This window comes from Pectinophora gossypiella, chromosome 17 (assembly GCF_024362695.1).
Source record: "Pectinophora gossypiella chromosome 17, ilPecGoss1.1, whole genome shotgun sequence".
NCBI lineage: Eukaryota > Metazoa > Arthropoda > Insecta > Lepidoptera > Gelechiidae > Pectinophora > Pectinophora gossypiella.
Window position 1 is genome coordinate 7,647,623 of NC_065420.1, and position 106,899 is coordinate 7,754,521.

The window sequence follows — 106,899 nt, forward strand, 5'->3', positions numbered from 1 at the left end:
TTGTATGTATGTATATGTGTGTATGTATGTATGTGTATGTATATACCTATATATATATATATATATATATATATATATATTATTATATGTATATTATTTATTATTACTATTTTCTTATTTTATTTTTCTTTTTATTATTGTTCGTGTCATTATATGTTTATTGCACCAGCCCGTGCTCCAATGCATTAACTTCTTTCACCCTAAGGTTGCCTGGCAGAAATTGCTATTTAGCAATAAGGCCGCCTATTGTACTTATGTTTTTATTCGTATGTTTATGTCCTTTGTATATGTCGTTGTGCAATAAAGTATTATTGATTGATTGATTGATTGATTATGAAATTTCTCAATTTATTTATTATTTTATTTTGTTTGGGGAGCTTACAACTTAATTCACGTGAAAAGTCTTGAAACACAAGAAACTCTGACAAGAAAATCGTGTTGATCCACCACAAAAATATATATAATAAATAATTATTTACGGTTTTGCGATTATAAATAAACTTAGGTATTTGCAGTAGGTAAACTAATCGCGCCCTATTTCGATGTATGAAGACAATAGTTAACGGGAAAGTCAAAGCCCCACAGTCAGAACCCTATGTGCGGGAGTAGTATTACAACCTCATCATCTTATTTATTTTAAAGTATTGTAAACGGACTCTCGAACAATAAAATTGTGATTAATTTAAAAATAATTGTTTTTTGACAAAAAAAATATTGTTCCTCTAATCCTGCTCATTTTTTACACCTAGCGCCATCTAACGTGCATGATCCATATTTTTCTTAATGCTGATGCTGCCATCTAGGAAAAGTACTACTAACCACTAACTACTTCAAAGGTCCATTCAACAACCATCCATTCCTTGTTATGCGAAAAAAAAATGCATTGTGTTGCTAGATGTCGCGACCAGTTCAAATGTTTGCTGTCTAAATTTAAAAGATGGCACTACTGCGGCTAAAGTCGATACATTGGTCGCGTGCGTCACTTCGCTGCGCAATCAAGCAAGCACGGAAATAACTAAACAGCTGTTCTACAATATTCGCTCGGGCAACTCAGGCAGCAGCTGTGCGAGGCGAACGAACACGCAGCCGTTTTCCTTGGGATCGCGATTGTTTGGAGTTGCTCTCATTGTTATATTACTCGTCGTGTAGTTTGGACCAAACTTCCATTTTTCAACGTTTATTGCTGCCAAGAGTCATACTTTCTCTGAGCTTTGCAGTATTGGCGTTCGAAGTGTGTGAATCATAAATAATCCGTGGCGATATGTTTACCAAAAATCGTCGTTCGTTGTTGTTGTGACGAGAAATGCCTCGTGAATACGTGGACGAGAGTTCCGGAGTGTTATGTCAATTGAATCTCCTGTAGATAGTGATTTTAGTTTTATAAAGTAGAAAAGTTTACTGACAATGTCTAACACAGTGCCAACTAGTTCTGCTCTGAGAGCCCTGGCGTTGGAGTACAAGAGTCTGCAAGAGGAGCCCGTGGAGGGATTCCGAGTGAAGCTCTTGGGGGAGGACAATTTGTTTGAGTGGGAAGTGGCAATTTTTGGACCTCCAGACACATTGTACCAAGGTGGATACTTCAAGGTGAGTGTTTACAGTATCACATACATTAGAGGTTATGATACTAACCATTCAAAATGTCACAAAGTATCAAATTCCCAAAAACAAATCAATCATCATAAATGGAATTTTCTTGGCTTGATCGTGTTTCCAGAACTTCTTTTAAACATAACATAAAAATATTTATTTAGGTAGGTATGACACTTCTACTCACTCCTTGATAATGTTATCTTTCTGATAAATGTATGAATGCAATTTATGAACCCTTGAATTAATTAATTTTGAAGGTAGAATAAAAAGAAGTGTTCTATTTGTTCAAAATTGGGTACCTACCAACTACTTAACACTATTGCTTATGAACAAATAGGTAGCCTAAATAATGATCAATTATTTAACATGTTTTTATCACTTGAATTATTATTTTACTGAGATTATTATTAGTTGTGTAATCTATGCATTGGACTGGTATTTATTAAGGCACCATGTAAGATATTCATAAACAATACAAATCCACTGCGAAAATCTGTTTCAGTTACAAAACCTAGCTAGATATGTTAGTGATAAAGTGTCTTTATAAGTAGGTAGGTACCTACCTAATTTATCTTGACAATTTATATCTACTTTCATTGTGATATACAGAAACATATGGTTGAATTGACAATTCAACAGAAATAATTTAGTATGAGTTGGTTCTAAGCACATCATAATCACATACTTATATCGCTATTTCAATTGAGAATTGAAGAGAGATAATTGAAGTAGAGCATCAAACAATAACAATTCTACACTGAAGTTCAATTGAACTGATTTACACTTATCTGTGTGACGGCTAGTAAGGATTCATTTGTTTCGCTTCTTTATCATGTGCAGATAATTATAAGATAAGCATTGCAATAATAAAGCTTTAATGTAGCCAAACAGATGAAGGAATTTTCCTGGCAAATGGTTTGTTACCACTTTACCTTCATGCATCAGTTTAGCTGACCAAACCCCTGTTGATGCAAGTCCCTGGCTGTTTTATACATGCACAACAAACTTAAACATACCTTTTTGAGGTCCCACTCTCTCCGAGTTCTTAAATACTCTCTGTAAAACACCTGTCTATTATGGTTTCAGTCTAGATTTTACCTGAACTTTATTATTGGAATGTTTGTCAATATTTCCTTTTCATTCCTCATTACTTCGTTAGTTAGTTTGAATAAACATATTGACACTAAGATGGGAAACATTATATTATAAAGTTTCCCATCTTAGTGTCAATATGTTTATTCAAACTAACTAACTAACTAGTGATTTTCATTTCGTTTATTTGCATGTACTAATTTCTGAATAAACTAGCTTATAATAATGTAGGTAAGGTCGAAGTTGAAGCTTCTTTAGTAGATATGTGGCTGCTTGTAATAGGTAATAATCATAGCTTGATTAGTAACCCCTATCATCCTAGGCCTCTTACATCTTCACTCTATTCAATCAGTGCCTGTTCAAACCTCAATGCAAGACTAAATAAGCCAATCTGGGTATGACCACTCAGCACTCAAACCAACCACATACTCAACAAACAAAATATAAATCAGTTTAGACTGGAATAATCTGACTCTGTTATGCTTTTATCTCTTTGTAAGCTATTGTAGTTAATTCCAGAGGACAAAACTTTATTTTATTTTAGTTTTACGTATCTTAAAATAGTACCAATGTCTTACAATTAGCACAAGTGAATAATTATTTGCTTGTGCTAATTAATACCTTAATAAGTAATTAGGTTATTAGTTAATTACCTATAGCAAAAGTTTGAAATAAGATTTGTTTCATTTTACATCTTGTGCAAATTAGAGTATATCTTTCTTTAGTTTCCTACCCTAGGCGGCTTATTAGCAAGCAATTTCTTAAAGCTCCTATTGCCATCTTTAATTACAGGTTTTTTTTTTTTATTTAAGGTGTATCATAGCTCTTTTCTGTGTTGGTGTATTGTTTTTGTTCTGTGTTTTTTTCTGGTTTTTTTTTTTAATAGGCGTAATCTTATGTGTGACGTATCACTTTTAACGCGTACATTAATTTTCTACTTAAGCTCGATAAAATGTTAATAATGCTTTTGTTTGTTTCAGGCACATATGAAATTCCCTCCAGACTATCCATATTCACCTCCTTCCATTAGGTTTTTAACGAAAGTATGGCATCCAAATGTATATGAGGTAAGTGTTATTTTATCAATCTTTACAAGAGTACTTAGTACCTACCGCTATTTAGAAAATGTTTGCCCGATATTATTTGCATCCTTGGCGGCTTACAGCTTTATGTTTATGTAGGTAATTTTGGTGTCAATAGACGCGGTCTGATGAAAATGATTCTTTAATGATTAAGGAAATATAAAATTAAACAATTCAATCTGATACAGTTGCAGAGCATATTAATATTTCAGCAACAATTATTTCTATTAGGTACCTACTTACATAATCTAAATTCACAAACTTATATGTATAGGTAACTATAATCGTCATAATTATTACGAAAACAATCGTACAACTTATAAGTCTGTAAAGAAACCAACAATAAGTATATCATACAATTTGCATCACAGAATTATATAATTGGCATAATTGGATATTACAATAACGCACGAAGCAGCTAAAATTGCAGGTGTAGTCTTTAAACAAAGGCTAGAAATAATGCAGAATAGTCAGCTTACCTAACCATACTGCGAAGTATAATGTTGGCAATGTCCAAATTAACTCGGCTTGGCAACAGATACAATGGCAGCAAAACTTGGGGAAAAGTTCGAACAATGGCGATTGTCGACGGACCTTAAACCGTTCGCAGCACCCACATAAAATACATTATTACTTTTTTAACACATTATTTCTGGATTGCTAAAGTACACAAGAGCTCTTTGCTAAGACAAGAGCAATTTTAAACAAAAAAAAACTACCGGGGTTTACAGTACTTTTTTACGCCTTAATAACCAGGCTCTATTCAAAAATGCTTGCTCCGACGAAGCCTTTTGCTTGTGATATGCCATAAATAAGACTATTTGTAAGTATCATAGGGAAAAGACATCAATTATCAATTGGCCAACTAGCAGAGAGTGTGGATAAATATAAAGCATTCGCAATGGCTCTGCTTTACTGAACTAGGACAGCAGTAGTAGTAGCATATCTTAAATTAAGTATACAGTTTAGTACACAACCTTTACACCTACGTCCCACTGGGTACAGACCTCCCCTAAATCAACCAGCGGAGGTATGGAGCTGATGGAGCATACTCCACCGCCCACATACTGTGTGTGCTGCCAGTAGTAGTGTGTAAAAGACTGCTACTTTGAAGGCTCACCATTAAGAAGTTAGAAACGTTTTTCAGTGCAAAACAATATTTTTCCTTTGTAGGTATTGGTATTAAACAGAATTCACAATGATTCACAGCACAACAGATAATTTTAATGCATTAATTGCCTTGTAAATTTAGGCTAAGCATATGTAATCGTGTTTTCGATCCGAATAGAATAGGTACGTGAATGTGTCATTTGCATTTTAATCATTTGATTACAAATTGGAAATAATTTCTTTTTTAACAGAATAAAAATAGGTCTTAATAATGATGTACATTCAATGAGGGACTTTCCAGGCTACGTTCCCCAAAAACATTATAGATGGCGCTGTTCAGATTTAACGTGATAATTACCTATTTTCTCATTGCTAGGGGTGCATAATTATACAAAAATATAATGTAATGGCAGAGGCATATATAAAAATAATTGTTGCTTGATATTTTGAACAGAATAATAATGGATGGAAGATGTGTTGCGCCTGGGTGTAATAACAAGGGTCATCATTTATACCCAAAAACAAAGTTAAAGATGCATTATGTCTGTTATCTATGAAATTAGAAGGTTAAACGAAGACAAAACTGTACAGCGTTATCTACAGTTTTTTTTTTTTTGGGAACGTAGCCTGAAAACATCTCTCATTATAGATTATTGATTAAGTAATATCATTGGTGTGGTTCAATCGATACGTGAACAATACAACAATCCACAAAATCGCCTTTCGTCAATGACCAAACTTCCCATTTGTTGCGAATTAAACAAACCTACAAGTAAATCTTTCATAAGAACCTTGAACACCCCCAATGAAACCTTAGAACGAACGTTTTTTGTTGTTCGCAGCGCGCCCCTAAGTTCAAACATTTGTTGATATTTCAGCTTTCCTCTTTAACATTGAACCAATTCTATGTCGATTGATTATATAGGTCCTTACAGCTAGTGCTGTCGAAAGGACAATGTTTGAGCTAAATTCCGAATCACTGATTCGCACGAACATCACACGAAATACCTACCTACATTATCTGATTTAACCTAGTACATTTCAACCTGTATTGGTTAATTCAGTCCAAGGCCCATAACTATTACTTTTTGTAATATGAAAAACGCAATATTTCTTAACTTTATAATATAATCAAGAGTGCCAAAGAGATTTTATATAATTTGTTTGTTATAATGCTGTCTCTCACTTCATATTTTTGAATACCTTATAGGTATAACGTTTAGAAGTAACGGAAACCTCCAATTTTTACCGTTTCTACCGCTAGTCGATAATATGGAGGTGCAATAATGTCGTCCAAACTCTTAATTGTTACGTCAATATCATTGATAGTGGAAATTAGAATCTACCTTATGCCTTTATAAAATACTTTGTAGGAAATACATACAAAAACACAGCATTTTTAATGTCATGGCCTTAAAATTGGCATTAAACCAAGCTGTAATAAAATGATTCCCGAATTGCCATTGTGTTGTTATCTAACCGTGTTACTTAAGAATAACGTTTTATAGTTATACGTATACAAAGCTGAAAATTTTTCGAACTACGAAAGCCCTCGACCGGAGGATCAAATTTCGCCATTCAAATTCTACATCATACCGTAGTATTTTTTACTATGACTATACCGTTTCTCGTTTGACTCACTTCACTTGACTTAGATTTTTGAAACTTTTTTTCTGTTCTGAGTAAACAAACGTCCGAGTAAACAATTCTTGCTTCTGTGCAACGTCTCAATCTGTAGTACCTAACTACTACGTAGCTACGTGCAACTATCCCTTGGTTGGAGTTCCGACATCATGTATGATGCATCGTGATTAAAGTGCTTCGCCAACTTCACGTCATTTACATATTTGTCTCCTTCGGATAAACCAACATCTGAGAATAGACTATCTCTCTTTGCACGTACAAATGTATCTAAGCTATTTGGACCGTTCACGAGGTTTGAATTGCGACAGAGTCTATGTTACATCGTAGGTTGGCTCACTTCACTTGGCTTGGCTTAGACTTTTGTAACTTTTCATCCGGATAAATAAACATTTGAGATTTGCTGCTCTGCAAAGTTTGTGTACCAGGGCAGGTACACAATTCTTTGCGACAAAATCGTATATGAACGCACGTGTCATGAACAAATAAATATCCGACACTTGAAATTACTGCTCTGCAAACTCTCTAATAAGTAGTTTAGTCTGCCTAGCTCTACCTTCATCAGGTTGAAATACAGTTGCGACACTCCTGCGTCTTTGACCCCGTAACGTCTATGCTGCATCGTGGTTTGACCCACATTGCTTTGAATTAGGTTCTTGTATTCTTGAATAAGGTTCTTGTAGCAGACCTGTTGATAAACCCAATTTATTGCCTCAACCTCAAAACCAGCGATGAATGCAAGAAACCAACAGCCGCGAAATACACCACGCTTTAAAGTTAAACGAATATATTGGGAAACCTGAACATTGCGAGATTTTGTATTTCGTATGAACTATACGAAAAACATTTTATATTATTTGGTCAAAATTATAAACGCGTTTAATTCAACAATCGATGTTATCTTATTTTTTACCTATTTTAATATACATCGTGCAAATCTAAAAAACCTCAAATGCAACGTAAATATGTTCGCTTATTTTAATGAGTGCTTCACGGAATGTTTAAAAATTCAAAGTAAAATCTGGTATTCTAACGATAATAAACAACAGCACTCGTGTTGGCAACTTTGCCATTTCTCAAACACTCAAGCCGGTTATACAGTTTTCACGGCTTCGCGATTACCGTTAGCTTTTAGAAGACAGCTGTGTCGCGGTAACGCGAAATAATGTAGGCAGATAGTGGAATTGATGACCATCAATTCACCGAAATCATGCCGTGACGCTGTCGCCGGTGCATCGCTCTATATCAACTTACCAGAAACATTAAAAACATTGGCTTCCCAGAAAATTTCAAACTATTATTTAATTGCTTCCAGAAACATATAGACATTATAGACGCGTTCATTTCGCTTCTTCAAGTGTAATGTAGATCACAAACTTTACAACAGCCAAGCCCTAGTACACAGTGACGTCAGCTTTCTTGCACGCTGTTGACTCAAACTAAACAAACACAACGTACCATGAATAACTGTTCTAGATGATACTGATTGAAATATTCACCGTATTTACTGTTCCCATTGTTTTATCGCAGTCAGATGCAATGATATCACTTTTGCAATTATTGTTGAAATTCGTTTTATAATAGCATAAAGCTACATATGTATATGGAAATAAAAACTACGTCGACCAGGATGTATCGCAAGTTGAACGACCTTACTTGTAGCTACAGGCAATGGCAACCAGCGCTTTTAATTTGAACGCATGTGATTCACTTTGCAAGTAGTCAATGAACTAATCGCAGTGCAAAGACAAGTCGGTTAATGATATGATCCGTTGCCCGATAAATTATTGTGATTTAGTGGATTCGTTTTGGGTAGGTCGTACCTATCGTCGGGCGTGTGAAGCGACGATGTCTCTAGGAGCGTTTCGTTTAGCTAATACCAACGTTTTGTTTTTCCTTGTAGGAAGCGTGGATCCTCCTGTGCGTTTGGCACTCCCCGGCCTTGGGGTAATTAACCTTATTCCCGTCGACCTGCGCCGCGGTGGCCGCTTTGAACTTGTGCTACATTCACACGCGTCTCTTTAAATAACGCCCCAGAGACGCGATCTCATCCCAACGGACTCGCTCTCGTGCCAACATTTCAATCACATACTCTTTTTGTACGGCCACGTGGTTGACGTTTTTTAGCGTCTGTCTTGCCACATCCAATCGCACGCGATGACGCCACGCAACAGATTTGACCCTCTGAGACGCAACCGATAAATTGCGCATATTTTGTTAAATGATAAATGTATGGATAACGAAGTCTTTCTTATTATGTGTAATATAAATGACGAGTTGTTAAAACGGAGAGGGGCGCGAGGGGCTTCCGCAGAGTGCGTCAGAGGGCCTTCAACCCGCGGCGGAGTCGCCAAGGTCCTCTCCAAGGAAATCGCCCACTAAGCATTATTCCGCAGTGGTACTTCGTGGTCTCTTTGTCGGCAGATAGCTAATATTTCCATCATGAGCTAGCAACATTAGCACGTACTACGTGCCTACATACCGCAAGTCGTGATAACTTGATTTATATATTAAAATTAAATAGCAACCCTACTATACTACTGCAGTGAACGTTTATTATTTACAAACAAGACGTGTTCGGAAGTAAAGCCGGAAACGTTTAATAAATTAGATAAGCAAAGTAGGAAACCTGTGTTTGCTTAATAATGAAATCGCGATAGACCCACGACAGAGCTAGACAGTATAAACGAGGACACTATTTACACTGCTATAAAAATCCATAACTTTCTCTTCTATTTTAACAAGCCAAGCCTTCTACACGAATAGTTCAATCTCAGGCGCCGGTAAATGATTTGTAAGTCCCTAATAACGGTTACGAAGCAATACATAAACCACTCGTCGTTACTCTTAATGTGGAGGTATCGAAAATGATAGCCATTTGCCACATTTTGTATGTTTGCTTTATTAATCTTAGCCTACTTTTCTTCTATTTTCTAACGCGTTAATAGAGTCATAATTGTCATAAAGTACCTATTTTACTATTTCCGATTTACTGTTACAGCTAGAATTGGTTAAGGTCTAGCATGTGGTGTACTATGTGAAATATTGAATATATTTTAATTTCATAACCCTTAGATTGCTAGACATTTCAACTACCGCGTTGTAAATAGCGTGTTGATGTGTTTCCCGATTTAGAGGTCAGAATACGCGCATTTTCTTTGTGATCGTGAGGAAGCGCGCACTGAACCGCCGGCGCATATTTTTAGACGAGGGCGACGCTCCTCGTGTGAGTAGCTTCTGCCATGCTTTTATGCTCTATCATCGCGTCACACCCACATACACAAAACATTGTGAAACGCTTTACACTAACGACATAAACCTTGATGTGCATTGGAAATACTTTACCTGGTTTACATAGCGCGTCTCACGGATGTTGACAAACTATCAAAATCCTAAGTTTTTCTATAACGTGACGTGCGTAGCGTGAAAGATAAAAAGATAAATACAAACTCGTATTCGTATGCGTTTCGAATATGCCTTTGCTTACCTGCGTATAACACCGATCAGAAGCCCATTATTTGCTCATTCTTTTCTCATGCCAAAAACAAAGGTGCGCATTTAAAATGTGTTGGCAGTGGACAGTCAATTTGTTCGATAACCCATTTCACACCTCCAATACAAACAGTTCATATTTATTTGTGCCGGCCTGTCTAGTCATTATTAACAGACGTAGTTAGTAACAGAGTGAAGAAAGGCTCATTCGTAATTCCAATGCGGGCCCGTCTCGGACCCGTTTCAAAGCCGCGTCACCCAGGACCGTTAGAACACTTGAGGCACTTACTTTCACTGCGCCATTGTTGTACCGTCTCAGGATGTATTACACTAAGTTTAAACCCAACCTAACCCAACCCGCTTAGAGAATCTTATAAAATATCCCCTTCATCCGAAAAAAAAATCAGACTTACGTATTATAATTATTCAAAATTCCTTACTTACTACTACTACTACTTATTTTTTTTTACTTTATCATCTGTTTCATCACACACTGTTCTGTTTTATCATCTGTTTCTGTTTTATCATAGGTGTGGTCACTGGCAGAGACAAACTTAATTTTAATTTAGTTTACCAGTTGCAAAACTAGCTCCATCTCTTTCTTGTACTTATAGAAAGTAAGGGGCAGCACTATTTTTAAAACGGTCAAACTAAATTAAAATTAAGTTTTGTTCGCCAGAATCAGCAACAAAACATAATATCGCATATCGTTTTCCTCATATAATAAATCATTATGACGATGTCGTTGCTAATACCTAATTATATGTAATATCAATATACATATATTGACATTTACTTATCTTGCAGTATAACTGGGTCAAATGCATAGAAGAGTATGCCAGTTAGGTATATATTAAGTAATAAATTCGAATATTCATTTCGCAAATATCCAATAAAAAGTAAAGTCAACCTTCACGGGTCGTTGCGCAGATTACAATGTAAATGGGGTGAGGTGCTATGCTTTACCAAGATCGTCAAGGGCGTAAGGTAAGGCCAACAGACGCGCGCCTTCCGCTATCTCCTTACACAGATACAGGCGATAATGCTGTATCATACATAAGCCTTGTATCGACTTATTAACTCGTGTATAAAATATGATTCATTTCATGTTTTCAATGAGATATTGATATTAATACACGATTTTTGTACTTTATCATGCGAACGTAAGGCAAGTCGACATTGCAGGATAGCAGGAAACCTTTATTGATAGATTTATTAATGACACGAGGTACTAAGTAGTCTTACACTGGAATACTTCTAGGTAAAGTATCGTTTCATCAATGTTCTTGACGGACAATTTCCAACAAAAGCGAATGGATAAATAAGAACCTTAACTACCGTTGTACAATACTGATTTATTGACCAAAGACTGATGCTTAACCATACTCGAACTGATATTGTTTCTAATAAACGTCCATTATGACAGCACCACGCTTTTGTTACATACCTAGTAGCCCTTAATAATCCCCTTGTGGATTAGAAAAGCAGATACAATATGATGAACTGTGTGTGTACATATATGGCCTTTTACAAAAGTAACGTTTTCGAAGCGCATGTTAGACGCGACGTGAATACATAGTCGACTTTAACGATAATCCCAGTGTACAGCACGGAACATTCTATGTTTTACTGTTCCTCCCAGACCATGCACGGAGAGTACAAAATTACATGCATAGATAATATTTTCATTGGCACGAGTGTTTAACCGACTCGAACGAATCGACAATCAATATGGATGCGGAGTAGGTTCGTTTTGGCGCGTTGATATGCATGTTATACTGTGCCCTTGCATTGCATTCATCCCCTGCTTTTTGTCCCTCTCGATTTGGTATCGATTTACCGTCCCTATTTGAAAAATAATAACGCATCTACACGGTACTTCCCGGGTGGACAGACGAGATGTAAAAAAATAAGAACGAAACTCAACAAAGCCGCATTGTCTGACTTTTTCAGTACCTACGTATTTTCTTCCTTTATTGAAAGCTAATACAGAAAAGAGTCTTAAAGTCAATCTGACCCGCCTCATCGAAGTTACGAAAAATCAATTTACGCCAGGCTGGAGTCAAATGCAAAATGAGAATCAAATTGAAATGAGATTCGAGCACACTTTGTACTTGCACTGCATGATAAAGTCATGAAAAATACAAGGATAAATTGGCTGTAGAGTGTTATCTAAAAATGGCCTGTAATTATTACATTCGCCATTTACAAATCAACGAGTCTTGTGTTATTTAGTAGTTTATTGTAAGTTTTTCAGGCAAGCCAGTTTAAATTATAAAAAGATCGGTGTTGAATTAGTAGAATGAAGATATTGTCATGCCAAAAAACACAAACAGAGAGTAGAACTGGGGAGTTCTACAATATTGGTTACAGGATTTCCAGTTCGTCGATTATACATCGTCTTTCATTACACCGTGATCCCTTAGCCGAGTTCTATGGCCGCTATTCTTTCCTACGCAATAAAATTAGACGTATAATTTTCCCTCCGAAAGCGTTGCGCCATAGTGCAACCGTTGGAGCATTGTAACAGTGCTCCCAGCTTCTGTGCATGTGTCATGAACACGTAAGTTGTTATGAAGATAGGTAATCGGTGGGTAACAATGGATTTTATGTAACAAGCAAGGCAGTTACGCACGCTCGCCGGAAACGAAATCCGCCTCAAACTGCGAAGCATTAAATCGTATCATGGTTTAATAACAACGTTGGCAGTTCGTCGAGAGCATTTGCCAGTCGCAATTTGATTTCGTACAGGGAAACGAATCTCAATTGATACGCTGCATTGTCTACTGATAGCTAATTTAACCTGAAATTCGACCTGATTACGTCATGATCTCAATATCTTCTTTTTACCCTCGAATTTGCTACAAAAGTCGTAGGGCCCAAAATGAAACTTAAAACTTTCATTTTTTTTTAATATTGTGAACTTAACCATCACATCACGCAATTTTGCTGCCGGGTTAGATAAAACTGCACGCGAATTTGTAGACATAAGCAGCGCATTTTACTTTCATATTTCATCAACATAGGAAGACGAAGTAAAAGGCTCAATTATTTTATATTATATCTTTTAAACTAAATCTGAATCTCACCCGGCATACACCACTGACAGATCTAAATAATACAATAAGCTTTAAAATTAAATTTTTCCAAGTTACTTAGACTTTCAAAATAATCGCACCCGTTTGACAGGAGTATATCGAGATGTTTTCTGTTCAAAATCTTGGCAACGTTTATGTTATACCTAAAACTTGTTTTTGTTTTAAATTTTCCGAATAATTTCATTTCCGCGAATATCCAATTTTCGTACCTCTTTCATCGAGTAGAACATTTCTGCGAATTATAGGCAATAAACATCCTTAGCACGTTCTCCAACAACGTGAATATGAGTGAGAATATTTTTAGACTTTGTATTACTTTTTCAATTTAAAAACTCGGCGCATTTCCCGTTTAACGAACCTAATGTAAAGTGATGTTTATTCATGCCAAACAACATGCATGTGTTTGGTACATGACATCAATATAACAAAAAATTAATTAAATTACATACTTTTCCAAAAATTGCCTTATAAGTACCTAAACCATGCCACGTCGACATCGCAAAACTAGACTTTTAAAATAATCCCTAGTTTCTCGTGTTCCGGCCGCAAACCTAAGATGTTACTTTTCCCTTTTCATACTTATCTTCGTTTGCTCTACTTACTTAGCCTGCCTGCCACGTCTATTTTCCTGTTTTCACTGGGAGCCATTCCCTCGACGGTAGGTACGAAAATATCCACATTGCAGCCAACTGGGGTCAAATGCTTTCATGAATAACGTTTTACACAAATGCATTTGGGTCATGCCTCTAAACCAGTTCGTAAACTTGATCTAAGTTTGCAATCCTTGTTGACTGACCAACCAAATCCTTCGTACCTTGTTACATAACATTGCCATTTAACAATGTTGTTAATTCATCAATTATTATTCAAAAAACGGTGACACGAACCGAAAATAAATAGGTAATTAGACTACCGTGACCTTACACAGAATTCTGCATTGACAGTCAAATTAAAATGCTTCGTTACTAATTCAACCAACAAAATTAAATATCTTTCATATACATAGTGTAGGTATCTTCAAAATGCTCGGTTAATTATATCTGTACGATGTTATGTGCAATGCAGCATACAAGTAACACATAAACTGTATCGGTGTAGGTATCGCGCCAAAATTCAAATATCTCTGGCCTCGACGGCTTGCTTGTTAGAATAAATTTATTTTATAAAGAAATACTATGCTGAAAATCAACAATGTAAAAGTATCAAAAGTATGTGAAAAAATATTTTGTAATCGTGATTTATTACGATAGATACCTATGATTTGATATTTTCTAGTCATGATTTTCCTAAGGATTACGTGTCCCGTTTATTCTAGGGACTTGTCTAACCTGAAGTTATTAAAAGTTGTTCAGTTTTTAAAAATCTAGCTTATTCGCTACGATTTATACCCGCGCCAATTCGCATATTGGTGTGGATTCGAGCAACGACCAACTTAATTTGATAGGACTAAAACTAGCTGCATCTCTTTCTTGCACGTAAGTGAAGTGTAAGTGAAGGACAGCACTAATTTAAAAGCTGTCAAACTAAAATTTGGTTAAGTTTGTGTGCACCCGAATAGGCACCATTGTCAGTTGCGTCTTCTTCAAAGCGATACGTTCTCAGAATAAGGTACTTAGGTTATTTACTCAATTCAGTACGCTCTTTGTTACATATCGAATCTAGATCATAACCGTACTGCGATTCGCAAAATTGTAATCAAAACATGTTTTTGTTTTGTTTATATCTTCTACGCGGAATAATTTAAATAGTCTGAAATGAACACCTTCATTTAAAACTAGCCCAACTTCGTCATTACCACCTATACAAGTTTATTACCGCCAAAACATTTAGGGTGATGATTAGCTTTGACTTTTGACTCAGACGACGCCCTGCGCCGAGGTTCGCGCCCAACTGGGCACCCTCAGGCCTGTTGTCTTAAGACAACAGGCCTGACCCGGTACAACGTTTAAACGTTGGCAGGTACAACGTTTAAACGTTGTACCGGGTGAGAGCTTTCAGCGCTCCCCATTTGTCCGGCCAAGTAATTAATGTCATCTACGGCAAATCTACAATAAGTCACGTCAAAAAAAAAAGACTCGTTACCCTGCTTTATGTTGCTACTGTTAGGTCTTCTTTGCGAGTCGATGGCTACTGTTAGGTTACCAGGTTGAATTTATCATACGTTAGAATTTATAAGTGCTGCCGTGAGATTGTCAATGATAATCTAATTGAAATTATTAATGAACTTTGCCTCTGAGAAACAAATATCGAGCGATGTATACAATTCACTTGTTCGACACACATAGCATAATATATCTATTTTATACAAAATAATATAGGTACCTACCTACTTGCACGACGATTGGGACACACTTTTGCATAGGAGTTGCTAGAGAGAAAATCGTAGAAAATATAGATATATATAGACACCTTACCTTATTAGCAGTGGGACACTTCAGGTTAGACAAGACAAAACTTATAAAAATATTCAGTATTACATACATGTACATACGTGCGTAAACTACACCCGAAATCCCTAATGAGATGGAAAGAGTCACAAAGACAACTTGCAGCCACTTTATATGAAGTGTCCTGGATGTGCTCATGTTCTAACGAAAACCCCCGAATGTTTTCCAGAATGGCGACCTGTGCATATCGATCCTGCACCCGCCGGTGGACGATCCGCAGTCGGGCGAGCTGCCCTGCGAGCGCTGGAACCCGACGCAGTCGGTGCGCACCGTGCTGCTCTCCGTCATCTCGCTGCTCAACGAGCCCAACACCTTCAGCCCTGCCAACGTGGACGCCAGCGTCATGTACCGCCGCTGGCGCGACTCCAAGGGCAAGGATAAGGAGTACGAGAATATTATCAGGTACGTTTTACTTATAAATATCATTTTTTTTTAGTTTATGGTAATGGGTCGCTTATTCTTACAACCATTACTGCCAGTGTCGAAGTGATCGGAGAACAAATGAATAAAATTGACAGGTAGAAAGAACTAAAACCGTTGGCAGGTAGTTTATTATACTATTTACAATGTAGTAAGAGTAAGAACGTCAGCTAAGAACAGTTAAACATACTATATACCTAGATAAAGTTAAAGAGTGAATAAGTAGACAAAAGGCAGAGACACCGAAAACGACTTATACGCTTAGCAGCTTAGCTTTGCCTATAAGTGGTTCCTACTAGCTGGCTGGTTGGAAGTGGTTCCTAAATTGGCCTGCTGTGGCCAATTGGTAAGACAATCCATCGAGCCAATCCAACATTGGCGTTGTGCAAATAACGCTCAATGACTTTATTTACACCACTGACATCCTATAAACAAATACACTCACATTCGTTAAGGACTTTTCTAAAAAATCGTCCGATACTACTACCAATATATAAGTGTTATACATTGCTAGTGAATCCAGTACACACCATCTTATTTTATTTTAAGTTATACCTGTCATTTCCTTATCCGCCGAAAAGCAAAGGGACGGGTAATTGACAGGCATAAAATTTATTGACCACACGTCAATTTTAGGCAGAAATCTAAAACAACCTTCTAAAAATTTACATTTTGCAATAACCCGCCAGAATTAAGTTCACAACACACGTCAAACAGATTGCATACCAGCGAGATCCCTATTTATTTCGGTCGGGTTATTCATTCATTTTAAAATCAGCACCCGTCCCTTTTCTTTTCGGCGGATAAGAAAATGACGGGTATAATTTAAAATAAAATTAGGAGATGCCTACGGGAATCGGGGCCATTAAGTTAGCTATGTTACCTGTGTATGTATTAAAAGTTCGTTCCCTGAAATTAAGATGCTGTTCAAATAAAGTGCAATTGCTATCAAGTTGTACAGACTGTCAACTGCGGCAAATCTACAATAAGTCACGTCAAAAAAAAGGTTGTACAGTGTCGTTACACGCCGTCGCTTGTGATGTGCCACGGACACTTTTTTTACAGAGATTGGTTGTCTATTTGTTATACGAGGTCTATGATTTACACATTGAATTGGCTTAGTTGGTGGATTGTTCTACTAACTGGACTAGAGTTAATGGTACAGAAATGTGCAGAGCTGCTTACTCTTTCTGACATATCATAAATGTGATTGTTTCAGGATGACGTATATTTTATGAGACATTCGTTTCGTCATTTTATTACGGATATGTTATTAAAAGGTCGATGGTATCACATTCCGTGCAATATTAGTTAAAAACCTATCATTAACATTATACAGTGCGTCATATTATGTTAAGATCCAAACGTGACTGTTAGATATGTCTGTCTTGCTCTTGTAGTAAATACAGTCGTGATTTTATACAAATACTAGCTTTCAATTGGACTTCATCATCATTTCCCTAGCGACAAAGCAAGGACAAGCAAGCACTATTTACTCAAGCGACTGCCTGTCTGACTTTCCAACTCGCGAAGGGAATACCAGCCCAATATAAGTTAGGTCACACACCTCCGACATGCATTTCACGGGAATGTGGGTTTTCTCATGATGTTTTCCTTCACCTTTGAGCACGTGATAATCATTTATGATCCAAACATGAATTCGAAAACAAATTTGAAATTTCATTGGTATAAGCATATGCTGGGATTCGAAACTGCGACCTCAAAGTGAGAGTCACCACAGCCTCTTCATTCGGCTTTCAATTAGACTTCGATTATCAAATATACGTAGCGTATATCAGGATGAATGTAGCTTCCTACTGGTAGGTGAAAGAGTTTTCATAATTGGTTTGCTAGTGCCAGAGATTATTTCCCACGAACATACTTACAATTTTTACCTATTTGTAATATTAATATTAGTGTATATAAATACAAATTATATTGCTGTTAATACAGCTTGATATAATTATGCTTCGAAGCATGTCGTGTTACCACTGATTACTTAGCGCTATAAAATAGGATGTTTAGTGAGATAAGCAGCTTAAGTCATGGGCTCATGGCTTGCAACTGCAGTAGGTACACGTCGTCACGATATTACTATTACATAAACAAATAGAGAGCTGATTAATAATACAACATTTGCAAGTCAATAGAAGGGAAGTCACAAAGTATATCCACTTTTGTTGTCTGTCTACTGTTATGCTTATGCTTATGATGACATTGCCAAAAGTTACGACACTACCACAGTTATATTATCAGATTGACGAAAATAAAGGCACGACAATGACAAACCCGTAATTACCTACAGCTGAAGATAGAAAATTGTGTGGCAATCGTGATTCTTTTGTCCTCATTTAAAATGTATTATTTCTTTTGTTTTATGTGAAATAGTGGTATTGTGTAGGTTATTGTATTGTGATTGGATCTGTGATGATTTAAATCGATTGATTAGATTATTGATTTAATTGTTCGTCGAAATCACAAGTTCGAGATCATACACAAGATATATTAACACCAAAAGTAAATAAAAACATACGGAAAATAAGCCTTGTATTGCAGCCGTAGTAGCTCATTGGAAGAACGCTTGACTCTCACTGTAAGGTCGCAGGTTCGAATCCAGCACGGGCCCAAAACCTATAATTTTCGAAATAGTTCTTTGAATTTATATTTGGATCATAAATGATTATCACGTGCTCGGCGGTGAAGGAAAACATCGTAAGGAAACCCACATACCCGAGAAATGCGTTTCGGAAGCATGTGACCAAACCTAACCTGTATTGGGAAGGTTTTCCCTTTGCGGGTTGGAAGGTCAGACATGCAATCGCTTCTGTAAAAAAAACGGATTTGTCGAATCTTCAGCTTAGGTGCTTACCTAAGCTGAAGATTTGAAGATTTGACGGACCCTGTTTAAAAACGGGATAACGCTAGGGGGATTATGATGATAACAAAACGCGATATAACTTGTAAAGTTTACTCTTAAAAAACTCTAAATCCACACCGCGCGTAAACATTACAGTGCATTTTGCATTTTGAAACCGTATAATAAAAAAATCAAAATTTTAAATTCTGTAAAATGTTTTCCACCAGTAATACCTAATGCGATTTATTATGCGCAATGACTCATTCATGAAATCGACTGACGATCACCGGACGTAAATAAAAGATGTTTTATTTTATCAAAACGGAAATGTCGTTAGAAGTCTTTACCAGATACGACGACGGTTTTATATCACTCCAATGAACACATACATCGGTACATACTATACTCACGCCTGCAACTTTAATAGGGTGAACACAGTCACAAGTTATTAATAGAAAAAATAAATTGCTGCATTCATCTTTACTCATTATGTAATTTAAGTAAGCCTGCTAAGTCTATACAACGACACTGGTAAACACCACATTATCGGTGCTGATTTTGTAAAATTTTGAAAAGGGTTTTTTAATTTCTTCGTAAAATTGACGTCGATTACTCGTTCCTTTCCTTTTCGGCGGATAAGAAAATGACAGGTATAACTTAAAATAAAATTAGATGGTGTTTACAGGAATTAGCACCAGTGTTTATGTGTGTAAAACACATAATACCGGTGTCTCGAGACACACGAGGCTCCGGTATTATGTGTTATACCTAATTATTATCATAATAAGCGCGTAAACCTCAAACAATGTATAAAATATTTTTTTTATTGTATCTAACGAAATATTTCAATATTTTTTCCAGGAAACAGGCCCAAGTAGCGCGTATGGATGCGGAGAAAGAAGGAATAGTAGTACCTCTTACTTTAGAAGATTATTGCATTAAAACCCAAGTCAAGTCGACGACGCAGGAGCCGCAGGTTCGTATCTTTGATTACAAATTCAAATAAAAACCTAGGGGACGGTTTAAAATTCACAAAAGTGCGCACCTTGGCGTATTTCCGAGGTATTTCAGGTCGTTCACATGTACCAAAACTGTTTTGTAGCTTTAATATATTGGCGACGTAAATATGAGCCAAGAAACGTCAAAGCCCTCGAGAAAAGACAGAGGAAAACAAATAGCGTTGCTGTATATTAAAATTACTAAACCAGGAAAGTCCGCGTTGATAACCGAGCAATAACTCATAAAACCATTATAGTTTTTTTCTACTCCTCTACTTTAATCTGGCATTTAAATAACCAAAAAGTCTAATATAAGTACATACATAATTAAACTCTTTGAAAAAGTGTATGCTCTATGGCCTATAAAAGCATTGTTTACAAAGTGTAACTGTACTATAATGTCGCCAAAAAAGCATTGTTGTTGTTTTTTTTTTTTTTTTGACCTGGAAACTGGCACCTTTACTTTGTTTGGTGCCATAGATATACTATAAAAAAAAAGTATACATTTGCCGCCATTTTCCCGCGCGTTGGAAAATAAATTGGAAAATTTTTGTTTCATTTAAAATTACGTCGTCGTAGAAAAAGTATTGTATGCAACGTTGTATAACTAGGTCAAAAAATGCTCGTGGCGTCTCTTATTGCGATGTTCGCCAAGGCTCACATCGCAACTCACGCCACTCGCATTTTTTGACCCTTCTTATACAACTGTTGCATAAAATACTATTACTGAATGCCGGAACAAGGGAGGAAAATGGTTATAAACGACTATCCATAAAAAAATAAAAATCGAACACGTAATAAAATGGCACAATTCGACATTAGAAAACGCTTCGAAAAATGCTGTTTTTAAGATGATTTATTAATTCGTATAGTCATTGGTCCCGATTAATTCTGTCAATTGTAAAACTAGCTTTATCTCTGTCTTGCACTCGTCGTAAGTGAAGGACGGCACTATTTTTAGAGACTCAAATAAAATAAAGTTTAGCCTGCCACATTCGGTACCTATAGAGATGTTGTCATGCCGTTTTAAGAAAATGGTGTCTTTATTAGCTAATCTTGACGTCTATGTATACAATGTCATCTTTGTTGGAGAGAGATAACCAATTATCTTTAATGATAGAATATCTATTTGTAGAGTGGTTTCCAGGATTTGTGCCCAGTTACTGGCGCTAGGCTCGCCCTCTATTACGTGGGACTTAAACACAGCTGGCGAAGAGTAGTTGTAGATACTATGCACCTCTGCCTACCCCCCTTTCGGGGATAAAGGCGTGATGCTGATGGTAGCCGGGACCGACCGCTTAACGCTTAACACTTTGTGATATGTCCCCACCGGGATTCGAACCCGGGACCTTATGTTCGTGAGCCCAACGCTCAACCAGTGGCCCACAGAGGCGGTTAGCTCATAATCTTACCATACTCCTTATCCGTTACAGCTGGACATGACGGACTTCTACGACGACGATTATGACGATCTCGACTCGGACTCGGAGCTGGACGGCGGCGACGGCGACGGCGACGACAGCGGCAACGGAGAGTCGTGAGGCCGCCCGCGCCCGCGCAAGCGATCTCGCGCAACCGCGTACGGACCACCCCAATCCCCCCTCTACTTACTCGTACCTTACGGGCTCCGCGTAACCATACTTTCTGCCGCGCAGAATTATTTGTCTTCATAACCTGAATTTTGGGTCAAACACAATACAAACAGTCTCTGTACAGATTAATGTCTATGCAATGCCATCTTTCTGGGTTACAGAGATAACCAATCTTCTTAAAAGTAAATCTATACAGAATTACTTGTACAATAAATATGGATCTAAGCACACGGTAGTGCCCAGGACAGGTCGACGCACACCGTGTAGGTACTATTCATACGACCCGATACGAGTAATTTTTAACCTCTAAAAAATACGTCTTTAAATTCAATACGAACTTACGAAATTAAAAGACCTGTCACGTAATTCCATAAATAAAGGTTATAATTTAAAGCCCTTGTATTCTACTTGTATTGAGTGCTACCAATAAGACTACTCGTGTTAATTCGCTTACGTCACGCGAAACCGAAGCCAAAGCTACGTCTACAAATTGTTCCCTGCAACTAACAACATCCACAATAAGTCACTATACGTTGCTAGATTAAGACTTGAAAATGTAACTTTGCAATGGCAACACTGTCTCTATAACGACTGCCACGATGTAATCTCATAAAATGTGAACGTGAGGACTATGCAATGTACCTCTTAAGACTTTGTGTTCAAATTGTAGAGTCCAGTTTTAAAATTAACATGATAGTTTTAATAAACTCTATCTTACCTTTCCCCTAATATTACTCTTTAAGTTACGTTATTTTTATTAAGTCTAATTAAAATTTCCAATGTTCTTCGACACCAAAGCTTGGCCCATGCTTAATAAAAAAAACATTCAGCTGAAAATCCCTCCTTTCTCGTCCTACACATAAATATTTATAGAACACTATGCCGTTGGGCATAAGTTCTTTTCTCATATGGAAATTACTACCTATGTTTTAATAAAATTTATGTAGAGAAAAATTTGTTTTAAATTCAGTAGTATTTTAGTAGTGTATTTTTATGTATATTGCTTTCGTTATTGAGTTACGAGATACAGTTTCTTCACGATGTAGCCGGTTAACCAAGCGTGCCACAAATTATTCATAGATAACGTTTACACAACCAATGTTACCTACTTGTAAAATGTTAATAATGCCTGTATGTGTTATCACTTCAAAGATAATTGTCAGATACTTACTAATACTTTTCATTCAATAAAACTAATACAATATACTCATTATAAAGGTTTACCGAGCAATATCAACGACTTGTTTGTGACATTAAACGCAGACCTTACTACAGTAACTCAATTTTTAGAGCACACTTGTCTTAAATGTCGAAAATAATTCATTTAGCAATTTTCTCTAACGCAGTTAGGTCTACTATTATATACGGCGATACGGATCACTGTTTATCACGTTGTTTTAACAAAAAGCTTGGCGAGGTATAGGTAGTTAATCTTGCGATGGATGGGAATATTGTCGTAAGCTTATGGTTATGTTAATTTCTTTCAATCCATGTGTTGTTAAGACGAACCATCGTAGTTGTTAGTCGGTTGTTAGTCTCAGTAGAGTAGATATAGTTGGCTCCACATTTCGAAAACATTAATCAGCTAGAGGTAACAATTTCTCAGAAAAAAGCTCTTTTTGAATATTTCAGAAAATGTACTTGGTATCGTAATGCGTATCGATATATTTCTTTAGCCCTAATGTTTTCTTAATACTTTAGGTCCACGTCCGTACCGCTTGCTTGAACTGGATAGTTAATATTTAATAAAACTAATAACAGTGAATGAGTCATTATAACATTTAATATTTGATCGCATGTTCTCATTACGTAAATAGAATATTTTCTTAGACAAATTAATTAATTTTGTCAATGTGTGTAACAAGACTTCTGTGATTGTAAAACATTATTGCCAATTATTTGAATTGTTTATTTTATATATTATAGTTTAATTCTTTTAGATTATTGAAATATTGAGAAGCATAATTAATTGAACACGTCATTGCTGTTTTTGTATTATTTTTTAATATATGTAACAGGCATCCTTAGTACTTCAAACATTGATATAAACTTTGATCTGTAATAGAAGGTCAGTGATTTCAAATCACATTATAAACATCTCATTATTTTAACACATTTATCTACATCACCAGCTAAGTAACAAAACACCACAATAATGCCTCATAGTAGAAGTAATAAACTTAAAATTGTAAATACATAGTTACATTAGCCATACAAGCAATAATACTATAGATATTCTGTGACAGTCCAGTGCGCAGTAGATCTGAGTGTACAGAGATTTTAACAATATTAAATGCTATACATTTGGAGTAGGTATGCTCAAATCATCATATTATTATGATAATAATACTAAAGATACAGTATATTAAGATATAGAGTACATGCATATAATTATTATTTTAGTAATCCATGAACGAAATTATCTGTAATGTACATTAAATACCTAAGTGAAAATGGAGTATAATGGTTAGTGTGCACTAAGATATTTAGGATACACTGTATGAATGTACTTGTAAGGCTTAGTTTAAAATGTCTACAGTTTTGGCTTCTAAATTTCTAATAAGCTGTGTATGTACAACACTTGTTATTCATCGATCTATGCTGTTCTTTATTCCTAAACAATGTTACGTTGTCAGAATTTAACATTTGCTAAAACTCGATTTTAAAATCGTCCAAACTTATCATTTAATTAGATTTAAGTTAGTACGTAATAACCGGTTTGGAGATCATTGTAGGCAAATTTCACGATGAGAATGTTAATTACAATATTTCATAATAAACAGAATGTGTTTGGAAGCGAAATTATTTATTTTCTATATCCTTTCTCAAACTATAAAAATAGAAAAGTCTAAAAATATGATTTGATTCTACTCTCAGAATACATAATAATGGTAGAACTACATATATAAACTCACGCCCGTAATCCCTACTAGGGTTGGCAGAGCCACGGGGCCCATAGATAGTCGGAAGACAACTTGCAACTTTTGATACGGATAAAGTTATGTTGACAGATAATCAGCCCATCACCCATATAATGGTCGGCCATTAGAAAATCAATGGTTCCGATTCCTGTATAAGTACACCAAAGACCTGCACCGCCTCACTTCTTATAAATAACTTAGCGCAGAAATTCTAACAAAAAACCGCAAATGTCAACTGTCAAAACAAAAGTGCCATTGTACATGCGATTATGATCTTTATTGCTTACGCGTTAACGCCAACAATTAGCTGTCAGTCATTTCATGTACAGCCTTTAATTTGGGAAGTTGTTATGATGTATATTGTAGCGAATTTACTGTGAAATTGTGAATAATTATTAAAGTGGAAATTAGTTTTAAAGTTCTGTAATTAGTTGTAAAACTAAGAGCATCGCAATGAGCTGTATCAGTGACTTATCACAGTCAAACGAATACCTAAGTTTCCGAAGCAGTATTCCCTTGAGGAAAATCGTAGTAGATTCTGATGGTTCCAAGGTAAATAAATAATTGTTTCATCTTTACATTTATTTAAGCTCATTGATCCTTATTCAACGCGTAAAAGTATGACTTTTCACTGCATATTGCAAGACCCAAGGTCGATGAACTTTCTTTTCTATCAATTGTAAATTACAATTCCGACGCAATAATACGTTTCCGATTTAACTTGAATAAATAATTACTAACGACTTATCATTATTGTACTCAGTACTTTCATAATAGATAAGACCTTACTGCATTACATTAATTATCATAAACATTTGTATGCATTGCTTGAATGTAATATTAACAATTGTTTATTTAAATAGGCATGGAAAATATTTGACTCTGGTCCGAAGTCAGTGAGTTGTCCCCTGGTATGTTTACCACCGGTGTCCGGTACTGCTGATATATTCTTCAAGCAAGTGATGGGTCTAGCATCCAGAGGAGTTCGTGTTGTTGCTGCTGAACCACCACCGTACTGGAACCTTAAAGAGTTCTGTGACGGTTTCAAAAGACTCATAGATTACCTTGAGTTGGATAAAGTACACATATTTGGAGCTTCTTTAGGTATGAATTTGATACTTACAAAATAAATAATGTAAGGAAATCTTGTCACTATTATTTGCAAAATAACAACTTATGAAGACATTAAGGATAATGATTCTTATAAAGTAATTAGCAGCAAATATTTGTTGGTAGGTTAGTCTGGGGTCCTGTACTTATTTACTACTTATATAATTTGATTATTCTTTTATTACTAATACATTCACATACATACATAAACTCACGCCTATTTCCCAAATTCCCACCGGGGTAAGCAGTGACTATGGAATTCCATTTGCTTCGATCCTGACACACTTCTCTTGCTTCCTTTATTACTTATAGTTATTGTATAGTATACAAAGTTGCTAAACCAATTTATTATTATGGTTGATTTTAAACCATTATTCTCATTTACCACATTGCTTGTAAAACTAAAAGAAAAGATACCATATAAACCTATATTTTTTACCTTTACCAGGTGGTTTTGTAGCCCAGAAATTTGCAGAACTCACAAAGAACTGCGCTAGAGTGGCATCGCTTGTCCTCTGCAACACGTTTACAGACACTACAGTATTTGAATACCATGATTCATCTGCATTGTTCTGGTTGCTACCGTCCCTAGTATTGAAAAGGATGCTTATGGGAAACTTCACTACTGACAAGGTTGACCGCAGAATTGCAGAGTCCATTGATTTTATGGTAGAAAGAGTAAGTAATTTTCCATTTTAAGTGACTAGATGTTTCTTTACACAATGAATACTTATTTACTTTAATACCATCTATTTAATTATAGAAATGGATTTTTGTCTTTATAGTTTTCAAAATACCAGTCTGAATAAAACTACTTTAATAAATTAACTATTATAAATTTGTAACAGAAAACTTGTAACTATAATTGGCTTATGTAACAGTCTAATTCCTGATGTAACTTTTATTTTATTTAATGTTTTATTATATAAGCTGTTGGTGTACCTTTTTTATAAATAATAAAATAAACTTGGTGAAGTGTGGGTACTCTGTTCATCTTAAGATGAACCCCTAACTACCCCAATTGGGATATAATTGTAACCTTATTTTAAGTAAAATAGGTATTAATAATAATATTCATTTTTCGAATAAGTAGGTATATTTGTTCTTAATATACCCTGCAGATATTGCTTACAAAATCATTTTAAATAAATTATTATTTGCAGCTGGAATCCCTAACACAATCAGAACTAGCATCAAGACTGACACTAAACTGTACACCAATGTATGTGCAACCAGATCTACTGAACCATCTTCCAGTCACAATATTGGATGTATGGGACGAGTGTGCGTTGAGCTCCAATGTACGGGAAGACATGTACAAGTCATATCCTCAGGCAAAGCTGGCGCATCTCAAGAGTGGCGGCAACTTTCCTTACTTGAGCAGAAGTGATGAAGTTAATTTGCATTTATTAGTGAGTATAATGTGTTATTTCTTTAATAATGCTTTATTTCCAAGGTAACTGTACTGTCTGTGCGTCATAAAGCACAAGGTGTGCAAATGAATAATACAAATTACGTGTTCTGTACAACCATTTTAAATTAAGCAAACAAGTTTGTTACGTAATTATTTTCACCTTTACGATCTTGTTCTTAATAAATTTCTTTTTTATTTCAGATACACCTCAGACAATTTGATGGTACATTGCAGTCTGCATCATATCTCAGTCTTCTTAAGATGCCTTCCAACACACAACCTGAAGAGGGTACCGTCAGTTACTTTAACCAACGAGAAAAGTTTGTTAAAATATCTTAAATATAATTATTGATAAATTTATATTTAAGGGCCTTTCGACTGCGCTAGTCTTGCGTTAGAATAATAATTAGAATGAAGAAAGTTAAGGATTTCTATTTTTAAAATGTTGTTACTATAACAAAAAAAATACTATTTTTTTAGATATTATTATTTTACTATATTATGTAGTATTTATGAACAATCAGGGATGAATGCAATTTATCTGCCTATTTTATGTCGAGGTTATTGCTTAATATTGGTGACGATGATAATTATTAATTTAATTATAATAACAGGTACATACCATATTCTAATGGGCATTGAAAATTTTCATATTAAATTATTTGTTGTATTAAAGTTATTATTTCGTTCGTTCCCCAGTTTCAGAACATAACTAGTTTACAAACTACCCTTCTAATTGTTGACAGTGGCATGAAGCTCGAACAAACAAACAGATAAACTACAGTTTTATGTAATAGGAAAGAGAGACAATGATTATTCGGGTTTGAGTAGACAACTGGGAACGCATCGTAACGTTTTTCGCCTCCCCTGCTACAAGTAGGAAGAAAATTCCTATTCGTCAAACCAGGCGGGGGATAGTACTAGAGAATTAAAACTACCACTGAGAATAATGTTTATACATCAAAATGATAACACCAAATTCGCTAATTAAATATTTAATTTAACAACAAATATTTCTACACTTAAATATTCTATGTATCTCTTTCTAGCTTATTTAAATGCTGTTCTTTCTTTCTTTCTGCCAGAGCTTTTGCCCTTTCGTCGTCATCAGAGTAATATTCGCCTAAGTCGTCTTCAGTGGGCACTGCTTGTCCGGCTATGGTCATGCCCTTTGTTGTTAATTTGCCCAGAGGGTCTTCTAAGGGAGTTTCTGTGATTTCATGCTGAGGTTCAGTCTGCGGCTGCAGGTTTTGTGCGGCAACCGTTGAGTAGATAGACATGGCCTGGAGTAAAAATGCGAGTATTAGAAAGTCTTGATATTACATCAGTACCGAAACACAGTAGCCAGCAGTTCTATTCTAATTGTGATTTATGAACAAATTTAACACGGATCTAAAATAGCCACATTGAAGCAATTCATCTAAAGATCAATGTTGCAATTTGACATTTGCGCAAATGAAAGTAAATGCGCAATGTCAATAAATTTCAAATATTAATAATGCTTTTTAGATGAATTGTTTTAGTGTGGCCTCTGTAACCCCCCAAGAACTAATGTACGTAAATGTTTATTTATTTATTTATTTCTTTTATTCAGGTAGTCGTCAACAGCTTACAATATTATATTATATATAGCTGCAAACCCACTGACTGACTGACTGACTCACTGACTCACTGACAGGGTTGTTCTCCCAGAAGGAGTGTCGGGGGGTGAAAATGATGTATGGGGGGTGTGATCGGGACCTTCCGGTGAGTATGGGAAAACTTCCAGATCCTGGAAAACTGCTCCGCATCAGGGAGACACCCTACGGTCTGGCGCAACAATTATACCTGGAACGATTCTTTTTTCGCAAAACCTATTTAAATCTTGGTCAAATTCTATTGTCTGTGAAAAAAAATCAAAATGGCGGAAAAACAAGATGGCCGCCATACAAAATTTAGTTTTTTTAGAAAATGTCTCGGGGGTAAAAACTGTGTATGGGGGTGTGATCTGGACCTCCCGAAGAGTATGGAAATACTGCTCGATCTTGAAAATATGCTCCGCATCAGGGAGACACCCTACGGCCTGGCAAAACTATAAAACCTGGAGCAATTTTTCTTTCGCGAAACATATTTAAATCTTGGTCAAATCTAATCCCTGGTGAAAAAAAACCAAAATGGCGGAAAAACAAGATGGCCGCCATACAAAATTTTCGTTTTTCCTGAAAATGCCTCGAGGGTAAAAATGATGTATAGGGATGTGATCGGATCGTCATGTTGAGTATTTCAATACTGCTCGATCTTGAAAAACTGCTCCGCATCAGGGAGACACCCTACGGCCTGGCAAAACTATAAAACCTAGAGCAATATTTTTTTCACGAAACCTATTTAAATCTTGGTCAAATTCAATCCCCGGTGAAAAAAAACCAAAATGGCGGAAAAACAAGATGGCCACCATACGAAATTTTCGTTTTTCCCGAAAATGCCTCGGTGGTAAAAATGATGTATGAGGAATGTGATCGAAACATCATGTTGAGTATGGAAATACTTTTCGATCTTCGAAAGCTGCTCCGCATCAGGGAGACACCCTACAGCCTGGCGAAACTATCGCACCTGGAACTTTTTTGTTTTCACGAAGCCTATTAAAGTCTTGGTCAAATTTTATCGCCAGTGAAAAAAAAACAAAATGGCCGAAATACAAGATGGCCGCCATACAAATTTTTGTTTTTCCAGAAAATGTCTCACGAGGTAAAAATGATGTATTGGGGTGTGATCGGAACGTCATCTTGGAAAACTGCTCCGCATCAGAGGTCACTCTACGGCCTGGCAAAACTATAGCACCTAGAACTTTTTTGATTTCACGAAAACAAGATGGCCGCCATACAAAGCTTCGAACTAATACAGGACACGCGAGCAGCTTGCTGCGAGCGAACCACGCGACATCTAGTTATATTATATAAAGCTACAAACCCATGTACTGACTGACTGACTGACTGACTCACTGACAGGGTTGTTCTCCCAGAAGGAGTGTCGGGGGGTAAAAATGGTGTATGGGGGATGTGATCAAAATTTTCCGGTGAGTATGGGAAAACTTCCAGATCTTGTAAAACTGCTCCGCATCAGGGAGACACCCTACGGCCTGGCGAAACTATCGCACCTGGAATGATTCTTTTTTCGCAAAACCTATTTAAATCTTGGTCAAATCCAATCGCCGGTGAAAAAGAAACAAAATGGCGGAAAAACAAGATGGCCGCCATACAAAATTTTGTTTTTCCAGAAAATGTCTCGGGTGTAAAAATTGTGTATGGGAGTGTAATCGGAACATCCCGTTGACTATGGAAATTTTTTTTGATCTTGAAAAACTGCTCCGCATCAGGGAGACACCCTACGGCCTGGCAAAACTATAAAACCTGGAGCAATTTTTCTTTCGCGAAACATATTCAAATCTTGGTCAAATTCTATCATGAGTGAAAAAAAAACAAAATGGCGGAAAATGAAGATGGCCGCCATACAAATTTTTTGTTTTTCCTGAAAATGCCTCGGGGATAAAAATGATGTATAGGAATGTGATCGGAACGTCATGTCGAGTATGAAAATACGTCTGGGTTTCCGATAGCTGCTCCGCATCAGGGAGACACCCTACGGCCTGGCAAAACTATAAAACCTAGAGCAATATTTTTTTCACGAAACCTATTTAAATCTTGGTCAAATTCAATCCCCGGTGAAAAAAAACCAAAATGGCGGAAAAACAAGATGGCCGCCATACGAAATTTTCGTTTTTCCCGAAAATGCCTCGGGGGTAAAAATGATGTATGAGGAATGTGATCGAAACATCATGTTGAGTATGGAAATACTTTTCGATCTTCGAAAGCTGCTCCGCATCAGGGAGACACCCTACAGCCTGGCGAAACTATCGCACCTGGAACTTTTTTGTTTTCACGAAGCCTGTGAAAGTCTTGGTCAAATTTTATCGCCAGGGAAAAAAAAACAAAATGGCCGAAAAACAAGATGGCCGCCATACAAATTTTTGTTTTTCCAGAAAATGTCTCGGAGGTAAAAATGATGTATTGGGGTGTGATCGGAACGTCATCTTGGAAAACTGCTCCGCATCAGGGGTCACCCTACGGCCTGGCAAAACTATAGCACCTAGAACTTTTTTGATTTCACGAGACCTATTCAAGTCTTGGTCAAATTCTATTGCGGTAAAAAAATGGCGGGAAAACAAGACACGCGAGCAGCTTGCTGCGAGCGAACCACGCGACATCTGGTTATTATTATATTATATAAAGCTACAAACCCACTGACTGACTGACTGACTGACTGACTCACTGACTCACTGACAGGGTTGTTCTCCCAGAAGGAGTGTCGGGGGGTCAAAATGATGTATGGGGGGTGTGATCAGGACCTTCCGGTGAGTATGAGAAAACTTCCAGATCTTGGAAAACTGCTCCGCATCAGGGAGACACCCTACGGCCTGGCGCAACTATCGCACCTGGAACGATTCTTTTTTCGTAAAACCTATTTAAATCTTGGTCAAATTTTATCGTGGGTGAAAAAAAATCAAAATGGCGGAAAAACAAGATGGCCGCCATACAAAAAATTGTTTTTACAGAAAATGTCTCGGGGGTAAAAACTGTGTATGGGAATGTAATCGGAGTGGCTTGTCGAGTTCGGAAAATGTTCTCAATCTTCGAAAACTGCTCCGCATCAGGGAGACACCCTACGGCCTGGCAAAACTATAGCACCTAGAACATTTTGGTTTTCACGAGACATATTTAAACCTTGGTCAAATTCAATTGCCCGTGAAAAAAAATCAAAATGGCGGAAATTCAAGATGGCCGCCATACAAATTTTTCGTTTTTCCTGAAAATGCCTCGGGGGTAAAAATGATGTATAGGAATGTGATCGGATCATCATGTTAAGTATTTCAATACTGCTTGATCTTGAAAAACTGCTCCGCATCAGGGAGACACCCTATGGCCTGGCAAAACTATAGCACCTGAACCAATTTTTCTTTCACAATACTTATTTCAATCTTGGTCAAAATCTATTCAGTCATCAATTTAAGAGCCGCGCTCGTGTCGGTGTAGCATTCTCCATGCTACTTTTTAGGGAAAAATAGGGCAGTGGTTTCCCTCTTGCCTTCCGCCCCGCAGTACTCTGTCTGACGCGAGTGGGATGGCGCCCAGAGTAGTCTATTACAAATTATTATATTATTATTATTATATTATATAAAGCTACAAACCCATGTACTGACTGACTGACTGACTCACTGACTCACTGACTCACTGACAGGGTTGTTCTCCCAGAAGGAGCGCCGGGGGGTAAAAATGATGTATGGGAGATGTGATCAAGATCTTCCGATGAGTATGGGAAAACTTCCAGATCTTGGAAAACTGCTCCGCATCAGGGAGACACCCTACAGTCTGGCAAAACTATCGCACCTGGAACGATTCTTTTTTTACAAAACCTTCTTAAATCTTGGTCAAATTTTATCGTCGGTGAAAAAAAATCAAAATGGTGGAAAAACAAGATGGCCGCCATACAAAATTTCGTTTTTCCAGAAAATGTCTCGGAGGTAAAAATGATGTATGGGAGGTGTGATCGAAACGTCAAGCTGAGTATGGAAAAACTGTTCGATCTTGAAAAACTGCTCCGCATCAGGGAGACACCCTACAGCCTGGCAAAACTATAAAACCTGGAGCAATTTTTTTTTCGCATAACATATTTAAATCTTGGTCGAATCCAATCGCCGGTGAAAAAAAATCAAAATGGCGGAAAAACAAGATGGCCACCATACAAAATTTTGTTTTTCCAGAAAAAAGCTTCAGAGGTAAAATTTATGTATAGGAATGTGATCGGAACGTCATGTCGAGTATGAAAATACGTCTGGGTTTTCGATAGCTGCTCCGCATCAGGGAGACACCCTACGGCCTGGCAAAACTATCGCTTCTGGAACTTTTTTATTTTCACGAAACCTATTTAAATCTTGGTCAAATTTTATCGCGGGTGAAAAAAAACAAAATGGCCGAAAAACAAGATGGCCGCCATACAAATTTTTGTTTTTCCAGAAAATGTCTCAGAGCTAAAATTGATGTATAGGGGTGTGATCGGAACGTCATCTTGGAAAACTGCTCCGCATCAGGGAGACACCCTACGGCCTGGCAAAACTATAGCACCTAGAACGTTTTTGATTTCACGAGACCTATTTAAGTCTTGGTCAAATTCTATAAAAACAATATGGCCGCCGTACAAAGCTTCAAACTAATACAGGACACGCGAGCAGCTTGCTGCGAGCGAACCACGCGACATCTAGTTATATTATATATAGCTACAAACCCATGTACCTACCTACCTATTGACTGACTGACATAGTTGTTCTCCCAGAAGGAGTGTCGGGGGGTGAAAATGGTGTATGGGGGGTGTGATCGGGGCCTCCCGGTGAGTATGGAAAAACTTCCAGATCTTGGAAAACTGCTCCGCATCAGGGAGACACCCCACGGCCTGGCAAAACTATCGCACCTGGAACGATTCTTTTTTCACAAAACCTATTTAATTCTTGGTCAAATTGTATTGCCGGTGAAAAAAAATCAAAATGGCGGAAAAACAAGATGGCCGCCATACAAAATTTTGTTTTTTCAAAAAATGCATCTAGGGTTAAAACTGTGTATGGGAATGTAATCGGAATGTCTTGTCGAGTAAGGAAAATGTTCTCAATCTTCGAAACCTGCTCCGCATCAGGGAGACAACCTACGGCCTGGCAAAACTATAGCACCTAGAACTTTTTGGTTTCCACAAGACCTATTTAAATCTTGGTCAAATTCAATCGCTGGTGATAAAAAATTAAAATGGCGGAAAAACAACATGGCCGCCATACAAAATTTTCGTTTTTCTCGAAAATGCCTCGGGGTGAATATGATGTAAGAGGGATGAGATCAAAATGTCATATTGAGTATGGAAATACTTCCCGACCTTCAAAAACTGCTCCGCATCAGGGCGGCACCCTACGGCCTGGGAAAACTATTGCTCCTGTAACGATTCTTTTTTCACCAAACCTATAAAGATCTTGGTCAAATTTTATCGCCGGTGAAAAAAAAAAACAAAATGGCCGAAAAACAAGATGGCCGCCATACAAATTTTTGTTTGTCCAGAAAATGTCTCGGGTGTAAAAACGATGTATAGGGGTGTTATCGGAACGTCATCTTGGAAATTTGCTCCGCATCAGGGGTCACCCTACGGCCTGGCAAAACTATAGCACCTAGAACTTTTTCGATTTCACGAGACTTATTCAAGTCTTGGTCAAATTCTATCGCGGTAAAAAAATGGCGGGAAAACAAGACACGCGAGCAGCTTGCTGCGAGCGAACTACGCGACATCTAGTTATTATATTATATATAGCTGCAAACCCACTGACTGACTGACTGACTCACTGACTCACTGACAGGGTTGTTCTCCCAGAAGGAGTGTCGGGGGGTGAAAATGATGTATGGGGGGTGTGATCGGGACCTTCCGGTGAGTATGGGAAAACTTCCAGATCTTGGAAAACTGCTCCGCATCAGGGAGACACCCTACGGTCTGGCGCAACTATTATAGCTGGATCAAATTTTTTTTCGCAAAACCTATTTAAATCTTGGTCAAATTCTATTGTGGGTGAAAAAAAATCAAAATGGCGGAAAAACAAGATGGCCGCCATACAAAATTTTGTTTTTCCAGAAAATGTCTCGGGGGCAAAAACAATGTATAGGGGCGTAATCGGAAGGTCATGTTGAGTATGTAAATGCTTCTTGATCTTCAGAAACTGCTCCTCATCAGGGAGACACCCTACGGCCTGGCCAAACTATCACATCTGGATCAATTTTTTTTCCGCACAACGTTTTTAAAACTTGGTCCAATTTTATCGCCGGTGAAAAAAAACCAAAATGGCGGAAAAACAAGATGGCCGCCATACAAAATTTTCGTTTTTCCTGAAAATGCCTCGAGGGTAAAAATGATGTATAGGGATGTGATCGGATCGTCATGTTGAGTATTTCAGTACTGCTCGATCTTGAAAAACTGCTCCGCATCAGGGAGACACCCTACGGCCTGGCAAAACTATAAAACCTAGAGCAATATTTTTTTCACGAAACCTATTTAAATCTTGGTCAAATTCAATCCCCGGTGAAAAAAAACCAAAATGGCGGAAAAACAAGATGGCCGCCATACGAAATTTTCGTTTTTCCCGAAAATGCCTCGGGGGTAAAAATGATGTATGAGGAATATGATCGAAACATCATGTTGAGTATGGAAATACTTTTCGATCTTCGAAAGCTGCTCCGCATCAGGGAGACACCCTACAGCCTGGCGAAACTATCGCACCTGGAACTTTTTTGTTTTCACGAAGCCTATTAAAGTCTTGGTCAAATTTTATCGCCAGTGAAAAAAAAAAACAAAATGGCCGAAAAACAAGATGGCCGCCATACAAATTTTTGTTTTTCCAGAAAATGTCTCACGAGGTAAAAATGATGTATTGGGGTGTGATCGGAACGTCATCTTGGAAAACTGCTCCGCATCAGGGGTCACTCTACGGCCTGGCAAAACTATAGCACCTAGAACTTTTTTGATTTCACGAGACCTATTTAAGTCTTGGTCAAATTCTATCGCGGTAAAAAAATGGTGGGAAAACAAGACACGCGAGCAGCTTGCTGCGAGCGAACCACGCGACATCTAGTTATTATACTATATATAGCTACAAACCCACTGACTCACTGACTGACTGACTGACTCACTGACAGGGTTGTTCTCCCAGAAGGAGCGTCGGGGGGTCAAAATGATGTATGGGGGGTGTGATCTGGATCTCCCGGTGAGTATGGGAAAACTTCCAGATCTTGGAAAACTGCTCCGCATCAGGGAGACACCCTACAGTCTGGCGCAACTATTATACCTAGATCAATTTTTTTTTCGCGAAACCTATTTAAATCTTGGTCAAATTCTATTGTGGGTGAAAAAAAATCAAAATGGCGGAAAAACAAGATGGCCGCCATACAAAATTTTATTTTTCCAGAAAATGTCTCGGGGGTAAAAACTGTGTATGGGGGTGTAATTGAAATGTCAAGCTGAGTATGGAAAAACTGTTCGATCTTGAAAAACTGCTCCGCATCAGGGAGACACCCTACGGCCTGGCAAAACTATAAAACCTGGAGCAATTTTTCTTTCGCGAAACATATTTAAATCTTGGTCAAATCCAATCGCCGGTGAAAAAAAATCAAAATGGCGGAAAAACAAGATGGCCGCCATACAAAATTTTGTTTTTCCAGAAAATGTCTCGGAGGTAAAAACTGTGTATGGGGTTGTAATCGAAACGTCTTGTTGAGTATAAAAATACTTCTCAATCTTGAAAAACTGCTCCGCATCAGGAAGACACCCTACGGCCTGGCTAACCAATCGCACCTGGAAGGATTCTTTTTTCACTAAACCTATTTAATTTTTGGTCAAATTCAATCGCCGGTAAAAAAAAAAACAAAATGGCGGAAAAAAAAGATGGCCGCCATACAAAATTTTCGTTTTTCTCGAAAATGTCTCGGGGAAAATAACTGTGTATAGAGTTGGAATTGGAACGTTCTGTTGAGTTTGGAAATACTTCCCGACCTTCAAAAACTGCTCCGCATCAGGGAGACACCCTACGGCCTGGCAAAACTATCGCACCTGGAACTTTTTTGTTTTCAAGAAACCTATTTAAATCTTGGTCAAATTTTATCGCCGGTGAAAAAAAAACAAAATGGCCGAAAAACAAGATGGCCGCCATATAAAATTTTCGTTTTTCCCGAAAATGCCTCGGGGGTAAAATTATGTGTGGGGGATTTGATCGGGACGTCATCTTTGAAAACTGCTCCGCATCAGGGGTCACCCTACGGCCTGGGAAAACTATCGCTCCTGGAACGATTCTTTTTTCACCAAACCTAATAAAATCTTAGTCAAATTTTATCGCCGGTGAAAAAAAAAATGGCTGAAAAACAAGATGGCCGCCATACAATTTTTTTTTGTCCAGAAAATGTCTCGGGTGTAAAAACGATGTATAGGGGTGTTATCGGAACGTCATCTTGGAAAATTGCTCCGCATCAGGGAGACACCCTACGGCCTGGCAAAACTATAGCACCTAGAACTTTTTTGATTTCACGACACCTATTTAAAAATGGCGGGAAAACAAGACACGCGAGCAGCTTGCTGCGAGCGAACCACGCGACATCTAGTATTATATATAGCTACAAACCCATTGACTCACTGACTCACTGACATAATTGTTCTCCCAGAAGGAGCGTCGGGGGGTAAAAATAATGTATGAGAAAAGTGATCAAAACCTCCCGCTGAGTATGGGAAAACTTCCAGATCTTGGAAAACTGCTCCGCATCAGAGAGACACCCTACGGCCTGGCGAAACTATCGCACCTGGAATGATTTTTTTTTCACAAAACCTACTTAAATCTTGGTCAAATTTTATCGTCGGTGAAAAAAAATCAAAATGGCGGAAAAACAAGATGGCCGCCATACAAAATTTGGTTTTCCCAGAAAATGTCACGGGGGTAAAAACTGTGTATGGGAATGTGATCGGAATGTCTTGTCGAGTACGGAAAATGTTCTCAATCTTGGAAAACTGCTCCGCATCAGGGAGACACCCTACGGCCTGGCAAAACTATAAAACCTGGAGCAATTTTTCTTTCGCGAAACATATTTAAATCTTGGTCAAATCCAATCCCCGGTGAAAAAAAACCAAAATGGCGGAAAAACAAGATGGCCGCCATACAAAATTTTCGTTTTTCCTGAAAATGCCTCGAGGGTAAAAATGATGTATAGGGATGTGATCGGATCGTCATGTTGAGTATGGAAAAACTTCTCGATCTTTGAAATCTGCTCCGCATCAGGGAGACACCCTACGGCCTGGCAAAACTATCGCACCTGGGAAATTTTTGATTTCACGAAACCTATTTAAATCTTGGTCAAATTTTATCGCCGGTGAAAAAAAAACAAAATGGCCGAAAAACAAGATGGCCGCCATATAAATTTTTGTTTTTCTAGAAAATGTCTCGGGTGTAAAAATGATGTATAGGGGTGTGATCGGAACGTCATCTTGGAAAACTGCTCCGCATCAGGGAGACACCCTACGGCCTGGCAAAACTATAGCACCTAGAACTTTTTTGATTTCACGAAAACAAGATGGCTGCCATACAAAGCTTCGAACTAATACAGGACACGCGAGCAGCTTGCTGCGAGCGAACCACGCGACATCTAGTTATACTATATATAGCTGCAAACCCACTGACTGACTCACTCACTCACTCACTCACTGACATAATTGTTCTCCCAGAAGGAGCGTCGGGGGGTAAAAATGTTGTATGGGGGATGTGATCCAAATTTTCCGGTGAGTATGGGAAAACTTCCAGATCTTGGAAAACTGCTCCGCATCAGGGAGAGACCCTACGGCCTGGCGCAACTATTATACCTCGATCAAATTTTTTTTCGCAGAACCTATTTAAATCTTGGTCAAATTCAATTTCTTGTGGAAAAAAATCAAAATGGCGGAAAAACAAGATGGCCGCCATACAAAATTTCGTTTTTCCAGAAAATGTCTCGGAGGTAAAAATGATGTATGGGAGATGTGATCGAAACGTCAAGCTGAGTATGGAAAAACTGCTCGATCTTGAAAAACTGCTCCGCATCAGGGAGACACCCTACGGCCTGGAAAAACTATCACACCAGGAACTATTCTTTTTCCACTAGACCTATTTAAATCTTGGTCAAATTTTATCGCCGGTGAAAAAAAACAAAATGGCGGAAAAACAAGATGGCCGCCATACAAAATTTTCGTTTTTCCCGAAAATGCCTCGCGGGTAAAAATGATGTATGAGGAATGTGATCGAAACATCATGTTGAGTATGGAAATACTTTTCGATCTTCGAAAGCTGCTCCGCATCAGGGAGACACCCTACAGCCTGGCGAAACTATCGCACCTGGAACTTTTTTGTTTTCACGAAGCCTATTAAAGTCTTGGTCAAATTTTATCGCCAGTGAAAAAAAAAAAACAAAATGGCCGAAAATCAAGATGGCCGCCATACAAATTTTTGTTTTTCCAGAAAATGTCTCAGAGGTAAAAATGATGTATTGGGGTGTGATTGGAACATCATCTTGGAAAACTGCTCCGCATCAGGGGTCACCCTACGGCCTGGCAAAACTATAGCACCTAGAACTTTTTTGATTTCACGAGACCTATTCAAGTCTTGGTCAAATTTTATCGCCGGTGAAAAAAAACAAAATGGCCGAAAAACAAGATGGCCGCCATATAAATTTTTGTTTTTCCAGAAATGTCTCAGAGGTAAAATGATGTATAGGGGTGTGATCGGAACGTCATCTTGGAAAACTGCTCCGCATCAGCGCGGCACCCTACGGCCTGGGAAAACTATAGCACCTAGAACTTTTTTGATTTCACGAGACCTATTTTAGTCTTGGTCAAATTCTATCGCGGTAAAAAAATGGCGGGAAAACAAGACACGCGAGCAGCTTGCTGCGAGCGAACCACGCGAAATCTAGTATATATATATATATATATATGGCATTTTGAAAAGGAATGGAAACACCTATTTGCGGATAAAACTTAAGTTTATAACATTAACCTGAGCAACTAAATTGGAGACATCCCCCGCATTGGCAGGCAAGATGAGCGTGTTGTTGGTGCGCGCCAACTTGTTAAATGCAGACACGTACTGTTCGGCCAGCGTGAGCGACGCGGCGTGTTTGCTGTCCTGTGAACGAATGGAATTTCTTGTATATCATTCATCAGTTATGAAGCAAGGTTCGATTAGTCCACGGCAAATAGGAAAACGTAGTCCTTTCTCTACTTACCGTCTTTTATAACTAGCTTAGAGATAGCAAGATAATTATTCTGGACACCAATACTAACTGCAAGTCTTCTTAGAACTTGTTGACGTCACTACTCACTGTAACCCAGCCCAATAGGAATGAGTGGTGGTGATATAAAACCTGTCCTCTCATTTAATCTCATCTTATTTTCAGTACTGTTTGTTTATGTGCCTTTTAAATAAATAAATAAATTTAACAGGAGGGTATCTCCAGCAGGATGCCTATGGCGACGGTTTATGCAAAAAAAAATGTTACCTTGTTACCAAGTGCGCCGCCAATGAGTTTAAGCCCCCGTGCGCGTGCCTCAGCCACGGCCAACATCCCCTGTGCCTCTCCGAGCGCTTTGTTGATCTGCTCCTGCTTCTCTGCCTCTGGAAATTTACTCGTACTTTAGATGACTCATATTGCAGAAGAGTATTGAGAGAGCATACAAGATAATTCAAACTTAAAATTACTTTTAAGAGAGACTCTTCTTCTGATGAGTGTGTCAGGATCAAAGCAAATAGAGTTCCATAATCGGCTTACCCCAGTGGGAAATAAGCGTGAGTTTCTGTATATATGGGAGACTAACAGTGCTTATCATTCCAAGCATGCCGCAGACTGGACGTGATAGAGATATTAAAGGCGTCGACAGAAAGATAACATAAGCTCACGAATCTCGAAAAGTACTTCAAGATATCAATTCGAAGTGTGGCTCAACAACCAATCTAAAGAGTTCAGCCATCTCGGCAACCGCGTCGCGCGTGAGAGGATTATATCGACGGCTTCGGCCATATTTTTTTTTTTTTTGGATTGACTTATTGTAAATTTGCCGCAGATGGCATTAACTACTTGGCCGGACAAATGGGGAGCGCTGAAGGCTCTCGACCAACAGCCGTACGATAAACAGCTGATTGGACCTTTTTTGCAAAAATTCTCTATGTTCTGAGCATTACTAGGACGAAAATAAGAACCCTAATGGACTGTTGCAGCTGGAGCTCTTTTACGAAATAATAACAATATAAATACGGATAAAGAGAGGTCATTCATGAGCAAGCTTTACTGAGCTAACACAAAAAGAAATGTCTCTAAAAAACTTACTTACACACTTGTTTTTACTTACACAAAAACTCATTTAAACCTAACTACAAATTCATTAATAGTCTACAGTAATTGTGTCACCTACCATGCATCAAAATGAGTAATTAAAGACTAATGATAATTATACCTGAAGCCAAAATCCGGGCCTGCCTTTTGCCTTCCGCCACGTTAATGTCGGCCGCCCGCACGCCCTCTGACTCCAAGATGGCCGCTCGCTTCCTTCGTTCTGCTTCTACTTGCATTTGCATCGCTTCATGGACGCGGGAAGGCAGCTTCACATCGCCTAGAATGTTTATTTATTTATAGCCACTTTCCAGATAGTTTACTTTGTTATTCTCTGTGGACAGTGGAGAAATATTGAGGTTTCAATTTCAGAAGATAAGAAAGTTAGGAATGGTGCAACATCAACCAGATTGATGCAAATAAGAGGACAGGCTCCAAGATATGCATAATAGAGGCAATGGGTAGTAAAAAAATTTAAACACTTAGAAGTGTTTACCAATCAAATAAATTACATTTGTTTATTCTTACGAATTTCGTATCTCAGACACGTAATGCCCCATGCTTCACTGGCTTTATTGATTGCTTCCACAATGGACACGTTGAGAGATTCCCTCTCCCTGAACACTTTATCCAGAGATATCTGACCAATTTCAGAACGCATAGTGGTCTGAGCTAGTTGCGTAATAGCAAATTCAGGGTCTTCTACTCCGTATGAAGCTGTAAAAGAGTTTTAATAAAGTAAAAAAAAATAATATTGACGAAGAATCTCACGGTCATGGTGAAATCAAGTTAGCAGCAGAACAACTTGCATACACATTTGGAATGTATGTCTCGAATATAGTTTTTTGCAACATTAATGAAATTTCTAATATTATTAATTGTATAACTTAAATATTGTCTACTCATAAATTAACTTATGTTGAAGTACCTAGATAGTTTAAAACCTTAAAATAAGATTAACTACATAAAGCATCCATACAACATGTGCATTGTGAGTTATGTGACAAATAGAAAACTAGGTACACCAATAACTAAATAACAAAAAAGTAAATGCATGATTTTGATAGAACACATCACAATAATACATTGGAATACATTGATCAACATATTTACCTAAATAAGGATCGATGATACGCAGATACAACACTCCATCAATACTCAATGTTACATTATCAGATGTGATGGCACTTTGCTTTGGGACATCAATGGCTATTTCTTTCAAACTCTGAACATATTTTATCTTGTCCACTATAGGCCATAACAAATTAAGACCTGGTTCCAATATTCTATGGAATTTACCCATTCGTTCCACGATCCATGCCTGTAAAAAAATGGCAGTAATATAAAAAAGAAAAACAATGAAGGTGACATAAAAAAAAATAACTAATTAGAAAGTAATTCAAATTATTATTGATTGAAATGACTATCATTTACACTTCTTTGTGTAACTTTTATGATTAAAAATATAGGTGGCGAAAGATGGTGAAACTAGAGGGGGAATCAAAGACTGTAAACAGGGTTACAATGTGACGAACCTCTTGCTGTGGCACGAACATGATAATAGTATTCAGCGGTGTGGTTGAACGATTCCTCGACGCTGCGATGCTATACAGGAATCGAGGCTCATTATGATATTCCGGCTTTAAAACACTCTGCAAACAACAACCAAAACCGTGAGGTTATGCCATACACTATTTACAGTCAAATAAGAATATTACGAACTCTTAGCGGGACAGCCTTAGAGAAGAATAAACGTGTCCGCGTAAACATTTTCAAATCTCCACTATTTACAAATGTAACACCGTTTTATACAAAGAAAATTTAGAAAATTCTATCCATTCTACCGCGGGTCACTAAGATTTCTTTTTTTTTTTTGTCATTTCTAAATGTCATTTTTTCAGGACTGCCACACACTTTTTTGGAATTTCCCCACTTCCAAAAATATGCCCCAAAGGTCAACTTTCTCTTTTCTTCAGAAAATCCCCCAAAATTTGGGAACTAAATAATTATAAAACATATAAGAAATACCATCCACCAAGTACGTAAACAACACACATACAAATCAAAGTCAAATAGTTGAGCCTGAATCTAGATTCAGTATGATACAAAGTACTCTGTGATCTAGATTGGCTAAACAATAGAAAATATCATGGGGCAAAGAATCCACAATGTTTTGTTTCCCCAAAATCTCCCCAATTTCTTTTCCCCAAAAATGCAATGAATTCCTCAACCTGGTAACCCCGTATTTTTTTTAATTTTTGGTTTGATTCTTAGGTTTGAGGCTTTGACCTGTATGATTTCATATTTGTAGGGTTGCTATCATCATTGCACTTATTTGAAGTGAAAACGAGACAAGACTAACCGGAAGTGACGAAATCCAGGAATTCCGGGCAGTCCTTTTAAAAGTTTATTTCATTGTTTGATCGATATTGTAATGAGACATTTGCATACCTACTGCATTGAATTACCTAGTTATTTTATTTACAAATAGTATTTAGAAATGGCAAGTGCGCAGCCGTCTTCGAAATCGAATATGTCTACTTATACAGACGACGGTTTTGATACAAATATTGCAACCAAATTACGGCGTTTGAAAATAGAGGAGAGCGTAATTTCAAAAAGTATTTGTAGTAAAATTACTGAAGATTTTCAAGAAGAAAATGGAGATGGTTTCCAATATTCAGCATATAAGTTACTGTTACATAAACTTAAAACATCGTTTATTGATATTAGGGATTTATTTGAAGAGATTAAAGATAATACAAGCACATGTGATAATTTACAATGTTTAGGTGAGTTCTTTGCTACATATTATGTAGTATTATTCCTTATTCTATGATATTATAAAGTGAATAGAATGTGAGAGTTTCTGTACATCCTTGGATAATAATTCTAGTCTTGTTCTAATCGAATACGTACATGCAAGCTTGCGTGGCGGGCAGCGTGCGTAATTTATTTAAAGACATTTGAAAGTGCTACCATGACTAAAGTAAACCAAGAAGTATAATTCAAAAGACATTTAATTTTATCAGTGTAGGTGGTTTCTTCTAATTATAAGAAGTATAATTATCACACGGTTTCGTAATAAAAAAAATGCAAATTGTAAATGTATTGCCATATTAGAATACTTTACCCTAAAAAGGGGAGAATATAAGAAGTCTTAAGTTTTTATTTTTTGTACGACAGACATAGATGATATGAAAAAGGATATGATGAATATGGAAACAAAAATCCAAAATATTAAAACATACTTGCAGACTCAAATTAAAGCTTTGCAGGAAAATGAACAGGAATTGATTAAAGGAGTGAGTAATAATTGAATTATAATATTATAAAAATTACACGTCAAGAATATTAATCAATATTTTCTTATAACAGATCAGCGAGCAACCTGACGAACTTGATCGTATTAGAAGACAACCAAAAGTAAAAAAGATACCTTACAATGAAATCGTTCCTAGCCCAGTAAAAGTCCTTATAAATTCACCTTTTAAATGCGTGGTAAGTGAATCCTGTTCCTACATACATGGCCCTGGTTTTACTTAAAAAAAAAGGAAGTTACCGACTGTTACCTGGTTTATGTTGAAGGAAGTGCAACAATTTCAAGAATTTTTAATGACTAACAAAAATCGGTATGGAGGTTGGATTCTATACAATCACAATATATTTGAAAAGTCATGGCGAAAATATTTTTCTGCGCAAAACAATATCGACGACTTTGAATATAGAGAAGAATATCTTGAGAATTCCGAACTTTTCCAAATATTTGTGAAAGAAATGTGTGAAAAAATTCCAGGCAGGTACCTTGCTATTATCTAAAATTACAAATATAATTCGAATTAGTAGGTATACTTAATTCTAATATGAAAATATTTTAACAGGAATAACATTCGTCGAAATAATGGCACATAGTAAATGGTATTCTAAATATCTTTATTTAAAAAGACGCCAGCAAAGAGCCTTAGAGAAATGGAGAACAAATAGACAAATTATAAAACGATCTCGACAAAGTGCAGTGAGTAGATAAGTATTTACAATTTATATTTTTATCGAAGAAGAACTTACAAGTGGGGGTGGTGAATTTCCATTAAAACCCAAACCTAAAGGTCATTTTAGGTTGCATGCACGAAATTGCTACCGTAGCAGTGAGGCTGCCTGTTGCGCTTTATTGTTGATCACATCATCACTTGATGTAAGATAAATTATTTTATTTATCTTTTTCTTTCTATAATTTGTTTCAGAGAATTTTAAGTGGTCAGAAGAAATCAGAAAACCCTGACAGAAATGAAATAAAAGTAGACGATGATGGTGCTATCAATACATTAGGTAGGTTGGTAACGTAATACAAAAATATATACAGCTTGAAAGCTCTTTATTCAAAAATTCAAAAATATTTATTTTTCAAAATTGGCTTACAAAGTTAGCGCTTTTTGAACGTCAAACATAATTAAATTACATATTATGTAACTAGCTGTAAAACTACTACCACATCGGAATCTGTAACGCTGAGGGAAAGACGTGGCCAGAAAACCTCCCAGCACAGGGCCCTAGTCCTACTGTTTCATGTTTTCCTTTCTTTTCTTTTAATCCAGTTTGTATTACATTTATACTTAACTACATATTATATCAATACATGTCTATACATAGAATATATAAGCCTCCCCTCAATCAAGTAAAGAGAGCGTAGTGTACCTTTTTTCATTACTACGCTGCTCAAATGTGGTTTAATCAATTTTTATCTCCAACTAGTATTAAAGACTATAATCTTAGTTTCAGATGAATTTAAAAAGATGACGAATATATATCATAAAGAAACGAACAGGTAAAAGATTATATGACTCATTTTATCACACTTCATGTTATACATATAATTACTTATTGATATAATTTATTTATTGGAACAGTTACTCATCGGAACAAAACGAAAGTTTGTTTCAAGATTCGAAGGATTCTTCAGATAAAGTTACTATGAAACATAGAAAAAGTTTTCAGAGAAATATAACTAAAGCTATTTCTAATAGGCCTACTTTGGCATACAGAAATTCTACTGAACAATGGAATAACAGATGTAATGGCATGGATGGTTATCCAGATAACTATTTAAACATTGAAAACTTAACTATAATGAAACGGTAAAGTATATTTTTAATTTAAAGTAGCGTCTCATCCCGGCTTCGCACGGGTAGTTAGAGCATATGTATTTACATTATTTATTCAGTGGTATTTAGTGTTGTATTAGCTGGTCGAGCGTGCCGTAAAAGCATAAACAGTTCAGGTCTCCGATACGGCTTTCGTCGGCATTATCCCTCTTTTTGCGTTTAACACTATCGGCCATCCTCCTGAATAATTCTATTCATGGGTGAAAATCGTATGAAAACTCGTTTCTTAGTTTTTGAGTCAGTAGTAGTGTTAGTTTTTCAAACAGACGCGGCTGGGGAATTTTGTTTTATAATAATTACTGATAATAATTTACACTTAAAAGAAGTACTTTAATATGTTATAATATAATACTATAGGTAAGCTCATAGCATATATTTTTTTGCAGGCGTATTCCTGATTGGCGACTGGTTTTACAAAATCAGTAGGATATTTTTGACACTAATAAAAAACAAGCACCTACTGACAAAAATATGGTCGAATTAAGAAGTAATTATTTTGTTGCAGCTACTTGAAGTACCTACATTATTTAACTTTCATAATTTTGTTTTTTGTTAGTTTTAAGGTTAATCATTAAATTCTTCATTAGTTAAGTTTTTTGTACTTACGACGATAACTTTGATAAATTATAACAAACAGCTTATATTTGTTCCACGGGTGGGCACACGCCTCCATTCAGTCTCCGTTCAGGGAAGTATTGATTGAGGGGGGTATTGATTATACTGCTCCAGTGCAGATTAGTAATTGAAACTTTGAAATAATGTAAATTTTGATACTGACTTAACCTTAATATAATGTTTTTGGAGTCATCATAATTATGGAGTTATGAGGAAGTTTCTAGGCCACGTTCCCTTATAAAAATACGTTTATCCTTCTAATTTTATGAATTTCAGACATTTTGTATATTTTAGCAGTGCGAAGTGATCATTACGTAGGAGTCATTCAACGCCATCTACATTTTTTTGGCGAAGTGGCCAACGTGGTGAAAGTCCCTCATCAAGGGAAAATATTTCTCTTTATATGGCAATTTATTTGTGACTGTCATTTTGACGTTTCATTAGTATGACGTGGATTTCTGCATTCTCTGTGGTCTATAAATATCTGAATAGTCTATTGGTTTCGTGATACCGGCTCATGCGGGCGGTTTTTCCTTAATTTTAAGTTTTATTATTTTGTAAATTAATTTAATAAATTGTGCCAATTGAACAGCCATTATAAATATTCAAAAATAGCAAGAAAAAGGACTAAATTGTTTGTCATCATGGCTGTAATAGCGACTGCCGTCGGTCTTCTCCTATTTCTGGCCAGTGTTCATTCCGAGGAGTCTCCTAAAGGACCAAAAGTGACCCACAAGGTACGTAGAATATTCAAGTCAAGTATTTGTTTTAATTCTTGTGTTATTTCCCAAGTTTTTATACTTTAAAGATAAATGACCATTTGTCTAGGTCGGTGACCCTATGTGGTGACGCTACAAGTTTTTTGTGTGCCAAAAATCCTTTGTCACATCTTTCTATTTTTAGATAACTTCCTTTAACGTTTGTATTTTTCTTGTTTAGTAGCGAGTTTGGATGCAATTTTTTATCAAACATGATAATATCTAGAGTCCAGTACTGTTATATGATTTGTCGATTAAGTATCCACAGGCGTCGTAGCAACAGATTTGCCCGTCACAATAGGCTCTCAATTACCTACTTGCAACACCACATAGTGGACGTAATGTAATGTGCTCTTGACACAGTCATTGTGTTTCAATTTGTGTATTTCCTTATTGAGCACTTCAGCAGTACAAACATGTACTTACATAGGTACCTACTTAACAGATTCCCATACACAATAGTTGAACAATGGAGTTTGGATTATAAAAAGATATTGGGCCTTATGATTCTATTAAGTATGTAGTAGCTATTTAATGAGAATTAGCCAAAAATTGCTTTTTAAGTATAAAAACATAATAGACAGAAGAAACATGTAATAAATTGTAAAATAATAATAATTAATTGTAATTTAATGTTGTTACATTAAAGGTAAAAAAAACCATAGAAAGTGGAAGCAATGAAAAAAAAAGTATCAAAAATTTTTATTTGCAATATGTTCACTCCCCGGAAATGATTACAATAAACATGCGAAGTAATTTAAAATACTGTGAAGGCAGCATGTTAGTTATGTAATTTATGTAGGTACCTAAGGTTTTAGTATTTTCATACTGACTTTTATATGCATTATCAACAGGTCACTTTTGACATGAAGATTGGAGATGAGTCCATTGGTAAAATTGTCATTGGCCTGTTTGGTAAAACCGTCCCCAAGACTGCAGAGAACTTCTACCAGTTGGCTCAGAAGCCGGAAGGACAGGGTTACAAGGGCAGCAAGTTCCATAGAGTGATTGCCAATTTCATGATCCAAGGTGGAGACTTCACTAAGGGTGATGGCACTGGTGGTAAGTAGACAAAAAAAAAACTGGTAGAAAAATGAGCACCTGACAAATAAATTGGAAGATTGTCAGATAATACTCAATACTATGGACTATCTTGACAAGTAGTTAGGTAGAGCTTGAATATTTTTGTTTCACTGAGTTGCATGATGTGGATAAAGAAGATTTCAGAAAGATTATGCCTTTTATCTGTGTAATCTACTCATATACCACTATCATTTCATGACTTCAAGTATCTATATCTCTGAAAAATTAAAATCATATCATAACCCATGTCTGTTTTTAACTGTAATAGTATTCTGTTTTGTAAAAACATGGTCTCTTAGCATAGCTAAAAGAAAATACCACAGATTTCTTATACTTATGCTGTAAGTTGCAAGAATAGATATTTCCTTTTCCTAAACTTCTGAAATATAACAATAATAAAGTCCGGAACTTCATAGGCCCAAGATCTGGAAATGACATACAAATAATAAAACACTTTATTGCACACAAATTTACAAACTTATTACAAGGAAATACTTGCTTGCAGGACGCAGCATTTACGGCGAGCGTTTCGAAGACGAAAACTTCAAGCTGCGTCACTATGGCGCCGGCTGGTTGTCCATGGCTAACGCTGGCAAGGATACCAATGGCTCTCAGTTCTTCATCACCACCACCAAGACTCCTTGGCTCGACGGCAGACATGTTGTTTTTGGAAAAGTCTTGGAGGGCATGGTATGTTTGCTATTACCATTTATTAAGAAAAATATAGTAAATCCAATGAAGCTATTAAATTGATTTGTCACACATGGCTAATGAATGTGAGAGCAAGGCGATATAGGTATCTATCTACAGGAGGTATATTTTATGGAAAATTGCAAATTGTTTATGTATATACCAATTAGAGATGATTGAAAATTATTTATTGAGCACCAAAACAACATAACACAACAATGTTTATTCCACATAGATATATTCGGTAGTTTTGGTTATTTCCCCAGATAGATTCAACAAAACTAGGCTCTCTCAGGATTTACCATAGATGTAGTGTGAAATCTCTAGTACCCTGTGACTGTTACCTTCATCATCAATAACAGATTAAAAGTCCAATTAGAATGTTAAAGTCATTAATTATATAGGTAGGTACCTATAACAAACATACAACAAAAATTAATGACTGATTTTATTTTAAAAGTGATAAGTGTTACTATTCAACTACTGAAACATTAATACCTAGGTATTACATAACATATAACAACTTTGATTGTGTTTTGTTAATAGCTTGTTATGTGCTAGTTATAAACCTGATAAGAAAAATAAAATGGGCAGTTAGTTTTGACTGGCTATCCAGCCCTTTTCAATTAAAAAAGGTACATTGTTAAATTTTTATAAAGATACGTTGAGCTAATTTATTGATAAAAATGTATACAAAAAACTCACACAAGTTTTGTCAAAGAATAAACCTAAGCTAATCTAAGAAGTATTACCGTGTAATAAAATATGGTATGCCGACTGTAAGTATTCTCAAACTTCCTGAATACATTGTTTTCAGTACCAAAGTGTACAATGATGTTTACATTTTTCAGGATGTGGTCCGCAAGATTGAGAAAACGGTGACTACTTCCAATGACCGTCCCGTGAAGGACGTCGTTGTCGCCGACACCCAGGTTGAAGAAGTTACGGAACCTTTCGCGGTCTCAAAGGATAGTGCTCAATAACATTATGATTAATTTAGTTATATACAAAGAATGTATTTTTTATGAAATTACTCTCTGTCAACCAGTGCATTTATTTTAAGTTTAAATGATATTATTTTTTCTATGTTACCCTTGTGCCACAAATTAAACTGAAATATTGGGATATAACTTTTTAATTTAATACCATTTTCTTCTTATTTGTATGTATAAGACTAGAGTATAAATAAAAATATTTGTTAATTAACTCATGCTATTTATTTGTTTTATACAAGCTTCAGCTTCTTGTTTGATATCATCTTTCTTAGCTGTGAATCCTAACCTCCAGCCATAGCCACAACATTTCCTAGCTTGATCCAGCAAGTTCTTTTTCAAATAAACTCGACCGAGATTTATATACATGGTTCCAAGGTCGTCCATTTCTAGGGTCTTTCCCAAGTTGATGGCTTCTTGAAAGTAACTTATACTCTCATCATCTTTCCCCAGTTTATCACATACAGTTCCAATGTCATTTAACTGAATGACTATATGCTCTTTTTCTACATCAGGTATCTCTTTCATGCGGTCCAGTGCACTTTTCATGAATTTTAGAGCTAGTTCTTCTTTACCACAATCCAGGAATAATCTAGCGTACCAATCTTCAGTTAGTGCAATAAGTTTCTTTATTCCATCACTGGGTTCTTGGAGAAATGCATTATTCAGTTTCTGCAAGCACCAGTCATAGCCAAGTTGGGCAGTTGTATATTCCTTTTGTAAATGGCTAATTCTAGCTAACTTTACACTTAGATGAACCACTCTGGAATCATCTTCAGTTGCACCTTGTGCCATGATCCTTTGAGAGACGGCAATAAATAACTTTTTAGCCTTTTCTAACTGTTCCCGTTCTAAAGCTAGATTTGCCATCACATCATAGATATAAGTTACACCTAGTTCATGTTGCATTTGTTGTGCTTGTCTTAATGCTATGTGGAGAAGCTGCTCAGCTTTTTCATATTCGCTTCTTTGGATGAAAAGAACACAATGTTTTATAGTCAAAATAAGTTCATCTTCTGCACTGAGTTTCTTATCAAAACCGAGCCAGGTAAATATAGAAAAACCAAGTGTAGCAGGTACAGCAATATTTCTATTTGGCATTTTATAAAACATAGCTACAGGAACGGTCTTAAAACTTACTTTAACTTTTGATAATCTAGACCAAATAAATCTGAATTTTGTCGACATTTTTTCACAATATTTTGATTATATAACCTTAAAAAAAATTACTCATTTTCTTCTTGATTGCCCTCACGTATCCATTTACATAAGTGTCATCATTCATTTACATAAAAATCAACTGGAAGATAATTAACAAGCTAGGTCACCACCTTTTTCCAAGGTCAGCACAAATGTAAAAATTTTTAAAATCAAACTTAACCTAATTTAATTTTCATATGACCTTTTGACAGACAACTCAGTAGTGTTGCCCGATAACATAACATAAATAGATCCAATCAACAAGAGGGGGTATGGAGATACGTAGTATCTCTTACTAGTGGCTTTTCGGCGGGAAACGGGAACGGGACAGTTGCTTTCTTCATTGAGTAATTTAAATAATTAATACGAAGTGGTGTTTTGTGGTTAATGATCGCATTAAGTTAGTCGGAAGACATTCGCGAGTGTTATTATATTGGAGTATTCAATAAACAAAGTGTATCTGCCTATTTTCGCTTCGTGTCGGGAAGCCGCTTCATAACTCAAAAGTTTATGCGGACTTTTGAGTTAATTCGTTTGGGGTTCGGAGTAGGAGTCTACTCCGAGGGTGGGGGCTTAGGTTTCATCATCATCACCTTTCATCATTTCATTAATCATCAAGAAAAAAAAATACGTAAGACATGGCTGTATGGGCATAGTTCCCTTTGCCTTACCCTTCGGGGAAAAACAAAACAAAAAAAATAATCTCTTACTAGTCTGTGGTATGGAGCATACTCCACCACATTGCTCCACTGTGGGTTGCCCGATAATCGACTAAACATCGATTATTTTCTAGGCTCCTAAATAATTTAAATATCGATAAGCCTATAATGAGCCAAATAATGAGCACATGTATTAGTTCTTATCGACATATATATCCCGCCAGAAACTGAAGTTTCGTACCATTTTTATCAAAGACCAATAGAAGACCAAGTATAGAATAGACAGATAAATATTTTAGAATGACGATGAAACTATCACAGCTCTCTTTCTTCCCTATGGCAACATTCTCCGTGAAAAAAAGAAACAAACGTAGACAAAAACTGCTGTCTAGATTTAATATAATAAATAAACGAAAAAATAACACTTATGTTTAAACATTTGTTTAAACAACACAAAAACAACATGAAACAAGGACCAAGTATACTTGGTCTATGTGTTTAAATAATAAATAATTAATACGAAGTTATGTTTTGTGTTTAATTAATGCATAAAGTTAGTCGGGAAAAATTCGCGATAGTTACCTATACCCTATTTATTTTTGGTTCGTGACAAGAAGCCGCATCATAAGTCAAAAGTTTATGCGGACTTTTGAGTTAATTCATTTGGGGTTCGGAGTAAGAGTTTGCTCTGAGGGTGGGGGCTTAGGTTTCATCATTCATCATCATCACCTTTCATCAATCATCTAAAATATCATGAGACATGGCTGCATGGGCGTAGTTTCCTTTGCTTTACCCTTCGGGGAAAATCAAAACAAAAAAAAATGTCAAAATGTCATTTTGCTTTCTGCTAATCTCCAATGGCTTTTTTCCATTGAAGATTGAAGTGCGTCGAATGATTTGCTTGTGTTAGTGTCGTAATTTGTAAATTTAATTATAAAGCGGGTAATATAATAATAATAAGCATCGTAGAAGAGCATGTATATGTTATTAAGATGTTAATAGACAGCTGACGTAAGGTGGGCATCTTTGCTAACTCGATTATTGAAGTCGAATTATGCCCTTCTACGGGGCTCGAAGGCTTTCGTAATATAGATGGCAAAACAGTGAACGAAGTAAAATGTACGGAAAAAACGGGTCTGATTTCCCTCCCGTCACTGAAGACACATTTTGTAAATACGTTTTGTATTATGAAATAAATAATTCAAGGTGGGTACTTACTGTGTTGTCAATGGCCTTGTTTTCGTTTTTTATGTTTTTTTGTTGTTGTTTAAACAATGTTTCTTTTTTGCAGGGTTCGGATTTGGGATTTGATAATATTGATACCGAATGCTCTCTTTGTACTGTTCTTAGTGGTTAGGTTTAATAAGGCTCAGTTGAAACTTCGTGCTACAAGTAGTCCTATATTCCTGACATTTTACACGCTAGTATGGGGGAATGTGATCATCAGTCTGGTGCGATGCGCCGTGTCTATGACGGTGAATGCTGCCATGCCACTGGGTGGGTTGGTGGACAAGATACTATGGGTGACTGTAAGGTTTTTCTTGCTGGCAACTGAAATGAGTGTTGTTATTTTCGGATTAGCATTTGGTAAGTGTTGTTGTTATTTGTGTTGTGTTGTAATGTTTAGAATTTACTTTAAAAAAAAGAACAAGAATTGTGACAATATAAGCATTTCTCCTTTCATTCTGACAATTCTTGAGTAATAAAAACAGTACTATTTTTTGTAGGTCATATGGATAGCCGAAGCAGTATTAGATATGTCCTGTTAGCGACATCACTCATATCCTTGGCTTTCACTGTAACTCAAGGCACATTGGAGATTGTGATGCCAGATGACATATTCCACATAGACACGAGGAAATATGACCTCTTTGGACATGGAGGCATGTTGTTTTGGTTCACTTCATCTCTGATCTTTGCATTGATCTACTTCGTCATATTGCTACTCCCGTGGACTCCATTGAGGGACTACTTGGCTTTACCTAGTAAGTTTGCTATCTATTTATCACCTTACAGTGGAAAACATGTAAGTGCCTTTTTGAGAAAATCACATCTGAACATGTTTTTATTGAAACAAATTTAGCTAGCTAGTTTCAATCCAGGTAAAAAATTGTGGTCAAATATTTTTCCAGGATTGAACTTAATTGACAACATTTCAAATTTTTAAGCCGTGGTTTTTTTGTGCTATTTCGAAAGTATTTGTTTAAATAGAAGACACGTATTTTTTCTTTTCAAGATTTTTCCACTAGAAGTTACAAAAAATATTTTTTGAAAATTGGATTCTGCCATTGATAGAATGAAGGCAGTATAATGTAATGTACCTTTGCATGCGTATTTAAAACAAGTCGCAAACAAAGTGTCATGTTTTTTTTGTTTTGATTTTCCCCGAAGGGTAAGGCAAAGGGAACTATGCCCATACAGCCATGTCTTACGTATTTTTTTTCTTGATGATTAATGAAATGATGAAAGGTGATGATGATGAAACCTAAGCCTCCACCCTCGGAGCAGACTCCTATTTCGAACCCCAAACGAATTAACTCAAAAGTCCGCATAAACTTTCGGGTTATGAAGCGGCTTCTTGGCACGAAGCGAAAATAGGTAGATACACTTTGTTTATTAAACACTCCGATATAATAACACTCGCGAATGTTTTCCGACTAACTTAATGCGATCATTAACCACAAAACACCACTTCGTATTAATTATTTAGATCATTCAATGAAGAAAGCAACTGTCCCGTTCCCGTTTCCCGCCAAAAAGCCACAAAGTGTCATGTTATGTATGACATTTACTTTTTTTATAATTTTTATGTAAAGGTCTGAACTTATTATGCCTTCCTCTTCTGACCTCGTGGATTTTTCAATATATTTCTATTATTACTGAATTAAAAAATCTGAAAAAATGTGTTTTGTGTAAATCATAGAAATATCTCGAAATGGTTTTCGATTTAAGGCACCTTAGTAAAAATGAAATGTTGTCAATTGAATGAAATTGTGGTTTCATTGAATCACATCAGAAGGTGAATTTTCAAAAAGGCACTTACTTGTTTTTATCTATAAGGTGACATTATTTGATTTTAAGGTGTATGTAATGGTGTAGATGTGTGTGTATGTGTTAGGTGTGTGTGTTATGTGGATGTGTGTGTTATTCCCTCCATGTTAACTGGATGCCTGTGTTAAAAAAATGAAAGATATTTCATTAATTAACTAAATCTAAGTAAGAGCACAATTATTCAGAGTAATTAAAATAAAACTTAATTTATAAACTGTGTTATGACAGCTTGAAATGAATACTTGTTGCATAATACCTGTACTCACAAAATTATCTATTCTTTGGGTTATTCCAGCAAGTTTATGGCTAGAAAGAATCCTATGTCTTTTTGTGTAGTGCTGGTTATGTGTACATGACAATTGGTTAAGACAACATCACCAATTTAGGATAGTCTCCTTGAAAGGGTGATGTTTTTGACTAAGTTAATATCATTTTATAAATAAATTAATAAATAAGTAATTACATTTAATGCATAACAAACAAACTCAAATAAATAAACCCACCTTTGCATTTATAATATTAGTTAGGTAGTAACATTTGTAATCTAAATAACATAACATAACAAATAAATTCATTATAATGCAGTAAAATGCAGCTAAAATAGCGGAAGGAGCTGGTAAACAACTTTTAATTACCATAGATATAGATAACAAAATGCTAGTGATGTTATTGAAACAATAAATTAAAGTGAGATCATGACCTGTAATAATTTATTGTTAGTGATTAGCGAAATGAACTCTGTTACTAAGCATTCTAGACCAGACTAGTTTTATATTTAAATTTCTTAGACAAAGTAAACAAAGAATGATGTTGTGGTTGTATCTTAGATTGTAGACATAGTAATATGCAACAGGATTTACTGTTGTCGTCATACTTATCTTAAAAGTTATGACTTATGTATGATACAAATAACGACGGTTACTGCGGCCTTGTTTTGTATCTACCCACATTATGATGGCCGTTTTATTTAAAGTTTGTCCCGCGCATTATATTTCGTATTAATTAATAACTCCGCTAAGACAGCAAATAGCTGTACTTTTATAATGTTCATCAAGTCAAATAAATTTATTTGCGAAAACAAATCAAAACACAAAAACATGGTTAAATAATTTATATAACATTGCTGTGATGCGTTCGGCCTGCATCCAGGCGTACAAATATTGAAATTTTCTTGTCCAGAGGATATATAGTTCCTGGTCCAAAGGATGGCCATTGCTATTCAGCGCGGTAATGCGGCTAGTGTTGTGGGCACCTTTGCTCCGGGAACAGTGAGCTGCGGGTTATTTAATGACTAGTTTTTATGTTTGTATTTATAACGTATTGTTTTTTTTAAATGGTACATTGAAAATAAGATATTTCTATTGAAAATTATACAATATTATTTTTATCATAATGCTCTACTATTAGCTTTACCTACGTCTACTCATCGACTAAGATGTAAAGAGTCACACTGCACCATTGAATAAGGAATAATACTAGGTACGTTTAGAACGGCGACTCAGCGCTCTCCACCAGCGGTTAAGCTAGGTTTACCTCACCCCTGCTCGGTCTTACTTTAGTCTTCAATCGTATGTGCGTCACACTTCACACACACAGATGCGTAGTGTCTGTGTAAAACGAGGTTTTTTGTATGAAATATCCAAGGTGTGCCACTAGACCACGGAGGAGGCAGTTTCGTGTTAGTCATCCACTTCTATCCAATTCAGTATGATTGAGTTATTATTACAAGTTACGACTGTAATAATAGTGACGTCTTATTAGATTTTATGTTCATTTCAAGTCGACGGTAGATTTTATTACGTCGGTAATAATCGAATGATAGCCCCGATAACTGCGGGATTATGAAATATCGAACGTAAACCCGCGCCTAGGAAGACTGTCTATAACTCGCCAGATATTGCCGCCACTTTTCATCAGTACTTTGTATATTATATAAAAAAGGAGATTCTAAATTCTTATTTGCCTTCTGCAGAATTCTAGATCAATGCTTGTACGTATGCATCGAACTATGAAAGCTCACAATTTGAATGCTCTACGTGATCTGAAAACTAATTAACTTAAAACGATCTTCATGAGAATATTGCGTCTACTTAGGTTTTTTCACCGAACATGGAGATCCATAAAATAAAGGTCCTTTGTAGTAAACCAGCATTTCAATTTATTTTTTTATTTATTTATTTTCTTATAAAAACAATGTTACAAACATTGGAATACAGACATCGGTAAACCTGCAAAAGTTTGTCTCGATGCCTGCTCCTCGCACCACGTCACAATGGTTATCTTATATTTAATAGAAATTACAAGCTATATTTATAGGTAGGTACTCTGTCTACCACAATAACCAACACTAAAAACACTAGTATGTAGTATTATAATGTAATCTATGCTAACAGGTAGGTAGTTCTAAACAAGTCACAGTCCGCCGGCAGCTGATGGTCGGTTCTTATATAATATTTTTAATGAGGGAATTTCCAGAGTACGTCCCTAAAATAATGCTGACTTACAACATTACTTATACTTTAACAATAATTCACTACATAACGATAATGCGTTTCGGTCCCGAAAGTCCGTGGCGAGGCCGTCTATGCGCCGCGCCTGATTGCGTTTGAAAGACCTTTCGTTGTTAGAGTCCTAACATTGTCTGTTCGAGAACTCCACCTGGTTACATTATTACTTGCCAATTACGATAACACCGTCCCAAAATCTCCTTAATATTATTATTGCATAAGATTTTGAGGATAGTTTAAATATTTACCCCCAATATAAACATTCGAAAATCTTAAGGGCTATCAACCAAATCCGCGCGTTTTCCGAACGGCTTTTAGTACAATAGATCGTTTTCAGAGACATAGGTTAGCTTTCGGGGGTATATTTGCCGGGATAACTAAAGTCCACGCAGTTCCGGGCAACAACTAGTAATATAGACAGGGTGGCCCAAAAGTTGTTGAGAGAAAATAAGATAACGGAGCTTATTGGCAACCAGATCCTCCAGTATAATATATGTGATATTAAGTGATTATTTAGTACGGTTTATGGCGTTTTCGCCCTACTATGATTTTTATACGTTTAAAGTCCGCAAAATAACGGATAATGTGAACTATTTGTGTATTATCCGATGTATCTACGTATGTAATTTTCTACTATCTGTCATTCACCGCTCAGATCGTATAAGAATCGGATGTAGTGCGAAAACGGCCTTAGGAGATATCTTCTGTAGGTACATGTATACAGGGTATTAGTGAAAATTCGACGGAAAATTCCAATTGATATTAACTCGGAATCATGGTCTTAATCATCCCCTTCAGTATTCTTTACGATATGACTAACAACCTGTATAAAAGGGACATACCACTCATTGATTAATAACGAAATCTCAGAAACTAACACCTACAAACATGAACAGGTAGGTCTTATAGGGCGTAGACATCGCCGAGAACGGATTTTACGAAACTCCATCCATAAGGGGGTAAAACGGGGGTTCGAAGTTTGTATGAAAGTCCCATGTTTTTTAAGTAAGAGCCTCCACGCGTACAAAGACGTTATAAGTTGGTTCATCTCACTCTCATTGTATATTTCTTCCAGCGAAATTATCTTTTTACTTCTACGTCCTTCTGCTGGCTCTCCTCGACACAACGCAGGCAGTCGGCGCAGGCCTACTTGAATGGGGCTCCCTTCAATCCGGGCTGTGCGTCGTCGATGTCACGTCGTGGCTCTACTTCTCTCTGTACACGCCGCTTGTCTACCACACCTTCCTCAGCGAATTCTTCAGGTGAGTATTTTGTATATACAACGGCCCCGATTCCTGCAGACACCTTTTAATTTTATTTTAAGTTATATCCGTCATTTTCTTATCCACCGAAAAGGAAAGGGACAGATGATTGTCTACAAGTTAATTTTAAAACGAATGAATAACCCGGGCGAATAAAATAGGCATCTCGCTGGTATGCAATCCGTTTGACGTGCTCTCTACTGAACCCTGTCGGGTTATTGGTCGATGTAAATTTGCAATTGATGTGTTGCATAAATTTTATGCCTGTCGATTACCTGTCCCTTTCTTTTTCAGCGGATAAGAAAATGACAGGTATAACTTAAAATAAAATTAGATGGCGTCTGCAGGAATTAGCACCAATCTGTAAGATCTATTTTTCAGTAAATCGTATTTGGGTAATTTAGCAAAGTCGCTGGTACTCCGACTTGCTTCTCAAACGGGGAGCGCCCTTGGTTCGAACACCGGTACCGGACTTGCACCATGAGTTAATTTAGGTGCAGTTTTCACTAACACAGTTGGCTTGACCGTTGTAGATGGCGATACGGCTCACCTCCTATCACGTTGATCTAACAGAAAAATCGATGAGGTGTGGGAACTCAGTTCATATATCGATGGATGTATCTCTGACTACCCCATTGGGATATAGTCGTGAGCTTGTGTTATGTAATTTAGTAGTGGGTCAACTTTCAGTTGATGAATGAAGAACCCAGTAGAGGGATGTTGTATAGTAACCTACCCACTTTTTTAAAATCCAATAAGTATTCAACTTCGGTAGGAGAGACAATAAGCGGAAAAGTTATAAAACGCGAGTTATTTTTATTCCGAAATACCCTTATTTCACTGAGTTCTCATAATAAAATGTGTAGTACAGTGGTAATAAGACATACAGAATACCTTTCGCCAGTGCTACGGTAACGGATTCTTTGATATTGGACACTATGGACACTATAATAAGTACCCATTTATCAGATGTGTTTTAGTCCTTTCTTTTTCAAATATTAGTATAACGTAGTAATTATTATTACTACAAATATTAGTGTAACGTAACGAAAACTTTGAGGGATGAATCAGACCATGATTCTGAGTTGATATCAAGTGGAATGTTCCGTTGCAAATGTGTGGAACTGAAAATAATTTTAAAACTCTAAAATTTTCATGTTTTTTCCGTCAGGAAATTTCACTTGATATTAACTCAGAATCATGGTCTGAATCAGCCCCCTTAGTATTCGTTCCGATGTCACTAGCACCCCGTATAAAGAAGAAAAAAATAAACGGGAGTAAAAATAAAAATAATATTTTTTACTCTCTGTTATTCTCGGATTCGGAGTCGGATAAGAATGGGATGCAGTGCTAAAACGCCCTTAGGATTCCCAGTATCTTAGTGTGATAATAAACAAAACTGCAATAGTCATCCAAACAATGTTTGTAGAGTCTGCTAACACACTCAGCTCAGTCATAACATAACTAAAACACCACTACAGCAGAATACGATACGTTATACGGAACTCTTGCAATATGAGATAGTAGCGGAAGTAAAATACGCAACAAAGTTCCTGTGTTTATTTATGTTTAAAATGTCACCTCATCGTAACCATCGTGCACATACATTTTTTTTTGTATGTAAATATGATCGCCTTATAGCCTCCTAAGACCGAATGTTCTTTATAAATATAAACCCCATTGTTTAACTATTGTGACTGGAAATCTTGGTCTTAAGAGGATAGGGAAAATCGCAAGCGTTCCTCTATATGTCCCCAGGACAGGTAGTTTTATAAGAACTTGTTGCAGTTGGACTGCGCACTAGACTGAATCTAGTTGCGTAGTTGAAACGACGTCCTTGAAAAATTCCCAATTGTTCTGTATTTTGGTGCAAAAAGGGATCTGGCTAGTCAAATTTATAAAAAAGATAGCGTTGTCTCCATATCTTAGAAATGTTATTGTTTACGGATTTGTTGGTCAGCACGCTTATACTGCATGGTTTAGAAGATATGTATAAGAAGACCAGGTATGCTCAAAACTGACACCTAACATTTCAAGGTTAGCCCAGCTGACGTCATCCGACGCTGCGTTGCCATTTCGTAAAAAATAAATTACCCACATCCAATTTTTTTAATTTACTTCGCAAGGAAATGTTGTACTTTTAGTAAAAGATTTACGTACAGTTTTAATGATTTTTATATATGTGACAAATAATAGTAATTAAATACATAAGTCAGTAATTAGCTTAATTTTCAATTATAAAACTTACGTCCTTGGAGTGTTGGAGATACCAATTTAATGGTAACACTTACGTCATCAATGGACTAGCAATGGCGCCTTGTCATAGGATTGAGCATACCTGGTCTTCTTATACCATACTAAGTATCGACCAGTTACTATAATAACATCAATGGTTTCCAGTGTGTCCCAGCCGAGCATCATGTTCTCGTACAAGGCTCAGATGGACGAGCCGATGGACGACGACCAGGTGTCTCTGCCGCACCAGCAGAGCTTCAGCTCACTTAAGACCGACTCCGACTATATTTACCAGGTAAATACTACTCTTGTTATACGTACGGTCACGAGCATTAATATGTATACACTTTGGTACCATGTCACATTAACTTATTTGACAAATTGAACTGTAAGTCTCACTAAATGTCAAATAGGTATGTTAGTGCGACAGAGTTCTAAAGTGGGTACGTTACGTATATTGCTGATGACTGTACATACAACCTCACGCCCGTAAATCCTTCTCTCGTGTAGGTTGTGAGGTCAATGACCGACCTCATGAACTCTGGTGCAGTGGTGCCAGGGTTTTTACTTTTACATGTCTCATGTAAAGACTACCTGCTAATTTAGGTAAATAATAGCCGAGATCAACTGCATAACGAGCCCACCAAAGCGCAGAACATGTTACTTTCGGACAATCGGGTGATCAGCCTGGAATGTTCTAACTAGGGATTAAAAAGTGATCTTTTAATTGTTTCCTCATCGGGATTCGAACCCGGGACCTCCGGATCGCAAGCCCAACGCTCAACCACTGTAATCCCTAATGGGAGAAACACAAGTTAAAAGAATACGACTTCCTAAGATGGATATGACGTACCTAATAGTAACTGGTGACAAGGATATCACCCATAATGATCCATCTGGTTAGAAAGGACACAATCTCTGTCGGTTTTTACGACATGACTGGTAACGTAAGCACCTGAACTCATTCGGTTTGTTTTTTTCGCTCTACTGTTATCATATTTATATATTGCGCTGTACCGAGAGAATATAGAGATAGATAACGCTCTGGCTGCCCCTGACATATACCCCTTTAAATGTAGCATAATTATAGTGGCATATCTCTCTTCCCTTTCCTACTAATTTGTATACTGTTAGTGCGAGAAAGACATATTATTTCTCGTCTCTTTCGCGCTAGGCCATGTACTATATATCTGCTTTGTTGTCATACTAATTATTAACTTTAAAACGGGTATAGCGATAGAGATAAATGTAGGTATCGTTAGGAAGTGATAATTGCAAATCAACGCGCTAATATTTCGACACGTTTGAATAATGTTGTTAGTTACAGTCAATGATGTTAAGCAGAAATTACACGATAATTGGCTCCTTTCGCGGTAAAAGTTGCGTGATTTCGCTAACGAATTGCGTGTTCAATACTGTTAGGGCTGCCATCCGTCTGTTTCCTGGACATATTTTTCGATATAGGCCGGGTTTTAAGTTTTTAATCTGGAATAATAAAAAATGAATAATTTCACATTTGTGCTTGATTTATGTGTAGATGCAACCGCGCGCAAACTGATTACATACTATATTATTATCTGTGTTTTTGTCGTATAAATCTTTTACTATCGTCGTTATTATAGGAACATATTACATCTATATCAATGTATGAATCAGTGACCGTAAACTTTCGGTTGAAATACGATCTAATTGTTGGCAGCCCTAAACATATAACATCAGAGTATTGTAATTTGAGTAAAGTAATTAATTAGTCTGCCTAACTTAAATAAGTAAAAAAAAAGTAAAACAAGTATTTAAATAAATGTGTTTTTAGATGAATCACACTTATGTCCTTAAAATTAATTACTGTTTAAGAGGTTACAAGCATTTTTCTGTCTTTCAGCAGAGCAACAGCGTATACGACAGCACGTTATTCGAAGCCGGAGGAACGACGCCCATGAACCCTGTGTACAGTGCGTCGCTTCAGAGCCCCGATTCAATAGCCTCCGGACAATCCATAGACATCGGCGCGCCCAACGGCTTCCAAAGCCAGAACATGCCTTCAACATAACAATTATCAAGCTACACACGGAAATCTCACTGCGTTATTTATACCCCACACATCCAAAGAAACACATTACTAATTTAAAAAAAGAATCTAGTTACGTAATGAATGATAGAGTAAACGATAACAAGACATTAGTGCTTACATTAAAAGTTTTTAGGTACCTATCTCATATTGTTTTATACGATACAAGAATCTCTGTATTAATAAATAGTAATTCATTTGTTTTATATTAATGAATCTTATCTATTACTTTTTATTACTTGTGATAGCTAGAGCCAGTGATCAAATCGAATAACTTGAGACTGTTTAACATCCCATTTCTGCTTTAACATAGTGTATGTAATGGATCCATCCAGAATAAAATTACAGATTAGATTGTAATCGGTAGCTATGTCGGCTGTTGTACATAAACTTTGCTGTGACAGTAGTGACTTGTGATGTTTATAGTATTTTCACTTGATTCTGAGATTGAAAGAGCTCGTGAAAGTTTTTGTATAAGTATATTTTAATCAAGTAAATAGATTTACAGATTTATCTATCTGTAGCACTGAATTCAATACCGAGAAAGCTCGATGAAGCGTGGGTACTCGGTTCGTCTTGCGATTGATGTACCTCTGGCTAGCCCAATTGGGAATATACCCGTGAGCGTATGTGATGGCTGAGGAAAGCATATGGAGTTATTTAATGTGGTTACATAAATAGTTGTCACTCAAGGTGGCGTTTCGTTACCGGATTGTCTTGAATAATGCCAAGTTATCAAATGGTTGTTTTCTATTGGTTTGGTCATATCATTTTGCTACCTCGTCGAATTAAACATATCTCACATAAATGATTTATCAAAATGAAGCAATCTATATTGTATGTTACATTAACGTAAATTCGCGTCTGTAATACCTAGCGGGGTAGGTAGGTCAATATGATAGATTTTTTTTAACATACTTATTTAATAAGTTACTTATCTTAAACTACTTATTGTAATGTTTTTGTTTATTTTTTAAAAAAACTTTCCAAAATTTTACCATTGTACTATAACCACCGATTCGAAATCAGTATTCATAGTAACTTTATATTGAGTTTACTCATTCAAATGTAAATGTGTGCTACAGATGTCTTATTGTAAGTGTATAGATATTTCCACATAAATTGTGCTATTTTATATTTGTGTGTTTGACAGCAAATTGGTTTTTAATTTGTATAAAACCTTTGTTACTGTACTGTGATGGTATATACTTATTTTATATTTTGTTATTAATTTATATTTTTCCTTATATTGATTTGTATTGTAAAAATATAAAGATTGAAATAACAGCTTGAATAAATCGTAAAGTACAGGTTTTTAGAAGTCTTTAATGCTTTTATGATGTATGTAGATAATATAATATTGAATCAAAATAGTTATATTAAATACTAAAGTCAGAGAAATACTTAGGATTCAAGCAAAGCTTATTGATCTTGTCTCATTATTAGTTTTATACATATAAAAGCCCTATTCAGTTATCAGCAATCATCTAGCTTAAGCGTTTGTCAATTCGATATACGATTTTCAAAAGTAATTTAAATGGCAACTTGTCAATTTTCCTTTATATTGTGATATGTTTTACGGATCCATGTGAAAATTTTACTCTTTAAGTGATATTTTGGTTGATGGCGTATATTTTTTTTTTGTTGTTTTGTCTCTTAGGATACTAATAAAGTAAAACTTTTATTGAAATTTTGTATTATTTCAAATAAGGGAAAGTTCGCTGGTCGAGGGATATTGCCAATAAAATAAATATTTATTCAATTAACAAGTTTATTAAAAGCTTTGATTAAAACTTGCGAGTTATTTCTGCAACTCTTCTTGAATGAAAGGATGTCTTAAACAATCCGTTACAGAGTATCTATGGTTCATATCCAATATTAACATTTTATCTAAAATGTCTCTAAGTTGTAAAATTTTTTTGTCACTATTTTCAGATGGATTTTTGCAATATTTTTGTAGCTCTTTATGTAAATCTCTCGTGACATTAATATTATTCATTTCAACAACTTTTTCTCGCCCCGTGAATTCATCTTTTTTGTGAAGTAGAAAATTATTAGCGTGATTAAAATGTTGGTCTTTGAATTTACCTTTTCGAATGAATTTTGCGGAAAATTTTCCTTTCAAGTCCATAAAGCATTTCAACATTTTATTATTGGAGCTTCCTGTGAACATAATTTTCCCAGTAGCCATTTCAAACATTGTGCAAGCAGTTGACCAAATGTCTACACTGTGCTTGAAAGGAATGCCCAATATTATTTCAGGTGCTCTGTAAAATCTTGAAACTAAATAGGGTGTCGGCTCATATACATCCGATTTCGATGCAGACCCAAAGTCACATAATTTTAGGACATTTTTCTTTTCATTGACTAAAATATTATCAGGTTTTATGTCAGCATGTATAATGCCAATCTTTTTCAAAAGTCTCAATGCAACTAGTAGTTGTCTGCTGTAACTGACTAATGCCTTCATATTGATGCCATGATGTTTGCCATACTTTTTTATTACACCTCGCATGTCCATGTAAAGTGATTCTAGGACCATACACAGATGGTTCTTGTGCAAAAAATGATGTATCAATCTTACACAATGGTATTTATTTTCAGGATCGTATTGTTTTATTTCCTTCAAAAAATGAATTTCTTTCAAACCTGTTTTATGCATCAATTCATTGTTTCTGATAATTTTGATGGCAACATCAGTATTTCCATCATTGTTGTCTTGTGCACGAACTACACTTGCAAAAACTCCTTGTCCAAGTATACTTTTTATAATGTATCTATTATTGTCAATCTCATCACCTACTCTCACATTATAGTAACCTTCAGAGTCATCCCAATTATCTGTTAATTGTAAATTATCTTTTTCTGTGTTGTCTTGTGTAACATTGTCTGGTCCTTTCTTTGTACTAAAATCATCTGTTTCACAAAACATGTCAGTTGTTTGCTTGGAAGATGGCTTGGAGTCGGAAGTGGATATATTAATACTTTCATTTCTAGATTCTATATATTTGTGACTACTAGCATACATTCTGTCTTCTGCATTTCCTCCACTATTTGAAGTGCTTAACTTCTCCAGAAGTAATTTACGTCGTTGTCTACTTTTTTCGATAAGAGCCTCTTCATCTTCTGATTCTGCTTGTGCAAAATCTCCTGTGTGTTCAGGTGACGGGTCCTTTAACATTGGCTTTTTTCTTGCTATATTAGAGTCCTCAAGATCCTTCTTGTGCCTTTTCCTACTTTGCATGTTATTCATGTAGTCACTCTTGGAATGTTTATCCGGTGCTGCTGATAAGGGTTTAGTAGTCAAGTCACCTTCAGAATGTTTTGCAATTTTTTTTAGTTCTTGTTTTAGAGATTCCCTTTTTTTGATGAGCTCTTCTATGCTAGTTCTTCTAGTTGGCAGTGGGGGAGTTCTAGATTCCATTTTAGAGCGTTTGTTTTCATCCTTATGGCTTTTGTTTCTTGATCTAGATTTTGATATTTCCTCTCTTTTGTAGTTTTTGTATGTCTTGCTTTTTGAGTGTGCATTTTTGTCAGACATATCTGTAAAACAGGATTTACTAAAACATTTGTGTCGATTTCAATTTGAATTCAGATGGGAAGGTCTACTGCATCTGTAAAGACATAGTCTATTTTAGTATATTATGTTTATCATCCCAAATTGGTGAATACAATATTAATTGCAAAAAAATAAATAAAAATATATTTTTCTTTTTCAACATTTATATTTAAAATTGAAAAGCGACATCAAGTGTCAACTCCATGAAAGTTTATTTTAGTTCTTTTACAAAAGGTATAGTAAAAAAAATTAAGCAACTGTCGTGAAGTTGATAAATTGTAAAAAAAGTGTTAACTATGACAATGATTACATTTCCACCATGTGGACTCATCATCACACTCCCAACATTACTCAGTTTTTCAACTTTTCATGTCACTCTCATTTGATCAGTGGACGTCCTCCGACATGGGAAACATCATTGCCACCTCTTTGGTTTCACTTCACTTTACCATCCATATTGTTTGGGAATAATTAAATATTCAAAATACTTGTTGCTGCTAGAAAGAAATAAGTTCATGAAATACTGTTTATGTGTATTAGATTATATAACATTAATTTCATTTAAAGTATTTCAATGTCTACTAAGTAAGTTTCTACATTCTACTAAATCCATTATGTTTCAAATAAAATAAATTACAATATTACTTATCCACCTGAGCTATATCTTCTTAATAGGAACAATTATTTAGGGATAATGTAAATAACCTTGAACTACTAACTCACTTGACAAAACATTTTATATATTTTTTAGTCAATTATTCTTTTTTGATGCAGAATCTTACTTATTAGAATTTTGGCAAAAAAATTACAACTGTAACGCGGAGTAGTTGTAAATTTTTTGTTTATACCTCACCAATATTTTGAACCAATAAAATGAATCCTTGCATTTGCTTAAAAACATTTGATTATAATTATTGCTAATTGTATTGCCTGTAAACAATGTTGAGAATATTCATTCTACAGTATCGTAAATTTCCAAATATACGTTTTTCTGTTGCGTCTTTCCTTAATGGAAAAAATCAGCACAACCCAGGCAATAGCATTAGCAACAATATTATGACGAATTTAGTGAAATAGATTATCACATCATTCAGGAAATTAACAGCATACCACTAAATTATTTTTATACAGCACCCAAAAGCAAAAACTTAATAGATTTTACTTCATCACATCATAACACAATTATTAACCAAAAAAACAATTTTATTTTTATGATTTCATCATTTCGTTGTCAATGCAATGCATGTCAAAAAAATTGACAAATCAAATGACTTATCATGACGTCAATGTCATAAAAGATGTCTTTTTTTTTTTTTGTTTAGGTTTTCCGAGGGTTTTCCCCGAAGGGTAAGGCAAAGGGAACTATGCCCATACAGCCATGTCTTACGTATTTTTTTTCTTGATGAATGATGAAATGATGAAAGGTGATGATGATGAAACCTAAGCCCCCACCCTCGGAGTAGACTCCTACTCCGAACCCCAAACGAATTAACTCGAAAGTCCGCATAAACTTTCGAGTTATGAAGCGGCTTCCTGACACGAAGCGAAAATAGGCAGATACACTTTGTTTATTGAATACTCCAATATAATAACACTCGCGAATGTCTTCCGACTAACTTAATGCGATCATCAACCACAAAACACCACTTCGTATTAATTATTTAGATTATTCAATGAAGAAAGCAACTGTCCCGTTCCCGTTTCCCGCCAAAAAGCCCATAAAAGATGTCATTTGCATTGTACGAATCTCAGAACAATAACTAAAGCATAGAAGGAAGGCTAAAATAGCAACAGAACTCTATAATTCTGCTCTACTTTATCTTACGGAACCGGCGTAATGTTAGACAAAGACGCATATACAAAAATTGTTTCGTAATTTCGTAGGTTGTCACAAGTTTTTCATTGCCTAGTGTTGGGTTTCACTTTAGTAATATGTCGATAAAATTAAATTTACTTACAATTAATGTCGATAAATTTTTTTTACAAGATTTCTTTTTGTAGGATGCAATTATCTTCTTCTTGATGAAAGGAGACTCTGTCTCTGATAGGTAAGTATCTAACCATTTTTGGATTATATTGTCTGGTTTATATTAGTTTGGAGCTGCAGCTCACATTCAGGAAGGAAAGAAAATAGCCAACTGTTATCGTTTCATCGGTAAGTATTTTGTAATATTCGAATTTATTTATGATGTCATCCGCCGTGCACTGGTGTCGATCGACGTGCCGTGCAAATTGGAACCGCCGCCGCCGGGTCTAAGCCGCACAGACGGTAAGAGGCCCGATGGGGTCACGCCATAGACATAGAAAAGAGCATGGACTGGAAATACCTACAGAAAAAACGTGCCACTCTGTAAACATAAAATGGCGGTCTTTACTAGGGCTACAAGCTGTTTCAATACTAGGATTACCATACTCGTACCTACTAGATATAGCATTATACTTAAAAAAATACGGCATACAAGTATTCATAAGAGAACAGAAAGGGAAAGTAAAAGGTAGGTAGGTGGTGTACTGTATCTTTCGTGTAAAACTTGTAAGTATTGTATGTTGTGTGCAATAAAGTATATTTGTATTTGTAAAGGAAGGTTTAGTCAAGATTTATCTAAGTCGCTTACACAAATCTATAACATTCATTACATTCTTTATTGGGCGCAGTTCGTATCAACCTGGAGTGTTGGAGTAGGAGTAAATAAGAACAGGAGGTAAAATGAAATATAAATTAGATCGTAAATCTGTTCATTTTCATTAGCAAGTATTTATTTCACACGTTATTAATTATGTACATTATATTTACAATAAATACAAATTTATTAATTTCTAAACAGTGTCAATTTGCTTAGAAACTGTCTTTGTGACACCCTGTCACATTGTTTTTTTTTTTCATTAAGTCGTTTGATCTTGAGGCGGGACTTGTTCAGCTTTTCTTTTAAATTTTTCATCTCGTCTTCTTGAACTGACTGAAATAAAGTTTAATAATAATGTTAAAATAGTATATGTACAAAATAATCTATAAAAATAAAAGTAAAATATATCTGATTTAAGTGCATTGTGCAGCTGGTTGAATTATACACTCTATATATGTATATCATGTTAAAAATATAAAAAAAGAAAATTATTTGATATACCTTTTCATGTAAATCCAGTCGACACTTTTGGATTTAATATCTGAAATCAAAGATAATAATAATTTACTTATATAAAACGTGTACAACTCATAATTGTTTAGACATAAAACAACTACAGACTTAGTATATATACTAAGTTTATTAAGTACATAATAATATTATGTAGTTGAATGATAGATAGTATAAACGTGTTGTGATAACATGATACAAATATCTTATCTATCTATCCAGCAGTGAGATGATGCAGGCTAGGCTGAAATTTAAATTTAAACACCATTTCATCTGTCTGATCTATAATGTTCAATGTAGGAATAGCATCGTCTCGAAGACGCCTCCACTTTGAATTAGGAACACACATAAATGAATCCGCAGTAAAATGTTTCGAGCAAATACGGCTGTACTTATTTGGAATCCAATTTCGTCTATTAATGCGAATTATCCATTCTTTCTCTTTGTTATCGTCTACAGGAAATCTAAAAATTAAAAGTATCGATAATTTTAGTACATCACTATGGACAATCAACATAACCTCAAATCAATTCCGTATTCATCGATGAAACGTATAATATAATGGATATCTCAAATATTTTATGCTACAAATCTATTCAGCAAAACATATTACTTTCCTAAAATTGTTCAGCAGTTCACATTTCACTAGAAAATTACAAAAAACTTACCGATGAAACGACAGAAGTTGTTGGCTATTTTCTTTTCTTCCTGAATGTGAGCTGCAGCCCCATACCACACAAGACATAATGTCACACAGTCGAGACACTCAATTATTTGATATAAATAAAAGTTTCTTTCCATTTATTTGGAAAAATATTGTTAAATTATCACTTAAAACAATCTGAACACAAGACACTCGTAAACACAGTTGACGCGACCGTGTCAAATAGTTCGGTAAATATAAGTAAAATCTTCTTATGTATGTTACTATGTATTTGGCCGAGTTAAAATGAGTCCAATAGGTCCAAATGACATTTCATGTTGTGACAACCTCGGAAAAAATGAAGCAAAGAGCGAATCATTTGTCCTTTTCTCACTCATAGTTTGTGTCGTAAGCTAGAAGAGAGCCGGTTTATAGTTTCTGAATTCTTATTTTAGCCTTCCTTCTATGCTTTAGTTATTGTTCTGAGGTACGAATACCATAGATAGATATATTTTTCCTTAATAATAGGCAAACAAATTCAAGCAAATAAATCCAAGCAAGTAAATTTATTCCATTTTTAACATATTGAACTTAAACAGCTTACTTTTCTAGATTAGATCTTACTAGATGGAAAGGGACGGATGATTCACAGCTCTTAATTTTAGGAAGAATGAGTAAATGAACGTGTCGGGTTATTGACTGACGTAAAATTTTTAGACGGTTGGTTTAGATTTGTGCTTAAAATTGACGTGTGTTCCATAAATTTTATGCTTGTCGATTACCCGTCCCTTTCCTTTTCGGCGGATAAGAAAAGGACAGATATAACTTAAAATAAAATTAGATGGTATTTACAGGAATTAGCACCATTGTATAATTATAATCACACACTTGAGTCACACCCACACCAAATCCAATGAGAGTGAAATGAGGGAGTCATTCAACCGGGTAGATTGCCATGCCATTTTTGATCGCGGCCAATCAACCGCGTTATGTAATAGGGTCTCTAGGACTATATTCCATAGACAATTTGAATTCTGAGAAAAAAAAGAAAACAGGTGAAAAACTGTCAAATTTCCTAACCTTAAAGTTCGGCAGGCATTAGAATTTAAATTTTCCTCGATCTTTTTATTGTTAAATTACTTAATAAAATGTCTCTTTTTACAAATTATTTAGTGAAAATTACATTACAGAACAATTACCGCCTGTTAACACCGCTGAGAACATTCCGTGTTAGTCAAGGTATGGTTATACTTTTTCAAACTGCATTTTTGTCTCTTTAATATTATTGTTAAAAGCTATGTATCAAAAGTGGCTGCAAATAGTTTCTTGATTATTTGCAGTTCTGCCCACCCCTTCGGGGAATACGGGCGTGAGTTTATGTATGTATGTATGTATGTAATATTATTGTTCGATTATGTAAATGGAAGTTTTATGGAAGTATTGTGAAATTGTTGGACCTTATCTGGGTTTATAATTAGGAAGTGTATGATCCTATTTGTGGCTTCATAGTAGGGAAGCTTGTGCCCCTGGAGTGAGACATAATTATAAGGTTCTGAACACATTATAAGGGCCCATGGATTTTTGTTTTTACAGTTAAGCATCTTTATTCTCCTGCCGCTCTCGGTATCGATGGATACCTGAACAGTAGAAAGAAAATTAAGGAACAATTCACCAACTTCTCTGAGAAGTTCCGTACAAAAATGACAGATTTTGTTATGGATCCAAAGAACATGGTATTCACTGAAGATTTGAAGAATATGGTTCACATGGCTGAGCCTGCAGATTTAAAACTCATATTGGATATGGTTAAAAAGTAAGTGACTGATTCTGCCGAAAATATTGGTATACATGTACTAAATATTGGTCAAAAGGACACATTTCAATACTGAAATGTAAAATTCAATAAGTATTAACAAGTGTTTTATATTTTTCAGATTTAATACTCAAAGTACAGAGTTTCGTTTTGGTTCCTTTGTATTTGGCCCTGTTGTAATGAGGATGTTTCATTTCTTGGATGCACCTACTGAGGCACTACAGGTAATTTATAAAAAAACACAAACCATTTTAAAGTTTTATCAAATATATTGTCTTAATCTTGTAATTATAAAATGCATTAATATTTTCAACTTAAAGTTTAGCTTTTGTTTCATCTCTCCCTCTGTAATACCTTTAGAAATGATGGATAAAAATAAAGCAAAAAAAAACTCATAGACAACTTTCACATTTATATATAATTATAATTTGACTATCTTTATATTAACTTGGCCAAAACTTGTTTCAGTGCTTTGAAGACCCTGCCAACAAAGGTTTCTTTGACCAGCTAATTTCATATCAAATCTTGCTGGATCTGCTGTACAACCATGAAATGTATGATGAGATGTTCAGAGTGTTTGAAACAGTACAGGAGAGGCAAATTAACATGACCAAGTTTCCAAAGTATCCAGTTGTACTGATACTAGCTGCTTGTTATAAGCAGGTAAGTGCTACTGAGCTGCATACTGTAGTATATACATGTGGGATTCAGGTTTGCTCAATTAAACAGTCAAGTATGGTTCAAACACTTCTTTTTATTTATTCAACAACAATTTACATCACCCTCATCCGCTATTCTCTATCTCTCCCCCTTTCCTTTCTTCTCACTCCTTCTATCACTCTCTCACTCATTCACACTCCTTCACTCAATCTATCATTTGTCTTTGCATCCCTTCTATACTCTATACTTTCTGTACTACTAATGTCACACGTGTACCTCTCACAATCATGTATGTAACATAAACATCCTCTATATACATACATATATTTCACTGCTGGGCACAGGCCTCCCCTCAATCCACCACTCAAACACTCCAGCCTCATATCCACTGGGCATTGATATGCAATACGCAATGCTCAACTTGTATGGCAATGTTGCACAACAGCGCTTGTTGTTTGTAGAGAGCATCATTAGTTGGGCAACATGTTGTACAAAGAATTATTTGCTTACCATAAGTCAATCCGCCTGCTCTTTTGCCCCCTATATTATTAAAAAAAAGGTATAATGTGATTCTTGATAATTGATTAGAAAAGGAATAAAATATAAGCTTGATGCATGCAGAGACGAGAAAGTTTGCTTGCACACATTTGTACAGAAATATGCCTTCATAAAGACTTTGCAATGCAGCATGTAATTATATAAACTTCTATTCCATGCCTTGTTTTGTCCGTGGTATGATAGCATGTCTGTGTGAACATGAGGAGAGTTATATTATTGAATGAGACATTCCAGTATTCCACATCAATAGTGGAATCTATTTGTATCAATATTATGTGACATTATTATTTGCAGAATACACCAAAGAGCATGGAGTATGCATCAAAGTTATGGCTGGAAATGACCAGTGTGGGTACATCTCCACTCAGGAGGGCATGCACGTTTTTTGCAGGTAAATTTATGATTGTTTTTAGTTTAGCACAGTACTTCAGCAATCATTTTATATGATTGAGAAATTCTGATTCAAATATGATGAGTACAGTACTTGTTATTCTGGAAAGAGCCACAATTTTTACCTTGTCTCTTTGTGAGTTCCCCCTACACACAAGTAAGTGCTATTTAAAAATAATATATAATTATAGTTTCTTGTTATTTACTGTTCCAAATAATATTTCATGGAACAGCTCTTCAGTTTGCACTATGTAATTTAGCCTTATTTTGTTTCAGCTTTGGCAATTAAGCAGGGTGCTCCCCAAATTGCATTGGAAAGTATAGCATTACAGAAACAGCATTATGTTACCATCAGAAATATTAAGGTAAGATGTTTTATATTATTTTATTTCATGTGGCAGGATCCACCTCACAACCCACACGATAAGAAGAAGACTATTAGTATACTGCTTACGCCATATATTTTTTTTACGTGACTTATTGTTATTGTTGGTTTGCCGCAGATGGCATTAACTACTTGGCCGAATAAATGGGGAGTGCTGAGGGTACTCACCTGGTACAAAATTTAAGACAACAGGCCTGAGGGAGCCCAGTTGGGCGCGAACTTCGACTCAGGGCGTCGTCTGAGAGGGTCTCCACATTACAGAATATTGTCAAATATTGTGTCAATGTATGTTACTTTTTATAGGCAATGGCGCTATCAGACATGGGACGAGTGGACGACGCTCTGCCTGTGCTGAGAGCAGTATTAGATATCGACAGACCTGATCAGAAGGATAAACACACATTCTTTAATGAAACAGTGAGTATCATTAATTTCAAAACTAATAGAGTGTCGAGCTCTCGATTCGGAGGTCCCAGGTTCGAATTCCGGTGGAGACATATCACTAAAATTACTTTGTGTCCCTAGTTTGGTTAGGACGTTACAGGCTGATCACCTGATTGTCCGGCAGTAAGATGATCCGTGCCTCGGAAGGCACGTTAAGCCGTTGGTCCCGGTTACTACTAACTGATGTAAGTAGTCGTTACATGAGCTATACCAGGGGTCTTTGGCGGGTCAATAATAACCGTGACACCAGCGTTGATGAGGTTGGTAATCCACCTCACAACCCACACGACAGAAGAACAAGAATACAATAATGCATTCCGGACACTGATGGGGTCGTTGCGACGTTGTAGTGCGTCGGGAATGTTGGCGGAGGCGCACACGGATGACTTTTACATTATAATCAAAAAACAGTGTTCCTTCATGTCAGCCCGGTTGCGCGCTAGCACCAATGGTCTCCTGAGAGTGTTCAGGGACCGGTGGGACTCCCCGTTGTTGCAGCGCTGGGTGAAGATCCATACCGGGTTCAATAAATTATAAAAAATAGATAAAAAGAAATGTTACTAATACTAGCCAATAAAAAAGTGTAACTAACTAATGATGAATATCGCCTGAAATAAATTATATTTATTTATTTTTAAATGTTATCAGTTGGAGAAAGTACGTGCCGCCGTCCAAAAGGCAAACAATAAGGATATAGAGAAAGAGTTCCTTGACATCGAAAAGGCATTGAAGGATCGAGGTCTTATTTATTCACAGGTAACTTATAAAGAGAACTATAACACATTTCTTTAATTTACGAATTACGATAAACTCATGATGAGTTTTTGTTAGTAGTCTATCCAGTTTACTATATCTATACCTACAGAGCGTTCGACTCGCCATGAATTGATTTGGAGATGATGATGCAAAAATATATATACATTGTTATTGTATGTAAATTTCCCCACAATGAATTTTGGTTTTACTGGATGTGGCCGTTGATGATAATTGACTGTATCCCCTCAGGGGTAGGCAGAGGTGTGTGGTATACCTCACCCGCTCTCTATGTTTAAGTCCCATGTAGTGGAATGCGCGCCTATTGCCATTGACCGGGTATAAGTCGTGGAAACCACGTGATATCAATTGTCTATGGTTAGCTTTGTCGGAAGAAATAACATTATTTCTTTGCGAGATTAACACATTCAAGCAACTTGTATAACGCTTCCGCTAAGCGCGGTGCGCTTTAAGCTTAACTAACTTTAGTTAGGACTTCCTAACTAGTATAATATAAGAACGACCTCCGTGGTCCAGTGGGGAGGTCCTGGGTTCGATTCCCGGTGGGGACATCACAAATATTACTTTGTGGTCCCTAGTTTGGTTAGGACATTACAGGCTGATCACCTGATTGTCCGAAAGTAAGATGATCCGTGCTTCGGAAGGCACGTTAAGCCGTTGGTCCCGGTTACTGATGTAAGTAAGTAACCGTTACATGAGCCACGTCAGAGGCCTTTGGCGGCTCAATAATAACCCTGACATCAGGGTTGATTAGGTTGGTACTCCACCTCACAACCCGCACGATAGAAGAAGACTAGTATAATCTGCTTTTATTTTCAGCTTGAAGATTCAACATTGATTAACCAATGTCTTCTTTTCTCGTTGCAGACTCTAGATCAGCTGTTAAACGTCGAAATCGCGAGTCTTCCGAAGAAAAAGGACCCTAGAAGCATGAGTAGCAAATTCCAAACACATAGAATGCCCTTTTCTCAACGTAACAGAAATAGGACCGTCTAACCAAGTGTACTATAGTGACAAAAGTAAAATAATTATTTAGTTATTCTCTGTGTAAATAATTATGCTGACTGGAGTTTAGTTTTTATGTGAAATGTGCGTGCGTTCTAAAGTTATGTTTCAGAAAAGTAAATAAATTTTGACAAAAATTGCAAAAAATATAATGTTATAGATATATCTGTGAGTTATGTTACACGTCAGGAAGTCATTCTTCAGATTTAAATACTGGACAAATAAATCAATATGTAAAGTAAATAAAACAATATGTAAAGTTTTAATTCTTTTGAAAGATTAAAGTTACCTATAATTTATTTACTTACTCATTATTGGTTTTACATACTATTCTTTAAACCGTCTTAAGAACCAATTTGTTATCCTTTTATAAAGGATTGCTATCGTGCATTTAATTGTGAGAATGTAGTAATGTTTTGTTTAATAAAATGTACTGTAACACGAAACAATCTTTTAATTTGCCTAGTATTTAGTTGTTCGAAAACTTGTATGAACTTGAGTCCGGTATCTAACAAACTACGGTATCTAAATACGTTTTTTTTTTGACGTGACTTGTAATTTGCCGCAGATGGCATTAACTACTTGGCCGAACAAATGGGGAGCGCTGAAGGCTCTCACCCGGTACTACGTTTAAGACAACAGGCCTGAGGGTGCCTAGTTGGGCGCGAACCTCTGTTCAGGGCGTCGTCTGAGAGGAAAAATATTTGAAAGAATTAATCGACCCCGGTGGGTCGATAGCGATAAGCGCTCAATGAGGGAAATCGTCGACCACGCCGGCGGGGTCGGTATCGGGGTCCTGAAGTGTTTGGTGTCGCGAGCTGATTGGCTGCTATCTAAATACACAAATTGGTGTTTTATATTGAAAAAATAATAGGGTAGTTTCCAACTAGTGAAATTAGTTACTTTTTACTAAACGTCAAAACACGAAATTACTATGAAATTTGTATGAAAAAGCAACCTGTGACGTCATAGATTTTTTTTCTTTATTAATGAATATAAATGCCGTGGTAGTCCAGTTGGTAGAACGCTTGCCTCTCACTTTGAGGTCGCAGGTTCGGATCCAGCACAGGCCTAAACCAATGATTGTCGAATTTATTTTCGAATTCATGTTTCGATCATAAATGATCAGAAAATGAACATCACGTGCTCAGCGGTGAAGGAAAACATCGGGAAACCCAGATTCCCGAGAAAGCATTTTCGTAAGTGTGTGACCTAACCTGTATTGGGCTGGTTTTCCCTTCGCGGATTGGTAGATTAGAGAGGCAGTCTCTTCTGTAAAATCTTCAGGTTAGGCGAGCGGACCCTGTGGAAAACGGGATACTACTAGGGAGATGATGATGATTAATATTCATAAATAAGTTAAATAGAAAAAGGAAACATTTTTTCACCTTAAAATCTATCTTTACTTTGTACTTACTTAATCAGAATTATGAGGAGCTCGGTGGCGCAGCGGTTAACGCGCTCGGTCAGCGATTGTTGAAGTAAAGCAACTTTAGCAAAGGCCGGTCATAGGATGGGTGACCACAAAAAAAATCATCTCGAGCTCTTCCGTGCTTCGGAAGGCACGTTAAGCCGTTGGTCCCGGCTGCATTAGCAGTCGTTAATAACCATCAATCCGCACTGGGCCCGCGTGATGGTTTAAGGCCCGATCTCCCTATCCATACATAGGAAAGGCCCGTGCCCCAGCAGTGGGGACGTTAATGGGCTGGTGATGATGAATCAGAATTTATATAATTTATCTTTGATAGGAAACTTCAATCAGGGTACCTAAAAACCAATAACCAATACCACAATTTTTTACCTGGATTGAAACTAGCGTGTCTATTGCGAGACATCTGAACGTGATTTTTGAAAAACGCGCTTACGAAGCGACGAAATGTAACATAAAGTAGGTAACGTACAACATAACATACATCCGTAATCCTTGTCGCGTAAAAAATAGTCTACTAAGTTATCCTAGATTTTAACTTACAATTTTTTTAGTATATTTATTATTTATTAAATCTTAATACTAAATATACAATTTGTCAATGCCCTGCAAAACTGTTTAAACAGTTTGTCTGCGGGAAAGAGTCTATACTAATAATACGCACTTACCTATATCTAATCATAATTTGTAAGTAGGAGCACAATGTATCACGTTATTTAAAAAAAAAACCAATTAATTAAGTACATAAATTAGCTAGGACACGAGTCTAAAATTGTTTAAGTATTTTTTTATATTTTTACTTTTATTTTTTAAAATTTACTTTTAATGTTCTAGACGGATGTTCTCAGGCAAACTATTTAGTAAGTAGGGAAGTCTCTTTTTTAGAGTTCTGTCGCCATAGTAATTATTAACTCTATGTACTTCGAGTTTGCCCGCGCACACCGATCTCGATTAATCTTAACCTTCACGAACTAAACTATTCAAGTTGAATCTAAAACCAAGTACTAATACAGAAACTTTGAGGTTAATGACGTCATTACAAACGCAGCTTGCAAACCCATTAAATCGAGAGCATTGCGTTAGTATTTACCATGTAAATAGTAGCCAGTTTTCCAACATGGCAGCATAGTTCCAGTGTATCTACGGAACCATTGTGTCGTCGAGGTAATTACGCGAGCCCATTAGCTCTTCGTTCGATGACTGCGGAAATTGAACCCTTCTACAAGGTACATTTTCTCTTCGGAGGCTCATTCTTATTTTATTCCTCAAATTACTTGGCATGGAGATATTCTGAGACTACACGTGTAGGTAATGAGGTTTTTACCTAGTTACTCAGACTCTGTCATCCATTAACATAGTACGAGTATGATGTTAGTAGTTAGTGGCAAGAATGTCTGCATAAAGTCTCTTGCAAAATGAAGAATACGTACCTATAAAAAAATACGTACCTACATATAGGTACAAAAAGAAAACTATAAAGTAAGTAAATTAAAGTATTGGAGTTCTTTCATACTTATATATTATGTGTACACATACATCTCTACGGATATTTTTTTTTTGTAATTGAAGTAGATACTTACTCAGAAAGGGAGGTAGTGTTAGGTTAGTCCCATAGGTTGCTTTTTACCCGAAAAACACTTCCGTTAAATTTTACGAATTCGAAATTCTAACAAGAAGAGTAACCAACCCTGATTGATTGAAACTTAACCCTTAGAGGTTTCCGGAATTCTCTACGTAGATAAATAAAGCTCGATTTTATTCCATTCTCTATGGAAATCAGATAGCTTTTACAAATGTATTCGTAATGGATTACCATCAAACTAAATGTTTCAATGTAGTCAAGAGGTATACCATAGTGATAAATTAAGTACCAAGTAAGTAGCAAGTCGTTGTGGTAGATATCTGTGAAAGTTCGCGTGTTTGTAAGTCGTGATTCCTAATATACTTAACGTTCGGCGTTCGTACGTTATATATTTGTAGGCTTGTCTAATTTATTTGTCCGATGTTTCGTAGTTAATCTCTGCTACGACGAGCTACGACTGCTACGGCGTAGCACTTAGGGTAGCTGGAAACTAAGTTAGGGATGATAAATTTTGTTTTCCCGTAGATTTATGATTATTTTCTTTTCTAGTGCCTACAATGATAGCTCACTGAGAAAGTTTTCGGAAGGGGATATTTACTTACAACGAGAGTCGATATGTCATGGTACGCGGGACATTTGCAGTAGTTATCAAATAAAAGCTTTATAGATAAAATACACTTTTTTTAGAGGTTAAAGTGTAAAATGATACGTAATTTTTTTTTTAATAGAATTGTTCTTACTACTTTACACTCAGCCTGACTAGTTATGCGACGTTTTATGAATAAGAATAAAATTATATTGCCAACAACAAGAAACTAATTATGAAATACTTTCTTTTTAGAAACGGTCTTGCTTGTCACGCGAACTTGTTATATAAATTACCGTTAATGATTTGATAGTCGGAGGTAGTTTAGTATACAGTGTACACTACCGGGCAACACGTCCGTTCTCCATTAGCGAAACCGTGTCGCTATGACGTACGCAAACGACTTCTAATGGTAGCCTGTTTGAGTTAACTTCAATTTCCGTTCCAACGTAACCTAAATACTATGTTATATCTACCTATACTATAATTTTATGTACTTATAATGGCCCCGATTCCTGCAGACACCGCCTAATTTTATTTAAAGTTATATCCGTCATTTTCATATCCGTCGAAAAGGAAAGGGACGGATGATTCACAGCTCTTAATTTTAGGAAGAATGAGTGAATGAATGAATAACCCGGGCGAATCAAAAGGTACGTCGCTGGTATGCAATCCGTTTGACGTGCTGTCTACTTAACTGTGTCGGGTTATTGACGGATGTAAAATTTTTAGACGGTTGGTTTAGATTTGTGCTTAAAATTGACGTGTGTTCCATAAATTTTATGCTTGTCGATTACCCGTCCCTTTCCTTTTCGGCGGATAAGAAAATGACAGATATAACTTAAAATAAAATTAGATGGTATTTACAGGAATTAGCACCATTATTTACTTAAGACCTCCTGGTTATATGTCGTTTCTGTAATAGACCAAAAACACCTACAAAAACACAAATTTTATAATTATGACAACTAATGGTTAATAATTTCAACACTACGGTTTCATCTGATGTACTTATAATTATGGATATTAATCTGAAATAAATAAATTGAATTTGAATTTTACAAATAATTCGCTGGACTCAGTGATTTGTGCACTGCTTAGACAAAAACATTACCTTATTGTTTATTTTTTGGTTATACTAGTACTTACATATTATATAAACTGTGTCGTGTTTTTTTAGACAAGTATAGCCCCTTTGATTTGTATAGGTTTAGGTGTTAGGTACTAGCCAATCGCCTATAATGAACGCTAGTTATCTACTAGGATTATGATATCTTTCAATCAACATCATAATCTTGGTACTATTTTACGTTTTAGACGTTTCTCACGACAGATTTTGTAGCAGGGCGGTGCACCACGCCGCGAGACGGTGTTCGTGTGTAAGTTGTGTTTTAGGTATCAGCGGATTACGAGTACATACAATGTAATCGTAGAACCATTTCACCGCCAACCGCATCGATGCGCGGTATCGTGTTATAATCGCTTTAGTCATCATCTCCTTAGCGTTATCCCGTTTTTTTCACAAGGTTACCTAACCTGAAGATTTGAAAAGTCCGGTTTTTTACAGAAGCAACTACCTGACTGACCTTCCCACCCGCGAAGGGAAAGCCAGCCCAATACAGGTTAGGTCACATACCTCCGAAACGCATTTCTCGGATATGTGGGTTTCCTCAAGATGGTTTTCTTCACCGTTGAGCACGTGATAATAATTTATGATCCAAACATGATTTCGAAAAACGATTTCGAAAATCATAGGTTTAGGTCTGTGCTTGATTCGAACCTGCGAACTTACAGTGAGAGTCGAGCGTTCTTCCAAGTGGGCTACCACGGCTGTGTGTGAGTATCGCTTTAGTGACCGGGGTTTAATTTTTTTTTAGGATATTCAAAATTACATACTTGATTTCTAACGATTTTTATATGATCTGTTATGAGATATGTACTGAATATACAATTATTATTTACCGTTTCCGTTTAATTACCGTTTCCACGCGTATAATTTGTCGATTTCCAATTACAATGTATTTCAATATTGGCTGGATTCCACAGCGGTAATAATAATTTCACGCGTGAATTTAGACGACCATAGTGGAGGATGTGACCACAGAATGTCAGTTGTATGCGACGTGTGACTGTCATGTTACAGTCGGTCGATGAGGTCTGACAGGCGCAACGGGCAAACATTTGTGGGTTTGTGTTTCTAGTAGAAGAAAGTACCTATAGATTTCAATAAAATTATTCTAAATTATTCTCGCTATCAGTAAAATATCCAATTTCATGTGTGCAATTATATGTTAGTTATTCTCTATTTTGTATTTGACTTTTACTTCGGAAAAGTGAGAATATAACAATGCTTAGTTAATGATATGAAGTCGAGTTTGTTGTTTACTGCAGTTAAATATTGAAGTCAAATAAGTTGGTGAATGCGAATGTTTAGTGCAGTTTATAATGGATGAACTTTGTTAGATATATACTTAGATCATAATGTAAGATAAAATCTACCAACTCTCTCAAAACTTACATACTTTAAAAATGATAATGACATTACTGTGACCATAGAAACAACAAAATAATCCACTATTACAATCAAATTACTTGTCCATTTAATATAATTTATGAACTTGATAATAGATGCGTTTTGATCCTATTATCAAACAGTGTGGGCGTGTAATTCCCTTGGGCGCGTATTGATACAAGCCTCCCTAATTATACCGGCATAACACACGCATAATTATACGCCTGTGATTGAACATTCACACACATCACACACCGACCTGATTATGGCCTTTGCGTACCTATGCAAATATTATTTGGTCTGACTGCAAACAGGATTCAGACTAGGCGATCGGAATGCTTATTTCCCCTGACAATGTTTGTTGTGTAAACATGAATATTACAGTGTGATTCTGTAAAATCCGACCTTTGAACTTCGAAATATAATTCGAATAGTGACGTCTACTCATTTCCATCATTAGAGCTAAATAAAACGTAAACATTTAAAAGCACTTGAGTAGTGAGTTCTGCGTTTTGCACCAGATGATTAACTTTACAAGTGATAGCTCTGCATTCTACATCGAATAGCCACAGTCGTAGTATACATATTTACAGTCAATATATCGTCTAGTAAATGTTCAAAATAAAAGTTTTTCTATGTTGTATTTATTTATTTATATTGGTCTTCTTCTATCGCGTGGGTTGTGAGGTGGAGTACCAACCTCATCAACCCTGGTGTCACGGTTACTATTGAGCCGCCAAAGCACAATTTTCATTGGTAAATTTATAATTCGTAGAAAGAAAGTTAGGTAGGTTCAGGATAATACTAATTTGCCCTCCTATTGTCGTGAGTGTTTATGCACATCGATTTGTTAAAACTGAATCCTTCAGGTTTTCCGGGAAATAACTCCTTAAATTTTTCGGACTGGATGTTTAATAGTCGATCCTTACTGTAGCAGAATGGTGGAGTATCTACGCAGTTCAGTAGGTGATACTTAAACATACCTAAATATAGCTGCATTATATTTTTTACGAATTGTGTTTTACGATCATTCTTGTAACTCAATATTTTTCTTTCGTAATAATGTCAAGAATTGTCAGGATTAAGTTTTACAACAGCCTTTTACTTACAAAGTTTATCATCAAATACGTAATTAGGTTCTTAGTAATTTCATAACAGGAATTACGACTACCAAATTGGAATTGTTACCGATATTTAGAGTGACTTATCTCGAAAATAATTTCTGTTTCTACGAATACCTTTTTCATTTTGTAAAGTGACTGATGAGAACAAATGACACGGAGTACTAATTAATGTTATACGTATAAGTTATTTAACTAACACAGTTGGATCTACCGTTATAGACGGCGATACGGCTCGCCATCAATCACGGTGACCTAACAGAAAGCTTGGTGAGGTGTGGATACTCAGTTAATCTTGCGATGGATGTACCTCTGACTACCCCAATTGGGATATAGTTGTGAGCTTCTGTTTATGTTTTTATATACATGAATCAGAGATATAAAATTGCACCTACATACTAACTCGTATGGTGGTTTAATACTTAGGTAGGTATTAAATATCAAACATAGTTAAAACTAGGTTAGTAATTATCTGGACTAGTAATTAGAGTTCGCGGATCCTGATTCTTTGTGATAGAGTTCTGTAAGTAATTATAGTAGTAGTAATTATACAGCTACAAGGCTATTCAACCTCTTTGATTTTGAATAGCTTTGACGATCAAGGTCAATTCGTTTGCTATACCCAACATCAATCTCACCCCTATAATAAGTAAGTATATGGACTGTGTATTACGTCTGTAACATACATATATACACTGTGCATACACAAAATCAGTGTTGCCCCCTGGGTAAATTTTCACTGAACCCTGGGCATTTTTGGTGAACTGCGGCACCCATATACCTTTAAGTTTTCCAACTAAATTATAATGTGTGTATATTTTAATGTTGTAAATGTAATTATCAGAATCAACAGTAGCGTTTAATGTTTTTGGCGCGTAATTGATCATACTCGTAGTTTGTAGGTCAAGAAAAACATTCTGACTCACGTGTGTGTGTCGAAGGTTTTACCCGAATAAACTTTTTTATTATTATTATTTTATAATTACATACACCTACACAGCCACAAGTAATCAGAACACAACCTCCTCCTTACCTGCTCCTTTTGATATTAGGTCCTGAATGTATACGATTAATCATACGGTATCGGAGTATTGAAGGCGATTACTCCACTGACAAAAGCGCAGCTCTTAAATAAAGCTAGAGAATAGTCGACAAGCCATAATGCTAAGTTTATAATGTTTTGCTATTAAATAATAATGCTAGCTTATTTAAGTTCAATTTCGCGTAATCCCGTCTTAGTGAGCACCTACGTTCTAAAAGGAACCTCCATGAAAAACTTGAAACTCTTACCACTTGTAGTTTCTGAGATTGACTGAGAGACTTCTCGCTTATATATATTTTTTATTCGCTACCAGTCCAGCAGGGTATAGGGCGTATAAGGTGTCCCGTAAATAATGGATCAAACAAAAGTGGAAGACAGCTCACTTACTAGGTTAGTTTCCAACTATTCAAATCAGTTACTTGTTACGAAACGTCAGAACATGAAATGATTATGGAATTTGTATGTAAAAGCACACTGTGACGTCATAGAAAACGTGGTAAAATGTTATTAAGTACGTTTATCTTGATTACAATTCGTAAATAAGTTAAATAGAAAAAAGAAAATGTTGTTCGGCAGATTTAGATCTGTCTTTATTTGAATTTCATGTCTAATTTCATATATTTGGGAGTTGGGACTTACAGACCATACATACATATACTCACGACTATTTCCCACCGGGGTAAGCAGAGACTGTGGAATTCCATTTGCTTCAATCCTGACACACTTCTCTTGCTTCCTCCAATATATTATATGGGAGTTAAATATTGAACAAACAAAATAAACGTATAGCTCTATATTTAAAGAAACAAAGAAAACATTTATTACACATTTTTATTATGCATTTTTTTTTGTTATTTATTTCTAATATAATTATCTACTCAGCCTGTTCCACCCACTGCTGGGTATAGGCCTCCTCTCTTTGACGCCATCCTTTCCACTCCTGTGTGTGTGGTCCTGAGCTCTATATAGAAATTTCATATTTAAACACTTTATTTAGCTATACAATTGTATACTTATATATACCATATACTCATAAATACCTTACTTAACAATAACTAAATCTTAAAATACCGTAAAACCATTTTAATTATACGTAAACGAAGAGATATCCCGAGCTTACGGCGTACCACAAAATACTACAACGAATTGGAAGGAATATTTGAGCTATTGCCAACTCAAACACTTTATTTAGCTATACAATTGTATACTTATATATACCATATACTCATAAATACCTTACTTAACAATAACTAAATCTTAAAATACCGTAAAACCATTTTAATTATACGTAAACGAAGAGATATCCCGAGCTTACGGCGTACCACAAAATACTACAACGAATTGGAAGGAATATTTGAGCTATTGCCAACTCACTTGTGTTAAAGCCAAATTACTTTAAAACTTGAGGTCTGACTTTTCAATTTTATACTAAATGAACTATTCCATTCAAGATACATATAGGAAGAAAATAATATGTCTTGTAAAGTAATAAAAAATACAGGATACGCTTCGAACATCTACACTTTATTATTACTTGAGTCAATAAACATAAGAAGTGCGAGTATATCCCAATTGGGGCAGTCAAAGGTACATCCACCACAAGGTGAACTAAGTACCACACCTCACCGAGCTTTCTGTTTGACCAACGTGATAGGTGGTGACCAGTGATCGAAGGTATACGTAATAAAAACAGATTAAACCCGGCTTTCACGTGTTCAGTCCTTTTATCCCATTAAGTAGGTATCTGCTATTATATAAAGGGTGTTAGTGACATCATAACGAAAAGTTTTTCTTTTCTTTATTCTTTGCCTACTCCAATGGAAAATACGCGAGATCTTGATACGTAAAATTAGCATTGTAATAATAATATACAGGGTGTTAGCGACATCGTAACGATAACTTTAAGGGATGATTCAGACCATGATTCTGAGTTGATATGAAGTGGAATTTTCCATCGAAAAAGTATGTATCTGAAAATAATATTAAAAAGCACTAAAATTTTCATTAATTAATAATTAAATTCCACTTAATACTCGTATTAAGTCAGAATCATGGTGTGAAGCACTCCCTTCAGTATTAGTTACGGTGTCACTAACATCCATACGTACTTAGAATACTGAGGAGGATGATTCAGTTCTTTATTCTGAGTTAATATTAAGTGGAATTTTACACTGAAAAAGTACTTAAGTATAGAATTAAATATAATTAAAATAACATAAATTTTGCGGCGAAAAATTCCACTTGATATTAACTCACCCCCGCAGTATTCGTTACGATGTCACTAACACCCTGTATTATTAGTATAAATCTACGGTTCTGTAGGATTAAATTGTACCACGTGGTAAAGGGGTTACCTGTACTCCCGGTAATGCCCGGATTATCCTGTGGGAATTGCTTGTTGGCCCGGGTAAAACGCCGAACTCGACTTTGGTTACCGGGTAACTTTACTTGTGAGAAATAACATTCATAATAACATATTAACTGTAAGAAATATCCTCGGATGAATGTAATTTGCACGCGCCAACAAGGTACCTTACAATGTAGGTATTTATACTTAAATAAAATAGTAAGTAGATTTCTTTTACATTTTCATTTTATGTAAATATTAAATAGAAAAAAAAATATTAGACGTTTTCGTACTATTAGCTTAGTTTTCGTATAATGTAACTAATTTCATTACGAATACCATTTATAAAAGATTGCTTTAAGATAAAAGAAAAAGAGAGTTAAAGATCGTATTTAATTAGTGGGATGCAAGCGTGGGAAGATCAGACACTCTAATTAGTATAGACACGCACATTTAAATAAGTAAATGCCAAGATGTGTAAAGGTCAATTAGATCAACTGTATTTGAACTTTAAGGCAGCTCCAACTCAACTGCAATATAAGGGTTAGGTACATCTGGCCGCGCTGCATTGGATTTTTTTATGTTCTATCCTTTTCTGTCACACCGAAAAGTCATTTGCTAGAGTGAGTAAACGCGACCGCATGCGGCCGACATAGCGTGCTGCCAGATGCGGTTGAACCCTAATGCTGTACGATGCAGTGATGCCAACTGCACAAAAACTACACCTTAGCTGCAATTGGATTGGAGTGGAATTCTTTGCCGCCTTCTGTGTTACCGAATGCATATTTCCGGGTGCTTTTAAGGCCAGAGTGAACAGGCGCCTCGTTCCATCTTAGGCCTCGTCAATGCCTTCGGGCAAGTCGGGGGCCAAGAGCAAACCCATCAAAGGTAAAAAAAAAAATGCAGCTGGCTTGGAGTACAAATGCAACTATAACAGCCTTGAGATTGTGCTTTATTATCTCCTTAGTAAATGTTTCATTCAACATGAAACAAAGGGATGTAAATAGAAGTCTTTACTTATTCCTCATCAAGAAAACAATCTGTACTAACTCATTAAGTAGTCTTAGTGCTCTAAGGACTAAGTTACAGCTCAATGTTACTCTGGGTTTTAGGTTTTGTTTTACTTCAGGATTGCTCCGGATAAGTTGAAAATTAAGCTTGTGTTATGACCGAAAACCCTCACCGTAACTTTAAAGTTTACTCTAAGCTCTAAGTTTCAACTTAATTTGAAACTTCTCGTGTGTACAACAATTGACTGTTTTATACTAAATACTGCAATATACCTACCTAATAATCTGTCATTTGAAACAAAACTTTATTGTATCATCATCCCACTAGCATTATCCCGTTTTTTACAGGGTCCGTTTACCTAACCTGAAGATTTGACAGGTCCGGTTTTTACAGAAGCGACTACCTGTCTAACCTTCCAACCCACGAAGGGAAAACCAGCCCAATTTAGGTTAGTTTGCATACCTCCGAAAATGCATTTTTCGGAAATGTAGGCCACGTGATGTTTTCCATCACCGCTGAGCACGTGATAATAATTTATGATCCAAACATAAATTCGACTATCATTGGTTTAGGCCTGTCAGGTGCTGGATTCGAATCTGCGTCCTCAAAGTGAGAGGCAAGCATTTTACCAACTAGGCTACCACGGCTCAAATCTTTAATGTATCATGACAAAAATAAAATGTTATTATAATAAGATCGATGTTTGATGATCAATTATTCCTTCATTTTTTCTCTTTCAGTGTCTTAAGTTCAATAAAATTCAATACGGAACGTCTTTAGGCTAAAAGCTTGATATACACAGAGCTGGGAAAGCGGAATAGCGTGCCGGGACAGGGATTCTGCGGTTTTATTTACTCAAAAATAATTTCCCGAGCTAAACTTTATAGATTTATACAAAATAGGCTACATGACAACTTAAAATGATATACTTTTTTCGAACGATTAATTTATATGGCTGTATGAAAATACAAAACGGTGACGTCATCAAAAAACATGGTGAAACGTCGTCATTGTTAGATACGTAATTCATAAGTTATTAAAATTCGTGAACAAGTCAAAACGACGACGACACTTTCCTCTCATTGTGAGGTCGCAGGTTAAAATCCGTGTTCAAATTCGTATTAATTTTTGGATCATAAAATGATTAACACGTGCTCAGCAGTGAAGGAAAACGTCGTGAGGAAACTCACGTTCCCGAGATATGCGTTTCAGGTTTCCCTTCACAGGTTGGAAGGTCAGGTTAGGTAAGCGGATTCTGTGAAAACGGGATAACTCTATGCACTAATGCGATGATGAGTCATGTCAGGGGCCTATGGCGGCTCAGTAATAACCCTGACACCAGGGTTGATGAGGTTGGTAATTCACCTCACAGTCCACACGATAGAAGAAGAATGCGATGATGATGATGTATAAGTCAAAACGAAATATGACGTTGATGTTTAATCATGTTAGATTAGTTTCTATTTCTAGATTAGCATTTTAACACATTTTTGTTAGCTTTACTTGTTTGTGACATTCCTTTTTAACCCGCTCCCAGAAGTCCTAGAAAGCTGAAATTTATTAGGTAAGCTAGTATTAGTACTTACTTACACAAACAAAAAGAAAAATCTAAAACTTGGAAATTTCTTATTGAACTTTTGTATTTAGAAAGAAAGAAAGAAAATATTTATTTCCATATTGGACGCCACATTTACAAACTTACATTACAGAAATAAAAAAACCTCTTTGGCAGTCGGGTAAAAAAGACAAATAATACAGACATTAAATACACAATGGAGGCGCCCAAAATAAAAAAAGGATCTCCCTCAGCATAATGCCGTGACACGTGCTTAGCACGGGCCGCGGCGCTGGTATTATGGGAGACCTATCGAACGTGAGCCACGGACACACCAAATTCAATTACGTACCTACTTATATATAATAAAGAAAACATACTATGATTTAAAAAAGTTGTCATATTTTATATTTGACCCAGTCATCTTCCCTACAAATATAACTGCAGATTTACCTTACATCACCTGTACACAAATTAATTAAAGATATAACCAAAACGCTTGAGAAGTATGCATCACTTACTTTTGGAGATGCGTATTTTGTTTATCGCGAAATAACAGGCGCGGTAAGTCTGACAAAACATTTTCATAAATCTGCCGACTTGCGGTGACTAACGATCTGGTGAAATGTTGAGCATTCTACGTTCCTTAGGGACGTTGTACATTGTCGTTATTCCTCCTCTGATGCTGGATTATCGCGAAAAAAATACGCAGAACGCGTTCGAATGATTTTTTTCCCGGGTCTGTCGTAAAAATGTTCTTATTATGAATTATGTCCTCTCTAACAGAATGTTTTTTTTATGTAGTCGTGGTAGGCCAGTTAGTAGAACGCTTGCCTCTCACTTTGAGGTCTCAGGTTCGAATCCAGCACAGAACTACACCTATGATTGTTGAATTTGTTTAAAAATTCAAGTTCAAGTCAAGCACAGCGGTGAAGAAAAACGTCGTGAGGTAAAGAATCGTCGTTTCCCTCCGCGGGTTAGAAAGTCGCTTCTGTAAAAAACCAGACCTGTCAAATCTTCAAGTTAGGTAAGCGGACCCTGTGAAAAACGGGATAATGCTAGGGACATGATGTTTTTTTTGTCGCAAATGACATTTCCTACTTGGCCGGACAAATGGGGAGCGCTGAGGGCTCTCACTCGGTTCATAATTTAAGACAACAGGCCTGAGGTTGCCCAGTGGATATGCCCATGTGAGCGTCACCATTATACTGTCAAAAGTATAGTTTTAAACATCCTAGATGGAAGGAAAAACTCGACAAGAAAATGATCAATGAATAAGATGTATACGTAGAAACACAAATATTTTGCAAATGTCTGTCAAAATACGTCTGTCAGAAACAGATAGATAGGCACTTTATTTTCATAACTGTCGTACCATTCATCAAGAATTGAATTGAATCATAACTGTCGTATAAAAAAGATTTTTTGAATAACAAAGCGTCATGCCTATTTCTCCGAAAGGGTAGGCAGTGGTGTCGAGATACACCCATTCCTCTCCAGATTTGTGTAAGTCCCATGTGGAAGCGAGCATATTTGCTTTTTAAATGAAGTACTTAATTTATGAGCGATAATTTTACTAGTGATTTTCTCTATAATTTAAAAAATTATGAGGCCCACCATCTGTTGCAATTTAGACATCTTAAAGTTCTTAAACATCATAATAATTATACCGACATTTTTTTCAAACATTTGCTTATAAATAAAGCTAAACTTTTTTGAATTCCATTTTGTACTTGAGGACATTCATTTCTTTTCCCGACTTTTATATTTCAAGCCAGTAACAAACAACGGTCTTCAGTAATTTTCCATTGTGTACACATCTTTAAGAAGGATTTTTTGTTCGCAGGAAATTGCCCTTGGTCTCAACACAATAAGTAGCTATAAATAAAAGTACGTAACGACATTATGCTGAAGTTCCAGATTAACTATTAAGATTTTTTTTGCATATTATACTATAATTGTTAAGTAAATGATTTATTAAACCTACTTAGCGTTTTATGCAATCTTTTATGTGAAAAATCTTTTGACGTGATCTAGCTATGATAATGATACTCGGGTCTAATTAAAAAATCCTCCCAGTCGCATTCGGCCATGGCGACAAGTCTCCAATCTAGGAGCGCCTCAGATGCGCTCTTATATGGCTGACGTAACCGATCTTCGCAGTGAATGTACGGCCACATTCAGCACACCTCAGACGGTCGAACGAGAGTTAGGGTCGAGCTCTTCTCTACGTTTCTGTTCACAGCCATACACCTTGGTGTTCATATTATGCCTCATTACGGCCGATCCTGGGCCAGTATCTCCCACCGTGATGGGCCCACCTCACATGTTGTCATGTGACGTTTAAGCACATCTTTGTACCGCAAGAGTTGGCCGCCCTGTTTCTGCTTGCCCTCTTGCAGTTCCGAGTCGAAGATGCGTTTTGGCGAAGATCGTATCTGTCATTAGACATTATTTATAATGTCTTTAAAGCAGTTAGTCATATTGTTATCTAGACAATCTGAGCCCAACTAACTCTACTGTTTCGAAAGAATGGGACTTCTATTATTTAAGCTGAAACGGCGCAGGAATCACAAAAGTAGCTTTTAAACCTAAAATTACAAAGACGAAAATAAAGTAAGTAATGAATAAGTTATGAAAGACCACTACACGTGTCCGATGTTCACTCGGGTGACACATTGCTATCTTCTGAATATTTAAAAATAATATTTTCATTATTATCCTTTAAAAATCCCTGCATTAAGATACTTCATCATAACCACTCATTTACCTTATTAAAGGTGATTTATTATCTATTTACCTTCCAGCTTTTCTCATAATTCTGCCATGATAATATAATCCGAGTAAATGACAGAAACAGACAGTAACGGAGTGGTGGCTAATCCCTACGGATATTATGAGCTATTTTGTTTAAAAAAATGTTAGTTATTTATTTTACCAAATAGAAATTGCTCAGAATGTCAAGAGAATAATATCTTAAAATAATTTAGAAACTAAACTAGACACAGGACATTATTTTTATTTTTATTTATAACACGTAATACTCTAATCCGAAAGATCTTTTTAAAATTAAATTACTTACGTACTTATCTAATCTTTTGCGTCTGTTATTTAATGTAACAAACCTTATTGCCTACGCAAAATTTTCGATTTCCAAGTAATTTTTTGTTCTGTAATTTACCTTAACGCAGGTTTTTCATTTACAACTGGAGCAGGGATCATGAATTACTGAACACTGGACGCTTTACAAAAGGCGTGCAAATGTTTTTAAAATAAATATCCACCGTATCTGCGAGCTTTGTGTAAAATACCGCTACGAAGGGTAATATTTTCTTTAGGCCTTACCCAAGATAGGTAATTTACCCATTTACGAACGTTACAAACCCTATCCGTTACGCTAACGTTTTGGTTGTGTTTGGGCTTTACGAATTAGATGAAGATTTATTCAGATAGAGATAATACTACTTAGAGATTAAATAGGATTTGCGCTGAAAATCAGAATGAAATAATAATAATTTATGAAATCGTTTTAATAAAATATGAGGTTTTACGAGTAAATTATTGTGTTGTAAATTGTTGTTTGTGTTATGTTGTTATTGTGTTAGTATTTTAATCTTTTGAAGAGTAGTCGAAACTCTGATCGGCGGATGTAACGGTTTGTTAGCAGTTGAAAAAATACGGTGTGCATTGTCTCCATAAAGGTATTGTATAGTGTGTACTTACCGTACCGCTGTATGCGGGCAGCGCAGTACCGATCGTCGTGGAGATCCTTGGGGGAGGCCTACGGTCAGCAGTGGGCGTCATACGGCTGTTAATGATGATGATAGTGTGTACTTATGTACAAAGATGCAAGTGTATTTACACGTTTATGCTCGTTTCGATTGAGAAGTAAAAATGCGCTTCATATAATATTTTTTCCTTATTATTTTCAGCTTGTGTTTGCCATTGGCTAGTGTCCAAGTCTACAAAAAACTTCTTCCAATAAAGTCTTAGCTCAGTGATCTGTGGCGCTATTAATATTCGAAAAAGGCTTTGTATATCCCCTATTTGTGGGAAATGGGTCTTATTTCGACCATTTGTTCTTAGTTCGATAAAACACCAGCCAAGGCCGAGCAAGATCTAATAAATTGTGCTTGCGTAATAAATCTTAATGCGTGGGTATGATGTAATTTGATGAATGTGACTAAATGAAAAGAAATAAAAAGTATAAAAGTAAATAAGTACCCAGTTTAAGTAAATATATCATATACAACATCTTCTATCCTTTTATGTTTCTTTTAACTTAACCTTCAATTAAAATCAAAACGCAAATGTCATTTTTCTTCAAAAATAGGTAAGTAGGTATTATGTAAGATTATTTTTTCCAAAACCTTTTTGTACTTAACAATGTTTGGGTCTGAAATTTTCTTCACAGCCCGTTTACTTGGTTAGAATGACTGGGAATTTGTGTAAAAGTCTTTCAACAAAACAAAGCGCAAATAACAAGGTCAAGCGTTGAAAGGATAAAACTCGAGTAAAGGCCACTCTAAACTTCGACTTGTGAAAGTTCCACCGCTTCTGTTTGTCGGGTGGCTGCGAGGAAAATAACATTGTATTGTTCCAACTTTCAGCTTCCTCTAAACGTTTGCGTGTCTATAAATCGTAGACTTCTAAGTCACGTGAACTATTCTTAGTATATTTTCAGTAACAAGTTGTTGGCCGCGACTTTTTAGTAGACTTCGGTTCGGGAGAGTCCGTAAAATCTGTAAGTCTTAGGTGAGTGATGTTCGTGGATTTAAATCTTATGTCTGTTCCCCGATTTAATATATTATGTGCCAATTTTTATCCAAGTGGATCCAGCGGTTTACGCTGAAAAGGTTAACATACAAACAGAGACATTGAGTTACTTTCGCCTTTATAATTATAACGTATGGATATGAATGGCTTTGATTCTTCGTTTATCCCACCTGTTCGATTAATGCTAGAGAGCTCCGGTTTCCCAGTATGATGTTAGCAAACCTCCAAACTGACTGAGCCTTATTCGCTGTATAAGTACAGTCATTTCTTTGCAATGAGCCGTCTTCACCTTTTCTTAAACAGGCGAAGAAAATGTATCGTTGATAGTTTATACCAGAGTAGAGAGAGAGAGTTTTTTAAAAGTACTCTCCACCAACCCGCAGTAGAGCAGCGTGGTGGAGCTCCATACCCCCTCCGGTTGATTGAGGGGAGGCCTATACTCAGCAGTGGGACGTATATAGGCTGTTCATCATTATATGTATGTTTGTGACAAAGCTAATCACATAGCAGTCATTCCTGGCAATAAATTATATTTACGAGGCGCACTGGTACATTTGCTTTCTTGTTTATTTGGCTGAACATGTTTCATGATATTTTAGATCGGGGACTAGTCAACAGCAACCAAACAATCTATTTTAACGCAACAACAAAAAGCATGGTTTAATAAATCGGGGGTAGACCACATAAATCGCTATTTTGTGGCCAGAATTATTTGAACAGGTGGCCGTTTGTAGACAAGTATACGAATACTCGACCCTAAGCCACGTCCTGACCGCATTCACAGAAGCATTTCACTTAAGGATTATTCGACTTTGTTCATAAATGTTTGCTTAGCTTTGACAGTGCAGTTCATTTACGACCTAGATTGGAACGGATATAGAGTTATAATTAAAGCACATAGTAACGGGTTCTTACCGCGTTTAAATAGGGATATGAGACTCCCGATATTTCGACACTGTTGCAAGTGCCATGATCACGGGATGACTGATGAGATTGGAGTGGAGTAGGTAGATCCATAATTTTAATATCGGGAGTCTCATATCCCCATTTAAACGCGGTAAGAACCCGTTATTATGTGCTTTAATTATGGTAATAACCGCGTAAACTTAAAACAATGGATATAGAGAGTTATCATGATAATCGAATGAAGTTCGTAACTCTAAAATCAACTCTTGGCTCTACCTACTCATCAACTAGGCAGTAAAGAGTCACACTGCAGCATCAAATAAGGACTCTACGTATAGAATGGTAACTCTCCGCTCCCCACCAATGGCTGAGCTTGATTTACTTCACCCAGTCTCGGTCTTACTTTAGTCTTTAATCGTATGGGCATCAGACGTCACACACACATAGATGCGCGTGTATGATAACGCCAATGTATAGTGTCAGTGTAAAACGAGATTTTTTGTATGATGTGCTCAGAGTGTGACTGCACACTCTACCAAAACACTTTTCTATACCTATAGTAATTCAACGAATGTTCGCTATCAAGATGGGTCTTAACACTAGCAATTTAATAGGGGTTGAATGCTATACCCTTGTCAGACTGCCTATCAAAGCAAAGTTGGATAGCGGCTATCAAAGCACTAAGACTGATGTTTCTTCTCAGGACATGGTACGCGTATAACTTGTTATAAATTACAAAGCTTTGTTTCTTTGTGAATAGTGTTTTATTTGCATTTTTTGTGTTGAGAGTCGGCTCTGAAAGATAAAATGTTAAGAATAAAATAAATACTTAAGATCTTTCTGTTTGGATTTATTAGATTCTCTTTTGTCATTGATGTGATATGAAAGCGAAAATAGCGCGTGATTATTTTTAACAGTTTACAACTTTATAGCTAACAGAAACACAGTTTTTATAATCTACACACACAAACACACACATACATTGTGACATAAACTATTCACAGGTGTTATTGATAGATAAGACTATGCTATAGGTTCGATATCCAATCCGATACAATAATCCCACTAACGGTATTTTATAAAACGGTCGGCCATTGCAATATAAACTTGTAATGTTATAAATTGGTATTACAGTACCGCACCAGTGAAATCGCTGTTTAGTACTATTGGGTAAATAACTTTATTTCTCTTGAAAGTTTTATTTTTATTGTAACGTATTTTCTTATCGCGTGGGTAGAACGTTTCTTTCGAAGATAGTTAAATGACAGCACACTCAAGGGACTACTAGGGCTACTACTATTCTCAATGCCATGAGTTCAAATAAATACTAAGCTTGCAGGCTTGTAATAGGAACCCATATGTTATGTTAAAAGAAGGACATTCAGATGAGACCTCTGATTTCGGGTAGTAACTTTTTTTGAGGCCAGAAAAAGTGTAATTGATTTTAAAAACATATACAGGAAATGAATGAAGCGATTATAAAAACCACAGAGTAGAAGAAATAGGTTGGAAAGGCCCTAAAGCTCATTTTGTATGAGAACCGCTGTCGCCGGTTCAGCCTCTTCTACTACTATTCCTGCAAACAGATCACTACAATAGCTCTACTGCTTCTCAAATTCCATAGCCACTTTACCGGCAATGTATATTTTGTTAGTAGATAAATAGCCGGCCATACTAAGGTTTTTAGCTTTTCTGTGATAATAGGAGATCTCCTTGCATGATACGCGATATTTGTTTTTTTGTCCTTTAAGGGAAAGCTTTGTCTTCTAATCCGCGATTGAAAATGTACAAGATGACATTTCAATACTTACCTATTGAGATATCTCATTAAATGGCTTCTAAATATTTCAATTTCTCAATATCTGAAGTAAACTTGTATTAGCATTGCGAATAATGATTATTAATTTAAATTGGATACCGTCCTTTGCATAAACAGGTTTGAAACGGAACCAGGTGGCTTTTAACGACCCAGTTCCTTTTGATGATTGAATAAGTTATGACTTAACGACTTTCGCCTTATAGCATTATTTAATGCATTTTGGTATTTATTTTGTATTGTATTTTTAGACATAGGTACAGTCATGAGCAATATAATGTACCCACTTTAGGACACTAACATATTTGACATTTAGTGAGACTTACAGTTCAATTTGTCACAAAAGTTAATGTGACATGGTACCAAAGTGTATACATATTAATGCTCGTGACCGTATCTATCATAGCTGGCATTTATGCGATTTGGCATCTGTTGATCTTTTCATTATCATTTTACTTAAGTACTATCTTCACCTTATGAAACCCTAGATGAAATCGCCTTGAATAATTAGGCTGCCAATTGCCATGTACTTACTTGATATTTCGAGTTTATCTTTGTAATTGTTCTTTTGGTGCAAAAAAATATATTTGTATGGCGAAGTTCTGCTTGTAAATGAAGCATAGACCGATAATAATTATATTATATACGTATAATATATAGCTGTTATGTATATAATTACGTGAATATTAATGCGGGACTCCTGTTCACAAACTGGAGTTATGTTAATTTTTCCCCTTATTGTTTTAATATTTTGCTTCATTTTTTGGTGGAAATTCATCATCTTCCTAGCATTGTCCCGTTTTTCACAGGGTCCGCTTACCTAACCTGAAGATTTGACAGGGCCGATTTTTTACAGAAGCGACTGCCTGTTTGACTTTCCAACCCGCGAAGGGAAAGCCAGCCTAATACAGGTTAAGACATTCCTTCGAATATGCATTTCTCGGAAATGTGGGTTTCCTCACGGTGTTTTCCTTTACCGCTGAACAAGTGGTAATCATTTATGGTCCAAACATGAATTCGAAAACGAATTCGATATATATTGGTTGAGGTCTGAGCTGGGATTCGAACCTACGACCCCAAAGTGAGAGGTGGGTTACCAACTGGGCTACCACGGCTCCGCACGGCTCGGCTTGTTATTGTTCGGCGAAAATTATCACTGTTTAATATTGGCGGGTATTACATAAATTCTGAAGTAGTTTCACCAGCTTCGTCATGATGTGGTCATTAGCACGTCTTGATTTATTCGCGTCCTAACTCAATTAGCCATTCGCCACAGTAACCATTCCATCTACAAGCCTGGTTAAGGAAATAAACGGGCAAATTAACGTAAGCATGGAACGTGTAATACTATTAGCTACCCCACCTCCGGATATAACCAGCTTAGAGTGTAACTGCGGAATCGAATTTGCCGTCCTATACTGCTAACGAATCTCTCAGCGGATTAAACGCTATGTGTGACTCTTACATTTTATGCGGTCCTGGTATTTTGATATAGAAAAAGATGAAGGAATGATAGTTATAAAAGGTAATTTTTACTATTGCTAGGAGTTGTTTTCTTTTTTTGTGTTGCACCTTGATAGATGTAGTTTTACAAGAGACTAGCTTAACGCCCGCGACTCTATCCGCGTGGACTTCAATTATACCTTAGTATGTTATTTTTTCCACCCTTTTTCTGTTGAATTTCCGAGATAAAACTATCCAGTATCCTTTTCCAAGATCTACTCTATCTCTTTGCCAAATTTCATCAAAATCTGTTCGGTGGTTTAATCGTGAAAACGTAATAGATAGACAGAGCTACTTTCGAATTTGTAATATTAGTGAGGATTAAGGTCTTATATTGAAAGAAGAAATTGAAAAAGAATAAAACAAGGAAGGCTTGTTTCATAATTATACTGAAATGAACAGAAATTACAAAGTTTGTGTCAAGTTTGAGTCATGACAATCTAATGGCGAAATCTGTCGGTTGTCCGGTAACTTCCGCTGAAGTTCCGCTTTGACAATATCACAACCGAAATCAGATCCGGACACGTAATTAGAGTCGGAGGTTCTAACTTCGCAGAATCTCTAATACACCGTAACAAACTGATGGAGACATTTATACATATAAACATACATAGCACGCCTATATCCCCGAAGGGGTAGGGGAGGTGTATAGTATATACAATACCCCACTCCCCGCCAGCTATGTCTACATACATACATACATACATAAACTCACGCCTATTTCCCACCGGGGTAAGCAGAGACTATAGAATTCCATTTGCTTCGATCCTGACACACTTCTCTTGCTTCCTCCACATTCATCAATCGCTTCATAGACGCACGCCGGTTCAGAGTAGATCGTATTAAACCTTACCACCTATGTCTAAGTCTCCATTCACTAGGTGCAAATCCTGGAAACCACGTGCTATTTAACACTTTCATGGACAGAGACCATGGGTCATTGATGGTTCATAATAGGTAGTATGACACTTTGGAATCGTAACGTCCATAGACGTTATGTACTTGAAAGTGTTAATTATCTATGCCACTATGAGGAGTTCGGTGGCGCAGCGGTAAACGCGCTCGGTCTGCGTTGAAGTTAAGCAACTTTCGCAAAGGCCGGTCATAGGATGGGTGACCACAAAAAAAACATTCATCTCGAGCTCCTCCGTGCTTCGGAAGGCACGTTAAGCCGTTGGTCCCGGCTGCATTAGCAGTCGTTAATAACCATCAATCCGCACTGGGCCCGCGTGATGGTTTAAGGCCCGTTCTCCCTATCCATCCATAGGGAAGGCCCGTGCCCCAGCAGTGGGGACGTTAATGGGCTGATGATGAATCTATGCTACATAAATGGATCCTTCCTTATTTGTGAATATAAAGAGAATAGAAAACTCTGCAGGTTTAACTATTGGTAAGTATACTTTGTTTCTTAGGGTGTGTAATGTGGCGTCCTACTCATGTAATCATTGTGTATCTTTTTTCATTTTCAACAGCAGTTTGTATTATCACTTAGTCATTGTTTTTGTGTCTGAGTATATCGTATTTATTTTATTCGTCGTGTATGTATGAGACGAAAAGTAACGAGCCTTCCTTCTTGACGTTTTCAGTCATTGATGTATGATAAATAATGTTACTAAATATTGTTTAGAGTAATTAGATGCGTGAGTTTATGCCTTTGGGCTTTGATATTACAGTGCTACTCAATATCAAAGGCAATACGAATGACACAGGTGCTATTTCCGACATGTCATTTAGCAAATATTTAGGGTATTTGCTATTTAGTAGTTGCAACGAGGTATCCTGGATAGTATGAATTTTACCTGAATTGTCCGTTCAATAATGCGGACTTTGTGATTTCGTATTCATGTGGGGTTATTTGAATCTTATCCTTTATTTACTATGTTTTCTTAATAGGAGAACAAGTGTTAAACAAAAGAAAAAAAGTTTGATGAAAATGACTGTATATATTGTTTTTAATTTTTGTGCGATTATAGGACAAGTAAAAAGAGAAAAAGTTAAATATTCCTTACAAAAAATGGAAAGAGATGTCAATATTTTGCTACGTCGTAAGCTACGACTCGTAGCACGCCTACGCAGCTGCTACGACAATTTAATTTTGAAAGGATTTAATTTTACGCGTCACATTGCCTTAAGCGGTTTAGGAGACCCTTACTTAACCTGGAGTCAATTAAGAAACCAGTCCAGTTGCGATTATAATCGAGTTACAATATTGACTCGTTTTCTCTTTACTCCGTGGGCACTGTTATATGTATACATAGATAGAATTTAATAAAACTAAGCATGAGACTAAAAAAAAATCCAAATAAAAACTGACAAGAGAATGCAGTAAGTATACTTTCAATCTCACTACGTCTATGAGTTGATAAGCAACAATACACATTACATTATATTCTGTTTGTTCGGTTCATCATATTTTTTTATAAAATAGTCTCACATTTCACCACAATCTCCCCTGATGGTAAGTGACAATTTGTTATAGGGCGGATCACGCTTACCAAGAAAACGCCTATTCACTATAGCCTTGAAGACTCCCAGATTATAATGAGTTAGAAAAACAGACGACGGCAGGCAGTTCCAGTCCTTTGCTGTTCGCATGAAAACGTTGTTACATTGTTATGGCTGTGTCCACCCCATTTCGAATTATGAGCGTGAGTTTATGTGCGTATCGGTACGTTAGTTGAATACATACATAAATACATAGGTAAACATATAATCTTCTTTTTGGCTTGGCGCAGTCGGGAAATAATAATACATAGTGGTATTCAAAACGTTGCTGTGGGAAGTTATCCTAGGTAGGTACCGTGGATGTACCATTTCAAAGAAATAAAGTTACAGTAACAGCTTTTACCGTAACGTTATAATAAAACGTGAATGTTGCCACTATAATTTTAAGTTAATATTTTTATTGGGAAAGTTATCCACCCACACAAAGCATTCTGTTTGTCTGAGAGAAAAGAATAGCAATTTCCCTAGAACGTTATTAGATTAAACTTTGTAGAATTTCTTCAAAACTCTTTTCGTACATAACAGTCCCAGTAAAACTGGTGTAGTCTACGCAACAGGTTTATGCTACGTATTACAGTTATAGAGTCCATTCGCTTTGAGGTCGCAGGTTCGAATCCAGCACAGGCCTAAACCAATGATTGTCGAATTTGTTTTCGAATTTCTCTAAGGATCATAAATAATTATCACTTGCTCAGCGGCGAAGGAAAACATGGGAAACCCACATTGCCGAGAAATACATTTTCGGAGGTATGTGACCTAACCTGTATTGGGCTGGTTTTCCCTTTGCGGATTGGAAGGTCAGACAGGCAGTCGCTTCTGTAAAAAACCGGACCTGTCAAATCTTCAGGTTAGGTAAGCGGACTTTGTGAAAAATGGGATAATGCTAGGGAGATGTGAATACAGTTACAGAGTAAAGAATAATACTATGTATAAAACTTCCCGCCCCGCATTAATTCGAATCGGGCGCCGAGATATATATTTACCTCACCCCCCCCCGGGGGGTCTGGCTCCCTCGCACTTACGCGGTAACGCGGCACACGGTAAGAATATCCAAGGCATGCTATAGTGCTATGAAATTACGCCCTTGTTGAGAGATGTATATATTTTATATGCAAGGATTTAGATAGCTCTCAATGATAAAGACAAAAATATACGACATCAGTCTATCTTGTTGACTATAAAAGTAATCATCATCATCATCATCACCAGCCCATTAACGTCCCCACTGCTGGGGCACGGGCCTTCCCTATGGATGGATAGGGAGATCGGGCCTTAAACCACCACGCGGGCCCAGTGCGGATTGGTGGTTATTAACGACTGCTAATAAAAGTAATCATTATGTAATAATCGTACGCTCTGAATAAACTCATTCTAGCGAAGGATTAATTTAAATAAGATAGTGATAATAACAAAAAATATTACCACACATAAGCGGGTCGCCGGGATGCGGATTTTTGTATGAAACCACAAACGAAACCCCGGCCCTCGGGTCGCTTATTCCGCTTTCCTGCCTCAGTGTATATTAAGCTTATTAGTATAAGTACATTAATAGTCAAATCTGCAGCATTTTTAAATAACTGCAATCTCTTTCAGTAGCCTAAACTTCGTTTGAGTAGAAATATTATGTTGGCTCGGGAATTTAATTACTTTTGAAGTACGGCATGGTATTTTATGTTTGCGTCGAGCACATACGTCGGGCAATGGGCCAAATTAACCCTATCTACGTCTGCTTGGCCGCGTCAATTTATACATGTTGTCATCTTATAGCTATAAGGAATAATACTACGTATGAAACGGCAAGTCTCCGCTCCCCATCAGCTGCTAATCTAGGCTTACCACCGATCTTACTTTATTCTTCAATCGTATGGTGTCACACGTCAAACACATGTGTGTTTGACGTTTCTTTTTCCCTTTCTTTCTTTCACACCACTTTTCTATTTTATTGTTTATCTTTGTAGATAAGGGAAATCCCCTTGGGTTTTGGTTTTAACCTGGAGTTACATCGTGTGTGAAGCCGCCCCATCCCCACGATCCTATGTATGATTCGAGTTGCGACTGCGAAGTTGCTACGATCGCTCTGACTCTGCGGTTCCTGTCACTTGCCGTTACCCGTTTCCTGACCTGAAGCTGTATCGCTTCAACGGTCCCTACGAGACGGACGGATCGACGGAATATCTACGGCTGCGAAGAACCAAATTGCTTTTGTGTTTCTTTTTATATTCCAGAACTTTTTTTAAAATATTATTTCCGCTTTTTGTGAATATTTATTTAGGAAGCTTCTTCAAAATTCTTAAAGCCCCGCGCGGCATCGTTTGTGTTTGGTGTTCCTTTTGGCATAATCTTTAAAAACTTTCGTTGATCAACGGAGGTAGGTGAGGTTACCTTTTATCTATGTTCATGTTAATTTATAATAGTTTTAATTCCTTAAATTGCATTTCCCATTAAATTTATTTAATTGCTAGCGAGTTCCTCTTCTTTATCGCTGTCTGTGTAAAACGAGGTATTTTCTATGAAGTGTCCAGGGTGTGCTTGTGAAAACTACGTAACCGTCTTTTTGAAAAATCACATTCAAATGTGTTTTTTGTTAACTACACGTCGTATTAGAGGTTACAAGCTAAGTTCAATCCAGGTTAAAATATGTGGTCTCAATTTTACCCGCATTTATATTAATAGAAAAAATCGAGATTCTGTTGAAGAAAATAATATCCGAATATGATTTTTCCAAAAAACCTATAAGGTTTCGAAACCAAGGGCAATACCTTACGGGTTGTCGGTTGCACAACCAACAAGACATCAGGTGAGCTAGCGCTTATACAACTGCATACATTTTGCGGTCGCTGTAGCCCCACCATGGTGTATTAGTGAGATAGACGAACAATTTTGATACGAAGTCCTAACAAGGATAATGATAAATAGTGTAGTGATAGATGATTCGGCCATCGCCCATAGTAATGTCCACAAGTCTCCACCATTATAGAAAGGTTATAGAAAATCCTTCTCTCTCTCTCTGTAGGTTTTTACATTGGCAGCTGACTACGTTCTCTGTTTTTATTCCCAGCCAGTTCAGCATAGAATCAAATATAATATTATATATAACTATGGTTCCACTTCTAAAAGATGCAATAAGCACGTTCTAGATTCTTTATAACAAGTAAGTAAGTCTTTTGACTTTCCATTTTTTCATTTTTCAGCTCTTGGGCGCAATTTGTTCGCAGCAGAAAATATTCTACTTTGCACTTCTTTTAAATTTTAATTTGCGACTATGATCAAAGTTACTAGGCGAGTAATATACCTAGTACCTACCTGCATAACGGTAAACGCTAAGAATCTGCAAAAAAGATCCATCCCGCCGACATATATATTGTTTTGGGGAGCAGCATAGCTTGGAAAGTCTCTCATTAAAGTTTTTATATCTTATGGGATGAAAACAATTATTATTTGGGTAAACATAACCTAATTGTTGCCCTTGGGACAGCCCAAGGGCTGATACAGATCTTTGATGTAACTATCACAGGCTCCCTGGTTTATTCCATTTCGTACTACCTGAACCTTTTAATGTGTTAATACTTTCGTACGTACGGACTATCATCACTAATTTAAGAGCCACGCTCTAGTCGCAGTAGCATTCCCCATGCTACTTTTTTAGGAAACATAGGGCTGTGGTTTCCCCGCAGTATTCTGTTTGACGCGAGTGGGATGACGCCGTACTAGGACTCCTGTCCTCCGCCTCTGAATACTACTGACCTACGGACTGCACTCTTCTTCTATCATGTGGGTTGTGAGGTGGAGTACCAACCTCATCAACCCTGGTGTCAGGGACTGTACTAAGAAGTAAGAATGTTTGAAGCCTGTGATATATAAACGAGAATATTAATCGACAGTGGAAGTGCCCGTTGAGTTGGGCAGAAAAAAACAATATGATTAACAAGAAGTTTTGTTTTCAGCGTAGCTTTTGCGTGTATCATGTATTCTATAAGTTTCCATACATTTTTGTTGTTGTAAAATTGTAGCCACCTAGTCGACGCTGTGTAAGGCAAATCTGCAATTAAATCACGTCAAAAAATATGGATACATTTTACGCCAACGTAACAGTAATATTTTCAAACTTTACGTTTACCATATACTTATCTTAGGATTTCGAATCAACAATGGCTACCAGTTGTCTATGGTTCCTAGTGGTTCTGGTATGTAGGATTATAATAGGTCTTTTCAAACAGAAAATCGATTACCTAGGGCATCGCCACGTATAATCCTCTGTACCATAATCGACTTAATTAGCTACCATTCCCTCTCTATACACTGTATAATTATATCGATGTTCATTCAATTAATTTGTCTTCAATCTCGGCTGTGTATGTGAAATTATGGGTTTGTTGTTGAAATTATAAATAATTATTTAGCAATCAATTTATAAATTAAATGATTAAGTCGTTTGAAAGTAACTGTACTTGAATTTAAGGTATTTATTGCTTTAGTATCGCTTTAGATGACGGAATTCATCGAGGAAAGCTAAAACTGGATATATAACGAATTGATAAAGTATTCGTGATCTTCAAAAACACGTAGTTTAGTCAACTTATTGCAATATAAATAACTACAGCTGTTACATTGACGCAAACCTAATTATACGGCACTTTGTAAATTAGTCGTCACTTATCAAGATCGTCTCAGATATAATTGTATTATCAAAGTTCATAAGTAATCTACATCCCCTCCTTTCAACGTAAGGAGTCCTGCATGGCAGTGGGAGGCACATAACTTATCTTTTTTAATGTTATCTTTTTTGTATGTTATCTTTTTTAGTTCTTAGATTGTTATAATGATGTCTAACATAATTTTAACTAAATTAAGTTGGTGTCAGTACTAAAAGTAGCTGCATTTCTTTCATGCACGTATTGTAAGTGAATGAATGATAACACTAATTTAATAGCCGTCAAACTAAAATTAGGTTAAGGTTTTGTGTTTTGTTTTGTGTTATGATAATGTAGGTCCATTAATAATGTATATAAGCTTCTTTGGCGTCCTAGGACTATAAAGGTTTCTTACCTTTCTTCTTTTTAAATCAACATTCATATAAAATCCTACACTGATCTAAGGTAGCTTAACGTAAGTAAAACTGTCGGTATGCAAGTACCTATCTTCCCTTTATTATTTAAAACTGTTTCTCCTGCCGCGGGTAAACTGTTCCGCTTCGGATTAGCGGGTTTATTCCGCGCCACGATGAACTAGGGTTACCCTGTCACTTTCTTTTACAGGGACTTAAATAAGGACGGTTTTATCTTCTTTAAAGAAGACGATTGTAAAAATAGAAGCTAATTATATTTAGTAAGGGTGCGTGGAAGCTCAGTCGGAATTGCCTGTAGAGTGAGGCAGAAAAAAAGCAAAATGATTGACAAGATGTTTTGTTTTCAACGAAGCTTTTGCGTGTATCATGTATTCTATAAGTTTCCATACATTTTTTGTTGTTGTGGAATTCCGGCCACCTAGTGGATGCTATGTAAGGCAAATCTGCAATTAAATCATGTCAAAAAATGTGGATAAATTTTTCGCCCTGTCATTCTTGTCCAAAATCTGCGTAGTACCTCACGTTTATAGATTTCATGATCAACAGAGCAAACGCATTACCTTCCGAACACTAAACGTCTCATAAAAATATATTTCTTCAATATGTTTTCCTTGACAAATATTAGTGATGGAATTATTGGAATCATTCAATACATGGTATTCCAAGTATTATTCGTCATACAATTGAAA

At 36.3% G+C, this 106,899-nt stretch overlaps 9 protein-coding genes and 1 long non-coding RNA gene across 28 annotated transcripts; 6 read left to right on the plus strand and 4 right to left on the minus strand.

The window, feature by feature from the left end:
* The first annotated feature begins 980 nt into the window (after window positions 1-980).
* On the plus strand, window positions 981-24,215 carry LOC126374443 (ubiquitin-conjugating enzyme E2 R2). The gene is made up of 5 exons (XM_050021094.1): window positions 981-1,584; window positions 3,663-3,749; window positions 15,722-15,954; window positions 19,691-19,805; window positions 21,261-24,215. Exons 1-5 carry the CDS (start codon window positions 1,405-1,407, stop codon window positions 21,366-21,368), a joined length of 723 nt encoding a protein of 240 aa, XP_049877051.1. The 5' UTR covers window positions 981-1,404; the 3' UTR covers window positions 21,369-24,215.
* Window positions 24,216-24,644: 429 nt separating this feature from the next.
* LOC126374408 (maspardin-like) lies at window positions 24,645-27,539 on the plus strand. The gene is made up of 5 exons (XM_050021052.1): window positions 24,645-24,892; window positions 25,204-25,444; window positions 25,899-26,128; window positions 26,614-26,862; window positions 27,066-27,539. Exons 1-5 carry the CDS (start codon window positions 24,794-24,796, stop codon window positions 27,201-27,203), a joined length of 957 nt encoding a protein of 318 aa, XP_049877009.1. The 5' UTR covers window positions 24,645-24,793; the 3' UTR covers window positions 27,204-27,539.
* Window positions 27,540-27,843: 304 nt separating this feature from the next.
* LOC126374378 (stomatin-like protein 2, mitochondrial) lies at window positions 27,844-42,696 on the minus strand. 2 transcript variants are annotated; one of them, XM_050020996.1, is made up of 8 exons: window positions 42,520-42,696; window positions 42,346-42,485; window positions 41,924-42,131; window positions 41,339-41,527; window positions 40,935-41,090; window positions 39,983-40,098; window positions 39,481-39,609; window positions 27,844-28,147 (listed from the first exon to the last, which is right to left on the minus strand). In XM_050020996.1, exons 1-8 carry the CDS (start codon window positions 42,578-42,580, stop codon window positions 27,896-27,898), a joined length of 1,251 nt encoding a protein of 416 aa, XP_049876953.1. In that variant the 5' UTR covers window positions 42,581-42,696; the 3' UTR covers window positions 27,844-27,895. The 2 variants fall into 2 exon arrangements, with proteins under 2 accessions (XP_049876953.1, XP_049876954.1); XM_050020997.1 differs by having other exon boundaries at window positions 42,346-42,462; window positions 42,533-42,695.
* A 614-nt stretch (window positions 42,697-43,310) lies between these two features.
* Window positions 43,311-46,636, plus strand: LOC126374624 (coiled-coil domain-containing protein 112-like). Its single transcript, XM_050021314.1, has 9 exons — window positions 43,311-43,602; window positions 43,997-44,115; window positions 44,189-44,311; window positions 44,399-44,606; window positions 44,692-44,825; window positions 45,052-45,136; window positions 45,581-45,632; window positions 45,715-45,942; window positions 46,356-46,636. Exons 1-9 carry the CDS (start codon window positions 43,311-43,313, stop codon window positions 46,393-46,395), a joined length of 1,281 nt encoding a protein of 426 aa, XP_049877271.1. The 3' UTR covers window positions 46,396-46,636.
* Window positions 46,637-47,059: 423 nt separating this feature from the next.
* LOC126374459 (peptidyl-prolyl cis-trans isomerase B) lies at window positions 47,060-50,321 on the plus strand. Its single transcript, XM_050021111.1, has 4 exons — window positions 47,060-47,321; window positions 48,197-48,404; window positions 48,931-49,115; window positions 49,967-50,321. The coding sequence occupies exons 1-4, from the start codon at window positions 47,229-47,231 to the stop codon at window positions 50,096-50,098; spliced, it is 618 nt and encodes a 205-aa protein (XP_049877068.1). The 5' UTR covers window positions 47,060-47,228; the 3' UTR covers window positions 50,099-50,321.
* LOC126374405 (tetratricopeptide repeat protein 19 homolog, mitochondrial) lies at window positions 49,966-51,535 on the minus strand. Its single transcript, XM_050021044.1, has one exon. The coding sequence runs from the start codon at window positions 51,293-51,295 to the stop codon at window positions 50,318-50,320; it is 978 nt and encodes a 325-aa protein (XP_049877001.1). The 5' UTR covers window positions 51,296-51,535; the 3' UTR covers window positions 49,966-50,317.
* A 1,176-nt stretch (window positions 51,536-52,711) lies between these two features.
* Window positions 52,712-64,779, plus strand: LOC126374391 (transmembrane protein adipocyte-associated 1 homolog). 2 transcript variants are annotated; one of them, XM_050021016.1, is made up of 6 exons: window positions 52,712-53,172; window positions 53,258-53,553; window positions 53,694-53,951; window positions 58,600-58,786; window positions 61,187-61,316; window positions 62,904-64,779. In XM_050021016.1, the coding sequence occupies exons 1-6, from the start codon at window positions 53,084-53,086 to the stop codon at window positions 63,069-63,071; spliced, it is 1,128 nt and encodes a 375-aa protein (XP_049876973.1). In that variant the 5' UTR covers window positions 52,712-53,083; the 3' UTR covers window positions 63,072-64,779. The 2 variants fall into 2 exon arrangements, with proteins under 2 accessions (XP_049876973.1, XP_049876974.1); XM_050021017.1 differs by having other exon boundaries at window positions 52,714-53,172; window positions 62,907-64,779.
* Window positions 64,780-64,842: 63 nt separating this feature from the next.
* Window positions 64,843-67,914, minus strand: LOC126374344 (serine/threonine-protein kinase PRP4 homolog). Of its 17 annotated transcripts, none has more exons than XM_050020936.1 (3): window positions 67,759-67,909; window positions 66,959-67,145; window positions 64,843-66,632 (listed from the first exon to the last, which is right to left on the minus strand). In XM_050020936.1, the coding sequence occupies exon 3, from the start codon at window positions 66,628-66,630 to the stop codon at window positions 64,891-64,893; it is 1,740 nt and encodes a 579-aa protein (XP_049876893.1). In that variant the 5' UTR covers window positions 66,631-66,632; window positions 66,959-67,145; window positions 67,759-67,909; the 3' UTR covers window positions 64,843-64,890. The 17 variants fall into 17 exon arrangements, with proteins under 17 accessions (XP_049876893.1, XP_049876882.1, XP_049876884.1 ...); XM_050020925.1 differs by having other exon boundaries at window positions 64,843-66,703; XM_050020927.1 differs by having other exon boundaries at window positions 64,843-66,703; window positions 66,959-67,142; window positions 67,759-67,907.
* A 483-nt stretch (window positions 67,915-68,397) lies between these two features.
* On the minus strand, window positions 68,398-70,649 carry LOC126374537 (uncharacterized). The gene is made up of 3 exons (XR_007567457.1): window positions 70,451-70,649; window positions 69,774-69,813; window positions 68,398-69,605 (listed from the first exon to the last, which is right to left on the minus strand). It is a non-coding gene; the product is annotated as an uncharacterized LOC126374537 (long non-coding RNA).
* An 818-nt stretch (window positions 70,650-71,467) lies between these two features.
* LOC126374389 (pentatricopeptide repeat-containing protein 2, mitochondrial-like) lies at window positions 71,468-76,527 on the plus strand. The gene is made up of 9 exons (XM_050021014.1): window positions 71,468-71,664; window positions 72,019-72,238; window positions 72,360-72,462; window positions 72,707-72,901; window positions 73,751-73,847; window positions 74,123-74,211; window positions 74,535-74,648; window positions 75,324-75,431; window positions 76,317-76,527. The coding sequence occupies exons 1-9, from the start codon at window positions 71,574-71,576 to the stop codon at window positions 76,443-76,445; spliced, it is 1,146 nt and encodes a 381-aa protein (XP_049876971.1). The 5' UTR covers window positions 71,468-71,573; the 3' UTR covers window positions 76,446-76,527.
* The last annotated feature ends 30,372 nt before the right edge of the window (window positions 76,528-106,899 follow it).

Coding starts and splice junctions, on each gene's coding strand:
- LOC126374443 (XM_050021094.1), top strand. CDS start 1,405: ATGTCTAACACAGTGCCAACTAGTTCTGCTCTGAGAGCCCTGGCGTTG. Junction 3,750..15,721: donor GGCATCCAAATGTATATGAG/GTAAGTGTTATT, acceptor AATGTTTTCCAG/AATGGCGACCTGTGCATATC. Junction 19,806..21,260: donor CGACGACGCAGGAGCCGCAG/GTTCGTATCTTT, acceptor TATCCGTTACAG/CTGGACATGACGGACTTCTA.
- LOC126374408 (XM_050021052.1), top strand. CDS start 24,794: ATGAGCTGTATCAGTGACTTATCACAGTCAAACGAATACCTAAGTTTC. Junction 24,893..25,203: donor TAGATTCTGATGGTTCCAAG/GTAAATAAATAA, acceptor TTATTTAAATAG/GCATGGAAAATATTTGACTC. Junction 26,863..27,065: donor AAGTTAATTTGCATTTATTA/GTGAGTATAATG, acceptor TTTTTATTTCAG/ATACACCTCAGACAATTTGA.
- LOC126374378 (XM_050020996.1), bottom strand. CDS start 42,580: ATGTTTACGCGGACACGTTTATTCTTCTCTAAGGCTGTCCCGCTAAGA. Junction 42,132..42,345: donor TGTTCGTGCCACAGCAAGAG/GTTCGTCACATT, acceptor ATTTTTTTACAG/GCATGGATCGTGGAACGAAT. Junction 41,528..41,923: donor TATCATCGATCCTTATTTAG/GTAAATATGTTG, acceptor ACTCTTTTACAG/CTTCATACGGAGTAGAAGAC.
- LOC126374624 (XM_050021314.1), top strand. CDS start 43,311: ATGGCAAGTGCGCAGCCGTCTTCGAAATCGAATATGTCTACTTATACA. Junction 45,137..45,580: donor TGGTGCTATCAATACATTAG/GTAGGTTGGTAA, acceptor CTATAATCTTAG/TTTCAGATGAATTTAAAAAG. Junction 45,633..45,714: donor TATCATAAAGAAACGAACAG/GTAAAAGATTAT, acceptor TTATTGGAACAG/TTACTCATCGGAACAAAACG.
- LOC126374459 (XM_050021111.1), top strand. CDS start 47,229: ATGGCTGTAATAGCGACTGCCGTCGGTCTTCTCCTATTTCTGGCCAGT. Junction 47,322..48,196: donor GACCAAAAGTGACCCACAAG/GTACGTAGAATA, acceptor CATTATCAACAG/GTCACTTTTGACATGAAGAT. Junction 48,405..48,930: donor TAAGGGTGATGGCACTGGTG/GTAAGTAGACAA, acceptor ACTTGCTTGCAG/GACGCAGCATTTACGGCGAG.
- LOC126374405 (XM_050021044.1), bottom strand. CDS start 51,295: ATGTCGACAAAATTCAGATTTATTTGGTCTAGATTATCAAAAGTTAAA.
- LOC126374391 (XM_050021016.1), top strand. CDS start 53,084: ATGTACGGAAAAAACGGGTCTGATTTCCCTCCCGTCACTGAAGACACA. Junction 53,554..53,693: donor TATTTTCGGATTAGCATTTG/GTAAGTGTTGTT, acceptor TATTTTTTGTAG/GTCATATGGATAGCCGAAGC. Junction 61,317..62,903: donor ACTCCGACTATATTTACCAG/GTAAATACTACT, acceptor TCTGTCTTTCAG/CAGAGCAACAGCGTATACGA.
- LOC126374344 (XM_050020921.1), bottom strand. CDS start 67,535: ATGCAAGGATTCATTTTATTGGTTCAAAATATTG. Junction 66,633..67,501: donor TTTATTGGTTCAAAATATTG/GTGAGGTATAAA, acceptor CCTGTTTTACAG/ATATGTCTGACAAAAATGCA.
- LOC126374389 (XM_050021014.1), top strand. CDS start 71,574: ATGTCTCTTTTTACAAATTATTTAGTGAAAATTACATTACAGAACAAT. Junction 72,239..72,359: donor ATATTGGATATGGTTAAAAA/GTAAGTGACTGA, acceptor TATATTTTTCAG/ATTTAATACTCAAAGTACAG. Junction 75,432..76,316: donor GAGGTCTTATTTATTCACAG/GTAACTTATAAA, acceptor TTCTCGTTGCAG/ACTCTAGATCAGCTGTTAAA.